Genomic DNA, 131,317 nt, shown 5'->3' on the forward strand with positions numbered 1-131,317 from the left:
TTTTCCTCTCACTGTGACAACGAGAATGCAAACTATTGGATAGCTCAGTCTATAATTAGGATTCCTTCTGACAAACATGTTTCATAGTCTCTTCCTTGTAGGAAACATGCTGAAGAATTTCTTCCTGCTATGAAACATTCTGCATAGCTTCTGATAAGCACTGATGATAAACCGGTGTAGTGTTTTATGATTGTTGATATGTTTTTTGAAGGAACTCTTTCGTTTCAAGAAAAAATATATAATTTCCTGTTGTGTTTTAGTACATAATTTACATAGTCATGCCTTAAACTGGAAATGTAAGTGTATGCTTTAAAATGCAAGTTACTGTCAAGTTGCTTTGTAAGGTCTCCAACAGTTGTCAGATTTGAACTCAAGAAGTCAAATTCTTACCTCAACTAATTAAGAAACAGATTTGTTTTTTTTTCCAGAAATATTGTTGATATTCAGTGGTTGAAGTTTGAAGGAAAATTAGCTGTGGGTATACCATTGTTCTGCTAGCATGTTTTACAAAATACCAAGGTACTTAAACAAAAACCTTTACTTTGTCGAAAAGACTGATCAAAATTAGAGAACAATAACCAATGCAGCACAAAAAAAAACATTACAACTAAAATGTGATGCTTACAGCAGTCATAAATCAGTAGGAAGTATAGAGGCCCTTACTTTGAATGAGCTCAGCACATCTGTAGCCACAGGACATCACTAGATACTCAGACTGCTCCAGTGTGATCTTGGTCCACTCTTCTTACAGTCTCTTCCACAGTTCGGTAACTGTATTTGGGTTTCTAGCCATAGCTTTGTCGCCAATGATTTTACATAGATTTTCAATGGGGTGTAGATCAGACTCAATGTTCTCACTTTCAAGGAACTGCTTTACCCGTTTTGCAGTGTGATAGGGGGCATTGCCTTGCATAAAAATTGTGGGCTGATTGGGAGATGCTCGCAGTGAAGGAACCACATTTTGCCGAAGGAGGTTCTGATAAACAGGTTCTGAGGTTCTGCCATGTAGATGTATAATAGGCCCAACTCCTGCTGCAGAAACATCTCCAAAACCATGCCACTTCCTCCTCCACCTTTCACTGACTTCTTTGGGTTCAATCTTTTCCCAGTTTGATGCCGAACATAATGTTTCCCATCGGAGCCAAATCAATTAAACTTGCATTCATCACTAAAATGAACTTTGGACCAGTTCTCCTCTGTTCACACAACATGCTCCTCAGCAAAGGTTAGTCTAGCCTTTTGATTCTTTCTGCTGATGAGAGGCTTGGTCACTGCAGAGTGAGTATTCAGTCTGAATTCTCTAAAATGACAAGACACTGTGTGGCAAAACAGATCCTTACTGTGTTCAGCTCTGAACTGGCGTGTAATTCCAGCTGCAGTGTTGAACCGATTCCACATTGAAAGTCTCTGCATTGTCCTGTCCTCTAGAGAATTGGTCTTGCGTACCTTTTGGGGTACTTGAATGAATTAGTGTCTTTGTCAAGCCTCAATATTCTAGAAATTACAGATTTGGAATGACCAACTTCTTTTGCAATAGCTGAAAGGGCTATCACTTGGGCCTTCATCTGGACAACCTGGTGTTGTAGGGTTTCAGTAACCTTAGAGGGGCTTGCCATCTTGCAAAGTCAGTGAAAATTGGAAAGTTTGCTTAAAATTAAATAGGGTTTGCCAGATTATTATGGAAATTAGCACCAAGTGCCAGATTAACACCCAAAGCTTGAAGGTATCTGAAAGTGTTCTCTAATTTTGACCAGCGTTATTTTTCAATTGTCTTATTTAAGTTGTATATAGTGTACTTCAGAATATATTTAACTTGTGAAATATGCTAAAAAAAAAAAAAAAAAAAAAAAAAACTGCCCTTCCGCTCCTGTTAGGGTAATTTCAAAAAGGACTAAGCAGTTACCTTGTAATTTAGGAAATTGTATGTTGTTCTCTAATTTTGATCATTTTCTTTTTGCTGGTCATGCAAAAATGCACCCTCCTATCTCAAGGAACTCCTCACCACACAAACATCCACACGTAACTCTGTTTCTCTGTATCTTTTTGGAACTCCCTCGACCAAACTCCGTACTATGGGAGATTGGGCCTTCTGCTCTGCAGCCCCTCTAGTCTGTGGAATGTTCTCCCTGACCACCTGCGGACCCCATGGACTGTAAATGCTTTTAAGCATGTTCTTAAAACCCACCTTTTTAGCAGAGCTTTTAATTGATTTGTTACTTCTAAAAAAATTCAGTTTTATTTTATTTACTTATTTATTTATTGTTGTTGATTGTTTTAATTCTGTAGCACTTTGAGATTTTGTTTAATATAAAGTGCATTATAAATAAAATGTATAATTATTATTATTATAATTGCAATAACGGCTACTACCGTTCAAAAGGTTTTTAATGTTTTTAAAAGAGGTATTTTACGCTTACCAAGGCTTCATTTATTTGATAAAAAAAATTATTACAATTTAAACTATTAAATGTTATATATATATATATATATATATATATATATAAATGTATATATATATATAAATGTATAAATGTTATATATATTAGATCAAAATACAGTTAATAATACAGTAGTGTTGCAAAATATTATTATTATTTAAAATAACTGGATATATTTTTATATATTTTAAAGTGTAATTTATTCCTGTGATATCAAATTATTCCAGTCTTCAGTGTCACATGATCCTTCAAAAATCCTTTTTATATGATGATTTGCTGTTCACGAAACATTTCTGATTATTGTCACTGTTGTTTTTAAGAATCCTTTTCAGAAAGTTCAAAAGAACAGCATTTATTTGAAGTACAATTACATTAAATATAATGTAGTTTTGGGTATTGTTGGATATAATACATCATACTAATATACATAATTAAAAACATCAGATCATGCAGATCTATTGTTTTCACAGTATAACAATTTTATATTTATTAACAGGATATAACTGATTCTTAATTAATGATAAAAGATAATGGTAAAAAAGTGCTAAATTGTGGAAAGTTTACAATGTGTCTTAAAATTAATATTCAGATGTTGCACATTATTATCGAAAAGAAATATTACTGTAAAGAAATGTAAGATGAAAGAATAGTAAAGACAGGAATACATTTATGTTTACAATTATAAAGTGGATAGGTTTTCTTTGTTAATTCTGAAAAATGATTTTGATGCATGTAATTACGATACATAGGCATTAAATGAACTGCTAATATAATGTATACCATCACTATACAGTATTAAATTGTGCAAAACCTCAAACTGTGCAAGAGAAAAACACTACTGTGCATCTTGTGACAAAACAATGGCACTGACTTAATTTAAATGTCTCTTTAGTAACTGCAAGAGCTTTCAATAGCAAACTGTTCGTGAAGGCCTTCCCTCAACGTCTCCTGGAACAAAACGACTCGGTTGTCAAGAAGCCCAAGAAAACTAAACTGATATTCCAGAAGCTCTGCAACCGCTCTCTCCATTTTCTGTTGCTGAATTTTTGCTTCCGCCTCTTGAAACATTATTTCAGTGAAGCATTCTCCTCCATTTGCTGCCACCATTTCATCTATTTTCTCTATTAATCTCTTCACTTGAGCTCGATTCTTTTTGTCAGTGTTATCAAACACGACATATCTGCTCCCACACCTCTGGATCACTTTACGGAGTTCTGCGTGGCCTTTTGCTATATAGTCTTCTATTTTTTGACCATTGAGTGCATCTCCATGAGTGAAGACCACTATCATGTATCTTGAAGCTTCTTCTCCAAAGAGCTTTTGCAGGGCTTGGACTGACTGTTGCTCTTCAGCAGTAAAGCGGCCGATTTGTATCACCAGCAGGAACACATGAGGACCTGGTGCTGAAACCTGAATACATCTCAATATTTCTCTTTTGATGAGGTCTTTCTCTTTGCCGGTATCCAAGATCCCCGGTGTGTCAATCACGTAAATGTCTCTATTGTCATAGTCCGTGTGTGCTTTTTGGCTGAAGTGAGTGACAGAATTTGCTGAAGGGCTTGAGTCAAAAACTTTTCTACCAAGGATGGTGTTCCCCACAGCACTTTTTCCCACTCCGGTTTTTCCAATCATTACTATGCGAAGGGGTCGACCTATCAACACAGAAAAATGAAGGACAAAAAAATAGTGACAATGAAACTTCTAAAGATACATTTTAACTACACTGGCGGACAAAGAAAGAGGAAGTGACATAAAGCATTGTATAAAATTGAGTTTTGCATCTTATAATATTTTAATATTGGCCTAATATTGTATGTACTTATATTCTTTATGATGAAAACACAGTAAAATATAAAATCATTACTAATCGAAGTAATCCTTTAAAGTCAAAAGCACAAAACTTACCTCGCTCAGAAGTGCGGCAACAACATAGACGCCTTGAACAGTCCATTTCCTTCAGCAACAGTTTCTCTAGACAATGACAAACTATTTTTTTGCGAGACTGTATTAGTACCTGATTTTCTTGTGACGCCACTTGTTTGTTTCTTGCACATGTGCAAAGTCAGCTTTTACTTTCATTTGATTGCTATTTTCCTGCTTCAGCACATTACAGAAATAACAGGTGTTTCTCACAACCTATATGATCAATAAGTTATCACAACATTAGATAAAAACTGAATAAGTAATTTCAACTTTTTATGATATACAAGATACAACACATTTTTTAAGTAAAAAAAACCCCTAAAAGTTCAACATGGCAAAAGATTTTAGTTGTTCGTTTGAGGTTTTTATTTATTTATTTATTTACTTATTTATTTATTTTTATCCATTCTTTTGCAATTTTTTGAATATTCTTCTGATAGTTTTTTTATATATTTTTTTTTCTTTGTATCAAAAAAAATTATGTATTGCATTTAATTGTGAGAAACTGGTTTAATAATTTATAGGATAAAAATCTGAACGAGTTTCAGTCGATATCTGTATTGTCAGGTCCTTTTGGGACAAAAAAAAAAAAAAAAAAAAAACGCAAATATGTGCTTATTAGGAAACGCTGGATATTCTTCCAGCTGGGAAAGTGCATGTTTCAAAATGCTCAAGAAAGAGTTATGTGCACTTTTTTTTAACACAGTGTCTGATTTGTAGTTTGTATCACCAAAAGGTGGTACAAACTACATTGTCTTCGTATTTCCCATACCTTTTCTATGTTGGTGATTTTTGACCATTAGTGTGTGTGTGTGTGTGTGTGTGTGTGTGTGTGTGTGTGTGTGTGTGTGTGTGTGTGTGTGTGTGTGTGTGTGTGTGTGTGTGTGTGTGTGTGTGTGTGTGTGTGTGTTCACAAATGTGGCAAATGACATCTCATTTCAACTGTCATTTTTGTCTTTTTTTAAAGAAATTACTATTTTATCTGTTTTTATTCAGCAGTGGTTACAATACAAAATAGTAATATCATGAAATATTTTTACAATTTAAAAAAACTTTTTGATTTTAATATATTTTAAAATGTTTTTTATTCGTGTAATGCAAGGCAGAATTGTCAGTATCATTACTCCAGTCTTCAGTGTCATATGATCATTAAGAAATAATTTGAATAGGCTGATTTGTTGCTCAAGAAACATTTCTGATTATTATCTGTGTTGAAAATCTTTTGTAATATTATAAATGTCTTTACTGTCACTTTTGATCAATAGAATGCAACCTTGCTGAATAAAAGTGTTTTTTTTTTCAATCACAAATATTATATCAGTCACAAGATTTTGAGTGTTTAAAGCTACACTGTGTAAACTTTTTTAGTTTATTCTTAGCTAAAAACACTTCAAAAATATATGTGCTCATTAATGTATATTTACTTCTTTCAAGTTATAAAGAATTTTCATAAGTTTATAATATGCCATTGAAAATAAATAATACGGGTGAGGTGTTCGCAGAGCCGGCCCAAGCCTTCATGGGGCCCTAAGCAGAATTTTATTTGGGGGCCACTAGGTACCAATTGACTATTGTCAATTCTTGATAATAATCGCACATCCATTATCAATTTTATTAGTTGTAGCTGTGTTGCTTACATCATGTCTGTCTGTCATGTTTTTACCCTTATACAGTTTTAAATTGTAAAAGTAGCAAACCCACAAGAGCATGTTCATTTGCACTTTAATATTCAAAGTCTTACAGTACAGTTGACTGGGATATGTACGATTTAATATATATATATATATATATATATATATATATATATATATATATATATATATATATATATATATATATATATATATATATTAAGAAGTCTCATGATAAATATGCTCACAATTCTTTACTCCAGGATTCTTTGATGAATAGAAAGTTCAAAAGAACAGCATTTATTTAAAATAGAAAGCTTTCAAAGAATCATAAAAAAGACATTTACACAACTGTTTTCAAAATGACAATAAAAAATAAATGTTTCTTGAGCAGCCAATCATCATGAGAATAATCTGTGAAGGATCATGTGACAGTGAAGACCGGTGTAATGATGCTGAAAATTCAGCTTTGATCACAGCAACTCATTACAATTTACGTGATACATATCACATATTCATATCAAATATGAATATCATATATATATATATATATATATATATATATATATATATATATATCGATCAGCTATTTTATATTGCAATAATATTTCACAATATAACTGTTTTCACTGTAGTTTTGATCAAATAAATGCAGCCTTTGGTGAGCATAAGAGACTTCTTTTAAAACAAGAAATGTTGGTGGATTTCTTTCAAATATTAAGCAGAGCTTTTATTTTGGCGGAAATTCACGCAGATGACATTAGTACTTCTATTTGTAGACAACAACATATAAATGATTCTCTTTACGAATTTGGGAAGGTTTTTTGGGGAAGATCGAATTTGCACCCCCCAACCCCAACTCCGTCCAAAACATGCAGCATGTCAAATAAGATATTTGCACTAAACCAAAGCGCATTCTCAAATCCATCCATTCATAAAAAGGTTACCGGGCAACTGACGAGTAGCGCGTTTCAGCGAAGATTTTTTTCTCGCACTGTGGACTTTGAACCCTGACCAACAAGCTAGTCCAGCCGATGGCACCGTGAGCTTGTGCAGCGCTGTCTGAATCAATCCGTGCATATGCTCTGGCAAGGGAAAGACAAATATCTGTCAGCGAGGCGCCACGAGCCAGCGCCCAGGAAGAGGCTACACCCCTGGTGGAGTGGGCATTAATCCCGAGAGGGCAGGGCACGTTTTGGGACTCATACGCCTAGACAATGGCATCCACTATTCAGTTGGCCATCCTCTGCTTGGAGACAACCTTTCCCTTCTGCTGTCCTCCGTAACAGACGAAGAGCTGCTCTGAGGTCCTAAAGCTTTGCGTTCTGTCCACATAAGTCCGAAGTGCTCGGACAGGACAGAGAAAAGCCAGGGCTGGGTCTGCCTCCTCCGAAGGCAGCGCTTGCAGGTTCACCACCTGGTCCCGGAAGGGAGTGGTAAGAACCTTGGGCACGGGTCTCAGGATTACGTGAGATTAGTCCGGCTCAAATTCCAGGAAAATGAAAATGCCTGCAGGTCCCCTACCCTCTTGATAGAGGCCAATGCCGTCATGGAGTACTGTCTTTAGAGACATAATTTTTAACTCCACTGACTGCAAAGGCTCAAAGGGAGGTCTCTGAAGTGCACTGAGCACCAGAGTGGGGCCGTCCCGTGGCATAGGCGAAATAGGCAAATGCTAGGGGCGCCACTCGTCCATAGGGGCGCCAAAATGAGGGAATTTTTTGGTTTTATTACTGCTACTTTTAATATTAATTCGAAATATTACCAAAAAAAAAACCTTAAACAAACCCCAGACTCTTCCCAGACCACCGCATCAATCTCCTCCTGCCCAGCGAGTGCTTTAGTGTCCGACATTGAACGCGCGATCAGTTTAACGTTGGGAATTTGTTGTCGCGTCGCCTCTCGCGCATCTAACAGACAGAAATGCTTTCGCTTTTAATGTGCTTGTTTGCTCGCGCCAGTGAAAGTTGGAAAGTTGCCTAATTATTTATGACGTATGGCCAATTTGTCAAAAAGACCGAAGCCCTCTGATACAGCAATATAAAGGAATAAGGGGATAAAGACAGAGGTAAAGTGATGAAATGAATGAACAGTTTATCTAAATGCATTATCTAAATATGAATGTTTGCTAATTAATTCCAGTTATTTTTATCTTAAACTTTATGTAAGCAACTGTTCTGGGTGATCAGAATCTGTAAAAAAAATCACGTCAATTGTTTATAAACATTTTTTTTTATCATAATGATATTTATATACAGGTTTATATAAAATAGCTAAAAAATAAAATAAAATGCACACTAAATATAAAAATTTCTTAAAAAGTTTAATTCATGGTGAAAACATGAGCATGCATAGTTTAGTGGAGGATATACTGTAAAGATCCAATTCTGGACTGCTGTTCCACTCCTAGCCTGCAGGGGGCGCCCTCCTTAAGCTTCCCTGTCATGCTCCCTCCAGGTCTCCAGATGGCACTTTAACTACTGGCTCAGTGCTCTCCACTCCTGCAGATGGTGCTAGTGTATTTAATTGTACTCGGAACACTCCTTGTTATCCCTGATTCCCTTCACCTGTGTCTTGCCCTTTATAAGTGTGCTTGTACCATGCCATAATGTTCAGTCTTGAGCCTATGTTCCCCAGCCTACAGTCTCCAGATCTCAAGATATGTTTTGAGCCTGACTGTAACCTTTTTGACCCTTGTGTCTATTTTTGTTTCTCTGTTTTTGGAAGCTCTGCTTTCCTAGTTACTTTGTACTTTGTGCTTTGGTTTCTCAAGTAAAGACTATTTTTATTTTTTGGAAGACTCAAGTCTTTTGACTCTTTACTCTTCTGCTCTTGGGTTCCATTGTCTGAGAGATACCTCAGTGGAGAACACGCCACAGTTAGAACATCAGAGACCCGGGTTCAAGTCCAGCCAAGGACGGCATCATTACAGCAAGACTGAACCATGTAAGCGAGCCCAGCAGAAGGACGTTCGCCACCCTCTAATGTGGACCGGATTTTGGCAGCCCTCTCAGATCAAGCAGCAACCATACAGTGGCATGACCAGGCGCTGTCAGAGATTCTCCATATTTTGAGTCTCCAGCCTCAAGCCTCTTCACCTCAAGAACCGCAATCACCCCCTGATCCTCCGAAGATTTGTCCATGTTACGATATCAAGGATGAGCTAGCCTTCCGAGACCCTGCGCCTGACCTCGAGTCCCTTATTGATGTGGCTATCCGGGAAGATCTTCGGCTCAGGGAACGCCAACAGGAGACTAGATTTTTCGAGTCAGCCAGCGCTATTAAGCTGTCGTTATCTCCTAGTGCCCCAGAGGAGCCCATGCAGCTGGGCGGAACCAGAATTTCCCAAGCCGAGCGAAATCGACAAATAAGGGAGAAATGTTGTCTCTACTGTGGAAAGCCTGGTCACTTTCGATTTGCCTGTCCTGAGTTGTCGGGAAAAGCCAACTCTCGCACAGGAGGAGGGGTGCCAGGACGAGAAAAGGAACGATCCCCTGCTTGGCAGCCTCAGGTCTGACAATCCAAGCTACTGTCACTCAGGGTAACCATCATCACCAAGTATGTGCCTTTGTTGACTCTGGAGCTGCTGGGAGTTTTATGGACTATGAGATGGCCAAGAGACTCGCTATCCAGCCAGCAATTCTCCAGAAACCCCTTAACATCACAGCAGTTGATGGCAGTCCTCTGGGTTCAGGAGAAGTCAGTCAATGTACTCCACCTCTCCAGCTACGGGTGAGGCAACATCAGGAATGGATACAGTTCTTCCTGATTCATTCTCCTAAACTTCTTCTAATTCTCGGCTTCCATTGGCTGACGTTACACAACCCACACATTGACTGGTCCAAAGGAGTCGTTAGAACCTGGGGAACTGACTGCCAAATTTTAGGTAATGCCTTCTGCCATTCTTCCAAGCTCTTAGAGACCTTTTCAGAACCCTCACTAGACCTCTCCAGGGGGAGATCTGTATTTATTTCTGAGACCCAGTCCACAGACAGTTCACCTCCACCTCCATCACCGTGAGTGTGGGAGCTCCACAGGGCTGTGTCCTCAGTCCCCTGCTCTACTCTCTCTACACGCATGACTGTTTGTCCACACACAGCTCCACCTCTGTCATCAAGTTTGCGGATGATACTGTTGTCCTGGGCCTCATTTCCAACAACAATGAGACCGCATACTTGGATGAGGTGGAGCAACTGACATCATGGTGCCAAGACAACTGTCTCCTTCTGAATGTGAACAAGACCAAAGAACTGATTGTGGACTTCAGGAAGAGACAGCAGCGGTCATATTCCCCTCTCATGATCAGCGGGACACCAGTAGAGAGAGTGAGAGTGAGCAGCTTCAAATACCTGGGTGTCAACATCTCCGAGGACCTGACCTGGACTGCACATATCCAGTCTCAGGTGAAAAAGGCCAGGCAAAGACTGTACCACCTGCGCCAGCTGAGGAAATTCCGGGTCTCACCAGCTATCCTGAAAACTTTCTATTCAGGGGCGATAGAAAGTTTACTAACTCAGTGCATCACAGCGTGGTATGGTAACAGCACCAGTCACGACTGCAAAGCCCTGCAAAGAGTGGTGCGCTTGTCCGAGCGCATCTCAGGGTCAGCTCTCCCGTCTCTGCAGGACATCTACATCAAACGATGCAGAGGCAGAGCTACAAAAATCATCATGGACATTAATCACCCGGCCAACCCCCACTTCACCCGGCTGCCTTCTGGTAAGCGCTTCCGTAGCCTGATGGCCAAAACTGAGAGACTCAGGAGGAGTTTCTTCCCACAGGCCATCAGACTCCTGAACGCTGTCACTTAACTACATGTGACTTCACCTCACTTCAGTATTAACAAACTCACATACTGATATTGCACTGCACTTTATTCTTGTGTTCATGTCACTACTCATTATAATGCTGTTTGCACATTACACTCCTGCACTTCTGTTATCCACAGATTTATTTTTATAGTCTCCAGTTTACTTTATCTCACTTATTTTATTCCACATCTCTTATTTCTTTTACTTGATTTATTCATAATTCTACATATGTATATATATATAGCACCTTATCCTATTCCTATTTTATCCTATCCCTATTTTATAATTTATTGTGCTTTTTTTGTTAATTGTTATTTGCTGTCCATGGAGCGGACCTGTTTACATTTCACTGCCGGTTGTATTCTGTATAACTGTGTATGTGACAAATAAAACTCTTGAACTTGAACTTGAACTTGAAGAAGTCATGGCCGTTCCTGAAATGGAGCCAACTGCTACCAAGTCTCTTGCTCATTGTCCTGAGTTATCCCGAGTCCCCCAGGAGTATGCGGACCTCAAGGAAGTCTTCAGTAAGACGCAAGCTGCCACACTACCACCTCATAGAGCTTATGACTGCACTATTGAATTAGTTCCTCGTACTTGCCCACCCCGTGGAAGGCTCTATTCCCTCTCTGCCCTGAGAGATTAGCCATGGACAAATATCTCAAAGAAGCCTTGGACAGTGGATTCATCCGTCCATCCACCTCACCTGCAGGGGCCGGCTTTTTCTTTCTTGAAAAGAAGGACGGGGGTCTCCAACCTTGCATAGACTATCGGGGTTTAAACCGTATAACCATCAAGAACCGGTACCCTCTCCCTCTTATGTCCACAGCTTTTGAAATCCTGCAAGGGGCTACCATCTTTACCAAACTTGACCTTCGTAATGCATAGCATCTAGTTAGAATCCGTGAGGGGGATGAGTGGAAGACGGCGTTCAACACCCCGACAGGCCACTACGAATACCAGGTAATGCCGTTTGGCCTTGTCAATGCACCACTGTCTTCCAAGCCTTTATTAACGATGTTCTCTGAGAAATGCTGAATATATTTGTGTTTGTCTATCTGGATGATATTTTAATTTTCTTACGAAACTACGAAGAGCATGTTCAGCAGGTCAAACAGGTCCTGGCCCAGCTACTGAAACATAAGCTTTATGTAAAGTTGGAGAAGAGTGAATTTCATGTTCCAGAAGTTTCCTTCCTCGGCTTCACCGTATCAAAGGGCAGCCATCAAATGGATCCAGGCAAGATAGAAGCAGTTTTGGATTGGCCTCGACCAACTTCAGTGAAGCAGGTACAGCGCTTTTTGGGCTTTTCCAATTTTTATAGAAGATTCATTAGAAAGTTCAGTTCTGTTGCAGAGCCTCTTTCTGCATTGACCAGGAGTTCAATTAGGCCATTTGTGTGGACCAGCAGAGCAGATCACGCCTTCAACAAACTAAAACAGCTCTTTACATTTGCCCCAATCTTAACCCTCCCTGATCCAGAACTCCCTTTTGTGTTGGAGGTGGATGCCTCTGATGTGGGAGTAGGCGCTGTCTTATCACAGAGAAGTAAGTGCGATAACAAGCTTCACCCGTGTGCCTTCTTCTCTCGTCAGCTTACCTCAACACAGAGAAATTATGATATTGGGAACCGGGAGCTGCTGGCTGTTAAGATGGCTTTAGAGGAGTGGAGGCACTGGCTGGAGGGGGCCAAACAGCCATTTCTCATCTGGACGGACCACAAAAATCTCACTTACATCCAGCAGGCAAAGAGATTGAATGCCCGAAAAGCTCGATGGTCCCTTTTTTTCAATCGGTTTAATTTTACTCTCTCCTATCGTTCAGGTTCTAAGAATCTCAAGCCAGACGCACTCTCAAGGCAGTTCGAACCACCAGAAGTGGAGTGTTGTCCAGAACCCATTCTCCCCACTTCCAGAGTGGTAGCTCCCATTCAATGGGATATTGAAACAGCAGTTAAGAGGGCCCAACGGCAGCAGCCAGGTCCAGGTAATGGCCCTCCAGGGTGTCTCTTTGTTCCTAACCTTCTACGTTCTAAGGTTCTACAGTGGGCTCACTCTTCTCTCCCTTCTGGACACCCTGGGATCACTAAGACATGCAAGCACATCCAGAGAAGATTCTGGTGGCCTAGATTGCAGAGAGATGTCCGGGCTTTTGTCGCCACTTGTGCTGTCTGTGCTCAGAACAAGGAGCCTAGGACCCACCCTCATGGCCTGCTGCACCCGCTGCCCATACCAAGATGCCCTTGGTCCCACAATTCCTTGGACTTCATTACAGGCTTACCACAGTCTCAAGGAAACACGGTAATCCTTGTAGTGGTAGACAGATTCTCTAAGACTTGTCACCTCCTACCTTTGTCCAAGCTTCCCACAGCTAGCCAAACGGCGGAACTATTGATGAAGCATGTGTTCAGGATTCACGGTTTCCCCCAGGATATGGTTTCTGATCGAACCCGCAGTTTACTTCGCGGTTCTGGAAGGCGTTTGGCTGACTCATCGGATCTTCCATCAGCCTCTCCTCCGGCTTCCACCCCCAGTCAAATGGCCAAACTGAGAGGGTAAATCAAGAAATTGAAAAGACTCTGAGGTGCCTGGTTGCAGACAACCAATCCACATGGAGCTCTCATTTAATGTGGGCTGAATTTGCACATAATACCCTTTACCATTCATCACTAGGTATGTCCCCTTTTGAGTGTCAGTATGGTTTCCCTCCCCCTCTATTTCCTGGACAGGAGCCAGAGGATGATGTTCCAGCAGCCACACAGCTGTTCCGCCGGTGCCGGCGTTCCTGGCAAAGAACACGCATTGCCTTATTGAGGGCTGCCCAACAACAACGGAGGCAGGCAAACCGACACAGAAGGGTAGGACCCACACTTCGAGCGGGACAAAGGGTTTGGCTCTCAACCAGAGACCTTCCATTGCGGGTGGAGTCCCGCAAGCTAGCCCCACGATACATTGGCCCTTTCAAGATCCTAAAGAAGATTAACCCAGTTTCCTATCGACTCCTTCTTCTGTGCAATTTGCTCAGTTTCTCAGTTTGCTGTGAAAACAGCAGCTCTCTCAGCAGCAGTGAGATCGCGGTCGCCCTGTCTTGTGCCGTCTGGCCAAGTGCAGTGCGTGGCGATCGCTTCCACTATATACCCGCTATGTTCATTGGCCCGTTTTCTATATCTCGAAGCTGATAGGGGCTCCCAGAAGTGATCTCAATTCGTCGGTCTAAGTCCGACGTTCGTCGGACCGAATGAAAGGGAAAGTACATTAACCAAAGAGGGACATACCCGTAAATACAAGCTTCGCTTTTTGCGTTTTAACATTCAATGGCACTCATAAACGAGGTCGAACTGGAAGCCATGTTAATCTTGGACTAAATCAGCCACCGTAGGAGTTAAAACGAAATCAGAATTGAGAGGAACAGAAACTAATATTCACTGGATTGTCATATACCTTTACACCGCTAGATGGAGGAAAACATCACATAGTGTAGCTTTAAGCTTTCAAATGTTTATGATAATTACTAAACTGGGGGGGGGCAATAAAAAAGCCTGTTTTATGCTATTAATAAAGTGCTTTGTACTGTTAGACACACAAAGCATCTTTTCTTTGTAAAATGAAAACGTAAACAATGTATTATTGTGTAGTATTGGGTCTAATACATCACATACATGATTAAAAACATAATGCAGATGTATTATTTTCACAGTATAACAATTTTATATTTATTAACAGATATAACTGATTCTTAACAAATGATAAAAGATAATGGTAAAAAAAAAAAAAGTGGTACCCTGTGGGGTAACACTTTACTTGAAGGGGTGTGCATAAGACTGACATGACACCTTCATAATCATGACATGACACTTGTCATGAATACGAAGGAGTTTTTATGCATGTTTATGACAACTGTCATTAAGTGTCATTCGCTTAATTATGTCATTTTTAATCCAATGATGACATTTCGGAGTTGTCTTTGTTATGACAACTTGACATAAACCAATACATCATAACCTGTGAGTGTCTTTGTCATGACAACTTGACATTAGCAAGACAACATAACCTGTCATAAACAGACATGAAATGACATAGCAGATTAATTATCAAATTTAAGAAACTACTTAGCTTTTTGGGTTTACATTACATTAGTTGCTAGGCAACGTGGGGGAGAGGATGCTGGCGTTGTCTGTTCGCCGCTTCTCCACCCACAAATCATGTTAACTTTACTATTAAATTTAGATTTTATTTTCTTTTCTTATGTTTGTGACTAGTCTAACAGAGCTACTATTGGGACTGTTGCTGATTGCTGGCAGCCACTGAGAGGACGTTGTTTGCCGTTTTTTCACCGCTTCTTTTCTGTTTTTGTCTGAATTTGTGGTTGGTTTTGGTTTGAAGGACATTTGATGTTGCTCGCTGCGGCTGCTCTCTCTTCTGGGTGTCGGCTGCTCACTGGTGGTCTCCCTCGGGCTTGAACTGCATGGTGGCTGAAGTTTGCACCAGGCTAGCGTCATCAGCGTCCGGCATGATGTTGAGATGTAATTTTTACTTGTTATTCATGTATTGTTATTTTTTCCCTTTGTTGCACTTTGAGATTCTTCGGAATGAAAAGTGCGTTATAAATAAAATCTATTACTATTATTATTATTATTATTATTAAACTGTCATGTGGTTGGTTTTGACGTTGGCTGTCATTAGGCTATTATAATGTCATGATTTTTTTATAAATTAAATTTTTATCATTTACATGTCATTAAGTGTCAATACTCTGTCAAAATATTTTATAACATTGTCATGAATATATTTCTTGACCTAAACTACAGTGGTACAAGTTGAATTTGTCATTAACATGTCATTAAGTGTTAATACTGTGTCAAATTATTTCATAACATTGTCATGAATATATTTCTTGACCTAAACTACAGTGGTACAAGTTGAATTTGTCATTAACATGTCATTAAGTGTCAATACTCAGTCAAATTATTTCATAACATTGTCATGAATATATTTCTTGACCTAAACTACAGTGGTACAAGTTGAATTTGTCATTAACATGTCATTAAGTGTCAATACTCTGTCAAATTATTTCATAACATTGTCATGAATTTTTAGCTTGACCTGAAATATGGCATCATAGAGGAAATCGTACAGAGTCATTAAAAACTATTAATATAACTCAAAATGATAGAGTGGCATAGACATATACACCTATATGATGATGTCTATGGTGGCACCACTGGTTATGTGTACGCTGTAACAGTTGTTGACAGAGCCTCAGTCAGGTTAGTAAGTAAAAACAATTCACAACAACGTTATTTTGGGTTTAATATACTTTATTTAAACTTTCGCTCACTCTTTAACGAATAGTTTGAGTTTATTCTTACCATTCCGTTTGTTATGGTGGAGTCTCGTGTGCTGGTGCACCGTCAAAAGGGGTTCGGGCGGAAACGTTGGCCCTATATATAATGTTCCGGCCTAGGCTCTAGCCGCATCCATTCCTTGTTCAGCCCGGGGTGGGGCTCTAAAGACTATTTCTCTTATTTTTATACATCGGAAGATAATTTATAAAGTGAAGTCATTTGACAAAGTGTTATTTTCTGTGTTTGTTTATGTGTGTATATGATGTTGATATATATATATTTATTTATTTTGTGTAATGGCCATTATTTGTGTACGTGTTTTCCCCTTTTTGCGTTAATTGGTGCTGGTCACCTGTGTATAAATTCATGCCTTGTGTTTTTAAGAGTCAGTTCTGTGAGAGGACAGGTCTTAAAAATTAAATGATTGATTTTACTTCTCGAACTCCTTTTCATATTTTTAAGACATTTGAAATTGTCTATTATCTAACCTTCTGTTGAAGCTGGTGGAGGAAACTTAAAATAAAATAAAATAAAACATTGTGAACTGAAAAATATTAATGATGCTGTTATTAAAAAATAATTTGACAGCGTATTAACACCTAATTACATTTTAATGACAAATTAAACTTTTGCCACTGACATTTTTTTATGATATTATAATGGCCTCAGTCAACATCAAAACCAACCACATGACAGTTTAAGGTTAACCCTATAAGCTAAGTAAGTTTCTTAAATTTGATAATCTGTTATGTCATGTTTATGACAGGTTATGTTGTCTTGGTAATGTCAAGTTGTCATGACAAAGACACTGACAGGTTATGATGTATTGGTTTATGTCAAGTTGTCATAACAAAGACAACTCCGAAATGTCATCATTGCATTAAAAATGACATAATTAAGCGAATGACACTTAATGACAGTTGTCATAAACATGCATAAAAACTCCTTCATATTCATGACACGTGTCATGTCATGATTATGAAGGTGTCATGTCAGTCTTATGCACACCCCTTCAAGTAAAGTGTTACCAATTGTGGAAAGTGTCTAATGTGTCTTAAAGGGTTAGTTTGACAAAAATGAAATGTATGTCATTAAAGGGGGGGGTGAAATGCTGTTTCATGCATACTGAGCTTTTTACACTGTTAAAGACTTGGATTCCCATCCTAAACATAGACAAAGTTTCAAAAACTAATGTTGGACGTTTGATGGAGTATTTCTTTGTCAAAAATACTCCTTCCGGTTTCTCACAAGTTTCGGAGAGTTTTTTTCGAGTGTGGGTCGGCTTGACGTTAATAGAGCGGAAGGTCCTCGTATGGGCCGTACGAGCTCTTCTCCCGGCAGGGTGCGCACGTACATGACTATAGCGAGAGAGGAAATGCGCGCCCATAAACTCTCTCAGCTGCAGATCCAGTCGTCCGTGAACACTTATGACGCGCCACGCTCCACTTTATTCCTATGGGTGACATCAAGCGACTTCAACGCTTCAGCACAGCATTCCGGGAAGGCAGCGCTGCATTTGAACCGATTTGAACGCAGAAATGACGGGAAGCTTCACAACATTGCTTTAGCCGCGTCGCAAAGTGGATTTCCACGGTCACTGCTGTCACAGGACTTCACCAAATCATACCAAAGAAGTGTGTTTTTGACGGAGCGGTCCCAGCTATAAAGGTTCGGTCCTGCTTTGGAAGCAGCCGGTGAGTAAAACTGCTTCAAATGTCTGTGCTGTTGGCTATCGTCGCGTGAGTAAACATCAGTAAACGACACGATCGCGTGCTTCGTCATTCAAATGCGTTAACGGTTACTCCATTGTTGTTCTATGTATAACGTTACACCAGTCTGACGTGCAAAACCTTTTTGCTTGCTACTGCTAAGGTTTAGTCGCCTTAATAGTCCATAAACCGAATCATGTCCTCATAAACTGCGAGTAAAGACACACATGTTGACAGGCCACTAAATAAAGTACATACCACAGAGACGGACGTCCTGCTGTTGCTGTTTCTCCTGTTCAATTTATTTCAGCCTCCGAATGTGATTCTGGATCATATATCTATTAGCTGAGATCGATACCCATTGGTTTCTCCACGCTTGAGGACGTCACTGCTTTGTGGGCATTCGTCATTCTTTAGCTCCGCCCACACGATACGCCTCCAGGCACTGTTTTTTTTCCGGAAAGACTCGGTACAGCCTATATTTCTTTTATAAATATAATAAAACTAAAGTATTTTCGGAGATATGAAGGATGCAATACTACTCTATAGGTACTCAAGATTGACACGAGGTTGACTGAAACTGAGTGTTTCACCCCCCCTTTAATTATTCACCCTAATGCCGTTCCTCACCCGTAAGACCTCTGTTCATCTTCGGAACACAGTTTAAGATATTTTATATTTAGTCCGAGAGCGTATATCTAAGTGTATGCAAACTTTACTGTCCATGTCCAGAAAGGGAATAAAAACATCATCGTAGTAGTCCATATGTGACATCAGTTAGTTCATTACAATCGAAAATACATTTTGGTCCAAAAATAACAAAAACTACGACTTTATTCAGCATTGTTTTCTCTTCCGTGTTTTTTTTCCCCCAAACCTCAAATAAAAATTAAAACGGTAATGAATCAGTGAATCGATTGACACGATCCGAATCATGAACCAATCAGCTGATTCATGGCCATTTGAATCTTTATTTGAGGTTTGAAAACAAATGCGGAAGAGAAGACAATGCTGAATAAAGTCGTAGTTTTTGTTATTATTGGTCCAAAATGTATTTTCGATGATTAGAGATTCTAATGAACTAACTGATGTCACATATGGACTACTTTGATGATGTTTTTATTCCCTTTCTGGACATGGACAGTATAGTGTGCATACACTTGGATACGCTCTCGGACTAAATATAAAATATCTTAAACTGTGTTCTGAAGATGAATGGAGGTCTTACAGGTGTGGAACGACATTAGAGTGAGTCATTAACACTCCTTGCCATTTTTTGGGATTTCCGCCTGGATTTGGCCTACTCAAATTGAAAAGCTTCCCATACACACATACAGTGGTCTAGGTTCAGAAATTTGGTGTAATTTTACAGGAAACCCTTTGAAGTTACATAATACACTGCTAAAAGTGATAAACATGTAAGTATATGTTGTCTAAGGTGTAATAACCCCCCCCCCCCCCCCCCCCCAAAAGGTAGGTGCTTTTTTTTCCATAAATTATTTTTTGAAAGTGTGTAACTCAGGCCTGTGTGTTCTAGGTCCCTGCAGACAGTTTGGGCTATTTCCACTAAATTACAGAAAATAGTGGGGGAAAAAAGTTTGTTTGTGTCATGTTGTATGCAAGATTTATTCAAAGGGATCTAAAAGGATGACCCCCCTTTTTGCCCCTCCTCTGACCCTGCTACCCCCTGCTACCACCATATACAGTGATATAAATGCAATATTCCAGTGTCATTGAATTAATTTTACATGCTGGAAGCAGCCCAAAGTGTCTGCAGGGTCCTAGAGCACACAGGGACTGAGTTATACACTTTCAAAAATGAATTTATATATAAAAATCAAAAAGTGCCTAATTTTGGGGGGGATTATAACAGCTTAGAAAACATATACTACATTTTTATCATTTTTAGCAGTGTTTTATGTAACTTTAAAGGGTTTCCTGTAAAATGACACCATCATTTTGAACCTAGACCACTGTATGTGTGTATGGGAGGCTTTTCAATTTGGGTAGGCCAAATCCAGGCGGAAATGGCACCAGAGTAATTTAGTGTAAATACATTAATTTGTGTAAAACGAATGTCAAAGTGATGCATATCTCCAGAAAGTAGAGACGCTAAACTTTCAAATGATACCACATATGACATCATAGCTCCTCCACAGACATTTAAAATGGAAAGTATATACATGACGATGTCATTCCCATCCCTGTACAGGGTCCACAGAGTTTAAGAGGTGATATCAATTTCATTTTTGGGTGAACTAACCCTTTAAAATGAATATTCAGATGTTAATTATTCATAATATATATATATATATATATATATATATATATATATATATATATATATATATATATATATATATATATATATATATATATATATATGTCTACATATATACATATGTCTACAGTTATAGTGTATAGGTTTCCTTTGCTTAGAAAAAATTTGACGCATGTAATTGTGGTAAATAGGCATAATATGAGCTGCTAATATAATGTTTACCATCACTATACAGTATTAAATTTTGCAAAACCTCAAACTGTGCTGGAGAAAACATTGCCTTCATGTCGGAGTCCAATTCCACATATCATTATACTGCAATCAAATTTTAAATAAGAATTTATTTCACTACATAAGGAGTACATTTTCTAACAAGTTCCAATGAAATTGCACAATAAATGTCACTGTGGAGTTCTTGACAACATTTGATAAAATTATAGGATCAAGTTACAGATTAAGATTTTCTCATCAAGGATCTCAAGAAAAATACATTAATTCTAAGAAGGTTGGCCACCACTGTGAAATTAAATGTATACACTGTAACATTACATAAATGAGTACAGTGTAATATAAAACTAACGCTGATTATAAACATGTGTCTACTGTCTAATTTAAATGTCTCTTTAGTAACTACAAGAGCTTTCAATAGCAAACTGTTCGTGAAGGCCTTCCCTCAACGTCTCCTGGAACAAAACGACTCGGTTGTCAAGAAGCCCAAGAAAACTAAACTGATATTCCAGAAGCTCTGCAACCGCTCTCTCCATTTTCTGTTGCTGAATTTTTGCTTCCGCCTCTTGAAACATTATTTCAGTGAAGCATTCTCCTCCATTTGCTGCCACCATTTCATCTATTTTCTCTATTAATCTCTTCACTTGAGCTCGATTCTTTTTGTCAGTGTTATCAAACACGACATATCTGCTCCCACACCTCTGGATCACTTTACGGAGTTCTGCGTGGGCTGTTGCTACATAGTCTTCTATTTTTTGACCATTGAGTGCATCTCCATGAGTGAAGACCACTATCATGTATCTTGAAGCTTCTTCTCCAAAGAGCTTTTGCAGGGCTTGTACCGACTGTTGCTCTTCAGCAGTGAAGCGGCCGATTTGTATCACCAGCAGGAACACATGAGGACCTGGTGCCGAAATCTGAATACATCTCACTATTTCTCTTTTGATGAGGTCTTTCTCTTTGCTGGTATCCAAGATCCCCGGTGTGTCAATCACGTAAATGTCTCTATTGTCATAGTCTGTGTGTGCTTTTTGGCTGAAGTGAGTGACAGAATTTGCTGAAGGGCTTGAGTAAAAAACTTTTCTACCAAGGATGGTGTTCCCCACAGCACTTTTTCCCACTCCGGTTTTTCCAATCATTACTATGCGAAGGGGTCGACCTATCAACACAGAAAAATGAAGGACAAAAAAGTAAGAATAAAACACACAGCCAATTTGGTGGACAGAGGAGGACGGACTTTGACACTAAATAAAATATATATAAAATTATAATATCAAGGTGATATTATAAAATAATACATGTAATCTTCATCAAACATTCAGAGTAATACACTTGAAAATTTAATTCAAAATTTTAAATGTAGGAGAGAAGACACTTATCTGACCTTTAGTTTAGTATTTTTGTTTAATGCATATTTTATGATTTCACAAATATTTTGCAGACAATAATTTGCAAACCTGCTCCCACTTTCCATTTACTCACACAAAATGGAAACAATTTTAAGCTTTTTTAAATAAAAATTGGTAACACTTTACAATAAGTTTCATTAGTTGACGTTAATTAACTACATTAGTTAACATGAGCTATGATGAACTGCAATTATCAAGAAAGCGTTTATTTATTTATTTTATTGTTAATGTTAATTTTAACATTTACTAATGCATTAAAATCTTGTTAACATCAGTTAATTCAATGTGAACTAACATGAACAAACCATGAATAGCTGGGGGTTTTTTTAACTAACGTTAACAAAGATTAACAAATGCTGAACAGAGGGGTTGTTCATGGTTAGTTCACGTTCAATAATGCATTGACTAATGTTAACTAACACAACCTTTATTGTAAAGTATTACCTTAAAATCTTACTAAACCAAAGTCCGTACAGTTTTAGCACATAACTTACCTTGTTTAGTATGATATGTGAGGCGACAACACAGATACTTCATACAGTACATTTCCTTCCGCAACAGTTCCTCTCAACATCAACTGAAACGATTTTTTTGCAAGAATGTATTACCAGATTTTCTTGTAACGCCACTTCACAAGTTTTTTTTTTTTTTTTTTTTTTTTTTTTTTTTGCAAATGTGCAAAGCTTTCATTTGATTACTATTTTCCTGCTTCACCACATGACAGAAATAGCACAGGCGTTTCTCACAACCTGGTGAACAGAGGATAAATTCAACATGCCAAAAGTAGTAGGCTAGTTAGTTTGAGGTTTTGAATTTCTCTCTTTTTTTTCTTTTTCTTTTTCATTTTTATCCACACTTTTGCAACAACAACAACAACAACAACAAAAAAACATTCTGCTGATAGTTTTTGTAGTTTTCTTTGCATCTAAAATTACAAATTGCCTTTAACTGTGATAAAACTGGTGTAATCCTTTATAGGAGAAAGGAAAGAACAAGATTCATTCGATGACTCCATTGTCACTGTTGGTCCTACTAGGTGTGTTTGATAGGAAATGCTGGATAGCTGTACTTCCAGATAGGACACTGCATGTTTAAAAAGCTCTGGGAAGAATTATGTTCTAAATATTTATTATGTTCATAATATTTTATATAAAGGAGAGCATAAAAGTCCAGCCATTTCCAGGAGACTGCTGCATGATCGTCATTGTGCTGTGAATGAACAGCGATGTCAAGAGCCAGGAAAAGTATTTTTCAGCATTACTACTTCATGCCTGGAAGTGACATGTGTAAGAGGGTTGTAGGAAGAGTAGCTAATCAGATTGTCCAACACGATCACATGGTAACGCGTATAAATAGTACGTGTGTGCAATCTCGAGGAATGTATACGCCAAAATGAGTCGTATGCATTGTCAACACTCCAGACCGTTTCCTTAAACCAAGGCCAGACCCAATAGCTGACAGTATGGAGGAGAAGAAACTATCATACACAGTTACATGTAAATGTACCAAAAATGTAAGTGCAAGACAAAACACTTTCACTGGAAGAGATAGAGATGTTTACCCAATTAAAGAAGAGATTTGGAAAGATATTAGGCTACTTGATAACATACTTCTTGTAGGAAGAGAAGAACTCAATAGATGGAACTGATGAGAAAATCAACAAAATTGTGTAACAAAAGTGTAATTATAGCATTTATGTTTTCAGGAGTAATGTGAAAAGCACCAAGCTGGTTCAACAGCTTATAGGACAAAAGAAAAACATGCAGGAAAAAACAGGAATCTGAGAAGTTGGAAATCAGCTTAGTCCACTTAGTATGTCCTGTAACTTAAATGGAATCCGATTTTGCTAAATACAGCCAAGACAAGTTATAATCAGTGTAATGTCTATGAGTAACCAAAAGAGGGTGCCATAAACATTGCAAAACAATGCAGGGTGCCACTATCATCATGACAGTCTGGAATGAATCCCACTTTCTTTGCAAAAGTTTCAGGTAACATACTGTAAGAAAAGTAGACAGAAACTGAGTTTTAATTTCCAAAAAATTGCCAGAGGCTATTTCCAGTAACTCCACCCACCGCAGAACTTGATTTCACGAAGTGCAACATGTTCTTGGATCAACATATTTGTTGATCCTAGAACAACATTTCAATCAACCAATCAGATTTATGGGAGAAGAATACAGTTTGTAGCTTAGGCTTACAATCAGGGTTTGGTGCTTCTACATCAGTGTTATTCACTTATCATTTCCCTTATTTTTAGGTAGAACTTATGGGCAGGCTTGGGGATATGATTACATTTTCAGACAAGAATATTGTTCCAGGATCAACAAAATATGCTGACACATCAGGACATGCCCACCTACCATTGCTCAGATACTTTAACTTTAGTACAAATACCATACATGGTTTAAAGTTTACTTTGGAAAATCCGACTCATTTTGGAGACTAAATGGAAACCACATAATTTACTCACCCCCCAAGCCATCCTAGTATATTACTTTCTTCTTTCAGATGAACACAATCAGAGCTATATTAATAAATATCCTGATGCTTCCAAGCTTTATAATGTTATGGGGTCCATTGAGTTTGATGCTCAAAAAAGTGCATCCATCCATCAAACATACTCCACACAGTTTTGTAAAAAAAAAAAAAAAAAAAACATATTTAAAACTTTATAAGGTAAAATATCTTGCTTTTGCCAGACCGCCTTCGGTATTTAACTTACGCAGAAAGTAATGCCTCACACAGTTCAAAGCGCTCATGCTACATCCAACGTCATCGTCACTCCGTTACACTTTTTTGTTAGTTTAATACGGAAGGGGGTCTGGCAGAAGCTAGCTTTTACTTTATAAAGTTTTAAATATGGATACTTTTCTAACAAAACCTCCATCAATTCGCTTTAGTAGACATTTATTAGCCCCCTGGAGCCGTGTGGATTACTTTTAGGATGGATGCACTTTTTGAGCTTCAAAATTAACGGATGGGGACGATGACATTGCCATTATAAAGCTTGGAAGCATCAGGATTTGTATTTACATAACTCTGGTTGTGCTCATCAGAAGGAAGAATGTCATAAACACATGGAAGCTGGTAATGTGGTAATTTTCATTTTAAAGTGAACTAATCCTTTATAAAATGTAATTTTATATTATTACATTAAGACAAATATTTTCACAAAACATAAAAAAACTGCAGTAGAGATACAAAAAGACAAAAGCACAGGTGTTATCTAGCATACTAGTGACTCGACGTGTTATACCAGATGATGGACAAGCCCTTTATTCTCATGCATTTAAGTCAAGTACACTTTTACTTTCATTTATTCATGACTGTCCTTTCTGAGTGCAAGAGAGACGTTTAATGATTCTTAATCTGCTCATCATTTGTTTCTGTTAACGTGGAATAACTCAACATGTTACAACGTAAGTAAACCGCTTGTTTTTTTTTTTAAATATACATTTTAGTCAATTTTTCTTTTGTTAAATTGTAGTGACTTGATTTACAGTAAGTGATACTCAAACTCAACTCCATTTTTGTTGCCTTGTAAAATAAAATGACAAAATTACAGAATCCTTATTTAATATTTGTAAATGAGCAATGCATGCATGTTATGTCATTAGGGATTTCGATTTAGGAATTAAGTTTATCCTAATCCAAAACACAGTTTTCTTTTGATTAGATATTAAAACAATTAATTATTCTTCGATTTATCATAGTGGAGAATGCAAAAGTGGCGCAATCTGGTGGAGGTGACAAGATCACTATGGTGCTGCTAGGAAAGAGCACCAAAGACAAGTCTACGATAGGGAATATCATTCTAAAGAAAGAATGTTTCATCGCTGGAAAAGAGACATGCACAAAAGCTGAAGAAAAACAAGATGATCAGATGGTGTGTATCATCAACACTCCAGACCTTTTCCACAGAACAAATCAAGATCAAGAATCTGAACGTATAGAGGAGCTAAAACCCCAATATCCAGGTCCACGCGCGTTCCTTCTAGTGCTGCATGACAAACAGCTCTCAAAGGAAGATATTGATATATTCAGCCAGCTGAAAAAGAGATTTGGAGAGAAAATGGTGGATAATACAATTGTTGTGCTAGTTAACAGTCAAGAGCAATATAACCAAGCCGATGAGTATCTCAAAAAACTACTAGTTGAGTGTGGACAGAGAATTTGCATATACAACAAGAAAGAAGACAAGAAAGGTGATGAGCTGACCAAACAGGTTATTGAAAAATGGAAGGCAATGCACGAGAAGCACACTAGCGAATCAAGCAATTCCACACCTGCGGATGAGGCGTAAGACACTCATATGAAAGTAGTGATTAAAAATAAAAATCTCTGTACATCCATTTATGCTTATAATTTGACCTGTACCATCATTGTAATCCTGCAGGTTATATGAAGACATGGATAAATATGTACCAAGGAAGGAAATACCTGAAGTAACAATGGTGCCTAAAATCAGAAAAGGTATATATTACAGTTTTCTTAGTCAAATTACTTTTCTCTGTCATCTAAAAGAAAAGAAAATCCACATGCTTTTGCATAATGCGTCAATCTGAAGTAGTTGAATGAGCTCAACACACTTTGTTATGCAAGACAAAATGGCTCCCATTTTCTTTCACAATGGGGTTTCAAATGTTATACGAATTAAATAAAGTTATACTTTATTAAATTTGTATGCAGTAATGCAGCCTTTCCTATTTTAACCAAGCATATTTACCACAAGGAGCATAATGGTTATGAATCTGGGCTGTTCATGAAGGTTCACGAGTTCATTAAAAGTACAAGATCATGATAAAAAGTGTCAGCTAAATCAGTAGTGGAGTATTTTTACTTTCTACTCAAGTACATTTTTCAAGTATATATTTTATCAGTGTTTTTCTTTAGAAAACTTTTACTTTACATTCCAAAGCATAATATACAATGTCATACTTTTTTACTGCACTACATTTCATAAATAAAAGTTGTTGTTTTTTTACCTTTAACTCTAAATAACATTTAACATATAGTAATTTCTTTCTTACTCAAGTAAAATTTTGAGTTAAAAAGTTAATTATTTTTATTTAAGTAAAAGTATACAGCACTACATTTTTAAAGGGGCGGTTTTATTTATTTATTTCATTTTTTTCATGCGATTTCACTTTTTTAAACTATAGTTAGTGTGTAATGTTGCTGCTTGAACATAAACAGTATCTGCAAAGTTACAGCGCTGAAAGTTCAATTCAAACGGAGATATTGTCTTTTATAGTTATGGCAGTTTATTGCCTACAAAAACGGCCGGTTTGGACTACAACTAACTTCTTCCCGGGTTGGTGACATCATAAACCCTTGCTAGTCTCCACTGATGTGACTTCTGCCCGTAATGGTAAGGGGCGTGGCATTTCTGGCCAACCTGTGCTTGGCACTTCAGCCAATAAAAATACAGGAAACTACATTTGGCCATCTAACCAATCTAAGACCATTGCGTTTTTCGGAGGGATTGGCTTCATAGAAGCAGGAAGCAAACGAGCCGTTCAAAGGACAGTGGAGACAGCAGTGTGGAATAAAGGTCAAATATAAGAACAACACAGCGTTAAAAAAAGAAGTATTAAAACATGTTATACTGCGCCCATAAACACAACCAAGCATAGAAAAAACCCACGGAACCACCGCTTTAATGTAATTAAGTATTAAATGATATTCAATATGAAATGCAGTGCAGTAAAAAGTACAATATTATGTTTTAGAATGTTGTGAAGTTCAAGTTTTCCAAAGAAGAACACTTTCTGTTTGGTAAAGCCAGTTTCCTCTAACACTGTTTACCATCATAATCTTCTCCATTTCGCTTTGAAATGCTGCATTCTGTAAAGAATTAAAATGGGTCGACATGTTTGTTGTCTGTGCTGACTCACGCATATGATCAGCGCTGCGCTGTCATGTCTGTAGTCTAAATTTAGACCAGAGCCTTTGGTGTGTGTGCGCTGCTGCGGTGCTTGAAACTAATGTGAAAACAGACTTCACTCACCTCAAATGAAAGCATATTTAAACTGAATCGTTTCCTATTGCATATATGTGCTATGTGGCTTCCACCTTGTAGAAATAAGTAAATGTGTGTTAACAACTGAAAGATTTTAGCGGCAGCTTCAGCAGTGTAGGGGGTGGGCTTTAGATTCTAGAGAGCATTTTGATTGGACAGAAGATTTGACGAGAAGGTGAAGTCTGCGATGATGTCATTAAAATCTGAGATTCGTTTCAACGGAAGTGAGAGACTGTAATTTTTGAATTTGCAAATGTTGTCATTGTTTTGGAACATACCAGCTTATTCATAAATTTAAGACTAACACAGTCATACTAAGAGCTAAAAAACTTCAATTTTGATTTCAGTGGGCCTCAGAAATTAAGAGAGCTGTATACTTGAAATATAAAATTACTTGGAAAGTAAAAATATTCCACTACTGTCTGCCTCTGCTAGGCAAGTACACAGTAGGCAAGTACGTAATACATACAATCTGCTTATTACTTTTTTTTCTGGTTATAAATTTATTTTTGAAAGTGTGTAACTCAGGCCCGGTGACCTCTAGCACCCTGCAGACACTGCAGGGCTGTTTTCAGCATATTGAATTAATTTAAAGGGGGAATGAATTGAGAAATCAACTTTTCCTTGAGCTTTTGATATATAAAAGGTCATGATAATATAAGATTATCCTGTAAGTTTCAGAGGTGAAAACATCCTTGTTAGTCAAAGAAAAGCTTTTATAGACACCAGGCCCAGCAAACGATCGTGAGCTTCATTTTACGTCATAACATTACGAAACACGCCTCTACAGAATGTGTAATTCAGTAACCCCACCACCGACTCATGGAGCTGATCGGTCGATCACAAGCCAGCAGCAATGAACATGTGGAAGAAGATAGCAAGATATTGTGGAAGAACACAGTCGCTGCATAAGCTTCCTTCGGATCATAATATTAGGATTGTGTGATACTTCCTTTATTTTTAATTAAGTTCCATCTCATGTGGGGAAGAACGTTTGTGTGTTCGCTTCATTTCACTGCGGAATCATTTGTAAACAAGTCTCAGATGCTGGATTTGCAGACACAATGCTGTGCCTTCTATATTCGATCCGACAGGAATGGTGCAACAAACATATGTGAGTAAAACGTATTTTTTATATGTAATAGTACTAGTCCCAGGGCTGTACCAGACCAAAACGTACACCCGACAGCAGAAATTCTTTCTTGATCTGGGCGCGCACGTCTGTGAGTGCACGGTTCGCGCTTATATTGACCGATCCTGCTGCTGTGGGCCATGTAATACAGTCGCGGGTGGATGAGAAATAAATCATCGTGTTTGTTTGATAGAGACAAGTTGAAGTTGCCGCTTTCGAAATAAACTCAACTGACTTTATGTGAACTCAACTGACAGGGGCCAGATATGACAGCGGAGCTAAAGCTCATTAAATATGCAAATCTTATCCAATCCTAGCCGTGGGTGTTTACTTCCAAGTCTCCAGTGCAGCACACCCATCAAAGCTAGCGTCCAGAAAACAGCCTCAAAACCAGTGTAGAAAATAGCCTATTACTTATTAGTTATGATGTTTTTGAATGTAAAAACAACAGTTTTTACATTCAAAGTTCATGACACCTTTAATACCACTGTATGTGGTGGTGGGTGGGTGGGTGTGTGGGTGTGTGTGTGTGTGTGTGTGTGTGTGTGGGTGGGTGGGTGGGTGGGGTGGGGGGGTATTGTGGTGTACCATGTTAAGGGGAGGGGAGCCTCCCTTTCAGACCCATTTGAGTAAATCTTGCATACAACATGACACAGAAAAACTTATTTCCACTATTTTCTGGAATTTATTGTAAACAGCCCAAAATGTCTGCAGGAACCTAGAGCTCACAGGGCCTGAGTTACACACTTTCAAAACTGAATCTATAAAAAAGCATCTATTTTTTTATAAATTATTTTTATAAAGGTATTACAGCTTAGACAACATATACTTACATGTTTATCACTTTTAGCAGTGTTTTATGTAACTGCAAAGGGTTTCCTGTAAAATGACACAAATTTTGAACTTAGACCACTGCGAATTGCGAAGGCTGTATTTCAAAGATTTGTGCATTGTTTGAATTTATCACAGAACAGACCGTCCAGACATATGGAGGTGAATGCATGATTACAGTGATCCTGCTGGGAAAGAACAGCAAATATAAACGTTTCATAGGAAACAAAATTTTTGACAGAGAACATTTCCAATCAGAAAAAGTCACTTGTGAGAAGATTGTGGATACAGTTGCTGGTCAGAAGATCTGCATTGTCAACACTCCGGATCTTTTTCATAAACCAAACTCATCAGATCCAGAAGCTGACCGAATAGAAGAGTTGAAGCCATCATTCGCAGGTCCACGTGTGTTCCTCCTCATTCTCAAGACCAAAATGGTGTCACCAAAAGTGATGGAAATGTTTACTGAACTGAAGAAGAAGTTTGGACAGAAAATGGTTGAAACCACAATTGTGCTGGTTAACGATGAAAAAAAGGTATCTTCGAGTTCATTAGAAAGACCAGTATCTTTCAAAAACGACTACTCCATTATCCTGAACGAGTGTGGAAACAGATTGTGCATTTATGACAAAGACATAAAGAATGCAGACTTAATCCAAGAACTGACAAAACATGTAGACAGCATGACAAAGAAACAAACACCTGAATCTGACAGAGAAAGGTAGGTGATACATAGTTATGATGGACAGCAAGAATTTAATTCATTTGTATAACCCTATATCAATCACTCTTTCAGTCCCATAACGACGCATGCCAATACGGAGACAAAGCCACCAACGGCAATCATTCCAGGTAACAAAACTTTGTGTTAAAGTTAAACCTATCAACTAAAAAAACATTTAATAAGCATGTCACCTGCACACTCACTACTGGATAATAAAAGTTTGGTATCTATGCACTGAAATTGAATGGACTGTTTCTTCTTACTAATTCTAACTATACATCTTCAGCTCAGATGCATAAGCCGCAACCAATGACCATTGTGTTGCTGGGACAGACAGGAAGTGGGAAGAGTGCTACAGGAAATACCCTTCTAAAAAAGCAACATTTTGAATCCCGTGCCAGTTCTCTGCCAGTAACACAGGTGTGCCAAATGGCAGAGGAAACTGTTCTTGACATGAAGATAAGGGTTGTAGACACCCCGGATTTCTTCAGCGAAGACCTGAAAAACCAGGAAGAGCAGATAAAGAAGTGCAAAGAGCTCACGCCGTCAGGGCCTGATGTGTATTTGCTGGTTATGCAGCTTGGCCGTTTCACAGATGGCGAGAGAGAGGTTCTCCCGCTTCTGAAGAAAGAGTTTGGCGACGATGTGACTTCCAAGACTGTGATTCTTTTTACTGGGAAAGAGAAGCTGAAGAACAGGTCTTTAAATGACTACATCAGTGGTAGCGACAAAGAACTTCAGGAAATGACCAAAATCTGTAATTCGAGATGTCATGCATTTAACAACAATGACAAAAACCATCATCAGGTGAAAAAACTGCTGGAGATCATTTCTGACATGAAGGGATTTAATGCCATGGCAAATCACTACAATCATAAAAAGAAGCATAAGGAGAACAAAGGAGACTGCAGTATCTTGTAAGATAGAGTGCATCATACGCACAGCTAAACTGTCCCTAGAAGTAACCGAATCTCACAAAACCTTACTTTGGGGACATCCTCAAAACAGGATGCATACTTTTTTTTCTCTCTAAGAATGTTAAGATTTGTTTGGGGTTTGTCTACAGTTGTTAAAATTGTTTTAGCTATAATATTAAGGTTTATTAGTATTTATGCTTCCAATCGATTTTTGTCAAATTCAAATGAAATGAAATGAAATTGTATAGTGTTTCCCCCCCCTATAAACATTTAATTCTACGTTAATTCTAATGGATAACAGATGTAATGGTGACAGAATTGGAAATAAGTCAAATATTAAAATAAATAAAAACATTAAACTCTGCATATGAGTCCATGGTTTCAATATATATATATATATATATATATATATATATATATATATATATATATATATATATATATATATATATATATATATATATAAACAATGTGAAGACTAAGTCCCTCTGAAGGTTTTATTTAAAATTAAGCATTTTTGTCAGGCTCAACTGTAAAATAAAAATAAAACACTATTTACTTTAAAAAAAAAAAAAACAAATTACACATAATATTTAATATTACACATATATATATATAAAAAAATTATAACAAATTACACATAATATTTAATATTACATAATATTACACATATATATAAAACACTGGAATGCCAAAAAGTAGGTAGTTTTAAGGATTTTTAGTTGTTGTTTCGAATCTACCTGAATAAATTAAGTAAAATGTCCTAAATGATTTAGTCTAAAGCACATGATGAATATATGTGCAATAGAATGAATATAATATTTGCCTTTTTAATTTAAAGCCGTAGTCCGTAACTTTAAGCGCTCTAGCGGTTAATAAACAGAACTGCAGCATGCGTCTTGCGGAAGAACATTGCAGCCGGAGCTTTTTCTGTTTATGTCTATTAGGCGAGTCACGCAGGGACTGTGCTCCTCCGCATGGTTCCTACCTGAAATATGTCTGGCCTGAAATATCCCCAATATAAACACTTATTATAAGTGTACCTTTATGATTCAGGAGAGGACAAAAACACTGTTTGGGAAGTTTGGGAATGTTGTACGTTCTCATATTTTTTTTTGTAAATCTTGAACACACAAAAAAAGTTAAAGACAGCAGCTTTAAGTTAACTTTAAAACGGGTATAAATTAGAGTTTATATTTGACTTTGAGTTAAGTTATAGAGGTAAAAAAAAAAAAGTGCAAATTGCCTTTTTACAGTCAATAATTAGTATTATGAAAAGGCTGGTCCAACCATAACACTGCAGTAAGTTACTCTGGCTCCCTCTAGTGGTCAGTTTCAAATTGTTCCAAACAGCAATTCATCATTCTTATATTACATTAAAGGGTTATTAGCTTATGCAAAACATTTGATTCTGTCATTAATTACTCACCCTCAGGACGTTCCAAACCTGACCTTCGTTCATCTTCGGAACACAAACTAAGATGTCTTTATGAAACCCAAACTTTCTGACCCCACAGGCCCAGAAAGGTAGTAGAGATCTGTAAAATAGTCCAAATGAATACGTAATGAAGCAACAAGAATATTTTTTGTGCGCAAAAAAAAAGACTTTTTTCATCAAAAGTCTCTCAATGCATGCATGTGGTGCTCAGCCAATAGTGAGCTGCAAAACTTGGAAACACTGCACTGTAAATAACCCAAAATGAATCGCATAGGAAAGTGTCATGGACCAGAAGATGCTGATTAAAGATGCTGTTTTTGTGTGCACAAAAAGTATTTGCATTGCTTGATAAGATTAAGATTGAACCACTTTTAAAAAATAGATTTTAACAATGTCTTTACTACTTTTCTGTCGCCTGACAAGCCAGACCCACATCAAGATGTTTGGTCTGGAAACTTACCATAGACAGGGCTCAATCCGAGGGGCGGGATAAACGGTTGTCTTTCAAACTCCCTCTGCACGTGATAGGATAGCGCTAACACCATTCAGAGCAACGAATGTGAAACAGAGCTTGTTGATAGATTAAACATTCGCCGTATCTGGTATAAAAAAAAACTCCGAAAACATCTTCCCTTTTTAAGAATAACTTCAGTGCCGTTCTTTGTTCTTTTCTCAGAGAAAAGCTTAACTCCAAGTCTTCCAGAGTCGCGGTCAAAGCTGATTCGAAAGACCGCCGTTCGCCAGTTTCTGTGTTTACTAGAAGCACGCAAACGCAACTTGGCCGTCGTCATTATGGCCCCACCCACTGACTCTATACATGATGTGTTTGGCCCGGCAAGAGTTAGGGGATTACAACTCAGAAGGGTATTGAGAGTTACTAGACGACACTCACGGGCAGAATAAATTTGCTGCCGCTAGGGTGCGTCTAAATTTCTAGGCTAACCTTTCTGGGCCTTGTTGGTGTTTCTATCAGAGCGCTCTGATTTAAAAAAAAATACGGTACTTTTTGTTCTGAAAATGAATGCAGGGGTTATGGTTTTAGAACAACAGGATGAGTAATTAATAATAAAAGAAATTACATTTTTGGGAGAACTATCCCTTTAAGAACATCAGGGCTGTAACCACCACCATAAACATAGAGGGATAAGTCCCTCCGAATTATTAGAAAATTGCCAATTCTCGATGTTGCTAGGATGACAAAAGTAAAACGTTATTTTTAAGGTTTGTCTGCCTCAGGGGTCTAGCAGCACTTGCCACTGTCAGAATGAACAAGATGGCCAGTCAAATCAAAGGCGGCGGGGCTTACTCTTAGTGTGAATTCTAACGCAACATTTTAGTTACAGCAGTAAGGGTCATAAGTAGCTAACAGCTAAACATTTAATATTTGACAATGTTTCACGATAAAAACATTCAACGACCAACAGTAATAAAGTGATGCAAACTTAACATTTATGAAACTTCCAAGAATGAATGTGTGCATTTTTTTTTTTTTAAATCACAAATAGTTTACTTCATAACTAGTTAAAGTTGAACTTGCATTTTTACCACTTATTTCCTGAAATCCACCTCATTTTTTTTTTTAAATATCAAGAACCTTGTGACTAGAGAAACAAACAAATCATCATTACAAAAAGTTTTATTTATGGTTGACTGGATGAACAGTGTCCAATTAGCATATTTACAGACAATTATCTATACATTAGAATGAGCAGATGGGCAAAAACCTGAAATGGGAGTCGAGAGGGATCAAGATTGAGAAAATGAGACCGGACCAAAGACGAGTCTGTACATGCAGCCATTAGCACTCAAGATTCAGCCCAGTGCCTTGTAAAGCTAAGGACCAACTACCATCATTTAAGTGCGCCCATATATCTGCCAATCATATGAAATGGCTTCGGTCACAGAATTGGGAATCCATTGAACTGGAAACCACAGCAGACACTGAGTAGTAAAATACATTTCCCCAAAACATCTATCCAAACTATTTCTTATATGCAGAATGAAATCCCACAGACGACAGACTTCAGTTTTCAACTTGGATTTTAGGAGGATTCTTCATCGATTTTGGGTGCCAGGTAATATTTGATGTGTCCCATGTCTGCAATCTTGTACTCAACCACTGCAGAAGGAAGGAAGAAAGACAATCATTTTAATTGCCTCAAATCAAAATTTAATTTAATGAGCATGCGAGCATTTATCATACCTAGTGGAATGTCAGCAGACATGCTGAGTATGACGGTCTTGGACAGAGGTGTGGCCTTGGTGAAGAAGTTCAGGTAGTTCAATGCAAAAATAAGCTGCACTGGCTCATTCATCTCAATTGTCACCTGCGAGGAAATGTAATGTGTTGTCAATACGTACAAACTCACACCTGACTTTAGTTAGTTATGTAGCCAATGGTAAAAGAATGTTACCGCTTCATCCTCTTTGTCGACATTGCTGGTCTGTGAAAGCTTAATGTTGCCTGTACCCAGCTCTCCACTGGCAGAGAACTTCACTCCATCCTTGGCGCACGAGATCATGACAGCGTCGCCGATCTGCGACAGATCCCTGCAGATTCGGGCAAATTCACCAGAGGGCATCTTCACCACGCAGCTGTATTCCTGCTCCTGAGGTGAAGAACAGAACATGACATTGCGGAAAGACAAAAAACATGCACAACCATATCAGAATTTCAAACAGGTTCAGTAAAAAGTCTTACTGGAATGCCAAGCTGTTCCACATCCAGATCCATCAGTTTCATCTCATAGTCGGACACTTTCTCCTGATCTAAAAACACATTCAGAGATCAGCACTGGCTTTTTCTAGTATAACTCTGCTTGTTTTTATTGATAGTGTGCTATATCTATTATCCCCAGTTTTCAAATGCATAACAATTAAGTCTTATGAACTCACTGAGTGTTTCAAAGACAAGCGCCAAAGAGTCTGCATTGTCTTCTGCCCTGAGCGTGATGATATCTTCATTTCCAGCACACTTCAGAATCTTTGACATGCTACAAAAAAAGAACAATTCCTTTAAAATGACGGTGCTTTTTGTTGAAAAATATAGAATGACATGCAGAATAAAACAAACGTTCTTTGTGCTTGTAATAAGCCATGTTAAACTACAAATATTTTTTGAACCTTGACAAAGATTCACTAGTCAAAACGTTGGTAAATAAATGCCCTGCTATGTTTGAGTGTGCAGCTTTCTTTAAAAACTACAATAATACAATTGTATTAACTACAAGTGGTGTGTTTATTTTTAACCAAGTTTTCTTTGTCTACTGTGAAGCCATGTTGTCATTCAGCAACCCGGCTTTTTTTCCCGCCAACAAGCTTGAGCGCGCGTAAATGACGTCACGACCAGCAGTGGGAGAAGAATACAGGAAGCGCTCTGCGCGCCAAATACTACTACAGACATATTTGGGACATACTAAAAGATACATCAAACACATTAACACTCTGCATTTCAAAACTAACAATTATAAAGGGAGTAATTATGTTGCTTTACATCTTAAAAATGGCAGGCTGCTGTTAACTTATGCAGTCGGACATGTACAGACATGTTTAACTTTCACGCTCCTAGCGTTTAAATGGCAAATAAAACAAAACTACAATAATTTCCATCATTACCTGCTCAAATTGACACCCATGGCCAGGTTTCTGTCGCATCGGTAGGAGTCGAACCCATCACTCCGGAGCGTGAGCTGCACCAGAGACACATGAGACGAGTCCATGCTCTGCAGAGAGATGCCTGAGGAGCTGACATCCCAGCAGGCTTCGGTGATGAGGTCTTTCAGAGCCTCCAGAACCTTCTTAAGGATTGATCCTTGAACGAGACGTGCCTCAAACATGGTTTCTTTCTTGTGGGTAGTTGAAAAAAAAAGTTATCTAATTCCTGTTATGACACAAGCGCGGTCTGGTTTTCTGCTCGTCTTCAATTGCAGGAACGCAGTACTCGAAATCTATCGGAGTGGTTTAACGTTAGCAGTTACAAGTCCAAAGACTGTAATAGAAACGCAGGTGTTTATGTCCCGTCCCTTCTTCTCTCGAGGCTCTGAATGTAACTGCGCGCGCTTTTGCTGCTGGAACTTTGATAAACTGGCCCTCTTTGGCCTTCGTCATTTCCTCTGACGCTTGACTCCTCCTGGAACACGGCCGGAACTGCAGTCGCTGACCACGAGAGGGCGTCATTTCATACGCATTTGAAGCGCTCGTCCTTTGTCAAACCAGTAACTCTTGAAATTATTTTTGTTAGTTTTTTTGGAGAATATTTAATGACTGAAATGGACTTTGAAAAAGCATTTAAGAATAAAAAAGTATAGAAATAGCATTAATATGTGCATGTGTAACATAAAGGCAATGCATTTATTTATTTAGTTAGTTATTATCATCTGAATTGAACGCTCTCGCAGTGTGACAGATTAATTATTCAAAGTATTATGTTATATTAGTGCTGGGGAATCGATTAATCGCGCTTAATTGAATCCAAAATAAAAACTTGTGTTTACACAATATGCGTTTATTATATTATAAACAGCACACACACATATATATATATATTATGTAAACACAAATTTTTTTTTTTTGTTTGTTTGTTTGTTTTTGTTTATTGATGATTTTAATCGATTGCCCAGACCTATATATAATATAAATATAGGCATACAGTATATAACCTTGAATCTTGAAGCCTGAAATGTGAATTGCAACCATTGGCCACAAGAGGCCGCCAAATCCAACGCCAATTGTTCATTTGAGCCAAAAATGTTTGCCTGGCATTCCTCTTTGATGGTGTTTTTGCAGTCAAGACATGTAAGATGTTAGATGGGGTTAGTTGTTAGATTGTTAGGTTAGATGACTCATGGGGACTCGTGTGACTGTCACTATTTAAAAATCTGAACGTTTTGTGTGATGGGTACTGTAGGTTTAGGGGTAGGGCTAGTGTAAGGGGATAGAATGTTTTGTACAGTAGTTTGTCTATAGAGTTCCCAGAAAGATTGCGTGTCAGACTGTGTTGTTTTTGATTTACAAAAAACACAAAATAAAATATGGAAAAGGGGGAAAGTACTTTGTTTTTATTAATCAAGTACATCTTATTTAATTAAAGTACATTTATAGTAATTATTCAAAAATACATTATATTGTTATGTTACGGCAGCCACTGTGGGATATGTCTGGACAGCTATTCTTTTGCAGTTTCCTACATTAATTACTTGAAGCAATCTATAGCATGACTTTGAATTGTGTACAAGCATTCCTTTATAGCATGTTCTAACAAATTCATAGTTGAGGAACATCTTTTCAGGTGTGCATAATGATGTTTGTGGAATGGGATCAAATGGTGACTCATGCACTGAAACTCACATGAGGCTGCATGCAGTGACTCACAGCGTTTGCACGAATTAGAGAGCAGTTCACTCCCTCTGCCTGTATTGCAGGCAGAATCCTCAACCGCAGGGCTTACCAGCTGGTTCCTAGTGTGGGTTTTTCTGCTCACTTTTCCCACCAAAATCTTAAACCCACCCAACTAAAGTGGGGTGGAATTCCCCAATGCTAGTAAACAACTGTAAAAGAGTCTTATTTAAAAGCCCCTATCGTGACTGCCAAGTTTCCTGTGAAGATTGAGATACCACCACTGCAGACTTGACCTAAACTTTCTGAGTCATTCTGAGCCCTCAAAACTGCTTTGTGTTTCCCAAGAGATCCTCCACTATGTTCATTCAAACATCCGTTTGGTTATTCCTCACTGCATTAAATTATAGCTCTATCTTTTTTTGTCTTTCTTTAAGAGCTTTGAAGAGAGGCAGGAAATATGGAATTAAACTTAAACAATACTGAACGAACAGGAAGGAAGCAGAGACCGAGCAGTCCTGGGGAACGCGGGGAGGTAAAATCTAGCTCTTTCTTTTCGCATGTATTCCCTTGAGTTACAATAACACAAGACACTTGTGCAGGCATGTGCAGACCACAACAAGACTTTCAACAGGATGAACTGTCTCAGCAGTCGTCCTCAAATGCTTACTTTAAAAAATTGGTAACACTTTATTTTACAGATTACATATATTACTTTATAATAACAGTAAATTATGCATAACATGCAATTAACCCTATATCAAACTCTAACCATTGCCCTTATAGTACATGTCACTCAGCACTAAAATGTATACTACATTGTAACAAGTACACCTTAAAATAACTTTGATAAATAATGATGCATCAGAAAAAAATGTTTAAGCACAATGGTGACATGGACAATGAGTGCAGGAGAAGGAACAACTTAAGTAGTGAACACAAATGAGGATGAATAATTACACACCGCTGACATGAACTAAGGGAACAAACTTTGGAAATCTGAACAAAGAAACACGTGACAAATGAAAACAAGCTGAAAGTCCATGAACTAAACATAATTTTGACATAACGTCAACATAATTGTCTGGGCAAGGCGCAACCTCATAGTGACACATAGGGAGGGATGGAGGGAGTTCTGGAAGGGGATTAGGAGATGGAGAAACGATGCAAAGAGACAGAAGAGAAGGGATGGTGATGGCAGGATGATAAGACCAAGGGATGGTGATGGTGGGATGACGATCCCCTGGTGGCAACGATGGTGGGTGGCCGATGGCACAGACCCAGAGCTCCACAGTGCCGACAGCCCACGGCAGAGTCAGTTGAGGAGGGGAGGAGCCGAGATGGTGTAGCGGTGACTGACGGCATCTGAGGGACAACCGACGGACACTCGGAAGATGGATCCGTAGGCGCAGACGGAGAGCCAATGGACTCAAGCGACTTTGTTGGCTCTGAAGAGCTTGTCGATGTTGCAGCGACGAACGTCGGAGGAGCCAGAGTACCTGAGGTGAAGCTTGTATAATGGAGAACAGAGGCGACACAGAGGAGAAGGAGGATACCCCTGCAGCCATAGAGGGTGGAGGGCAGGACTGCAGCGGACCTGCAAGTCCGTGACGGAAGAGGTGTGACGACTGATCAAGGTGGAGCCGACATAATGAGGGAACCTGGTCCGAGGGTCTCCGGTGGAGCCAAAGGTGGGAGGAGCCAATACAGAGCTGATAGGTCATCAGTCTGTGGCGGAAGAGGTGTGACGACTGACCAAGGTGGAGCTGACAGGACGAGGTACAGGCACCTGGTCCGAGGGTCTTCGGTGGAGCCAAAGGTGGGAGGAGCCAACACATAGCCGACAGCTAGGTCAACAGGCCGAGATGAAGCGAAGAGGTCGAAGGCAGAAGGCATGTCACTGGATCATCTCACAAGACCACTGCAGGTGGATGCACGACCTGTGGCTCGATGTCACAGGGATCCCCCGGAGACGCCGCAGGGCTGCAGACATCAAGCAGCTGCAGGGCTGGAAAAATGGCTGAGCTTCGTGCTACACAACATGACAGAAAAATGGTATGAATAGTGCAGTTCATGCAGGTTAATTAGAAGAGGAGAACATGGTCCATAATGTCATTGGTGTAGTCTAAAAACAGTGATGATGACAGTTCTGGGTGGGAGAATGTGGATAATGCCCTATTGAAGTTTATCAGCCAGTCCTTATCGTCCGTAGTTACATCTCCCTCATCCGCTGGTGTCGTGGGCTCACACCCCTGGTCAGACTTATGAGCTCCACTTCCAGGGCAAGGGTCGGCTCTGTTCTCTTTCTCTTAGGCTCTGGCTGATGCGTTGTGGTGGGTGGAACTCTCTATCTGAGGGGGGCTCACTAGCCTGATGAAGTCATACTCAATTCTAGTCAGAATATGAGTCTGATACTGCTCCATTGGGCTGTGTTTCAACCAAACCAGGAAAGACCTCAATGATGTGACAGGAATTGGGTAGAAGTTGTGAGACAACTTTGCGAAATATTATAATGCTTGCTAATTAGCTTTATATTTAAAATAATTGGGTGGAATTTGAGACAAAACTCATATATATATATATATATATATATATATATATATATATATATATATATATATATATATATATATATATATATATATATATATATAGTGATGCAACTGAAAATGAGCAGTTCTGTTGAATATGCTTAAATCCTTCATGCATGAAGTTTAAAAAAAAAAGAGTAGGGAAAAAGTAGGGCACATCTGGTTTTACTCACAAAGTTTTTAGTGCTGACATATGCACAGTCAGATGGAGGGGATTAAACCGTATTGGATAAATACCAGAATACTGTATGTGTGCAATAAACCTTCTCAATAAACTTTTTAATCTAGAAGAGGATTCTCAAAAAATAAACAGTCCATGGGCTCTGTAGGCTTTTGGTTTCCTGGCTGTAGGTCTGACGTCATGTTGAGGGAAAGCAGAGGGGAAGTGCAACTCCAGCCAACTTTCGGCAGGATCAATCCTGAGGCAAGAGCCGCCCCCTCAGCTCCCCCTATCCTTTCTCACAGTCAACAGGAAAGACAGGGCCAGAGCTCTGAGAGAGCCAGAGAAGAACACCACTGAAGACTAGATGTCCAACAATCTCCCCACACAGGACAAAATGGATAAGCAAAAGCTGAGGGCTGAAATCAGACCCCGAGTGTCCAAGAGCTCTGCGCAACGCTTGAGCAGGGACCTCACCTGCTCCATCTGCCTGGACCTGTTCAAGCACCCGGTTTCCTTGCCCTGCGACCACACTTTCTGCGAGGCCTGTATTACGAGTTACTGGAGTGGCCCTCGCGGCAAAGGCCACTGCGGGTCCGGTTCCTGTCCTCAATGCAGGAAAGTCTTCCCTGGCCAGAGCTACAGACCCAACCGCATTGTGGCCAACATCGTGGAGAGCTACTGTCAGGGGATCGAGGAAAGCGGGGGGCAGCTGACCGTGTTGTCAGCAGACACGGTTCCCCCGACCCCACTTTGCAACAGACACAGAGAAGAGCTGAAACTGTATTGTGAGGAAGACCAGGAACTGGTGTGTCTGGTGTGCGGGATCTCTAAGGACCACCGGGCTCATACGCTGGTGTGCGTGCAAGATGCTCAAAAGAGATATCGGGTAAGAATCAAAAGACAATTTGTCGCTTATTTTAGAACTTCTTCAGCTCAAAGGAAAAAAATATCATTGTCTTTTTGTTGAACAGGCTTCTTTAACCACTTCTGCAACTGCCCTTCAAAAAGAGCTCAACACTGCTCTGGAGTGTGAGAGAGAGACTGAAGAGGAGGTGAAGAAACTCAAGGTAAGAAGAAATTTCTGCATAATCTCTCCCTTGAAAGCATTTGTAATGATTCCTAAACCTTACCTGATTCAGTGTTATTTATTATTAGATACTAGCCTTTAGTTTTTAGGTTTTTTTTTGCTACGGTGTTTTAAAAACAGTTTTCCATTTTAATTTTAGTTATTGTTTTTTATCCATATTTGCCATCAAAACAGCATTATACCCCATTGACTTTAATTTTATGGACTAAGAACACTTCTTTTGTTTTGTGCAGAAGCAAGACATGCGTACACACTCTTAAAAATAGTCCTTTCACGAGTTCACACTTACAAATAATTCAGATAGAATAAATGGTATGCGTATTTGGCGTGCTGTCCGAGGAGTGGGCTCCGAGCTCGGTATTTGGCCCGAACCCAGAGTACTCCCCCCGTATTTCTGGTTAGGAAAGTTAACCAGGTGCGTGTGAGGTAGAAGGGGTGGTGGAGGGATGCTGCAAACTTTGTCAAGGAACATTGGTGAGTTGACTGGGTATTTATGTGATCCTCCACTTGAGCTGATTGGTAGACATGTTGATTACTGATTGTTGACAGCTGGTTGGAATGACATCATGATTAGGTAGATCATTTGAACGTGCTTCTCCCGAACTTAGTTTTTTAAGAAACATCATTTATTGGCATTGATGGTTCCATGAAGAAACTTTAATATCCATGGAACCCTTAAATTTCACCAAAGGTTCTTTATAGTGTAAAATAGTTATTTAGATACAATGTTCTTCACACTATAGAAAAAATGGTTTGAAAGATTTTTGAGGGGGAAAAATGGTTCTTCAGTGGCATCACTGCGAAAACTCCCTTTTGGAACCTTTAATTTTTAGAGTTCATGTTTGGATCAAGGGTGAACCGAGTAGTTTGCAGAAGCCACGACTTCCATATGTCAACTGTTTGGTTACCAAAATACTTCAAAATATCTGCATTCAGCAGAAGAAAGAAATTCAGTTTTGGGTGAACTATGCCTTTAAGACCTATTAAAATCTTTGGGGGGAAATGGAAGAAAAACAATTCTGACTCCATTGTGCTTTTCACTGTTCAGTCAGTTTCACAATAGTCAATACAATTTTCACTAAAGTCTCTTAAATATTGAGCTTCATGCAAGCTTTAGTTGCAAATGCCAAATACGGCATTCCACCTCTGAGGGAAAACCTTACCTCAAATACTGCTTTTGAACCCAGGAGCACACTGCAGATCTGAAGCAGAGAATCGAGGCACAGTTCAGCGAGCTCCATCAGTTCCTGTACCAGGAAGAGAAACTCCTGCAGGTCAAGCTGAAGACCGAGGAACGGCGGGAGCTGATAAGGCTGGACGAGCACAAGGCCCTGCTCAGTGTGGAGATATCGCGTCTGCGCAGAGCTATGAATGATATCGAGGACAAACTCAGCGAAAATGATCCTTACACGCTACTCAAGGTGAGTGCACAGCCACAGCATATTTGCAGCACCAAAGACATTTATTTCCAATAGGAGGTGGTGATGATTAGAATCGAAATTTGAGTTTGAGTTGGAAATGGGTGTGCAGACCGTAAAGATACAGATACTGCAGTGAAGTAACAATCACCTACTGTCAGAGATTAGCTGTGTGAACGAATGTACATGTGTGTGTGCGTGCGTGCGTGTGTGTGTGTGTGTGGTTTGTGTATATATTATTTAATTATTTATAATTTCTTATGTTAAACCAAATATTATAATCTCAATCCTTTGGCTGAGACATTAAACCGAGGTCCTGACTCTCTGTGGTCATTAAAAAACCATCTGTGGTAATTACACCCAAATAAAAATACTCAATTGCACATATAAAGCATTTTTCATAAACACTTGTCTTCATGACAAATTTATTTGAGCATAGGTTACATATATAATTAACAGTAAGAAAGCTCCTCTCTAGTGTTTCTTTATTGCTAACTAGCAAATCTAGAAAAAAAACTAGAACATCGGATGACGTTCATGAGGTTGGCTAAATACAGTTTAAGTGACGTATTGTTTACAAGCTGTTTTATTGACGTCTTTCCGCAGTTAAAACACTGATTGGCTGATTACACAAGTCATAATTCAGATTTCGGTAAATTATAGTGTATCTTTCAACATACCTGTTGGTATTCATGCCTGTTTTTCAATATATAACTTGTTTTACATATATACATTGATGTCAGTTTTACATACAGTACATTCTAAAACATAAGCATCAAGAAATTGTTTCGTTTAAATTGACATCTGTCAGGAAACATACTTTCGAAGTATTGCAGATGAGCAGACAGTCTAAAAAAGTATGTCTTCAAGATGTAAACACGCACATTAAAATAGATCTTCCTCAGATGTACGCATGTTATCCGAGTTACGTTCGGACATGTCTTTCCGCACCTTTTTGATTGATAGGATATCAACGTCCCTAGTCATCGGCTGTTTTTAAACAATCGGTTTGAAAAATATAGCTTGTATCGCCCAATACAGATTACTGGCAGATACATTGGTGCATCTCTATAAAATATTATTCATCCTATCCTAAACGATCATTTCAAAGGTTAACTGTAAACAGAAGCGCTGTCGGATGTCACTTGGGTCGGGTCAACACAGGAAGCAATCTAATGATCTCATCCTTGCAATAGGAAGATAATGCAATTAGTGCAGCAAAAGGGGATTTTCCAGAGTCTTGGATGGAGAAATGAGGTGTAGCTTATTTTTCAAACACTGATCTCATGTGGAAAACTTCTGCCCCTGTCCCTCGAACTGAGCCAATTTCATCAGTCTCCCTTTTCCTGTCTTTCTGCAGAGTATAAAGGGCCTGCTTCAAAGGTGAGTGGCCTCTACGGATCTGTTACATTTAATGTGTTCACTAATATTTTCACGAGGAAGTGGTTGAATTGTTTTTGCGTCTGGGCTTTTATTGTTTCAAGCAGGCAGCCACCAAAATTCGAGAGGCAGTCACTGACACCGCCCAGCCTGTGTGAGGGCCGCTTCGCCGGGCCCCTGCAGTACAGAGTGTGGAAGTCACTGAAGGGAAGCATCTATCCAGGTTTGAGAATTAAATATGCATTTTCACATAGCTCTGTGTATTATTATTATATATGACACTCAACGGTGCTTAAAAAAACACTCAAGGACCACAATAAAATAGGGATACTTCACCGCTTATTCATATTAAACTATGTTATTCCCTTAAAGGGGTACTTCAGCGCTGGGAAGATGAATCTGTATTTAAACTGGGTCATCAATTTAGTAGAAATGTGAAATTATTTTTGAATTTGGTGCCTTCTAGACTGAGAAAAGACAGAAAATGTATTTTTGTCTCATGGGGATGAAAAACTACAATTCCCAGAATGTTTCGCTGCCCTGTGAGGCCATTCCCAACGCCACCGCTACTGTGACTGAGTTGGAGAAGACACTACAATTAAAAACTGAACGTGTGTGTTCAATATAATGAGTGAGTCACGCGCCAGTATCACAGCACTGTGCACTAACTGCAGGAGTAAGATAAATGAGCTCTCGTCTCGTGATGAGAGCTGAGGTAATCGCGACTACACTCGCGGCATACATTCACAACGCGAGTTCAGTCTGGCGCGTTTCAGTTCATGCCTTTGCAAGCTTAACTTTCATAGAAATTAATTTGAGAAGTTAAAAGACTTACATTGCTCACCATAGCTCCGTTTAAATGAGTGCCTGTAGCTGCAACCTGAGCTCTCCCTGCCAGCTGAGTGTAATCTCCCATCCCCCATGCGCGGGTTTAAAAGATGCAGAAATGGCTCCCTCTGCTGGCTGTAGTCTTTAGCCTTTGAGCAAACATTCCTCCTATGATGCAAATATCGTCAATTTGCATCATAGGAGGAATATTTCCAGAAATAAAATGCATAAATCTCTTGTCAGGGGGATATGAGGGGGGAAAGCACAATCATTTGAATATACTCCAGGGTTTCTTCTGATACAAAGCCATATGCTAATCGCTGATGTAACCCTTTAACTAAGACGAGTTGATGCATACCTCTCTCGTCTCAGTGCGTGCACTTAATCGCTCTGACGCGCGGTGATGAACTGATAGCATTTAGCTTAGCCCACTAAGCCCAGTTCATTCACTATGGTACCAAACAGAGATCAAGTTAGAAGTACCAAACACCTCCACGTTTCCCCTATTTAAATACAGTTACACGAATAGTTGAACGATCAAGTATGATGACATAAAAGAAAACGTGCTTTTCTAAGCAGATTAAAAAGGAGAACTATAATGGATGGCGGAATAGCACTTCTGAGAGTACTTCGACTCGGCGCAGTAAAAAGTCTCGGCTAAAAAAATCCTCCCTCACATCTCCTTCTCTCCCCTATTGAAAAAAAACGAGAGAGGAAGGGGGAGATGTCCATAAACATCTGCCTGTCATATAACTCCTCCACACGGCTCCAGGGAGTTAATAAAGGCCTTTTGAAGTGAAGTGGTGCGTTTGTGTCAGAAAAATATCCATATTTAAAACATTATAGACTAAAATAACTAGCTTCAAGGGTCAAGGGTTACTCTTTCGCCGTAAATCAACTTGAGTACTGCTGAGCGCCGGAAGCTAGTTATTTTAGTCTATAAAGTTTCAGAAGGCCTTTATTAACCCCCCAGAGCCGTGTGGAGCAGTTATATAATGGATAGATGCATTTTTTGGACTTCAAAAACAACCCATCAAGTCAATACCATTATAAAGCTTGGAAGAGCCAGGACATTTTTAATTTACCTCTGACTGTATTCATCTAAAAGGACAATGTCATACATACCTAGGTTGACTCGAGGGTGAGTAAATCATGGGCTAATTTTCATTTTTGAGTGAACTAACCCTTTAAGAATATTTGATGTAAACCACTCTTTAATCTCAGCTAAACAATCTGAGAGGACAGATGGAGGAAAAGAGTAGGGGTAGGTTTGGAGGATGGGAAAAGTTGGAATTGAATATCACATTTCCTAAAAATAAGAGGACCCAAAACTGAGCTCTGTGGAACACCAGTACCAATGATTTCAGTAGACTACAATCTAGAATCAGTAAATGCAGATTTATCTGATTGCATTTAACCAATCACTATATCATGTTCTAACATTTATCTCCTACATTGTTCTAGTTCCCTCAGCCATCACATTTAACTCCATAACGGCCAACCCGTGGCTCAGTCTTACATCTTCACTCACGTGTGTGCGCTACCAGACCTTCAACAACGCGGTGCAGGACAACCCACAGCGCTTCAACGCCGCCCTGTCTCTCCTGGGCAGTCAAGGGTTCACTAAAGGCCGCCACTACTGGGAGGTGGAGGTGTACAGCAGCACCGTGTGGACCGTAGGAGTCGCCCGTGAATCCGTCACAAGAAAAGGCGTCATCAATACCATGCCTGCCAACGGCTTCTGGACGCTCTCACTGTCGTATGGCGTTCAATATATGGCCGGGACGTCTCCACCAACATTACTGGCCTCTGAGGAACCACTGGCAAGGATCGGCGTGTATCTGGACTACAAGAGAGGCCTGGTGTCCTTCTACAATGCTGAGAGCATGACGCACCTCTACACCTTCAAGGACACCTTCAATGAGACCCTCTACCCTTATTTTAACCTGGGGTTCCTGGATAAAGTGCATGAAAATGAGCCTCTTAAGGTGTTCCTACCTAAAATCTGAATTTTAGGTTTTAATATTCATACTGTTCATATTCCATAATATTATTTATATATATATATATATATATATATATATATATATATATATATATATATATATATATATATATATATATATATATAAACACTAGGCTGGACCTGGATATTATTTGATGAAGTTTTTTTTTTTTTTTCAAAGGTTAGAGAATTTCCACACACACAAAAAAAACAAAAAAACAAAAAAAATTAAATGACGCCATATTTTGCAAACGCATTTATGACTATAATGTCTTAATGTTACAACGGGTTAGTGGTTAGTGGAGGCACATGAAACCAAATCTTTAAAAAATGGTTAGACCCCATGGCTTATGACTCTTAAAACTGCTGTAAGCGATTTTATTTTGGACTACCAAGCATAAGATATCACTGACACATATCAGTTGATGTTAGTGCTACCAGTGCCATTATATTTATATCGGCATGAAGGTCAAACTACATGATTTGATTGGATGGCATGACGCATGGTCCTTATACAAAGCCTGCTGAGAAAAAAAAACTATACACATGTGAATAAAAGTAGTAGGGTAATGTGGACTCTAGCTAGTCTAAACTCTATAAGCCTAATGACTTTATCATTTTTTAATTAAAATATGTACAATCTCTGGAAGAATGTTAATTAAAAACCACCAAAAAATGTTTTGCTTCATTTTACTGTCTGGCCTAAACACAAATTCTTTTCCGCCTCATGACTTCATTGATCAATGCAATTGCCATTATTAACCACGAGGAGGTGTAATTGTACTGTTGTTGTGTTACGCCAGGAGTGTTGAAACTTCTTAAAAGTTTCTAGTAAGATTAGCTGGTTCGGGTGTTTAATTGGGGTTAGAGCTAAATTTCGCAGGACAATGGCCCCCTGGGAACAGGATTGGACACCCCTGTGACTGTGTAAGCCAACACAGAAAGGGAAAGGCACCCTGACATGCGGTCCATTTTTCTGGGAGCAGCAATTAAACATAATTAGTCCTACACCAAAGCTCTTGATTTCCACCTTTATAATTGACACAATGACTTAACCAACAGGTGGCATTAGTCAGGAAGTCATTTAGACTTAGAATGAAAAACTGATCTGGCTTTATTTTGCCCGGTGGGGTGTTACTTGGACCATTAAAAGTCTTAGCTATGAATGTGGAAATATAAGACCCTATAATTACAGGCCATGGTGAAAAACGGTGTTAAATAATCACACGTCAGTTTGGAGAGAATTAACTTTTCTATAAACAGTTTTTTAATTGTTTTGTGTTTTTAAAAAGGTATTTCTGGATCTGGATAATGATACAAAACAGCATTCCAGGGAGGTATTCCAGAAAGCAGGTTGTGACATACCTGGGTATGTTTGAGTAAGCAGATAACCTCAACTTTAGTTTCCGAAAGCAGATGTAACTTTCAGGGTATGTAGGTATGCTCCAGAGCAGGTTATGTTCCATGCTTAGTTTGCTTAAGATGTATTTAGATGCATGTTATATATAGTTATATTAATATGAATACATTTCTTATATAGTTACTGTTATATGCAAATATTATGCTTTATCTTAGCGTCTGTTTCCAGGGTTAATCATCAATTTGTATCTCTGTTGAGAATGTCTTGTGTGCTGGGGAGTTCTATTTAAAGCAGTAAGTACATTGTTTAAAATAGCGTACGATACTGCTTATGTATCCTGTATAGTAACTGGTGTGTGTGTGTGTGTGTGTGTGTGTGTGTGTGTGTGTGTGTGTGTGTGTGTGTGTGTGTGTGTGTGTGTGTGTGAGCCTGTTTATGTGGTTTATGAGGACACAAATTTGTATAACTACATGGGTATTACACTGGTATTACACTATAGATGTGGTTCATCTGATATGTCCTCATAATTCAAATGGCCTTAAAAACATACTAAATTATGTTTTTTTGAGAAAGTAAAAATGCAGAATGTTTCCTGTTTAGGGGCAGTGTTTAGGGGCAGGGGCAGTGTAAGGGGATAGAAAATACGGTTTGTACAGTATAAAAACCATTACGCCTATGGAGAGTCCCTGTAAACTACATAGACCACAGTGTGTGTGTGTGTGTGTGTGTGTGTGTGTGTGTGTGTGTGTGTGTGTGTGTGTGTGTGTGTGTGTTGCAAAAATTTAAATAAAGAGATTAAAAAAATTTGAGAATGTCTTGTGTGTTAGTCTGGAACATACTCTGGGTTGTCTCAACTTTACTCCTGGATGCGTTTTTGGAACCAGCATACCTTGAATAAGCAAGGATTTGGGTTAATCAACCGAGAGTTCAGGTATATGTGATGGTAAATGAACCTTGCTTTCTGGAATACCCTCATGCTGTGCTAAAATGTAGGATACGAAGTTAGCCTAGTTTTGTAAGTATCACTGTGCATCACACATATAAAAACATAGAAATTATTTATGTGCGACTGCGAAGGATGAATCTTCCAATGCATTTAATGATGTTTGCTGAATAAAATTATAAAAATAAAATTATTCAAAAATCAAAATGGTCATTCATTTATTTTTTATTATGTATTCAATGTCCCCTAAAAACAATAATTACATTTGAGGCCATCCTATATTAAGGACGAAATAGTCAATTTTTTTCCTTTCTTTTACCATCTATGGGCCTGACCAGCTGAAATGTGTCCAAACCCCCCTACAAAACTAGCCAGCAGACCAGCCTGATCAAGCTAGGGTTAAACAAGCTAGACTGTTTCTACACAGTCAAAAGAGCAATAAAAAAACTTAATCTCAAATTGTGTTTATTAGTCACATTAACATTTTGTCTTACAGTTCATTGCTTCAGAATTTCATATGGCAAAGAATTTAAAGGCACAATATGTAATTTTTGCCACAAGAGGTCACTTATTCAAAACAAAGGCGTAGATTGATGATGCCTTGATTTTTAGAAAATCATGGGAGTTTAATGCATTAGCTCATCCTGCTCATTCATGGATAAGCTAATGTATTAATTAGTTATTAACATTATTGTAATATGAAGCAGGGTGGGGCTAAAAGCCGTTAGAACAGAGCGATTGCCAATGAGAGACAAACGCGATGAATGTATCCAAACAGTTGCTCATCTCTCTAATAAAACACAAAATTTTTGGTGTTTCCATGGTTTCTACAAAATAAAACAGCAATTAATCGGAACTCTTGGAAATCAAGGGTAACGCAGGTATGACGTCATTGATAGGCGACACACAGACACGATCCGTGCCCTAGTTAAAATGGCTTATTTCTCTGGATTAAAACATTCTTGGAAACATTTGAGATAGTGTAAGTACACAAGTCAACAAAATATATAAAATTGTTTTAATGGGTTTGGGGGATTTTAACCCAAAATTCATACATATTGTGCCTTTAATTCTAAGGTAAGGCTCTCAAGCCAAAACATGTTGGTATTCCCTTCGCCACAAGTGTTGCTGGATGATCTGGATCCCTTTTTATTGTTGCTCTGTTACTTTATTCCATGCACATTGTGAGTAGGTACAGTTGCACCAGATCTATTTCTACTAATATAATTTAAATTTAGCCGTATGAATAATCACATCCAACTCTCACCTAAGGAATAGTGCTAGAATTGCTTTTTTACAAAAAAATATAATCTTTGTAATTATCATTGAATGATATTTTATACATTTCCAAACTCAATTACCACCAACCTAGATTTGTGGCAATTATGATTTAATTGTTTTATAATAAAAAAATCATCTAAAAGTCTTTTAGATGCTATGGCCTTCGAGGAATGGAAGAGATCTCTGCGAGGCAAAAGTGCATCAGGGACATTTTGGATCCAATTATTTCCCCTCCTCCTTAACTTGCAGTCAACAAAGCCTTTCATACTAATAATATCTGTGCTTCTGATGTTCCATTTCCTTGAGTTTTCCATGGATCCTTTGAAGTATGACAGGGCAAAAGTCCTTACATTAAGCCATATCCCTACATTAAGGTTGTCATCTCTGCTATTTTTTATAGCTGAAAGGCTACGTACGGGTTTGGCACCATTAGGACTTTCTCTTTGAGGTCTGGAGTTGAGGGATACAAGGGGCCCCAGGTGGCATCAATAATAAAAGGTGCACAGGAGGTGTATCGGAGGCCCCTGGCTGCTATGTTTTCCCAAGCTCTTCTGTCATGAAGAACTCACTTACTAGTGTGCAGGGTGTCCTGGAACTTGGTGCTTGTGTACCGAACATGGAAACCTTTCTTGTTGATGGTGTCGTCCGAGTGAAATTTGATGACAATGGCATCACCAGCTGAGTAGATCTCTTCAGGCGGCTATAAAGGATCAAACCGATAAATTCTTGCCCTGCAAAATGTATAGATGTATGTGCTTATGTTGGTTTAACAAAAAACTTAAGCTTACCCCAGACCCACAGTAGCGTCCCAGCCTGGGTGCTTTGACATCAGCTCCATCAAAGAGCTCCACGTAATCATAACCGCAGTCAGCTTCCTCCTCAATCTCAAAGGTGTGGAAGATGAGCTCCACCCCATAGCCCTTCTCTGCTGAGATCACCCATTGGCAGTCTGAAGCTCCGGAATAGTTGTTGTCCCCAAACTGAGCGTGGGAATACAGATCCTTGGTCTTTATCTCCGCCTTCAGACTACCGCCACACTCTGAGAACAAGGACGATTATCGGTGACCAAAATCAAACGTTCATGGAGAACCTCTGGATTACTTAGGGAAAGAAATACCTGCTGAATGAGAGGCTTTAAAACCCCTTTTCTGTACAGAGTTATCCGAGAAGAACCGCAGGAACATGGCGTTACCACTAGAAACGACCGGCGATGGCTTTTTACTCCCACAAAAGCGGCCAAAACTGGTCGCTCTGCCATTTTGGCCATCATGTATCTCCAAGTGGTCGTATGCACACTCCTGATGAGCCTCCATGTTAATCTCCTCAAAAGCCTATGAGAGACAATACAATTTGGATTAATCGGCACACAAACAGAGCTGGTGGAATGGTTTACTAGTGTATACTGTATCTTTAACCACTCATTTTGTCAGGCCGAATGATGCAAGTACAAGTTTTATGCGGTGGCCTGGGGTGGTGGATAGGGTCCATGTGCAGGCCTTCTTGCTTGGGTATTTATCAGGCCAGTTTGGACTTGTGATGATACCGGACACACTGGTAATGGTTTGATCACAGCCCACTAAAACACAAAAACCAGGGCATAGATAATTGTTGTGAATCATCAATATAGGGAATAGATGCATAAATAATATGTTCAATTAGTTTAATTAAATTATAAGGTTTCCCAAACTGGGAGTTTTGAACATGCATTAACAATAGGCTTTTTTAGAAAAAAAAACAATGTAAAAGATAGAAAAGAATAAATTGTGAGAATCAATACATTATTAATAATTTACTGTAATTTTGTGAATATTAAATAATCATCTAAGGATTGTTAGGAACACCATACTAATACTGTGTTTGACCCCCTTTCGCCTTCAGAACTGCTTTAATTCTTTGTGGCATTGATTCCAACAAGGTGCTGAAATCATTCTTTAGAAATGTTGGCCTATATTGATAGGACAGCATCTTGTAGTTGATGGAGATTTGTGGGATGCACATCCAGGGCACAAAGCTCCGGTTCCACCACATCCCAAAGATGCTCTATTGGATTGAGATCTGGTGACTGTGGGGCCATTTTAGTACAGTGAACTCATTGTCATGTTCAAGAAACCAATTTGAAATGATTCGAGCTTTGTGACATGGTGCATTATCCTGCTGGAAGTATCCATCAGAGGTTGGGTACATGGTGTTCATAAAGGGATGGACATGGTCAGAAACAATGCTCAGGTAGGCCGTGGCATTTAAACAAAGCCCAATTGGCACTAAGGGGCCTAAAGTGTGCCAAGAAAACATCCCCCACACCATTACACCACCACCAGAAGCCTGCACAGTGGTAACAAGTCATGATGGATCCATGTTCTCATTCTGTTTACGACAAATTCTGACTCTACCATCTGAATGTCTCAACAGAAATCGAGACTCATCAGACCAGGCAACATTTTTCCAGTCTTCAACCCTTCAATTTTGGTGAGCTTGTGCAAATTGTAGCCTCTTTTTCCTATTTGTAGTGGAGATGAGTGGTACCCGGTGGGGTCTTCTGCTGTTGTAGCCCATCCACCTCAAGGTTGTGCGTGTTGTGGCTTCACAAATGCTTTGCTGCATACCTCGGTTGTAACGAGTGGTTATTTCAGTCAAAGTTGCTCTTCTATCAGCTTGAATCAATCAGCCTATTCTCCTCTGACCTCTAGCATCAACAAGGCATTTTTGCCCACAGGACTGGCGCATACTGGATGTTTTTCCCTTTTCACACCATTCTTTGTAAACCCTAGAAAAGGTTGTGTGTGGAAATCCCAGTAATTGAGCAGATTGTGAAATACTCAGACCGGCCCGTCTGGCACCAACAACCATGCCACGCTCAAAATTGCTTAAATCACCTTTCTTATCTACAGTTTCCATGAAAGGGTGTACATGGTCTGCACCAATACTTAGGTAGGTGATGTGTGTCAAAGTAGCATCATATTGATGTCAGGACCCAAACTTTCCCAGCAGAACGTTGCCCAATGTATCACACTGCCTCCACCAGCTTGCCTTCTTCCAATAGTGCATCCTGGTGCCATGTGTTCCCCAGATATAAGTGACACACATGCACCAACCATCCATGTGATGTAAAAGAAAACGTGATTCATCAGACCATGCCACCTGCTTCCCCATGGTCCAGCTCTGATGCTTTCAGCGGTGGACAGGGGTGAGCATGGGCATCCTGACTGGTCTGCGACTATGCAGCCCCATAGTCAACAAACTGCGATGCACTATGTATTCTGACACCTTTCTATCAGAACCAGCATTAACTTCTTTAGCAATCTGAGCTACAGTAGCTCGTCTGTTTAATCGGACCACACGGGGCAGCCTTTGCTCCCAACGTGCATCAATGAGCCGTGGCCATCCATGTCATCGGTTTACCACTGTTCCTTCCTTCCTCCCTACTTATAATAGATTATGACCACTGCAGACCGGGAACATGCCGAAAGAGCTCCAGGTGTCTAGCCATCACAATTTGGCCCTTGTCAAACTCGCTCAAATCCTTATGCTTGCCCATTTTTCCTGCTTCTAACACATCAACTTTGAGGGCAAAAAGTTTGTTTGCTTCCTGCTTCTATGAAGCCCATCCCTCTGAAAAATGGTCTTAGATTGGTTAGATAGCCAAATGTAGTTTCATGTATTTTTATTGGCTGAAGTGCCAAGCACAGGTTGTCCGGAAATGCCACGCCTCTTACTATTATGGGCAGAAGTCACATCTGCAGGGACTAGCAAGGGTTTATGATGTCACCAACCCGGGAAGAAGCTTGTTGAAGTCCAAACCGGCCGTTTTTGTAGGCAATAAACTGACATAACTTTAAAAGACAATACCTTCGTTTGCATTGAACTTTCAGCGCTGTAACTTTGCAGATACTGTTTATGCTCAAGCAGCAACATTACACACTCACCAAAGTTAAAAAAGTAAAATCGCATGCAACCACCCCTTTAAAGGTCATGGCATTATAAGAATATCCTGAAAGTTTCAGAGCTGAAAACGTCCTTGTTAGTCAAAGAAAAGCTTTTATAGACATCAGGCCCAGAAAACGATCGCGTGCTTCATCCTTACGTCATCGCGCGACAAAACACGTGTCTACAGAATAATAAGCTTGTGTAATTCAGTAGCCCCGCCCACCGACTCATGGAGCTCTTCGGATCCCGCTACAAAGCAGCAGTAAAGATGCAGAAGAAGAAAGCAAGATATAGTGGAAGAACACAGTCGCTGCATAAGCTTCCTTCGGATCCTAATATTAGGAATGTGTGATTTATTTCTAATGAAGTTTCAGCTCATATGGGGAAGACAATGTACGCATGTTCGCTTCATTTCACCGTGGAATCGTTTGTAAACAAGTCTCAGGTGGATTTGCAGACACAATGTTGGATCCGACAGGAATGGTGTAATGCGCGATCGCGGTTCGCACTTATATCCTCTGATCGGGTGGGCCATGCTTTCAGATTTATCCCTCCCTCATGTGAACTGAACCGTGGGCGTTTACTTCCAAGTCTCCAGTGCATCAAAGAGAGCCTCAAAACCAGTGTAGAAAATTGCCTATTACTTATTAGTTATTATGTTTTTGAATGTAAAATCCACATGAACGTCATTAGTTGACCTCAGACAACAGTATAAAAAAATAAAAAAGCCAGTTCATGACACTTTTAAGAGGTCATCAATACTTCAGGCTTAAAGAGTTTACAAATCTCTTTGTGTTTTCCGGGCAGCCTTGAAGCAATAATGAAACGGCGCTTTGCAAAAAACATTCATCTCTGCATCTGTATGAGTTCAAAAATAATACAGAGAGCTGAAGCACTTAATTTTGTCCTATTTATGGCAAATGAATGCCTTCAGTTTATTTCACATATCACTAATATTTTCTAATAAAAGAATGATTGGAAACGCGACGTAAAGCCAAACCTTCTTTGCAGTCGTGTTTATTGGTGTGTAACACAAAGCCGCTGCGACACTGACAGCTGTAGCTCCCAAATGTGTTAACACACTCATGCTGGCAACCTCCATTCTCCCTAGAACACTCATCCATGTCTGCCGGAGAAAAAGAGGAACTGCATTATTATTATGTAGTCTGTTGATTGACACAATACGCCCAACTGTATAACTAACAGCGAAAAAGAGTCTATGAGATTTGTGGCTATAAAAGGAGACCTGACAGTTTTGTACTTAGCCACAAACTTTCATTGTAAGTACCTTACTGTAAATGTACGCATTTACACAGTGAAGGACAGCTTGACATTACTTTCTAAAGGATTGATTTTGTACTGAACTAAAAATGTTTTTTAAAAGAGTCAAAAACCGCCAGAAAAGAAAGTCAAGACAGTCCAAAACTTTTTTTATATTGTTCATTAGCTGATAACCGTTGCAGACAACAAATGCAAATCATCAGTCTCACCAGAAAAAAACTGAGCTTTGAAGCCTCTCTTGGACACAGTGTTGTCTGATTTGAACTCGACACGCATACTGTTGAGCTGGGACGTGATTCCCTCTGGTTTCTCTGTTCCACAGAACTTCCCATGAAGCTTTGCTTCAGTGGACAAACCACTGTGTACCTCAACATAATCATATTTACAAACCTGTAAACAGACAGACAACAACCAATTAGGAATGCACCAATGACACTTTTTGAAGAATGAGTCTGATACCTATCATTTTATTTAAAGTACTTGCGGATACCAAGTACCTGAGATTTTAAAAGTTGCATTTAAACATTTTCACATAAATTGGGATACCCAAAGAATATGTATCAAATTTGTTGGCTTAGCAAACAGACATTTCCTTCAGTTATTTTCATGCGTAATTATGCCTGTGTATTGTATTGTCTGCATTGTAGTAGCTACTCAAGGTATATGCAGGAATCCTGAAGTTAATTTCAATACCTTTTTAAGACTTTTTAAAGACCTTCTCAAAATATTTTAAGACCTCATCACACTTCAAGTTCTAATCGGCAACAAACCTTTAATAAACAGTTGTAGTCGAATGTAGACTCTATCGTAGGCCAATTTTGTGAAACAAAATATGTCAAACTAAATATAAGGACATCACTCAGGCAGCAGTAAAGGCTACTGCGCCTTTAAGACCTGATGCAGGGATATGCTCATCTTTCTCGACTGTGCATACTATACAGTTCACTTAAGGCATATTCAGACTATGTCTGCTTGGATACTCATCAAGATGGACATGATGACATACTTCTTGTGTGAGTTTGTCCGTTTAAGCGCAAGACTTGAAAGAGAACTCAATATTTGCGCTCGGATGATAAACAGCGTCAGATCTTCTCTCAGCGCGCGCAAGTCTCACAGCGCGTCTTCACCCGAGTGATGACGGAGAAAACGACTGGTCATATACGCACATACGGCAGCACTCGCATGCATTGAACAAAGTTTACAAAGAGGTGAAACAGCTCGGTAGGTGAAGCGAGTTTACCCGCCACAACTCAAAATCAGCTGCATTTGGCTGGTGGCGGTGCTAATTTCCATCCCTGGCGCGCGTGCACCGAGCCGATCTCAGACTGAGCGCCCCGTTGTTTTTTAATACTTATGGGGATGAAAATAAAAATATTCATAAATACTTTTTGGCGTCAAACTCTTTTGATAAAGCTTGAACAAAATACTTTCAAAATTTAAGACTTTATAAAGCCGCGATAAGACTTTTTAATACTTTATAAGGGTCTTAATTTTCCCAAGATTGATTTATCACCTTTTAATACTTTTCAAGACCCCGCGGATACCCTGCTACTGTTACTTTCACTGTTCATAGAAGTGCTTATCATATTTTATCCTTAATTTAATAGCACAGTGAATATTTAGAGCTGATCCAACAGGGTTCAACCAGTCAAGAGCAGTGAATGATTTTAAATTAACACTGAGGAAAAATACATCAGTATGATTATTAGGCTGCTTTCACTTTAAGAGCTGCGTGTATCCAACATACTGTTACACACGTTTTCTTTTCAACTGTATACTTTCACATAACAGATTCACAAGGATACTTGCCTATTTGGGCATTTTGACATCATTTTGTGTGAAATTATCCCTTTGAGCGCAGGAAGACATGAAAGAATCAATTTAATAGGCTATTTCGCTTATCAGTTTTTAAATGTGTGGCCAGTCACACAATAGTTCTCGGACACCCGCAAGAAAAAAGTTTTGCTCAGGCGATGTGTCGAGAACAAGCTGCGAAAACTCCCAAACCAGGGCTGCGAGAACAAAATGGTTTGGGAGTTCTCGCAGCTTGTTCTCGACACATCATCTGAGAAGAACTTTTTTCTTCCGGGTGTCCGAGAACTATTGTGTGATTGGTCAGACATTTAAAGTAGAGGTGGTTAATGCGGATAAACGCAGATGACCGGCACTTGCTTGTCTGGTGAAGTATGGAATGTACTGCCCACAACTAACTTTGTTCTTGTTCTTGCCACCTCGAGAAAACAAACAAATTTCTTTGTTCTTGCAGAGTATGTCCCAAGCTTAAACGTCTATGGTTATATGTGGTAAAGAGGTTCCTAAGTAAAATTATTATTAAAGTTTCTGTCTCCTGTTAATCCTCGTCTCCATTACACGTAATGTAGTCAACTTACATCGTTCCCCTCAATCTCAAAAGTGTCAAAAAGAAGCGTGATGCGGTACTGGACGGGTGCAATGAGCTGCCACACGCAGTTCTTGTTGGGCGGGTATTCCTGCGGCCATCCTGGACTAGTGAAGGAGCCGTTGAGTTTGGAGATGAATCCTCCGCAGGCTGCTGCTGGGATCAGATAGAGAAGTCATTATGTTGGCTTGATTGATTTAGAATATTCTGACTTGCCAAACAAGCATGCCTTTGAAGGCTTTCGGAAGTAATGTTCCTGCTTTCAGCAACTTAATTATTAATCTTTGCCATCACCAGAAACACCAAAGTTGGTCAAAGATCTAAAGCAAACATCAATAAACCAATTGTATGAAAACACATTATTGCTTTGAGATGGAAGTAGTCCATGTAATTGAAAATTGCTACCCATTCATGAACATGAATAAAGAGTTGTATAATGCATGAGCAACATCAAACATACAACTTACATTAGTTCTTATTCCTAGAGTTATTGAAGCCTGTCCTAAAACGTCCTAGAGTCTTTGCTGTTACCTTTAAAATGAAAACCATTCCAATGAAAGAGTTGCTAATAGAGAGAGGAGACAGAGATCTCTTTCTCTAATTGCCGTGTGCCCTAGCTGTTTTTCTTTAATGAGGTACTGAACCACTTTATGCAAAATCATTAGTCCTCCTAATATGATTATGGTACATGCACCAGAAAAAAATGAGACATGGATTGACCAAAATTCCATTTTGGATGAGGTTTCACCAGAGCAACGAAGGTGAAACAGAGCTTGTTGATAGATTAAACATTCGCCGTATCCGGTCGGCAAAACTCCGAACACATCTTCCCTTTTCAAGAATGACTTCAGTGCCGTTCTTTGTTCTTTTCTCAGAGAAAAGCTTAACTCCAAGTCTTCCAGAGTCGCGGTCAAAGCTGATTCGAAAGACCGCCGTTCGCCAGTTTCTGTGTTTACTAGAAGCACGCAAACGCAACTCGGCCGTCGTCATTATGGCCCCGCCCACCGACTCTATACACGATGAGATTGGCCCGGCAAGAGTTAGGCGAATACAGCACAAGTATACTGGGAGTTGCTAGTCGACACTCGCGGCAGATTAAATTTGCTGCCGCTAGGGTGCGTCTAGATTTCTAGGCTAGGTTTCTGCATCATATAGAGTAAAACATAACATGCATCCTATCATTTTCTGTATAATAAACATAATTGCATAGCAGGGTTATTATAGTTACAATCGTCCCTGTGTTTAAAATCGAGTTTTTAATATTGTTCCTATGTCTATGTGGTGTTTTCAATATGCTTTGAGACAAACTACAGTATGTGCAAAATCATTAGTCAATGCCATTGCTGAGTATTTTATCAAACATGGTTGAAAAGTGCTGGTGATTCTGACGGCACAAACTAACTTGTAACCAATCACATCAACCTGTGCTCGTGAACGAGTGAATTAGACATTTTTCATGAGAGCTAAACATTCCAAAAAAGTTGGGACATGTCACAATAAGAGGTCATAATATGTCATCTATGTTGTATTCTGAATAAAAAATTGAAATTTGAAACTTCTACATCATTGCAATCTGTTTTTATTCACAATTTGTAAAGTGTCCCAAATTTTTTGAATTCGGGTTTGTACTAAGTATATTACAAAGCCATTAACATATTTACGGACATATCGCTAGAGATATACAGATATAAACATTATAATTTAGCTTTATTTAAAGTACTTTTTTACAATTGCACAAATGCACATATCGTAATATTAAGCCTAAAATGTGTTTTAATATCACTATAAGTAAGGATAGTATGATCATCAATATATAATATCAGACTTTAAATGCAATATTTACAGTATATCTCAAGTATAATCAAATGTGACCCTGGACCGCAAAACCAGTCATATGTTGCAAAGGTATATTTGTGGCAATAGCCAACAATACATTGTATGGTTAAAAATTATTGCCTTTTTTTATACCAAAAATCATTAGTAAATTAAGTAAGGATCATATTCCATGAAGATATTTTGTAAATTTCTTACCATAAATATATATAAAAATATATTGTTAGTAGTAATATGCATTGCTAAGGACATCATTTGGACAACTTTAAAGACAATTTTATCAATATTTCGATTTTTTTGCCCCCCTTAGATTCTAGATTTTCAGTTTAGCAACTCTCTGTTGGATTGTGAGCTGGAAAAAACAAACTCTGATCAGGCCAATCACATCGTGTATAGAGTCGGTGGGCGGGCTTAACATAATGACTGCAGAGTTGCGGCGGTTCCGCAAGCTACTTGAAAACAAAGAAGCTGGCGAACGGTGGTCTTTCAAATCGTCATCTTTCACCGCATACATATAGCTCCTCAGTACTCAGCACACTGTAAAAAATAAAATGTCTTCAATTGAACATTTTCTAGTGACTGATCACATCTACATTTTTCAGTTGGCAAAATTTAATTTCTGTGAATTGATTCGATTTAATTCACAGAAATTCAATTTGGCCAACTTAAAATTTTAGATGTGATCAGTCACTAGAAAATGTTCAATTGGAGGCCAGAATTTTTTTTCTTTTTTTACAGTACAGCTATTACGTTGCTTCAGAGCTCCACCATCCCCTGCTCCTCCTATTGTCAGTCAAAATTTGGTATTCTAATTCCCCTTGAATCAGACTAAATTCCTGAATTATTGTGTACATTTAATGTCAAAATTAATGATATCTGCAATACATCATGTTGGTTATGTTCTCTTTACCCTAAGGGGGGTTATTGCTGCTCTCCCTGCTCTTATCCATGCTAGGCTGTATGGATGCGCAGGGAGTTATTGCCCAGATCTGAACCATTACAACCATCATTCCAAACTATATGCTAATAGTCAATCTTTGATGCTAATGGTCCTGACAGATGTACAATTGCAGGGTATTTATATTAAGTACATACTACATGTACATGTAGTATACTTTGTATAAAATAAATGTATTTCAGATACATTTTGGTAGATTTATTTTTCACTAGGTTCATTCAAAACATAAATAATAATTAAAAAAATGCTGGGTTGCGTCAAATATGCACTAACCCAGCAATTGGGTTGTTTTAACCCAGCAATTGGGTTGTTTTAACCCAGCAATTAGATTGTTTTAACCCTGTGGTTGGGTTAAATATTTGCTTTAAACAACCCAATCGCTGGATTAGTCCATATTTGACACAACATTGGGTTGTTTTTTAACCAGAATTTTTTAGAGTGTAGTATTAGATAACTATTGCCATCCAAGATGACTCCTTTAATAGAGCAAATTGTCTGAAATTAAGTACTTTTGTGATTGTCTTCAAAAATCTAAATAAGTACAATGTCAATGGTGCTGTCCATGCAAAACTCACTTCCACTCTACAAGGGTGTTGCGGGTGGTTGCCAGTTTATTGTTATATGGCCGCAAAGGTGTTCATTCTATATAAAATATATATTTTCTTGAATCTCTCCTCTAATGTAAATCAATGGGATTTTTTTATTTCTGTTTCAGGAATAAGTCAGAGCACTTGGAACAACACATCTCTCTACAACAAGCCACATGATTTCTCCTATTCATGTCTCACATCACTCAGGTCACCCCACTTCAGTTAGACACAGTCTAATTTTCCAGTACAATTAAATTAACAATGACTGAAATTAAAATCTAACAAACTGATATGATGAGTAGGTTACCACTCAAAAAAATCAGCAAAGCCTGATTGAAAGCAATGAATTAAAAAGTCCCTTTTTTAACAGAAACAATTACCATATCTCTCAAAATTACACATTTTTCCTGATCAGTTATAGCTATTTTTTTTAAAGGGAACCACTTCAGGCTTGATTTTGCAGTCTGTTCAATTTACAAAGGCCTGAGAACAAGTGGTAAAATCAGTGCAATTTCACTGTCATCGTCACAACTCCTTGGCATCAGTTATAAATGCACAGCATACCCCTTTAATGGCATTTTTATTGTGCACTATTCAGACATTTTTGAGCAAGTAAACCATAAACTATACAAAAATTTGCATGCAGTGTCCGTAATGTCACCTATAGGTTTCCAAAGAGGAGTTTTGAAGGCTAAAACATGGGCATTGCATCTTGGCGTGTTATTAATATAGTGCTTTTATATGTACTACTGTACACCCAAAGTGCTTTACATTCATGACAGGGGTCTCCCCTCAACCACCACTGAAGCCACAGTACAAAGGTAACAGGGCGCTTAACACACCAGCGATAGGTGGAGAGGAGAGAGGGTGATAGAGCCAATTCAGTGGATGGGGATTATTAGGAGAACCTGATTAGTAAGGGCCAATGTACTGAATTTGGCCAGGACACCGGGGTTACACCCCTACCCTTTACGAGAAGTACCATGGGATTTGTTTAAATTGACCACAGAAATTCAGGACCTCGGTTTAACGTCTCATCCAAAGGATGGTGCTTGTTACAATACAGTGTCCCCATCACTATACTGAGTCTTTAGGACCCACACAGACCACACCCTGCTGGCCTCACTAACACCTATACCAGCAGCTACCTGGTTTTCCCAGTTGGTCTCCCATCGATGTACTGACCAGGCTCAGCCCTGCTTAACTTCAGTGGGAAACCAGTCGTGGGCCACTGGGTGATATGGCTGCTGGTAAATGTACGAGAGTATGGTAGGACCAGGCTACAAATACAGACTGATGTCACTGATCCATGGCACAAATGAGAGACTAAGTTTTTGAGTATATCTTCTAAATGTGAATTTTGAAACACACTGGCTTATAGATAACAGTAAGGCTACCATATTCATTCTAAAAGCCAAAAAACTTTTGATATTGTTTCAGTTTTGATTTTTTGGGATGGGAGTGGGGTAAGGTGCCCCAAAATATCTATAGCCACGTTTCCACCTTTGGGAACTTTTCCCAGGAATTAGGGACTTTGTGGTGGTACTCTGTGTGTTTTGACCGCAGGAAACGGGGTCTAAATAAAGCTCCAGGTAAAAATGTCCCCCTCAAAATGGCCCTAATTGCAAGGTAGTACTTTTCAGGAACTTGTTCAGGTGTGACTTGGGTACTGAACATGCTGATTGGTTGAGTTCATGCAGCATTTTATTCCAACGTAAAAGTTTGTTGTGGTGTGTGCAGTAAGAGTTGTTTGGAGTTTAAAAAATACGACCAATGACGAGGTTCAGGCTTCATTAAGTTTATTTGCGGAGGACAAAATCTAGAGGGCTCTGGAAAGTCGCACCCAGTACTACGTCACCGGATAAACCCGTCTCTTCCGTGATACCCTGAAATTTTGAATAATCCGATCTAATGATTTCTGACCTGTAAGGTTGCCAGAATAATAATCATACATGGTGTGTTAATAGGCCAGAGGAGAACTGGCACCCCGACTGAGTCTGGTTTCTTCCAAGGTTTATTTTTCTCCATCATGCCCTGATGGAGTTTTGGTTCCTTGCCACTGTCGCCTTTGGTTTGGCTTGCTCAGTTGGGGACACTAAAATTATGATCAAAGTTATTCAACTAGTTATACAGATAAAATGTATGAATTAGGTTTTAATTAATTCTATAAACTATAATACGGATCTGCCAACATTGTCGCCATATAATAAATTAAAATAATTTATTTTCTCCAGAACGACTGCACAGCCAAATCTAATTTTGATGCAATATTATCCTGTTTGACACTGGGAAGCTGCTTTGACAAAAAATCGTGATTGTAAAAGCACTATATAAATAAAGTTGATTGATTGATTGATTGATTGATTGATTGATTGATTGACTAATCTTCATGGTACTTCAGGTTGCTATGAAAATGCAGACAGCAGCAGTACCAGTTCCTGGTAAAAAAAAAGTTCCTGGGATTGTTCTGGGTTTCAGTGGAAACGGGGCTTATGAATGTAAAAATATTTATAAAATCATGTCTACTTTTATAAATGCATGCAAAGAATTTAACATGCACAAGGCAACTAAATGAAACCAATGGACGTCAAAAAGAGATGCCAATGAGTCCTGACCAAGCTTTGATGAAGTGGGATGCGTGATGAAGTGGGAATGAAAATGTGTTGGTAGAACATGATCTGACATTCTGTTTTAACCATTGTGTTGAGCTTTGCATGAGCAGGTTTTGGTATCACCTGCACAGCTGCGGCGGTCCGGGGCGAGCTCATATCCAGGGTCACAGGCGCAGTGGTAGCTGCCCAGGGTGTTGACACAGCGCTGCTCACAGTGACCGTTATCCGGCCTGGAGCATTCGTCAATCTCTGCATTAGAAGCAAAGTTCAAGGTCAGAAGGTCACAAAAGTAGGGCAAAGAGATCAATACGCAATTTAGGGGTGTCACCTTTGAAGAAATTAGCAGCAAACCCAGCTTTGTTCACAGAACCGTCAGATACAAACTTCATCCACAGCTGGTTGGAGCTGCTTTTGACATCGTCTGGCTTTTCGTAGCCACAGAAGCGGCCCAGTAGAGGACTGCTCTCAGAATCGCCATCCCGCACTTCCAGATAGTCATATGCACAGTTGTCATGTTTCTCAATCTGAGTGTGAAAACAGAGAAGCTCATGAGGAAAGTAATAGTTACTTTGTGTAAAGAGTAATTTGGTACTAATAATAATAATAATGTGTTCGAATTATATAGCGCTTTTCAAGGCACTCAAAGAGCTTTACATTGACAGGGGAATCTCCTCAGCCACCACAAATGTGCATTATCCACCTGGATGATGCGACGGCAGCCATTTTGCGCCAGAACGCTCACGACACACCAGCTGATTGGTGGAGAGGAGACCGAGTGATGAAGCCAATCAGGAGAGGGGGATGATTAGGAGGCCATGATGGACAGAGGCCAATGGGCAAATTTGGCCAGGATGCCGGGGTTACACCCCTACTCTTTATGGAAGGACATCCTGGAATTTTTAACGACCACAGAGAGCAGGCACGTGCAGGGGGGGTGTACACCTGCCTCTTTGCCCCCTGATGCCCAAAGTGCCCTTTTTGTCAAGGCAAAAAAAAAAAAAACACTATTGTAATTATATATATATATATATATATATATATATATATATATATATATATATATATATATATATAAATAAAGGCCCCTTTGTGAACGCCTGCCCAATCTAACTATTAGTAAAATTAAATAAATTAAACAATAAAATGAATCGCATGATGATGACCTTTCACCCGACGACCTCATGTCTCACGCCGCTCGCGCGCGCCAGTGGAGAGTGGACTGAAAAGCGGATTCTTCAATACAGCGAGCGGTAATGTTAAGTGTTGTTCTCAGCGAAGTGTTTGTTTAGTTAGTTATTATTTGTTATCATTTTACAAGAACGACGTGGAGAGAGCATGGAGCCGTTGTTGCTGTCTTGTCTTTGTTATTTTACTAAAAACTATTTATACTTTAAACTATTATTTTTATTCCAGTATTCATTTAAAAAACACTGGTAAAGGCTTATACTGATTTTTCATCCTTTGAATTAGCCTATATCTGTTTTTTATTATCATTAAAAATATAACGTTATATAAATTCAGAACAGGTTTCAATCATGTTCATGTCAATAATGTTCATCACAGAGAAAAGTGTAGCTTTAATGATAATTCATCTGTATTTAATTTATTTGTGCAGTTCAGAAAGGTGCTACTCTTACGTTTTCTGTCTAAAAGGCCACCGGTAAATATAACATTTATTATAATGGGTTTATATAAAGATTGTTTTAAGTTCACTTAAATTAAGTGTTTTTTTAAAGCCTAATAAATATTGAAATTGGTAGCTTTCATTTATACTGTAATACAATGTCATAATGTTTCATAGAGACATTATCAGTGATACTGGCCTTCATTCATAAAAAGATGCCAATACAACACATATTTACAATATGTTGTCTTTAAATTTTAAAGTTTGTCACTATCACTAACAAAGACATCTCACATAATGTCATCTTTGCATTAATTGAGCGAATGACAATTAATGACAGTTGTCATAAACATGCATAAAACTCATGATATTCATGACGTGTCATGTCAGTCTGATGCACACACCCTCAAGTAAACTGTTACCGCTTGTTTTAATGTCTATAGTCTCAGATATACTCCAGCAGTATCAGCAGAAACAACAGCAGCAAAGGCAACAAACCCACTAAAGGATTTATTTAGGAATTTAAGATTAAGATTTTACCAGAAAAGGTTTTAGAAGTTAATGTTCAAAATCTTGTATAATATTGCTCTCTTTTTTTTGCTTGGTTTTTATTTTTATTGCATAAATGTAACTCTTGTATATTTGTAATTCAGTTTTCACCATGAAAATAGCCCCAGATACTGACATGACGTTAAATAAAACTATTCAGTACTGTACGTAACGGGCCACGTTGATTTTGAATAATGACCATGGCCTACCTACAGTTTACTATAACAGCTGTTCTTTACTATTACTACTGTATAACAGAATCATAAGTATAACAGTTTCTAATCCCAGAGTTATTATTAGGTGGAAAGATTTTTATTTTTATTTATTTTTTACTTTTAAAATATTTTGTTCAACTTTTGACCTTTTAAAGGTTTCTTATCAAAACTGCATCACAGCATTTGCTGCCATATCAATACAGAAACATCCGTATTGAAACACTGTAATGTGTCACAATATATTGCTGTATTGATATTTTGAGCACAGCCCGATTAAAAGCCTTGTTCATGAGCCCCTTTTATACTTTGAGCACCTGCCCCTCCAACGGTCTCTGCAAGGCCCTGACAGAGAGTCAGGACCTCGGTTTAACGTCTCATCCGAAGGACGGTGCTCTTTGTCAGTATAGTGTCCCCATCACTATACTGGGGTGTTAGGACCCACACAGACCACAGGGTGAGCGCCCCCTGCTGGCCTCACTAACACCTCTACCAGCAGCTACCTAGTTTTCCCATTTGGTCTCCCATCCAGGTACTGACCAGGCTCAGCCCTGCTTAGCTTCAGTAGGAAACCAGTATTGGGCTAAAGGGTGATATGGCTGCTGGTACTCTTTCAGAACAGTCAAAAAGGAACAAAACAAGAATGCGTCAGACTGTCATACTGCTAATAAGCACTTGTGATGCCATAACAACAAGCTCAAGTCACAGTAAATCACAGATATTTTATGTTGTATTTTCTACTTATCAATGACTTTAACATTGTATGACCTTTCCCAGTCTAGTTCCCCTTTCTCTTCCCATCATTTAATGTTCTCTCTGCACTTTCCCCCACAATAATACTTGTGAAATTCATTTCATTATATTCTACTTAACCTGTTAGTGAAACCTGTCTTGTTTATTTAATATATGTTTACATAAATCTGTCATGAAAATGAAAGCCAGTGTGTATAAATGATTTTATTTCAACATCGAATTGAAGAGAAAAACTATAATTAGATTTAGAAGCATAAGACAGTTATTGGGGCAAGCAGTGCACAACAAGGACTCACCTTGATATTTATATATATATATTTGTGGTTTCAGAGACTGTTGCACTGTTGCAGTGCTATCTGAGGCTAGTTATAGAATACTGCATGACAATAACAAACAAAAAAAGAAAGTCACACGAACCCACCTCAAATGACTGGAAGATGAGGCCCACATGAAACTCCTGGGGTACGATGATTTTCCATGTGCAAACTTTATTAGGCCGATAGTCGTCAGGATAATTGGGTGACTCGATCTGTCCACTGTCTCTTCTCACTTCACCTCCGCAAATAGCTGAAACCATGGATAGGACATCACACATTAACACTACATCTTTTCAGATGGGCGGATGAGCCTCTCAGCTAATGGTCAGTACACCAATATACCTTCATAAACAGCAGAGAAGCCTTTCCCCACCCAATTACTGCTGCTACGGAATTCAATCCACAGTCGACTGTCAGAAGAGACGATGGTCTCGGGTAGCTGGTCTCCACAAAAACGACCTGAAGCAAAAGATCAAATTGATCAAAAAGTTATGGAGCTCAACTTACTTCCATAACGTCATGGACAGGGTTGTAATATTTCATTATTTAGTGTTTCTTTCCAATAATCCTAAAGCCATTAAACACATTTTATACCAAAACAATGAATAAATGATCTTAATAAATATGAAAACCTTTCAAAGGTGCATTTCTCCAGTATCCATCACGGATCTCCACATGGTCGTACCAGCACAAGTGACTTCTGTACAGATCCATTGAGGTAAAATTAAGAATGATCTAACAAAGAGAAATAAGTACAGACAAAACAAATGAACAAGGTTTTTGTACCGTTGACAGACAGATATGAAGTCGGTGAGATTCTTGAAATGTATTTAAATCCAAGCCTGTACCAAGCCTGCATTTACTTGATTAAAAAATACAGCTAATATGTACAGTGCATCCAGAAAGTATTCACAGCGCTTCACTTTATCCACATTTTATGTGACAGCCTTATTCCAAAACTGATTGAATTAATTATGTTTTCCCTCAATTATACAAACAATACCCCATAATGACAACATTTGCAAATTTATTAAAAAAAATAAAATAAACAAAAATCACATGTACATAAGTATACACAGCCTTTGCCATGACACTCAAAAATGAGCTCAGGTGCTCCTGTTTTCACTGATCATCCTTGAGATGTTTCTACAACTTGATTGTAGTGCACCTGTGGTAAATTCAGTTGATTGGACATAATTTGGGAAGGCACACACCTGTCTATATAAGGTCCCACAGCCAACCAAGCCATGAAGTCCAAGAAATGTTCTGTAGACCTCTGAGACAGGATTGTATTGAGGCACCGATCTGGGGAAGGGTACAGTGAGCACAGTGGCCTTTATTATCCATAAATGAAAGAAGTTTGGAACCACCAGGATTCTTCCTAGAGCTGGCTGCCCGGCCAAACTGAGCGATCAGGGGAGAAGTGCCCTAGTCAGGGTGGTAACCAAGAACTTAATGGTCACTTTGACAGAGCTCCAGCGTTTCTCTGTGGAAAGAGGAGAACCTTCAGAAGAACAACCATCTTGCCAGCAGCCATATCACCCTGTAGACCAAGACTGGTTTCCCACTGAAGCTAAGCAGGGCTGAGCCTGGTCAGTACCTGGATGGGAGACCAAATGGGAAAACCAGGTAGCTACTGGTAGAGGTGTTAGTGAGGCCAGCTGGGGGTGCTCACCCTGTGGTCTGTGTGGGTCCTAACACCCCAGTATAGTGATGGGGTGACTGTACTGTCAAGAGCACCGTCCTTCGGATGAGACGTTAAACCGAGGTCCCGACTCTCTGTGGTCGTTAAAAATCCAATGTCCTTCGATAAAGAGTAGGGGTATAACCTCGGCATCCTGGCCAAATTTGCCCATTGGCCTCTGTCCATCATGGCCTCCTAATCATCCCCATATAATGATTGGCCTAATCACTCGGTCTCCTCTCCACCAATCAGCTGGTGTGTGGTGAGCGTTCTGGCGCAAAATGGCTGCTGTCGCATCATCCAGGTGGATGCTGCACATTGGTGGTGGCTGAGGAGATTCCCCCTTCTATGTAAAGCGCTTTGGGTGTCTAGAAAAGTGCTATATAAATGTAATGAATTATTAAATTAATTATTAATTATCTCTGCAGCACTCCACCAATCAGGTCTGTATGGTAGAGTGGCCATATGGAAGCCATTCCACAGTAAAAGGTAGATGACAGACCGCCTGGAGTTTGCCAAAAGGCACCTGAAGGACTCTCAGACCTTGAGAAACAAAATCCTCTGGTCTGATTAAACAAAGATTGAACTATTTGGCCTAAATGGCAAGCATCATGTCTGTAGGATACCAGGCACCACTCATCACCTGGCCAATACCCATCCCTACAGTGAAGCATGGTGGTGGCAGCATCATGCTGCGGGGATGTTTTCAGCGGCAGGAACTGGGAGATGAAATCTCGCAATCCCCTAGTCAGGATCGGTGAAAAGATTAATGCAGCAATGTACAGAGACGTCCTAAATGGAAACCTGCTCCAGTGTGCTCTGGACCTCAGACTGGGGTGAAGGTTCATCCTCCAACAGGAAAATGACCCTAAGCACAGCCAAGATAACAAAGGAATAGCTATGGGACAACTCTGTGAACGTCCTTGAGTGGTCCAGCCAGAGCCCAGACTTTAACATGATTAAACATCTCTGGAGAGATCTGAAAATGTCTGTGCACCGATGCTCCCCACCCAACCTGATGGAGCATGAGAGGTCCTGTAAAGAAGAATGGGAGAAACTGACCAAACATAGGTGTGCAAAGCTTGTAGCATCACACTTAAAAAAGACTTGAGGCTGTAATTGGTGACAAATGTGCTTCAACAAAGTATTGAGCAAAGACTTACTTATGTATTGTGATTTTTTTAATAATTTGCTAATATTTCAAACAAACTTATTTCACATTTTCATTATGGGGTATTGTTTGTAGAATTGAGGGAAATAATGAATTCAATCCATTTTGGAATAAAGCTGTAACATAACAAAATGTGGAAAAAGTGAAGCGCTGTGAATACTTTCCGGATGCACTGTAAGTTAATTTTTACATGATCCTTCAGAAATCATTCTAATATGCTGATTTGCTGCTCAAGAAACATTTTAACATTATTTTGAAATAAAAAATGTATATCCCTTAAATGTCTTTAGTGACCTGATCATTGACTACCCTCCTCCTAATTCATTTTTTTTTTTTTTTTAGTTTTTGACATCAAACTTCTTAGTATTCCTCAATTAATTATAAACAATATATCAATATAAAAGAATGCCTGTTTTTCCATTCATGTTTTGTAAAAAAAAAAAAAAAAAAAAGTATAGGGTCGATAACGACCCGAAGTGTGTATGAGTGCAAGTATATTTTTTTCTACACAACAATAATTGAACCTTTATTCCACAGAGTGGCAATGTCTGATACACAATGATGAAGTGGTGTTTCACTCGTACTTACTGCAGACAGAAAATAAAAGAATAGTAAGTACACTGTAAAAAAAAGTGTTTTTTGTTGGTTTAACTTAAAAAAGTAAGTAACCTGGTTGCCTTAAAATGTTGTGTTTATTGAACTTAAAAATTTTAGTTAATACAATGAATGAAATTTGTTTAATAAATAGAAACTCAAAATATTTTTGTATCTGAACCACATAAGAAAAAATTATAAATCAGGAAAATAGCACTATTTGGCATGTTTCACTGCGTCATCAGAAATAAAACACACACAATTACCCAATATGCTTACAAAATCTTTTAATAATATTTTAATAAAGGTTGTAGAATCTCAAAAAATTTTCATTGTATTAACTCAATTTTAATTTCAATGAACTCAAAACATTAAGGCAACTTTTAAAATTTTAGGTTAGCCAGGTAACTTTTTTTCTAAATATTTTTTTACAGTGTATAATCTGCAAAACTTGAAATTGTTTAGCGATTTAATGCAGAACAATGCTGAACACAATCAAATATTAGTGTCACTGTCACTTGGTTGGATCTGGTGAAGATGCCGCAGCAATCAAAATGTTTATTTTGAAGATCTTGAAAATTATAGTTTTGAGAATATGTTTAAGATTGAAAATATGAGCCAGATGCTGAATGTACTGGGGAATGAACTCTGACGAGGACAATGATGGTGTAAAACATCTGCTCAAACTGAAGGCTTCCGAGCTCCAAAAGGTAGCAGAATATGCTTTATTTTATTATTCTGTAATTCTAATGTCAGTAGAGTTTTATATTATCATGACAGGTAGAGATCTTGGGTGATTTAATGGTTAGATAGAAATCTTTAATAACATTATTAATGTTATTACTGTCAATTTTTGTCATTTTCATGCATCAATGCTTAATTAAAAAACATATATTACTGACACCAAACTTTTGAATAGTGTTATATATTGTAAGTTTAGATGTTTTTCAAAAGCTGTTTGAAAACAAGCATAATCTTTTGTTAATATTTTTTTTTAATTTATGTTTTGTGTAAAAAAAAAAAAAAACGTTTTACTGACTGAAAAATGTGTTATGAAACACCCATCAAAATGTCTATATATTCAATGTGAAGATCTACCTTTTCCCCAGGCGTGACCGATATCCTCCATATACAGTGAATATATGCGGCATATCCGTTAGGGAACCCAGGGGAGGAGAAGTTTCCAGTGCTGTCCTGAAGGCTCTCGCCACATCCTGTGCATAAACCAGAGTTGAAACCACATTGAGAGAAACTTACAGATGCTTGACCTTGAAACTGTAGGAGTTTTGCAGATGGTAAGGTCAGTTTTTAGGATCATGATTTTATTTTGAAGCAAGAAATCACCATAATTCCACCTAAGTTTAAAAAAGATGACTTAAACGGCAAATGTTCAGTTATAGGGAATAATTATGCAGCTGTTTTCATTGTTCCACTGTAAATGGATAATTAAACGAGCTATGTTTCCATCCACCTATTTTTAAAGCGCATTTTGGGATATCGCATCAAAAACTGCTGAATGGAAATGCCAAGATGCGCATAAATTCTAAAAATTCGCATAAAAAATGTATGCGCTCATTTGAGTGATTCATTTTCTATTCGATGCGAAAACTAACCTAAACTATGGTGAAAATGCAATTACAGAGTAAATTCCTTGATGCGCATTAAAATAAAGCATGTGACTTTGCGCGATGCAACAGCATAACTGTACTAACCAATAGAAAAATCTTATTGCAAAACATTTGAAATGCTGTTTTGGTCATTCAGAAGGTATATTTTCCCTCCTAGAACTGTTACACGATCGCGCTCCCAAAAAGCATCATCTGCCTCTGAAAGCAAGACAAAACGTTTATTGCATTTGATCTGCACACTCTGAGATGCAAATAATTTTTTATATACGAAAATTATTATTTATGGTGGTTTCTTCAATCTTTCTTAGTGATTTTTAGCGGCAGATTATCAGGAAGTGACGATTCTGTCTCTTCGACTCACTGGATGGAAAAGGTGCTTTATTCACAAGTGTCTTATGCAATATTGCAATTTTTGTTCACAAATTAAATTCGCAACTTTGGGTGGAAACATAGCTACTGATGGCAGTCACAAATGTATCTGTCAAGAACATGCCAATCTTTGGAAGCGATTGCAGAAGGAAAGGGTGTCTGAGAAGGCCCACTTACTTGGACACTTGTATAATTTTCTTGCTTGAGCGATGTCCCCTTTGCTCAGTCTCGTCCGTTGTCCGATGGGAGGTCGGACTCCATCAACCTCATACCTTGGCAGCATGGTATCAAGATAGATGCCTCTGTTTTTCAGACATAAAAACAACAGCTCCCCAATTATTCGAAAGTGGATTTTCAGAAACCTTTTAGAGGATCTAAGATACAGCAGCAGGGAGGGGAAAAAAAGTTCCTACGTAAGTATTCGTGCTGCCTTAAAATGTTTCTTGAAATGTGAAGTTGTACTGAGTGACAACTGGGATATTTGCATTGACTAAACCTCAAATGTAAATGAGATAATTTTGCAATGGCTTCAAACACCGTACAACTACTTTTATGTCAATTTAAACAGAATATGCATAAATGTACACTGATCAGATATAACAACCACCATCCTAATATTGTGTTAGAAATATTGTCCCCCTATTGCTGCCAAAACAGCCCTGACCCGTCGACGCATGGACTCCATCAGACCCATGAAGGTGTGCTGTGGTATATGGCACCAATATGTTAGCAGCAGATACTTTAAAGTCCTGTAAGTTGCGAGGTGCTGTCTACATGGATCGGACTTGTTTGTTCAGCACATCCCACAGATGCTCGACTGGATTAAAATCTGAGGAATTTGGAGGCCAAGTCAACACCTCAAACTCGTTGTGCTCCTCAAACCATTCCTTAACATTTTTTGCTTTTGTGGCAGGGCGCATTATCCTGCTGAAAGAGGCCACAGCCACCAGGAAATACTGTATCTATGAAAGGGTGTACCTGGTCTGCAACAATGCTTAGGTAGGTGATGCGTGTCAAAGTAACATCCACATGGAAGGGCGGGACACAAAGATTCCCGGCAGAACATTGCCCAAAGTATCACGTGGTATGCCTCTACCTGCTTGCCTTCTTCCCATAGTCACCACAATATGCTGATTTGGTGCTCAAGAAACATTTTATTATTACATTTAAGTGTCTTAGGTGTCCAAATATGTTTTGGGGACACTCATTTTATGACATCAGAGATCCAGCTTGCCTTCCAACCAATTCCAATATTCCTAAATTAAAATATCTGCCTATGACCCACATTTGACTGATATCTGCCCACTATATATAGTCTTTCTCTCTGATGTTTTGAGAACAGAATGATTGCTCTTCACTCTCGTCCAGTTCTCATGATGACAGTACCCTGAATGGCCAGCATGAGGATGCAGAGTGGTCAGAGTAAAGTTTAAAACATCGCCTCCCTAGACTCTGACTCCCTGGAGCCCACCCTGCATGCCAGAGTACAACAGCATGCCAGCTATTCAATTGTCCAGGACAAAAAAGCCTGGAAGGGCTTTGTTTGTTTTGGCCTAATTCCAGGATCCCCTGACAGCCAAATGCTGGAGGTAAAACCACACAATGTGAATATTCCTAGTTGAGAGGCCATAGGACAGGGGCCACTTTGCAAAACACACAAAAAAAAAAAAAATCAGGGAGAAACTATGGCAGAATTTTTTTGCTGGCGATTCGCTCAAATTAACTTTTTGAATACTTTTAACCAATTAATTAAAAATAACAACTACAAAAACAATTCACACAGCATTATGGCTCACGAGAACAACGTTTATACTCCACATAAAGACCACACAAAATACCAGTCCATAAAATAAAATAACCCTGACTATAGGATTATACTGTAGTGTAATGTGACTTTTACAGAAGTTGACCACAACATCCTTGAATATGTATTCATTCAGGGTAAAACTTCACCGGGATTAGGCTGGCCACCGATTTTAAGACAGATTTTGGGCCCAATTTGCAACCCCCAATGTTATGGGTGTGTGGTCCTATTCAAGGCTTCTCACAACTTACTTGTCCAAAAAAAATCCTTGTTTTGTGTTGATTGTCCAATCCTTGAATTGTGTGATGTCATTATGATTATTTTACTGCTCCCAATCATGCCGAAGCCCACAATATATCCCAAACTTTGATGAGGCTGTCCATGATGTGATACACACAATAGCCAATGAGAGCAAGGAAACTTCACCAACCGGATGTTGTGTGCTTCTATAGCTGAAACTTGGCAACCACAAACATGCCACAAATGTGGAGTACTAAGAAAGATCACCCATATTCTCTTTTTCTCCTTTGTTTTTTATACCCACAAAACAAAACTCACTCCAGGAGAACCAGCTGATGACGTTGATTGTCATCAATCGTCCTCAACATGTCTGATCTCAAGAATCTCTGTGAGATCTCATCACTTTGAACATTTTTCAATCAATAGAATCTACTGAGCATTCGGTTGAAAAATCAGTTGAAACTGACCTTATGTCTGTGGTCTCCCACAGTTTTAAAATCATTTAAGATTAGAAAATCGTCTAGTGTGTCCCAGGCCTTAGCCTCGCTGTTTCGAAACTCTTTGCAAGTTTTCAAAATGACTAATTCAGCGAAGCTTTGTAAGACCCTAAAGAACTGACCAAAGAACACTCCACCAGACGTCTAACTGCACTTCAGCCTTGGCTCCATGTCTGGATTCCTTCCTCTTGTCCTAAACAACAGGCCCTCAAAGCAGCTGGCTGCATCTCCATCTTCAAGCCACTAACAACAGGTTAGTCAGCAGTCTGTGAGAGCGCCAAGCCCTTGAGTCCTGCACTGCCTCATCAGCTCAACTCTTTTCTTAAAACCAAAACACTGCAATGACGTTCCTGTCATTTCATAAATAGGGCCAGATTTAGTAAACATGGCAAATTAGCGTGAGAGCGCAATTCCAAAAAAGCGCAGCTGGGAATGGAAAGTCCTGCGCGTGATCTACTGATGACGCACAAATTAAAGAACAGAGACACAGACGGGTCTTTTTCATAATGACCAATGCAATCTACCAGTTAGCATCGTTTTTAAGCAGTAAATAATGGCGCAAACACCAGTAAATTGACAATCAGAAACCTTAGCAAACATTGCATGATTAATTTAAATATTCTCCAGCATCTGAAAGGATAAGCAATAAAATCTGCCACAAAAAACGATGAGGTTCATTCTCGTGTTATGCAGCACGTTTGAGCTTCTACAAGAACAAATAAGGTTAATTTTCGTGTTACACAGCATGTTTGAGCTTCACCAAAAACAGATGAGGTTTATTCTTGTGTTATGCATCATGTTTGACCTTCCGACAAGAACCAATGAGGTCCATTCTAGTGTAACACAGCACTTTTGGGCTTCCCCAAGAACCAATGAAGTTCATTCTTATGTTATGCATCACATTTGAGCTATCCTGAGAACCAATGAGGTTCATTTTAATGTTACGCAGCACGTTTGAGCTTCTGCAAGAACCAATGAGGTTCATTCTCATGTTATGCCACATGTTTGAGCTCCTGCAATAATCAATGAAGTCCATATACAGCTCCTTCTAAAGAAATTAGCATATTGTGATAAAGTTCATTATTTACCATAATGTAATAATAAAAATTAAACTTTCATATATTTTAGATTCATTGCACTCCAATTGAAATATTTCAGGTCTTTTATTGTTTTAATACTGATGATTTTGGCATACAGCTCATGAAAACCCAAAATTAAAAAAATTAGCATATCATGAAAAGCTATTAACCTAATCATCTCAATCAACTAATTAACTCTAAACACCTGCAAAAGATTCCTGAGGCTTTTAAAAACTCCCAGCCTGGTTCATTACTCAAAACCGCAATCATGGGTAAGACTGCCGACCCGAGCCTGTCCAGAAGGCCATCATTGACACCCTCAAGCGAGAGGGCAAGACACAGAAAGACATTTCTGAACGAATAGGCTGTTCCCAGAGTGCTGTATCAAGGCACCTCAGTGGGAAGTCTGTGGGAAGGAAAAAGTGTGGCAAAAAACGCTGCACAACGAGAAGAGGTGACCGGACCCTGAGGAAGATTGTGGAGAAGGACCGATTTCAGACCTTGGGGGACCTGCGGAAGCAGTGGACTGAGTCTGGAGTAGAAACATCCAGAGCCACCGTGCACAGGCGTGTGCAGGAAATGGGCTACAGGTGCCGCATTCCCCAGGTCAAGCCAGCACATTTAAACTTCCACAAGAACCAATGAGGTTCATTCTCGTGTAACACAGTACCATTAACTTATGAAAACTTATTATAAAGGGTTACCATTTAATTTGTTAGAGAATAAATAATGGTTGTTAATTATCCAATCAAAACACAAAATAAAATTTAAAAGTGTAAATGGGTGGTTTAGAAGAAATTGTATGCATATTATCCAATTATCTCTAAAATAATAATATCTAGTTGTGTACAAGTGCATTAAATGCTTATGAGTCCAAACCTGGAAAAGGTGTTTCTGGCATAATGCATGATACTGTCAAAGTCGTAAACCTCCCCGAGCGAATCCACATCATCTGGCTCCATCTTTATGAAATTGTACTCCTGACCTGTAAAATGCGACATAGGCTCCATCACACAAACACTTCTACTGAATCCCATGCAATTACAGATTATTCTGGATTTCAGATATTGTTTAATGCATTAAAAGTAGCAACAACAAACATATATAGAAGTATGAGATGCTATTCCAGTTAACCAGAAGCTTAGATAGTTCTTGTACCTGGCTGGATGTTTTCTCGAAATATATCAACGTGTGCATCCCGATCAGGTCGTGTGTGTTCGTGCCAGAATCCAATGACATGTCCAAGTTCATGCACCACAATGCCAAACTTGTCACAGTTCTTGCCGATAGATATGGCCTGTGGACCTCCACCTCTACGCCCAACAAATGAGCAGCACCTTCAAAAAAAGCCAACCTGGCATTAGAAAACACTTTTGAACGTATTTAGCAGATGCATTGGGTAAACAGAGTCAAATTAATGTATCTCTGATATGCTTGGTCTTGGCAGAATAGATCTGCTACACTGCTACTGCTGTTGGTTATTGCTGCTGAAGACCAAGTAAGACATGCTGCGGCTGTACAATATGGCATACATTAAAGGAACTGTATGTAAGAAATGTATTTCAAATAATCATAAAATGGCCCTGATATGTCACTAGACATTAAGAAATCATGTTAATTTCAAATACTTATATCACTGACAACAGTAGTCCGGCCAGGATTTCGTCATTTAAAAGTTGTTGTTGCAGCCCTCAACTGATGTTGTGTTTTGCCCTGAAGCTCCACCCTCCACCTATCGACCAATCACGAGGTCAGTAGTGTTTCGGCATCCTGGTTGCCAGCTCTGCTCTAGTTACCACAGCTGCAGATACAAACGTTCCTGCTGGATCCTACAGCCTATCTGGCAACCTTTAGTCAGGGTGGAGGGGGATAGGGGATACAGCGCTCTACAGTCATATGAAAATGATTGCAGTACCAGTTTTGGCCACAATCTTACATACAATTTTTTTAATTACTCATAGCAGATCTATACAGGACAGGTGGAACTGGGGAAGGTGAGGGGTTTCTGAAAGCACGCTGCAACTGCTACAGCAAATGCTGGCCAGTGTTAAAAGGTTGATCAGAGAGCTCATTGGCAACTGATACAGCAGGAACCAATCAGCTGTGCCCAATAGAGAATCATGTTAAAGAGTTAAAGACATTTCAGCCTGCACCATCTAGAGTTTCATGACAGAACTTTGTATTTATATTGTTAAAAATGAAACAAGTAAATAAGTTATTTTAAACATTCTATTCATCAAAAAAATCCAGATTTTTTTATTATTTTTTTTATGGTTTCCACCAGTGTTGGGTAAGTTACTTTTTTTTTTTAAAGTAATTATTTACTAGCTACTAATTACATCTGCAAAAGTGTAATTAGATTACTAATTATTCTCTCTAAAAGTATTACATTACTTTACAAATTACTTTCTATATCTCATATCAGCATCAACCAGTTAAACAATCAAAGGATAGACATAAAACTGCTCTATAATTTCCATAGACAGTAAAAGAAATGGACAGAGCGTTCCCATAGACTTTAACGACGAAAAATGAAGTCAATTAGAAGCACTCACTTCCTGATGGCTGAGCGAACTGCGCAGGCTCAGACTGAGCTTGACGATGTAGATGTGACGTGAGCAACCTGTCTGAAAGCTGTAAGTCTTCTAGTTGTTGTGGAAAGTGAAATCTGAATCACGTTGTTTAAATATTTTCTCCCGTTGCTTTTGGCTCACTATGGGCTTCTCCCCATTCTGCCCCCTTGACTTTATCGGACTTTATGTCTCCACGTCCCCCCGACTGTCTCATAGACAGTAAAAGATTGTTTCTGAGCGTCTCCTCCTGTCTATATGGTTATTTCTCAACTGTGCGACAGAGTCGCCTTGGTTATGACGCAATCATTAGCCTATTTTTTACAAAAACAGCTTCTGCGGGGCGATAGTGTAAGATACAAGGTAATGGAGCGTTTATACATTTTCATGTTTCTTTATAAATCAACAATGGACAAATGGAGTCTTTAAACGCCTCAGATGTAAAGTTATTCACTGTCAAAGTGACTCAAAAATGAATGGGAGTCAATGGGATGCTAACAGCAGGTGATGGCTTAGTTAGCAATGGATGCCCCTATGGGTGGAACGCTTTCCGAGTGCTAGATTACCCCCTTGATTATTTCAAATAAATATAAAATTGCATAAATTATTCTTGAAAGTATTCCCCTCCCTGTTTAAAGGCAGCAGGTTACATTACAAACATGCATGTTACATCAACTGTTCTTTTATATAGAATTGTTCAGTAGTTTATATACAGTATTTAATGCAATTACATTGTAATGATGCTGAATATTCTGCTTTGATCAGAGGAATAAATGGCATTTTAAAATATAAACAATATAATATAATAGATAACACTAGATATGGACACAATAAAGTCCATTTTAACTTTTGAACATTAGTGTACTCTGATAAATGGTGTTTGTCCTAACAAACAAGGTAGGGTAAAATATCAAGGTCATCCTTCAGCCTTCTGATTTATTGAAGTTCAACAAAGTGTTGCTCAATTCCACAGACACATAATAAGCTGAATGCAGCAAACTCTATAGTCGGTCAGACCTTGAGGTCAGAATCTGCCTCTGCTGAGAAAATAAGTAGCTTTGTGTGGACTGAATCCAAAGAAAGGATGTTTTTTTTTCGTCACAGGCAGTATGGCCTGCTCTATAGGGAACTGCGGTTTAGTAATGTGGCTGTTAGAGCCATATTCCATATTCCATCTTTTTACTAACACAGCAACACATACACTGTCAATCATTCATTTAATATTTTGCTTGTTATCAGAAATAATCTCCTCTAGAGGTAACTTATTCTGGCTGCGTTTACACTTGGCATTAACATGCGATCATGTCAATCAGGACTGCGAGTTTACATTTGTTCAACATCAAGTGGTCGCCATCCGGATAACTGATCGGATTTATGTTTCCCGCAAAATATTAAATTTAGGTATGTAATAGGCCTTTATCACGGTGTGTAAAACAACTTTCGCATTATCCTCTACAGAAAACCTCGTTACATGGTCATTAAAGGGTTAGTTCACCCAAAAATGTAAATTCTGTCGTTATTTCTCTCCCTTATGTCGTCCGAAACCCATAAGACCTTCATCTTCGAAAAAACAGAAATGAAGATATTTTTCTTCTTATCTAAATTCTTACAGGTTGGGATAGACATGAGGAGGATTAATAATAACAGAATTTTCAGTTTTGGGTGAACTAACCCTTTAAGCGGGGACGTTTCCCCCACTCTATATTGCAGACAGAAATGGGAGATTATTTATAATAAACATGCCAAAACGTGTGGAAATAGCTCTTTTTACTGGCTGTAGTCTTTAGCCTCTGGCCAAAAAATCCTCCGATGACGCAAAATGATGATATTTGCGCCATCTGAGGATTTTTTTCCAGAAATAAAATACAGAAATCTCTCATCTCAGGGGGATATTGGGGGTCGGGGGGGCTGGGTAGCACGATCATTTGAATATACTCCCGGTTCTCTTTTGATACAAAGCCATATGCTAAAGTAACCCTTTAAGTTAAAATTATATTAAAAGGATTGTATAATTATATTTGTACTAGTGCTGTCAAAATTAGTATATTAACGCATGTGATTATTTTTTTCAGTTTACCACGTACAAAAATATTTACCAGAAAAAAACGCTTTGGCTAGCGTTATATTATATTATCAGGCTCTTATTCATGCAAATGCTTTAAAACCAATTAAGAGCGACAAGACAAAAGAGAACGCGGTGAATGTGAATGTCCTGACAAACACACACAATGCACAGAAAGATGCGTACCAGTATCAAGTTCTCTTGCAAATGGACAAACAATAACATACAAAATAATTTCTTGTTGAGTATTATCATAAGAGCAGTCTTAACTTAAATGAGTTAAATAATGTCTTAAATTAACTTAAACAGTTGTGAGAAAATGAGACCGCACATTAGATCCGCGTCATGTTCGACAGCGGCAGATCTTAAAGTGACAGAAGCGGGAATAAAGTTGTTGCGGTGATGTCATTAATGTTAATCAAAGAACAAGGTAACCGTAGCTTTACTAAAGATTGTTTTAAGTTCACTTAAAATAAAAGTAATTTTTTAAAAAGCCTAATAAATGTTGAAATTGATAGCTTTTTACTATACTATACTATACTATTGAATGTCTATCATTAAAGGTGCACTATGCAACTTTCCGTCCACTGGAGAGCGCATATTCTAAACAAAGGCGTATTTTGATGACACCAGGTGGGAGCAGTATCTTGGGACATGTGGTCTTCACCTCACAGCCGGTGGAAAATAGGACTCGGACAGAAATCATGTTCATGGATGCGGTTATTAACGTTACTGTAGTGTAAAACAGAGCAGGATCGAGTGTTGTGGAGCTGAGCACGGCCGCTGGAGCGATTGTTATAAAAACACACGGCTCGCGGGTACAGGGACTTTTATTATGACGGGACAGGACACAGTCACCAGGCGCGGGCACTTCCGCTTTTTCAGGTCAGGTAAAGCAGCTCTTTTTTTATCATATCAGACACATTTAAGTGTGTTTAAAATGATGTTATGACATTACTCTGTGCGTTCGCATAAAATACTACATAGTGCACCTTTAATGTTTATTTCCATAGAGACATTAGTCTCTAATGCCATTACTATAAAATGCCTTTACAACAAATATTTAAAACATACTGTCTTTAAGTTTTTTCTACATTGATTTAGAGATTTCTGTGAAATGATTACAATATAAAAACACTGGAAACAATTTCAATCAATGCGAAAATATTAATATGAAAAAAGTGTGATTAATTTGGTAATGTTTCAATTGACAGCACCAATTTATACAAAGGTGTATATATGTGTAGTCACTCTGAAAGTAACAGAGGCATGTTTTTAATCAAAATTGACACTATTTGCCTTCTTAATGCACACTTTGGGTCTCACTGCAAAATATATATTGTGCACATTATTCAAAACAAACAAATGCTTGGTCTCTGCTCTTTTTCTGCTAATGGCAATTTAATTATGTTAACCAAAAGCCAAGCTATTTAGACATTGATTTTGCAAATGCACATTCACTATAGTGTCAAGTTAGACAATAGTATATTTGTGTGTGTGTGTGTGTGTGTGTGTGTGTGTGTGTGTGTGTGTGTGTGTGTGTGTGTGTGTGTGTGTGTGTGTGTGTGTGTGTGTGTGTGTGTGTGTGTGTGTGTGTGTGTGTGTGTGTTGAATATCCTGTAATATGGTTAGTGGAGGGCAATTCAGTAACTACTCTGCAGCAATCCCTGCTGGGAGCCAGATTTGTTCTAAAAGAAAACTTGTTTGCACACTTGATGCCTATAGAAAGCCAATTCAAGGAAACTGTTAAAATGATTTGCGCTTTTGAATGCTGGCAGGGAGGTGAGTTTCTATGCATCGGGGACTAAAGGAGCAACTGGAAAAATCAATAAGGTGAGCAACAGTAGTCTCTCTATAAAGACACTGAGAACGTGAACTTACCCACATGGCCGGATGGTAAAGACGATGTAGCTCTCCTCCGTGCTTCTTTCCATGAACGTCACACAAGTGTGTTTCTCCCAGTGGCGCATGGCTTGCTTGAAAATGGCTCGCTGGCTGCCTGCAGGGTGTTTGATTTAAATCAGTAAAGCACAGGGGTCATCTAGGTAACACTTTGAGCGGTGACTTACTAATGAAAAGGATATAAAGACTTTAACAATACACTACAAAAACAATTTAGGGTTAGTGTTAAGCTTACGGCGAAAGAGCTGTTTGTGTAAGCTTTTGTGTAAGTGCATTTGGAACATAAGGAGATCATGCAAAACAAAACCACATACTGTTCAGGAGAATATCAAATTAAAAACAAAACAGGGCTTTACCGCTAAAGTTGCCACTTATAATATAAGGTATTATGCCATCCGGCCAAACTCTCTCAGGTCTGGCTGTGGCCGCTCTCCTTCTGCGTAGAAGCCTTTGGTTGGCCAATACTGGGTCGTCCTTTGCAGTGCTATTAGCTGAGGATCTGTTGGCTAGGGCAAAGACAATGCTTCAGGCAAAATCTACTTTACTCAGAATTTTCATTAAGTTTGTAAAGACCTGATTGCACGGAATAAAGTATGCATTTATTTAATAATATGTGCTGGCTAGGTCAATTCTTAACGACATGAGGAAAACTGCAGTCTAATCTATCTGATTAAATTTTAGGTAATATAATCAGACTACATTTTGATTACGTTTAGATTACTTTTGACCTAAAATAAATGCATAACATACTTTGTTCTTAACATAAAATGCTTTAAACATCACGTTACGTCAAGGTTTCCAAAACTGAGGTTTGCGAAGAAACTGCAGGATGATTATGAGTTGATGAAAAGATCATTAATTCAATCTCAACAATGACAAAAAAAATTTTTTAGTCAGCACTAAACAAATATTTTATTTATATGAAATATTATTTAATCTAAAAGAAATGTGTGTGTGTATATATATATATATATATATATATATATATATATATATATATATAATAATTGTAATATTAACATAATATAAATATTATGTAAGTATTTCATTTACCTGAATGGCAATTCACCATCAGGAAGGCGTGTACATTTTTTAAAACATGATTTTATTTTTTCAGTTTAAAGGTGCCCAATGTAACTTTTCCATCCGCTAGAGGGCGCCTATTCTAAACAAAGGCGTAGCTTGATGACACCAAGTTTGGATGCAGCATCTTGGGACGTGGTCGGGATAGTACTCAGGCAGAAATCAAGTTCCTGGATGCGATTATTAATGTTAATAATCATGCTGTCTAATCAGCATCTTGATATGCCACACCTGTGAGGTGGATGGCTTATCCGAGCAAAGGAGAAGTGCTCACTAACCGTTTTTTGACAGATTTGTGAATGATGATTGAGAGAAATTGGCCTTTTGTACACATAGAAAAAGTCTTAGATCTTTGAGTTCAGCTCATGAAAAATAAGGGGCAAAAACAAAAGTGTTGCGTTTATAATTTGTTTTGTGTAATTCCTTGGTCTGTGCTTGGGAACCGGTCTCACCTGAATCAGGTATGGGGAACTTAGAAGAGTCCTTCGCTGTAGCAACCATATAGTTCGCTTTAAGGAAGCGCAAATCCTCCTCATCTAAGGCTATGTCCCCTAGAAAAGCAGCTAGACAAAGAGAATTAGAATACATTACCGACTGAATTTCTCAAGGTCGAGTAGCATGCATGAAACCCTATATGAGACTCACGAGGAGAGAAAACATCATCATAATGAGAAGCAGCATTCAGCAGCCCCGCTTTATGTTCTTGTTAGCGGTTCACAGTTCCGCAGAAACTAAATCTGTGCTCTGGGATCACTCCTGCAACTTGTGGCTAACTCTCATAAAAGCTGGTCAGATTGCAGGGAGATTTTGAAAAGTAACCACACACCAACTCTGACTTTGCTCCAGGGCTTTAATAATTAACGCTACGCTATGCAGGCAGAAGCCATTTGTTATAAAGTGCAGGTGCAGTGCCTTTATAATTGAGGGATTTGAAAAGGACTTTACAAATCTAAATGAACAGGGATTATGTATTACCTTTGGACTTTTTTTTTACCTAAGGACCTATTAGCTGCCTTTCAGCAGACACTTTGTATTTCCCAGGGACTTACAGCAGAGTAATTGCATGGATGGTCCCCCTCTATTAGCAGTTATCTGTACTAGAAAACAGAGCAAATTTGTCATTCTAGAATTTCCCCCTTGACTGGAAAATGCCATTCGGGATTTCTGTTATCTTGATTGTTGAGTTTTTAATCCTTTACATTCATTAAAGCTTTGAATGTTAAGTCACCACCATCTTCAAACTGACGTATTTGTCTATATATAATCCATAAGTAAAGGGAGAAGTTTTTCGCAACTAAAAAAAAGCTTAATAAATTTTGGTTGGGTAAACAAACCCTATATATATATAGGGTTTGTTTACCCAACCACAATATATATATATATATGTGTGTGTGTGTGTGTGTGTGTGTGTGTGTGTGTGTGTGTGTGTAAAATAACTGTTATTGTGTTATCACTATTTGAATTTATTCATTCTTATGAATTTCAGCATCATTACTCCAGTCTTAAGTGTCAGATGATCCTACAGAAATTATATGATAATTTGCTGCTCAAGAAACATTTTTATTATCAATGTTGAAAACTGTTGTGTAAAACCTTTTTTTTATTTTTTTATTAATAGAAATCTCAAAAGAACAGTATTATCTCAAAACGTTATCTCAACTTTAAAAAAAAAATGTAATTATATAAATTATATTTTTAACAAAAGCCAATTTTTTCCTGTTTTAATGAATTTCTTACAGGAAAAGAACTGGAAATATTGATGATGTTAATAATAATAATGATAATGATAATGATAATGATAATGATAATGATAAATAAACAAACAAACAAACAAACAAACAAACAAACAAACAAACAAACAAACAAACAAACAAATAAATAAATAAATAAATAAATCAACCAACAAACAAACAAATAAATAAATAAATGAAACTGTTTTAAACAGCCAATAGATGTTATTAGGAAGAGGGAACCACATCATTCTAAAGAACATTATATTGTACAAAATATGAAGATAATGTAATGTGCATGAAATACACATTTTATTAAAAATATGTTTATTTTGTCAACTTTTCAGAGAGCTATTACCTTATTTTGGCACGGCTTTCATTTCCACTAATTATTTTTACCCTTTATATTCTGTAAAGACATCATAATAACTGTGGCTGTGAGCACTCATCATGTCTGGAATTCGTGACCTAGCAGCAGAATTCATATTTTTATGGACTAAGTAGCAGCAGGGAGCACTTTTATTATTTTACCCTGGTGATATCAGCCTGGCAGGACACCTTATTAAGCCTGAAACGTTTGCTAAACAAAACAAACACCTGGTTTTGCCTCACTTGAATTTTTAACCCAAAGGGGTCAAATCTATGAACACGCATATAAAAACATACATTCACACCCTCATGTCACACAGTTCTCCAAGAGAAGAAGCATCTCACAACATACCAATTTTGAGGTAAAGCAGTTCCCAATTAAAGGTTAAATTTAAATCTGCAGTCTAAACAGATTAACAGATAAATGGCCATGAGTCACTATTAGCATCCATCTTCACTGCTGTTCTGCTCGAAACGGAAAGTGCACACAGACACAAAAGCAATCAAAGTTTCGCCCTTATTAAAATAATAGTCAATACATTGCCAGGTTTCACCGAACCGTTCACCTTCAGCTTGTTCTCAGTCCAAACCATTTCCTTTCAACAAAATGGATTTAAAGACAGGATTTAAAGTCCCGGGAACCATACTTCAGATTTAAAGGAGTAGTTTACCCAAAAATTAAATTGATCCCATAGTTTACTCACCCTCAAACCATCCTAGGGGTATATGTAAGTTGTGGGTGGGTCCTTCTCCAGTAAACTTTTACTGCCATTAAGTGCAAATTGCCCACCTTGATTAAAGGGTTAGTTCAACCAAAAATAAAAGTTTTTATTCTAATGTCGTTTGACACCCGTAAGACCTTTGTTCATCTTCGGAACACAAATGAAGATATTTGTGTTGAAATTCGATGGCTCCGGATATTTTTTAATATAACTTAAGGCCCGTCCACACGAAGCCAGCGCTTTCCTAATCCGATCTTTTTTTCCCCTCGTTTCAAGAAATATCTGCGTCCACACGAGATTAAGAAAACGGACTAAAAACAATGTAGTTTGCATGCCAGGCCAGTGTGTGCCGCTGTAATTCTGCCACAGAAATACACTAAAAACGGAGAAGAAGAGTTGTGGCTAGCAGGGGTATAGCAGTGGTCGGAGGTGAGGAAAAATCTCACAATAAAATAACAATAAATACATTTGCTACTTAACAGATGTGTTTTATTAATGCCTACACCTAGCCCAACCCTAAACATACCCTTACAGTAATGCAGATACGTTAATTAAATGACGCGATATTGATGTGCGCATGCCCAGTGCCCGTAGTTGTATCCCTCAACTCTTTCACCGTGCTGGACGCAGTGTGATGACATCACCGTTTCAGAAAATATACGGATTCGCTGTACACACGAAGACGGAAGATGATCGTTTTCAGATTTAGCCGCTTTGGGACCCGGTTTCGAAAAATACCAGATCCGTGTGGACGAAACGCTGATACGGTACAAAATGTATACGTATACAGCTAAACGCGTCTCTGTGTGGACGGGGCCTTAGATTGTGTTTAGCTGAAAAAGAAAGCCATCTAAACATGGCTTGAGGGTCAGTAAATTATGAGATCATTTTTGGGTGAACTATCCCTTTAAAATCAGTTTGTTTTGTTCCATTGAATCTAGTTGTTACCACTACATCAACTTCAATGGCAGCAGCAACACATTAGTTGTTCAGTTTTTCCTCTTTGTTGGCATCAAATTAACTCAATTGAATCCTGGTTGAGCCAAGCCAAATTCCTGACAGGTTTCAATGGCCTGAAGCCCACTACATGCTGTGAGGGTAATGAACAGTTGTCGGAAATGCTGTGCAGCCCCTGTCAGAAACATAAAAGGATTCATATGCAACTTATTTACAGTTTTTCTCAGTTGCTTTGGTACATTACTCAGATCAGAATTAAAATTCTCAAAACCACCTGAGAATGTGTGGCCCAAGTTACAGACAGGAACGCCAGGAGGTGTAGGAAGACTGCACTGTAATTCCAACAACACTGCATATAGTTTTCCCTATGGAGATTGGCATATGTTCACTACTTTTTTCTTAGTCCTGTGCAGTGCTGTCTTTTCTTTTCTGTATTGCAATGACATAGTCTGTCAACAAATGACAGTACAAACAGTAAAAGCGTAAATGTGAATCTTGCCTGGTCTCTTGCAATCAAACTCCCACGTACCAAAGTGACTGAGAAAAACTGCCAATGTAAATTATGATAATTATTATTATTTTTTAAAGCACATCTCTGCTTTCTGCCCAAGAAATATTTAAAGGGTGCATAACACACAGTTTCTGCCAGCCTCATATCTCCAAAGAGTCATTAGTTTTATCATATTTATAAAGACAGACACGCTATACCAATTCTTTCAAAAAACAGCCAAGCTCATGGAGGAGTGCTGTGGATGGGGCTAAAGAGTTAAGAGCAAACACACACACACACACAACATCATGGCATTATCCCTAGATAACTTTCACTTATTTTTCCCTCATAACCAGAAACAGTGACATTGTTGATTTCGTAGCCTAAAAAGAAAATGACAGCGCTGCCGACGGCTCCTGTAACCTGAACGAAGCTCGTCGATGGACGAGCTCTTGCTCTCGTTCTGGTTGATGTGTGCACGCACTCATCCAGGAGAAGTGTCCATACAAGAAATTCCTTGCCCTTTATGACCTCATACAAAACAAAACTTTTCTGAAAAAGTGTATTAGGCAGAGAAATACTCAATACGTCACACGCTCAGAAAAAAAAGGTGCAGTACTGTCACTGGGGCGGTACCCTAAGGTACAAAATTGAAAAGGTACATCTTTGTACCTTACTCACCCCTAAATGGTACATATCAGTACCTTAAAAGGTACATATCAGTACTTTAAGAGTGCATATTAATACCTTAAATGTACATAGTGGTACTTTAAAGGGGCATATTAGTATCTGTTTTGTACCTTAGGGTACCGCCCCAGTGACAGCAATGTACCTTTTTTTTGGACAGTGCATATGTCCAACTCGTGTGTTTTTTTGTTTTTGGCCATGTTCAGCATGAGAATCCAACAAGAATGCATTAAAAAGCATTACACCCACCCCTAAAAAAGCACCAAACTCAATTAGTCAAAATCAATATTATAATGATTTCATCAGCAGGTGGACAATATGTGTATTTAATAAAGCATAGTAAAAAGTGAATTTCCAATCAAGCAATTATGATAAATTGTGATTAGTAGCTATTTTTCTTTTGAGAAAATGTTTCCTTAAATTTGCAGAGCACTGTTTGACCATAATGATATGTAAGCAATACTAGGATTAAACTCTGTTATAATAGCCCAGCCCCAGACAACTTTAATCTGCCGTCTATTTAGTTGCCAGCTGTCTATTGCAGTTAAGTTTTGCCCACTGGGTACTTTTGCTGAGTTAGTCTGAGTTTCATACTGTAAATTAGGCAACATTTTAGTTTTACACACTCTGCCCGAGGATGCTGTTTTCAGAGTTGGGTTAGGGGGAGGTGTCGAATCACCAGGATCCCATTCACTTGTCCCAGATCTCATGCTGTCATGCAGTACACAGCTAAACAAAACAAAGCAACACAAACAACACAGCAAAACAACTCAAGATTAAACTAAACTAAACGTTAAGCAAACAAAGCCACACAACAGCAAACTAAATTAAACAAAACAACTTAAAACAAAATGATCAACTTTAATCAAAACCACATTAAACAAAACAAAATAACAACAGCAACGAAACAAAACAAAACAAAATAACAGCAGCAACGAAACAAAACAAAACAAAACAATTCGTTTAGAAAACAACAAAGTTTAGAAAATCGAGTAGACTTATTACCAGCTTTGCATGGGTCCTTGTAGTCAACTTCATCACTTTCTCCAGGACTTGTGTGATAGTTTAAATCCACTTTCATTGCGATCGTTAATAAAAGCCGAAGGCTGAACATAAGCAAACATGTCCACGGGGAATTCATGACGGGAATGAGTGCGGATGTGGACCTGGAGCCGGTGGAGAGCTGCGAGCTACGGTGGGAGTTTGGAAGGACTTGGGAAAATGGGAGCTCCCGGGAAGCTTTGCTCTCTTCAATGCCTTTATTCTAGTCCAGTGATTCGCTCAAATGCCCGGGCCTCGTGCCAACTTCAAGCTTAACATCACAGATCGGAGGTCAGTGCACTCAAAGTGTCCTGAGCCCATCTGTGTGGGAAAACGCGAACGCCCACGCTCATGCATTGCTTCTACTTTAACAAATGATATTTCGCTTATTGCCCTTATAGTGGCAACATCTAATATTTGTTTGAAACTGCAATCATAACGTTTTCCTATCTAGTAAAATGTGTCTTGAGGAATCACACCTGTCTGTGACAGCCAGACTGTCCCTCCATCCCAGTGCGCGCCCTAAATAACATTGAATTACTCACAGGATGGATATGGAACATTGAGAAGAAGGCTCTGACTGTAAATAGCAAAAGATCTAGGTGAGCAGCCCAATTAGAAACGGGTTCTGCATGTGAATCATTTTTCTCTAATTTGTAAACGACAAAAGGCAACCCACGCTTTTTTAACCAATCAGAAACGCTCTTCACATTTTTCGCTGAGCAGCCCGCATTTTTGCCCATGTAAAAAGTATTAGCTCAGAAATCAGAAATGCTCTTGGTAAAATTTCAGAATGTTTTTTTTTTTTATTATTATTATTATTATTTTTTAAGTTGTATTTAACCTGTTAAGTTATTTATTAGTATATAGATTTAAAGGCACAACGATGTAAGATTTTTGTAGTAAAATATCCAAAAACCTCTTGCACAATGTTATATATGTCATGCAGTTAGCCTACATCAACAGTTTGTAAGTTAAAGTAAATCATTAAAAAAATAAAAATACAAATAAAGTTTGTAAGTTAAAGTAAAAAGTTTGTAAATCGAGAGAAATTCCAATTTTAAATAATGGCTCGTCTCTTTTCATTGTCTTCTACCTTCGCATTTATTATTTTAAAATGCGACTTCTGGTAGCAAAGACGTACTTATTGTGCCTTTAAGCAAAAACAGCCGTTGTTACCAAAAATAAATAAAATTATGGGCTTTTTTTGCATAAAATATGTGATTCAGGCAATGTTTTTGAAAATCTTAACCTTAAACATTCTGTACAACCGCACCATATTCTATTTGTAATGTTTCCTCTAAATATATCTTGGTAGATATTATGACTTGTTCAAGGAACATTGATTGGGGGTGCGTTACATTCAGGTCTGTTTGATTAGGGTTGGACCTGAACTCTGCAGAGCAGGGCAAGATTTCCCATTCCTGCCCTAAAAAGACATGGTGAAGAAAAAAAACGGGAGGAAACATTTTTTGGCAATGCTTTTGCATTGTCTCGCAAATGTTTTGCTTTTCCCAGAGAAACATTTTGTTCACTCGCAAAATGTTTGCAAAATGTTTTGGGAGAATGCAACAGCATCGACTTTCCATATTTTTTTCCACCACCATGTGCTTTAGGGGCTCTGTCTGTACTACGCCTAATTATTTTGCTGCACTAATAAAAACTTCTACAATGCTAAACTCATTCGAAATGTACGGCTGAAACATGTTACAAAGACTGAACTATATAGTAGTGAATTGTGGACCTCGGTTCCCTGAGAATAACGGGAATGGGTATTGCGTTACCAGACGTTATGGGGAAACTCCTTTTTTCCAAAATATTAAAACCTTTTTTGAAAACGCAGTATGTGGCGAGGTAGTTGAGCGTGAGATATGGGAGGAGCGGGCGAGACCGGTGTGCCTCACAGGTGACGCTCATTCTCAATCACGCACCGGTCTCGCTCGCTCCTCCCATATCGAGTCCTCTCATGAGGGAGCTTGGAGGCATATAAGGACGAACGACACCAGTGAAGGACGAGGGCCTGGAATTTACATTGGTTCCGAACTGAGCACCAGTGGGTGAACACAAACCACTTAAGAGCATAGAGGCATCTTGTGGATGGGGCTCTAGCCTTAGAGATAGTATTCAGGAATCTCACTGGGAGGAGAGAAAGTTCCCATTGAGGCCATACATGGAGGGACCACAGCTCAGAATGTGGGGTGCCAACTTGTCCTGTTCGCCTGAGAGAGGAGGTCCTTCTTCAGGGGAATTGGCCATTGGGCTGCTGTTAGCAGCTGCATCAACTCAGGGAACCATGTCTGGGTCAGACAGAGAGAAGCCACTAGAAGGACTGCAAGTCTGTCTTCCCTGATCCATTTGATGACCTGAGGGAGCATCAAGAACAGAGGGAAAACATAGAGAGGGAGGCAAGGCCAGTCGTGGTCGTGCTATTTGAAAAGAATATCAGGCATTGAGATTTGTCTTATGAGGTGAAGAGGTCTACCTCTGCCCTCCCGAAGACACTCTAGATTGCCAAAACTGTCTAGGGATGGAGCAGCCATTCCCCGGTGGAGATAGTGTTCTGCCCCTTGGTTCAGTCTGCCTGGCACATGCACTGCTCTCAGTGAGTGTAGGTTGTGCTGTGCCCATAAGAGGAGGTGTCTGGCCAGTTTGCACAGAGAGCTCGACTTGCGTCCACCCTGGCGGTTTTTGTAGGACACCACCGCCATGTTGTCCGAGACGTGGTGTTCTGTCAGGTGCAGAAGGAAGGTCTTAAGAGCCAGAAAAACTAACATAATTTACAGATAGTTAATGTATAGCTGTTTTCCTGTACTTGAGCAGAGTCCGGAAGTTGTGCTCACACCAGTCTGACTTTTTGGAGGGTGGTCAGGCCGCAGCAGGACTTAACCATTTCCTCTTTCTTTCTAGCAGATCAAGAAGGCTTCCAAAGCTCAGGGTCCAGCACAATTCTAGGCTTTGGCATTTAAAGTTGGGGAAGCACTTCAATGATGGCGGCATTGTCAAGGCTCAGACACTGGCTGCTGAGTCGGAATGGCTTTTGGACAACTCAGAGCAGCAGAGCTGGAGCGTTGAGGCAGGAAGTGGTGCATTGCCTCCGAAGACTTCTGTGCCTCAATTGAAGTGCTCCGTGAAGCCACTCACTGCAGGGCTGAAGAGACTGGACCGGGGAGTTGAGGAAGGCAGTTTTGTCTGCATCCTTTATCTTCATTAGATTGCGCCATGAGTGGTGCTCAAGTACCACTAGGCTGGCCAAGGCTTTCCCTATAGCCAGGCAGAGGTGCACAGCTTCCTCTAGAAGGGGCAGTTTCTCATAGACTTTTCCCTCTGTGCCATCAATGGTAGTGAGAGCAGAGACGGAAGTGCAGAGACGGGCCTAGTAGGGGGCACACCATAACTTAGTCAGCTCATCGTGCACCTCTGGATAAACTGCCGCAGGTCGGTGGCGAGGGGCCTGCTGACGCCCGGCAGAAACCACTCATCAAGGTGGCTTCTTGTGGGCTCTTCCGGTGGAGAGCATTTGAGGCAGAGCTCTTTGACTGCTCTAGAAAAGACACGGAAAAGTTAGGTGTCAGTTCCAACTCTAGCGTCACTTCTGCACGAAGACAGCAGGGGGGCGGGGTCATCCACTGAGCTCGACCAATCCTCTCTGTCAGAAGCCACCAATTCATGCAATAGACAGAAGCCATTATGGAGGTCCTCTTCAGATCCTCCGAACGAGAAGAGGCCGTTTGCTTCACGCGTGAGATGCTGGTCTTTTTGGGCGAAGAGCATGAAAGAAATCTCTCTTTCTGAAGAGAGTGAGGCATATGGGGTCTGCACCGGAATGGCCTCACTCATATCCGGGCTCTGCATGTATCACATTTGAATCAACATTGCAGAAATGTTTTTGTTTGAAAATGTGCTATTTTAGCGAGCTCGCTGGATGACCACAGGGAATGGCGAACAGCTGAGGGCGGTGTTGAGCCAGTTGCTGACTGCTGAAGTCTGCTGGCTGGTTCGGCTCATTCTGCTGCTGGGTTTGTTCTTATGGTAAGAAGGCTTTTCAGAAGGAGAACCTGTTAAGAATAAATCTGAATCTTAAGCAAACAAGCCACTTATATAGGCAGAGGCCATTTTGCAGGCTCTACACTATATTTATCGAGACTAACATGATTGTAACATGACATGATTGGTTCGCACAGATACGCCGCATCGGAAAAGGAGTTTCCCCATAGTATCTAGCAATTCAATACAAGTTTTTGAAAGGGAACTGAAGCACATTTGCATCAGATAGTCGTGAGTTACACTCATTATCATTACTACAGCCTACAGTTTGCTGGCTAGCTTTGCCTTTGTAAATGCATATTACCAGGTTGCGATAATTTGCAAAACAGTTTTCCCAAAAAACGATGATATCAAAAAGCCACCTTGATTAAGAGCTGAGGTTCAACACCTGCCTCTGCAGTGAACATTTTACACACAAGACAACTGAGACAACTGGGATTCCCTAATCCGATTGTTACTAGTGAACAGACTTATGAAATTACTTCTTTTATTTACTTACTTTATGGTATAGATTTTTTTATCATTCAAATTTGGCTTTGTGGTTAATAACACATTTTCTATGGTGTGACAAACTCAGAACACATTTAATATTGCTTGACACAGACTTTAAATAAATGAAAATTCACACTGCTGTCATAGTATGCAGTTTTTCCTTTCAACACCTTTATTATAATAACAGCCCAAATTAATTTACAGTATAACACCATGGACGTAGGAGAGTAAGAGCTGTGTGTATGTAAACCTCACTCCCCTGATCTCAAGGCGTGCGCTAGAGACTGACGCTAGATGCCGTGGCCTTTAGTGTCCTTGTTAGTGTCCACCTCCTTTGCCGCAGCAACCCCAATTCGAGTCCTGCTGGGCGTGGGTCGAGTAGGACCACTTACATTTGGTGCCGTGAACCGGAAGGGAGTGAGGTTTAGGGGATGAGTGTAATGGACGAAGGCCAAGAGCTGTGTGTATAAACCTCACTTCCCTGGCCCTCTAATGGCTGTGGTCTTTAGTGTAATGTTAGTGTGCCTGCCTCCCATGCCACAGCAACTCCCGCAAATTTTATGGATATAAAAAGTGTTTAAAAGTTCATAACAATTACAGAGATTTTTGTAAAAATTCATACATCAAAGACTGTCATTTACAGAACCAGAGCACGTTTGAAGATCAAGCTGGTTTAACTACATTACACTTGGCAAACCTGGTGCAGATAATGACTGGTCCTTGCAAGAGTTTCTGATGCAAAGAATCTTGAGAGCAACATGTCTTTCTATCAGTTGACTTTGAAAGGCCCTGTGTAGAGGTCATTTTTTGTAGCACTTCTGTTTGGAAAAGAGGCAATAACACTCTGACGTGAATCATAAATCTGGGCAACTTAGAAGTGACAGATAAAAATTATGTTCATATAAGTAAATGTCACCACACATGAAATAACCTCACAATGTATGTATTCATTTTTTTGATGTATTTAGCATTAAATGTCACTCCAATCTGGAGTAATGGGCACAAACCACCTCCCACATATCCACATAAAATCATGCATATAAAAAAAGGTTTGTTGCCCTTGTTTCCATCACATATTTAAAAGCAGGGTTCTGAAACAATTAAGGTCAAATGTTTCCATCTGTGTAAATCATATATACATATCAGAAGAAATAAATGAGAATAAAAGTGAGTTCAATCACATATGTTACAAATAAATACTTATAAGATTAAAAAATATAAATAAATACATTTTTAATTAAAGCAAAAAATTAAGATTTTGTTACAAATATACAGTAGGTTACTTACAAAGCATCTGTGATCTGACGTGCAGGGATGTCGTTGTATTTACAACATTCGAAAATGGGTACAATTTAATGCATGAGCACAGATGGGTTGCTCTTATGAATTCCCAGGTATGTGTGATACCTCCTGTTACGGTTTTTTTTTTTTTTTTTCCTGAGTGACATTTGTCATGCAGCAAGCCCAGATGTGGTTAATTTGCATGAAAAGGGGGTCTGTGGATTTTATTTAATCCTCCATGGATGCAACACAAAAGTTTAATATGAAAAACATCTCCACTAACCCACTAAATGAGACCCTCTGCTCTAGGCTACACTGAATTTGGTTAAGCGTCCTGATACTCTACAGTGCATTCTGAAAGTATTCACAGTGCTTCACTTTTTCCACATTTCGGAATGTTACAGCCTTATTCCAAAATGGATTCAATTCGTAATTTTGTCCCCAAAATTCTACAAACAACACCCCACAATGACAACGTGAAAGAAGTTTGTACATGTATTCACAGCCTTTACAATGACAATCAAATTGAGCTCAGGTGCATCCGTTTCCACTGATCATCCGTGAGATGTTTCTAAAACTTATTTGGAGTCCACCTGTGGTAAATTCAGTTGACTGGACATGATTTGGAAAGGCACACACCTGTCTATATAAGGCCCTATTTCAGAGCACACACCAAGCCATGAAGTCCAATGAACTGTCTGTAGACCTCCGAGATACGATTATATCGAGGCACAGATCTGGGGAAGGGTACAGAACACTTTCTGAGCACAGTGAGCACAGTAGCCTTCATTATCCATAAATGAAAGAAGTTTGGAACCACCAGAACTCTTCCTAGAGCTGGCTGCCTGGCCAAACTGAGCGATCGGGGAGAAGGGCCTTAATCAGGGAGGTGACAAAGAACCAGATGGTCACTCTGACAGAGCTCCAGTGTTCTTCTGTGGAGAGAGAAAAACCTTCAGAGGAACAACTATCTCTCCAGCACTCCACCAATCAGGCCTGTATGGTAGAGTGGCCAGATGGGACATAACTGTCTGTCTGAAGTTTGCCAAAAGGCACCTGAATGACTGTGAATACTTTCCGGCTACACTGTATCTGAAACGTGAAGGTTTGTGACCTTTATAACCTCAACATCCTGAGACACCATTATGCCATTGACAGCCTTCAAAAGAAGCTGTTTATTCTGAAAAAATGTGTTCGAGCAACATAACATTTTGTTTGGATTATATTTGAAGCAAAGATGGGAGCATCCGGGTCATGTGCTTGAATGTGCCAGTTGAGCAACTTGAGAAGAATGGCAATGCTACAGCTTTTTCCTGGAACATTTAACCCCTCAATTGCACCTTCACTCCACCCAGGCTCCTATAACTCTGTGGGAGGCTGTAATTCCATGCATGTCCTCAAGGAGAATTCCCTGAATACCATGAGCCGTCCCTTGAGGCATCACAGCAAAGCAGCAGTCTTTCCGCCTCCTGGTCACACCTCGGTTCCCGTCGGATACTTTGTTAGGGGGTGGGATAGCAAAGTGCGCGTGACACATCTCCGACACAACAGAGCTGCAGGAGCTGCAGGCTATAGCGGCCTGGAAGCCCCTACGGAAGTTCTCATTGAAGAAGCCGTAGATAATCGGGTTAACACCACTGTTGAAGAACGCCAGCCAGTGAGCAACAGGAAAAAGATAGCTGCTCAGGAAATCAATCTGTTGACGGTCCAGATCCTGATAGTCCGTAAGAAGCATCAACGTCCAAAGCGGCAGCCAGGACACCATGAACAGAACAGCAACCATGATGAGCATCTTGAGGACTTTCATCCTCCTCCTGGAGCGAGCTCGATTCTCCCGTAGATTGTTGGAGAGTTTGGCAGCGATGCAGCCGTACATGATGCTTATGAGTCCCAGCGGGGCCAGGTACACATGGACGAAGATTACTGTTGTGTAAACTCGCCGCATGTCGGCTCTCGGCCAGTCCTCGAAACACACAAACAGTGGGTACATCTGGTTGTCCTGGACCATGTAAATGTCATCCAGGTGAATGACCGTCAGAGTTGCAGCAGAAGGAAAGATGATGGCAAAAGCGAGCAGCCAAATGAAGATGATGGCGAAGAGCGCAGTGACCGGCCTCAGGCGGTGATGGAAAGGGTAAACAATCCCGGTAAACCTGTCGATAGACAAGTGTAAAGCTTAAAGGGATAGTTCAGCCAAAAATGAAAATTAGCCCAATATTTACTCCTAGGTGTGATTTGACATTCTTCTAAATTATATTAAAACATTTCCAGGTTTTTCCAAGCTTTATAATGGCAGTGAATGTCCATCTATCTATCATAAATGTAATCCACGCGGCTCTGGGAGGCTAATTAAGACCTTCTGAAGTGAAGTGATACATACATTTGTGTAAGATAAATATCCATATTTAAAGGGGTGATGAATTGAGAAATCAACTTTCCCTTAAGCCTTTGATATATAAAAGGTCATGGTAATATAAGAATATCCTGCAAGTTTCGAAGCTGTAAAGTTCCTTGTTAGTAAAAGAAAAGCTTTTATAGACACCAGACCCAGAAATGAGAGCTCTTTAATCAATGACGTATTAGAAGGAGGAAACTCTGTGTAAGCTGCTTCTGTAGCCCCGCCCACCAACTCGTGGAGCTAAACGAGGAATAAACATGCTGAAGATAACAATATAATCGTTTGTAAACAAGGCACACAGGTCAACATTAGATTTGCAGACATATTGAGATTAGACATATTGAGATTCAGTGCCGTTCTTTGTTCTTTTCTCAGAGAAAAGCTTAACTCCAAGTCTTCCAGAGTCGCGGTCAAACCTGATTCGAAAGAACGCCGTTCACCAGCTTCTGTTTTTACAAGAAGCATGCAAGCGCAACTCTGCCGTCATTATGTTAAGCCCCGCCCATCGACTCTATACACGATGTGATTGGCCCAACCAGAGTTTGGCGTTTACAGCTCTGAAGTGTATTGAGAGTTGCTAGACGATACTCGCGGCATCTAGATTTCTAGGCAAAATTTTCTCACAAATATTGGAAAATTCCGTGTTTGACGGGAAAGAGTTAAAAACATTGAAAAATTATATGAAGCTTAAATAAAATATAAATATTAAATGAGCAACTTGTCTGTCTGCAACTTACACTAAACAAAGTGTCTTTAAAGCAAACTAAAAACTTAAACCAAACTAAAAAGTAAATAAAACCAAAATAGCAATACAGAAAAAAAAAATTCTACAATTTCTTCTCTTCCCTGTCAATCTCTGATGCGGTTCACGTTGTAAACACAGTGCAGCACTTCCAAGTTCTACATCAGAATGGCAGGTTGGTATTGGCCGAATCCTGCGTCAGCAGCAAACGCATGTGTCGGGGTGCTCACGTGAACAGCATCAGAGACTTACAAAGAGAAATTTTTTTTCTTATTTTTGTGTTTTTGCGCGCAAAAAGTATTTCCGTCGCTTCATAACATTAAGGTTGAACCACTGTAGTCAGTCGCATGGACTATTTTAACAATGCCTTTAAACTGGTTATGATGTCGCAGTCTATGTGGGTTCAGAAATATCAGTTTTGTGTTCTAATTTGTGTTCTGAAGATGAACAAAGGTCTTACAGGTTTGGGTGAACCAACCCTTTAAAGTGCCTCTAATATGGTATTTGAAAGGTTCCTATTTTTGTTTTCGGAGTCTTCAACAACAGGTTTACATGCGTGCAAGGTCAAAAAGCACTTTCATTGTCTTATTATATGCATTTATTTTTACCTTATTTACTCAACGGCTCCCAAAGGATTCGCTCAACGATTTATTTTTCCAGGCCCCTCCTTTGCGTGACGCCAATTGATAAAGTGACCCAATGAGTTGTGATTGGTATACTCCGTGCAGGTAGCCTAGAAATCTAGACGCACCCTAGTGGCAGCAAATCTAATCTGCCCTGAGTGTCGTCTAGCAACTCTCAATACACTTCTGAGCTGTAAATGCCCAACTCTGGTTGGGCCAATCACATCGTGTATAGAGTCGGTGGGCGGGGCTTAGCATAATGACGGCCAAGTTGCGCTTGCGTGCTACTAGTAAACAGAAACTGGCGAACGGCGGTCTTTCGAAACAGCTTTGACCGCGACTCTGGAAGATTTGGAGTTAAGCTTTTCTCTGAGAAAAGAACAAAGAACGGCAATGAAGTCATTCTTAAAAAGTGTTGAACATGTTATACAATGTATGAACAGACAGGATGAGGAAACGTCCAGAGTTGCTGATGAACCAGAAAGTAATTCGCAAACACGGCTGGAGCAGGACCTTTCTCAATGGTAAGTGTCAATGTAGTTGGTGTGGCACTTCAGGCTGATTGAACATGCAGAATTAGAGTAAGAATGTCTGAGAACTGACGTGCTGTAATCTGATTAATCTTGCTGTCTGTCGCCATTTGTTAGTTTAGTGTTACGCGTCACAGACTAATTAATTGCTGGATTTATTTACAGTATGTGCACTTGTGGGAAATGTATCAAAATGACAAGCGAGGCTGAAAATGCACATTTTTCATCTTGACGTCATAACGAAATGGCTTGGGTTTTGTTTTAAAAGTGATTTGTTGAAAGACAAAACTTTATATACGGTACACTTTCAGATGTTTTCATTAATTTAGAGCTAGCTATGTTAGCCCCGCCCACAACATTTGAGGTTGGGAAGTTCGGTCTGGACTTGATCCGTTGTGGAGCAACTATGCCTGAACAGGAGATGTTCCGACCAATCAAATTGTCAGGGCAGGCTTTATAAGATGATTGACAGTAACGTTATCAGCCATGTCACCAAAGAGCGCTTGGTTTGAACTAAACTGAGAACTGAGACTTCGTATATGCATACCTTTACTATTTCTCTCAAAAATTACAATCATGTTGGTAAGTACTCCATGTATCCTTCAATTCTTTTTAAAACATGGGCAAAGATCGTTTACTCTCATCTTCTTCTACTTCTCCATGCGTGAGGGCAGTTGAGTTCTGTTCACAACCATGTGTTAGTGATATGTTGTTCATGAAGGATTTTTTTTTTTTTTTTTTTGAACTAATCTTTAATATCACTCAGGAACAATGGGTTGTCGCAGAGAGCGATTCGTTCATTTTGTGTTGACCGTACATGCGCTACATGCCATTGGTTCTCTACAGGATCTCATGCATTCAGCCTATAGCACTGTAAGTTGGTGAACGAATGACTCAAACCCGAAGACTCCAGAGGTGAACTAACTGCTTAACTCCCCCGCCCAGATCAGACACTGATGATGGAACTAACGACTCAAACCCAAAGACAGGAGAGGTGAAATAATCTTTCTAGGGAAAAGAGGTGATTAAGTGTGAAGTGACAAAAGAAAGAATGATTCAGATTGAGTGGTGAGGTGAACTAACAGACTGCATAGCCCGGAGACCTAGCTGAGCAATCAATGAATCATTTATTTGACATCATCCGTTTCCGCTTGCCAGATTTGAAGCTTTCAGGCGGCCTGCACGGCACTGACATCTTGAGACCGAGTCTGCGCAGTAGAGATTTCGGGACCCGAGTTGCGCAGTAGAGAGCAGGAAGTAGAGCAGGACGTACAGTTGCGATATCAAAAGCCCACCCACACTCTCGCAGATGCAGAAGAATTAATTATGTTTGTTTGTGAAATAAACAGTTATGGAAATGTAGAAATTAAAACTTAAGTTCCAATCTGCACCCAAAAATCCAGAAAAAAGTCTGTTAGTGCCTCAGCGACAACTTCACTCAGAGACGTCAATCTCAGCTGTCAATCATGACACCCGTTTTTATAGCATCAAATAACTAACTAAAACTAATCTTATTTTAAAAACGAACACTTGAAATGAAATCACCGTGATGATAACTGCCTTCAATGACATAAACTAACTTTGGGGAAAAATATTTGAGGTGTAATTTTATTGTTTAGTTTGCCTCGCGTCCATTAGAAAACACAGAGGGGCGGCTATACTGGGACCGGTCAGCAGGGGGCGATCTAGGTGCGAAAGCTTCAGTATCTGAGAGGGGTGCTGCAGGCTTGTATCCGACTCATATTCTGACTAGAGCCAAATATGACGATGCCAGGCAAATGTTACACACTACATGAAAGGCAATTTTCCAACTTTAAATCTTGTTAATTTTAAAAAGTTACATAGTGTACCTTTAGTAAACACTAGTGTTAAAAAATAATGATCACACTCAAACCATGATTAGTTGGCATGCTCAAATAACACATCATCACAAACACCCTAACAAAATTACCTGTACTGGGCACTGTACACTAATAAAAAGCTAATGCAGGTAAAATGCATTAAATTAGTTTGTAATTACACAGTGAGATTATCAAAGAATGCTTTTTGAGGTTGGCTCTTTTCCATCAGATTCAGCAGTAGTTTCTGAGTGCACTATAGTTGCAAATTATACCATATAAAAAATTCAGCCTCTCTCAACTCTCAGATGCAAAAGAGTATTAATTACATTGCACTGCTTTAATCAAGCATTATTTCTAATTGAAATGTTCAATGACTATAAATAGTAACCATTACCTGTCAACTGCTATGGCAACCAGCGTGAACACTGAAGCAGACACTGACATGCCCTGGACTAGATTGCTCATAGTGCAGGTGATCTGGTTAAAAGGCCAACCTGTCAAGAAATCAAGGATTGTCATGTGAAGCAGATCTGGTGACTGTGATTATGATGATATTAAAGGATATTTCACCCAAAAATGAAATTCAGTCCATGATTCACCAACCCTCAAGTTATCCTAGTTGTATATGACATTTTTCTTTCAGACAAATGCAATCAGTTATATTTAAAAAGTCCTGGCTAATGCAAGCTTTATAATGCCAGGGATTGTTGCTCTGTTTTTGAAGTCTATAAAATTGCCTCTGTCCATCAAATAACGTGCTCCACACAGCTCTGGGGGGTTAATAAAGGCCTTCTGAAACAAATTGCTGCTTTTGTGTAAGAAAAATATCCATATTTAAAACGTTTTTAATTAAAGTACTGGCCAGTCGCCTTACCTGGAAAAGTGTTCAAAGTGCCTTCTCGAAATTCAAGATACGTACGCGACATCTGACGAGCATAACTGGACGTGTAAGCCAAGTGGCAATCAAGGGGGTAATCTAGCACTCGGAAAGTGTTCCACCCATAATGGCGGCCATTGCTAACCAAGCCATCATCTGCTGTTAGCATCCCATTGACTCCCATTCATTTTTGAGTCACTTTGACAGTGAATAACTTTACATCTGAGGCGTTTAAAGACTCCATTTGTCCATTGTTGATTTCTAAAGAAACACGACAATGCATAAAAGGCTCCATTACCTTGTATCTTACACTATCGACCCGTAGAAGCTGTTTTTGTAAAAAATAGGCTAACGATTGCGTCATAACCAACGCGACTCTGTCGCACAGTTGAGAAATAACCGTATAGACAGGAGGAGACGCTCAGAAGCTATCTTTACTGTTTATGAGACAGTCGGGGGGACGTGGAGACATAAAGTCCGATAAAGTCAATGGGGAAGAATGGGGAGAAGCCAATAGTGAGCCAAAAGCAACGGGAGAAAATATTTAAACAACGTGATTCAGATTTCACTTTCCTTTACTAGAAGACCTACAGCTGTCAGACAGGAGGCTTACGTCAATCTACATCGTCAAGCTCAGTCTGAGCCTGCGCAGTTCGCTCAGCCATCAGAAAGTGAGTGCCTGTAATTGACCTAATTTTCCGCCGTTGACATCTATGGGATCGCTCTGTCCATTTCTTTTACTGTCTATATTGGCAACCTCCCGTGGTCTCTCTTGAAGCCAAAACTGCAATTCCTCGACTAGCCACTAGGGACAAGCTCCAGAAGAATCTCATGTTAAAGGGATAGTTCACTTTGAAATTAAATTTTGATGTTTTAGCTTACCTCATGGGCATCCGAGATGTAGGAGTATTTGTTTCTCCAGTAGTTTCAATTTTGATCATTTTAGGTCAAACCGTTCTTGTCTGTGTCTCACATAATGCAGGTCTATGGTCACCACCTCAAAGAGCATACACAGAGAAGTCCAAATTAAACAATCCCCCATCGTAAGTACACACTGATGGCCTAAGACACGAAACGAGCGGTTTGTGTGAGAAAACAAACAGTATTTATATCGTTTTTACTTCTTATACACCACAGGAAACACGCATGCGCGCCCTCGGATCAGTCGGACGTAGTGGTGTACAAGAGGTAAAAATGATATAAATACTGTTTGTTTTCTCACACAAACCATTCGTTTCGTGTCTTAGGCCATCAGTGTGTACTTACGATGGGGGACTGTTTAATTTGGACTTCTCTGTGTATGCTCTTTGAGGTGGTGACCATAGACCTGCATTATGTGAGGCACAGACAAGAACAGTTTGAGCTAAAATGATCAAAATTGAAACTACTGGGGAAACAAATACTCCTACATCTCGGATGCCCATGAGGTAAGCTAAAACACATCAAAATTTAATTTCAAAGTGAACTATCCCTTTAAAGAATGTTCAGATTCCCAACTTTACATTCCCATATGTTAACAGCCTGGTAAAAAATTGTGGTTTTGGTCTATAATTTTGCCCTTCATGACAACTGTGAGGGGGGTGGATTTTTTTTTATAACTCATTCGTTTAAATTATATAAATCCTTAAAGTTCTGTATAATTAAGGGCGTGGTTACTTTGAGTGACAGGTGGATAGATTTTATCCGCTGTCTATAGTCATTGCGTCACATAAGCTCCGCCCACCTCCCACCGCCCACCTCCCGCCTCTTTAACTATTTTCTGTTATCCAGGCGTGACTCACGAAGACGCGTTGCCAAAATGGCAGCGCCCAGCTCGTCTCTACTTTACACTTCAGAGCGGCTTGTCAGAATCCTATGGGTGACATCACGGACACTATGTACATATTTTTTTACAGTCATAGTGTAAGCCTTTGAACTGCAGAGGCACTTTCAACACTTTTTCCATAAACTGAATACGGAAGGCGATCGGCTGAAACTTTACTTTATAAAGTTTTAAATATGGATATTTTTCTTACACAAACGCATCAGTTCACTTCCAAAGGCTTTTATTAACCATGAGCTGTGTGGAGCGCGTTATTTGACGGACAGAGGCATTTTTATGGACTTCAAAAACAGAGCAACAATCCCTGCCATTATAAAGCTTGGATTAGCCAGGACTTTTATATTATAACTCAACTTTTATTTGTCTGAAAGAAGAATGTCATATACACCTATAGGATAACTTGAGGGTGAGTAAATCATGGGGTAATATTCATTTTTGAGTGTACTAAACCTTTAATGAATATGAAAATTGTGATATTGAATATGACTGTCACATTAATGAAGATGATATTAATAATGATGGCAATGAAGATGATGACCTACAGACCTGAGATGAGGCTGTCAATCAGTGTGGTGGGCACACAGAACACGCCCACCAGCAGATCACTAATGGCCAAGTTCAGGATGAAGAGATTAGTGACCGAACGCATGTTGCGGTTCCTGATGATCACCAGGCAGACGAGTCCGTTCCCCACGATACAAAGGAGCAGCACCAGCAGGTACGAGAGGATGTAGCTGATGGCCATGCCTGCCGAGTGGATGTAATACGGCAGGAGCGTGCAGTTGTCCAAAGTGAGGTTGTCAGCAGATTGGTTCAGGGTCATTTTGTAATTTTTGTTTAAATTTATTTAACTACAAAAATAGGGGACAGTGTATATTAACCAAGATTCATGACTGTAAATGTACCCAAATAATAATTAAAAAAAATTAAACATAAGATGCAAAGAAATATTACAATTAGAATGTCCACAATTTACGGATGATATCTGATATTGATGATACAAGCATTCATAGGTAGTCCATTTGCCACATGTTATTGTGCCTAAAAAGAAAAGAACAGAAAAGAAAAGAGAGAGAGAGAAAGAGAGAGAGAGAGAGAGAGAGAGAGAGAGAGAGAGAGAGAGAGAGAGAGAGAGAGAGAGAGAGAGAGAGAGAGAGAGTACAATAAGTATACAAAACCAGAAATTGTGAACAACTCTAAAAAAACAATAAAATATGTAATTTCTACAGTTTCCTGGTTTAATAAAAAAAAAAATAATAATAATAATAATAATCATCAAAGAAGCTGCATTAATGTTCACATTGTTGATTATGAAGAAGCAATTTCTTAATATTGTACTTAAAAGAGTTAAACAATGTGCATTCACAAATGGCATATATATTTTGTCTATTTTCGGTGGATGGAATATTGGTTTACTGCTTTTAAGAAAAAGAAGAAGATGCACAGAAATATTACAATTAGAATGTTATTTATTCATGAACTTATTGATGATATTTGGTTGATGAAAATTTCTCAACCACACCACAAAAGCTTGTTGTAATCAGTTAATTTTCTGGTCAAATATTTCTAACAAACACTTTCATTTACTAAGAGCTTGTGCTGGTGTAAACTAGTGGGGTTGTAAAATAATGAAAAATATAGATTATAATTGCATAACACATTCATAAAACAAATGGCACATAATGTTTTTACTTTCGTGAATAAGTTAGGCTATTCAAAGTATAAACGCGAGACTTTAATCACCTCAGCATATAGCCGCATGATCATTTTTATATAAAATAGAGTTTTTCGTATTTTAAAAGTTATGACAATAGAGTGAATACAAAAAAGAAAAGTCTTACATCATAGCACATCATATAAGAGATTTGTATCCTATTAGTCAAAGCGAATAAGAATGCTCACCTGTTGCTTCAGACACGTGAAATGCGCGCGCGCGCGTGTGTGTGTGTGTGTTAAATCCACTCGTCTGCCGAGCAGGCTGCTGTGTTCAGAGGTTCTGTGCTCTGGCTGCAATGCGCAACTCTCACTTCATAGTAAGCGCAATGCACTGGAAACGCGCGCGCGACGCAACAGTAGATTCCACGAGTGCAGTGACAGCTGTGTGTCCCCTGACGTCATCGATCATAATACTTTTTATTCATGTAAGAGGTAAATGTCATTTAAATGTACATTTGCATTTAATTATGTATTAGATGTTTTGCTCTAGTGTATTACGAATGAATAAATACCATATGATTGTATGTATTTACAGTTGAGCTATAAGTTAACTAATTTCTCAGCTCCCATTTAAAATGAAAGGTGATCGAAGTTCCTTGACGGCTCTAGTCTTTGCCTAGACTACATTTGAGTATATATTTGAGGGGGGGAAATGATACAAGTCTTACTACATTTACTGCCTCAAGTAGTCTGTTGCCATATGCTAAAATATTTTCAGATTTCAAAACATAATGATTAAGCTTAATTTAATTCGTACATGAACTGACTGAATAGGACAGTTAATTCAAAAATGAAAGTTCTGCCATCATCTAGACTACTCATCATCAAGTAGTTCCAAGTATGTTTCTTTCACCTTGCTGAAAACAAAAGAAGATATTTTGAAGAATATGGGAAACCTCTATGATACACAAATAACACAATATGATATCATTGAGGAAATTGAAATATGCTAATTTATTGAGAAGGACCTATATATATACATATATATATATATATATATATATATATATATATATATATATATATATATATATATATATATATATATATATATATATATATACTCACCTAAAGGATTATTATAGGAAGACCATACTAATACTGTGTTCGACCCCCGTTCGCCTTCAGAACTGCTTTAATTCTACGTGGCATTGATTCAACAAGGTGCTGAAAGCATTCTTTAGAAATATTGGCCGATATTGATAGGATAGCATCTTGTATTTACATTTAACATTTAATCATTTAGCAGACGCTTTTATCCAAAGCGACCTACAAAAAAGGGTAGAGCAATAGAAGCAACGAAACAAACAAGGCCAACAACCTGTAAGAGCTGTAAGAATTCTCAATTAATTAGCACAGTACATAAATGTTTTTTTTTTATTTTTTATTTTTTTTATAGCCATCTACAATAGCCATCTACAATAGCCACCTACAACAAAAACTTGTACACGGCAACTTGTCACGTACGCAAAATACTGAACACTCGATTTTGATAGCCATGATAACAACCCATTAGGACTAAGGCTGTTGCCCCATGCTGTTGTCATTAATGCAGATTAAGTGGCCCAATGGGTTGGTTTTGTATGGCATTCTAGCTAAACGCGCAGCAATAGCCATCTACAACAAAAAAATCACGTACGCAAAATACAGTACACCCGATTATGATAGCTATGATAGCTGTAACACACCCGCCTGAAGGCACAAATCCGGATGAGAGACGTAGATATGATCCAGGAGTGTGCGCTTTTTGGTCGTTGCTGTGGTGATCAGTAAGTGCTATTCTGTATTGGTCAGGTGTAATTGGAAAAGATGTGTCTTAAGATGTTTTTTAAAAATGGCTACAGACTCGGCAGCACGAATTGAGATCGGCAGGTCATTCCACCAGGTGGGAACGGTCCAGGAAAATGTCCGTGAGAGCGATTTCATGCCTCTTTGGGATGGAACCACGAGGCGCCGCTCACTCGCAGAATGCAAGCTTCTGGAGGGTGTGTAAGTCTGAATAAGTGAGTTTAGGTATATTGGTGCAGAGCCAGTGGTTGTTTTGTAGGCAAGAACTAGTGCCTTGAACTTGATGCGAGCAGCCATTGGCAACCAGTGCAGTTTGATGAAGAGAGGCGTAACATGCGCTCTCTTCGGCTCATTAAAGACCACTCTCGTCGCTGCATTTTTGGATCAGCTGCAAGGGTTTGATAGTGCATGCTGGAAGCCCAGCCAGAAGAGCATTACAATAATCCAGTCTGGAGAGAACAAGAGCTTGAACCAGGAGTTGTGCAGCCTGTTCTGATAGGAAGGGTCTAATCTTTCTAATGTTGTATAAAGCAAATCTGCAGGACCGGGCTGTTGCAACAATGTGGTCAGTGAAGTTTAACTGGTCATCTTGCAGTTGATGGAGATTTGTGGGATGCACATCCAGGGTACGAAGCTCCCGTTCCACCACATCCCAAAGATGCTCTATTGGCTTGAGATCTGGTGACTGTGGGGGCCATTTTAGTACAGTGAACTCATTGTCATGTTCAAGAAACCAATTTGAAATGATTCTAGCTTTGTGACATGGTGCATTATCCTGCTGGAAGTAGTCATCAGAGGATGGGTACATGGGGGTCATAAAGGGATGGATATGGTTAGAAACAATGCTCAGGTAGGCCGTGGCATTTAAACAATGCCCAGTTGGCACTAAGGGGCTAAAAGTGTGCCAAGAAAACATCCCCCACACCATTACACCATCACCAGCAGCCTGCACAGTGGTAACAAGGCATGATGGATCCATGCTCTCATTCTGTTTACGACAAATTCTGACTCTACCATCTGAATGTCTCAACAGAAATCGAGACTCATCAGACCAGGCAACGTTTTTCCAGTCTTCAACTGTCCAATTTTGGTGAGCTTGTGCAAATTGCACAAATTGATCTTTTTCCTATTTGTAGTGGAGTTGTGCGTGTTGTGGCTTCACAAATGCTTTTTGCTGCATATCTTGGTTGTAACGAGTGGCTATTTCGGTCAAAGTTGCTCTTCTATCAGTTTGAATCAGTCGGGCCATTTTCCTCTGACCTTTAGCTTCAACGAGGCATTTTCACCCACATGACTGCTGCATACTGGAAAAAAATTGGGACAGGTAGCAATAAGAGGCCAGAAACGTTTAGAACAGCTGGAGGACCAATTTGCAACTTATTAGGTCAACTGGCAATATGATTGGGTATAAAAAGAGCCTCTAAGAGTGGCAGAGTCTCTCAGAAGTCAAGATTGGCAGAGAATTGAAAAATAGCAAAGAGTTTGAAGTTATCATTATCTACATCCGGACTAAAGAGGACAAGGACAACCCAAGTTGTTATCAGAGCTCAGAAAAGCCTGCATCTCTGATGGTATGGGGTTGCACGAGTGTATGTGGCATGGGCAGCTTACACATCTGGAAAGGCACCATCAGTTCTATGCTCCCATCTAAACCAGCAGCCATATCACCCTGTAGCCCAAGACTGGTTTCCCACCGAAGCTAAGCAGGGCTGAGCCTGGTCAGTACCTGGATGGGAGACCAAATGGGAAAACTAGGTAGCTGCTGGCAGAGGTGTTAGTGAGGCCAGCAGGGGGCGCTCACCCTGGGGTCTGTGTGGGTCCTAACGCCCCAGTATAGTGATGGGGATACTGTACTGTCAAAGAGCACCGTCCTTCAGATGAGACGTTAAACCAAGGTCCCGACGCTCTGTGGTCGTTAAAAATCCCTTGATAAAGAGGCATCCTGCCCAATGGCCTCTCTCCATCATGGCCTCCTAATAATCCCCATATAATGATTGGCCTTATCACTCGGTCTCCTCTCCACCAATCAGCTGGTGTGTGGTGAGCATTCTGGCGCAATATGGCTGCCGTCGCATCATCCAGGTTGGTGCTGCACATTGGTGGTGGATGAGGAGATTCCCCCTTCTATGAAAAGTGCTTTAAGTGCCTAGAAAAGCGCTATAAAAATGTAACAAGTTATTATTATTATTATTATCTAGATGTCATCTCTTTCAGGGAAGTTTGAAAGTAAAACGTTTGTTTACCGATATTCTTCAAAATCTTCTTTTGTGTTTTGCAGAAAAACTTCAGCATGAGTAAATGTTGACAGAATTAAAAATTTTAAGGTGAACTATCCCCAAGTATTTTAACAAGCTGCAGACATGCAGTTAAATAATCATCTAAATATATTTAAAATAAAAATAATAAAGAAAAAGGGACCAGATTGAATTGATTCAGAATTCATTACATTGGCGCTGAATGTTTTTGATCCATTATTAAGAACCGTTATTCGTTTGGGATTTCTTGTAACTTAAGATAAATAAAATACTGTAATATTTAATTTTGTTCATCATTTAATTGCAATAAACTATAGTTATTTAATTTAAATCATTTATTTACTTGTTTTCCCTTGCTACAACAAAAATAAAAGTCACCACACTGTGGCAGTAGAGAAGAAAAATAACCTTAACAAAAAAGCCCATTCGGTGGAAAGAGAGTTGAGCGAGAGAGAGAGAGAGAGAGAGAGAGAGAGAGAGAGAGAGAGAGAGAGAGAGAGAGAGAGAGAGAGAGAGAGAGAGAGAGAGAGAGAGAGAGAGAGAGAGAGAGAGAGAGAGAGAGAGAAACAGTTAACAGTTGCTGTTAAACAGTTTTAAACGTTTTTCCAAAAGTAACCATGTCACTCCCTCTTCGAATTCAAGATAAACCCTCATTTTCACAGAGGTCCAGGCACCACCAGACCAAATCAAATTAGTTTATGAACATTTCAAACTATCCCAAGCCATTGTCAACACATGTCTCAGGGGCACGCTGAGGGCCAGCACTTGAAAAAGCCTGAAACACATCTGTGGCAACAGCACAGCAGTATTAGAGTTATCTGAGCGTGAGGGAGTGATTCAGGCCAGTCTGACTGGAGCTCCTCAGGATCTGACTGCAGCTCTGGGACTCTGCCACTGAGACCAGACCTGCTCCAACCTGGATGGATCACAGACAAACAAGGGCTGCAGAGTAAATCATCTCCACCAAAGTTGGATGTCTTGCTTCGAGGGTGTGCTGGGAAGTGCCACTGACTTGTGCAAGGCTGCCATTACCAAACTGGAATAATGTCCATGGACTGGCGTGGAGGTGACAGGCTGCTTGTGGGCTTGTTTGTGATGCTCATCCTGAGGCTCAGCTGCTGTGCAGGACAGAGCTATGAACGCTGGGAGGCTGGGTCATCGTGCTATGGAGGGTTTGACCTCTATTTTGTGCTGGACAAGTGAGTTTTTTCCATTTCCATAAGCTTTGAGAATGTCTTTAGTCGGTGTATTGGCACTTGAGAATCTGACGCTGTATGGATGTCAATACAACATCCATAAAGACAACCAAAGGTCAAGCAGGCAATCATTACGTCTCCAAATAGACACATCAGCCAGTGATTCAGACAGCTTGAAGCGTCATTACAGTCTCTCATCATCTTGATACTGAAATCATGTATGACATAGGTTTGAATGTGCCCATATATCTGGCATAATCCTCCTGGACCCTGAAGGTCTTTGAAATGTATGATTTACATAGAATTTATATTCTGTGCAGGATATCAGAGACGTCTAAGAGGGTCAGCTCCTCTACAACCTGGGCAATTTTGCAGAAGCATGAAGACTTGGTCAAAAGCATATTATCTTCCACTTTTACCGAAGCTCCACAAGTGCAGATCAAATCCTTTGCTTTTGCACTGTATTTTTATTCATAGCTATGTGGATGCATAATCAATTACCATAAAAATAGTAACTATGAGGACAACCTCCAGGAAGATCTTGTCATAGACATAAAGATAAGAAGAAAAAAAAAACTGAAGATCTGAAGTGATTGGTGAAAAATACACGTTTCCTTTGTCTGGCTCTCCTGTCGGTTTGCCTATGATTTTTCTAAAAAATATTCAGTTCAATAATAAATGTCACAGTCTGAAGTCACTTTTTAAGGTGTTATTTAATAATAGCCCCCAGTAGATTGATGCAGGTGTCATGAGGTGAAGGTGAGGGAAGCGTTTAGAGCTGTTTGGGTTCCTCGTGTGCTGAACCTTTTCACCAGCAGGGCCAGATGTTCCAAAGTCTCAGAGCGCAAATGATATGGAGATGAGAAAGAGGCTGAGGGGAGGGAGAGGCAGAGAATGTATGCCATTGTTTAGTCATGACAGTAACATTCTTCATTTAACAACAAAGATAAACTCAGAGAAAAGACTTGTGAAAAAAACGCACACCCTGTGATGAATTTCGAGTGCATTATGCAAATGTTATATGAATGCAAATATTTGGATTTCTCATTGGTGGCAGAGTATAACAATGCCTTCATTGTGCAGGATGACTGCCCAGATTTTGGAAAAGTCTTTATAATGATGGTTGTAGGTTCTTATCTGATGAGGTCATCGCAAAGAATTAGTTCACAATGCAAGTTTCATTTTCTATGTTGGAACACTTCGGTTTATGTTTTTAAGTGTAATCTTATCTCAGACTATCTCCTACTCACTCTCTGAAGGTAGGCATATTATTAACATCCTTAACACAGTGTCTGCTGTTGTAAAATAACATTTCAGCAAATGTAGGAACGGAAATGGTATGAGTAGTAGTCACATACACTGAAAAAAAATGGTGTAGGGTTTACTGTGAATTTTTTTTACTCAGAAACTGCTAGTAAATTTCACAACTAATTATAAAGAAATGGCAAGTAACACACTGAATCAAAAATTAAACTTCGAAGTAGAAAGTCAAAAAAAATCTGTTGTGTAAATGCTGATTATTTTTCTCGATTTCAAAACCTGCAATATTCTGTATTCTCTGAACATTATGAAAGCTTGTTTCCACCACAGAATAAAGATATGTGTGACTTTTTAATCTCACAATTGTAAGTTTACGTCTCACAATTCTCAGAACTGTGATACATAAACTCGCAATTGTGTGATATAACATCAGAATTGTGAGATATAAAGTCATAATTGTGATTTAAAGTTAGAAATGTGATATAAAGTCAGATTTGCGAGATATAAAGGCAGAATCCTGAGATATAAAGTCCAAATTGCAAGATAAAAAGTCATAATTGTTAGATATAAAGCCAGAATTGTGAGATATAAAGTCATAATTGTGAGATAAAGTCATAATTGTGAGATATAAAGCCAGAAATGTGAGATATAAAGTCATAATTGTGAGATATAAAGTCATAATTGTGAGATAAAGTCATAATTGTGAGATATAAAGTCATAATTGTGAGATATAAAGCCAGAATTGTGAGATAAGAAGTCATAATTGTGAGATAAAGTCATAATTGTGAGATAAAGTCATAATTGTGAGATATAAAGTCATAATTGTGAGATATAAAGCCAGAATTGTGAGATAAAAAGTCATAATTGTGAGATATAAAGCCAGAATTGTGAGATATAAAGTCACAATTGTAAGATAAAGCCAGAATTGTGAGATAAAGTCAGATTTGTGAGATATAAAGTAAAAATTGCGACATATTAAGTCAAAACTGTGAGATATAAAGTCAGAATTGTGAGATATAAAGTCAGAATTGTGAGATATGGGCCCTATTTTAACGATCTGAAATGAAAGTGTCAAAGCGCGAAGGGCAAGTAACTTTGTGGGCGGGTCTCGGCGCTGTTGCTATTTTCCCGGCGGGATTAATGGCTCTTGCGCCCGGCGCAAATCTAAAATGGGTTGGTCTGAAGTAGCTTCATTATTCATAGGTGTGGTTTGGGCGTAACGTGAATAAACCAATCAGAGCGTCATCCAACATTCCCTTTAAAAGCAGGTGCGCAAGTTCCATTATGGATCACTATTATTATGGCGTATTTACCAAGCCACGCCAGGAGCGGTTCTTTTCAGTTTTTCAGTCAATTTTTTTTCCTGGTTCTTGACAGACAAACCAATTTGTCAGATGTCCTTACATACATATATGTCTTGCCACTATTGGGAAAACAGGTCTGATCCTTAATTACTACAATTAGCCTGAATAATTTGTAAGCTAGATTTATGCCTATTTTTTCACATCTTCGTGGCACACCACAATGATTTCCGTCATCTCATGTGTTAATAGTTTTTAAGTGTAACAATTTATTATTTGCAAAAATAACTGTTGCATCTGTGTAGATTACATGAGCAAAGTGTATGTGCACGCTATACATTATGGTCAAGCATGCGCCCTTAAAATAGCATAATGAACAACGCGCAACGCGCCACTGACTTTAGACTAGGTTTTTTCTGGTCAGTGGCGCGATTGTTTAATGGAACAGCAAAATAGGACCAGGGATTGTTTGTGCCGGAACACGCCTCCTTTTTTGCGCTGAACCGCCCAGGGAGCGCAAGTTCATTCACTAGTTTAGCGACGTGCTTCTGTGGAGGGAAAAGCGCTGGTGCAAAATAGGAATGACACATGCGTCGGTGTACAAAGTCAATTGCGCTGGGTGCAAGATAGGGCCCATAAAGTCAGAATTGTGAGATATAAAGTCAATTTTAACTTTAACAATTACTTCTTTTTTATTCTATGGGGGGGAAAAAAGCTTCCACAGGAAATCAATATGCCTTGTTAATTTTGTTTAGAGAAGAGTTGGGAGTCTTAATCTCGAGACCTCTCAAGACCGCATAAAAAGTCCGCTCTGACTCTAATTACTCAACGATCTTGGCCTTGGTTTGGGTCTCAAAAATGTACGTCTTGGTCTAGGTCTGGGCTTATGGTCTCAGACAAGACCACAGTCAATTTCCTATATATTAAACGTGATAATTACCTCAACCACGGATCGGCAAGTGGTCCAGCGTTTTGAAATACATTCAGAATTTTCTCTTTTTTAACTCATTAAAATGGACAGGCAACTTTTTAGACTGTCTAATAAAGCGACCATTGAATGTTACATATTACTGTTGGCTCTTTTACAAATTGCTACTGTTCCTCTTTAGTAGGCCTATGTCACTTTGGATAAAAGCAGCTGCTAAATGCCTAAATGTAAATGTTGTTATTCTAAAAAAAAAAAAAAAAAGAAAGTAGTCTGGGTCTCAAAGTCTTGGCCTGGATTTTTGTCTTGGCTTATGGTTTCAGACAAAACCGCAACTTATTTCCAAATCATTAAAGGTGATAGTGACCTCAACCACGGGTCAGTGAGGCATTACAGAGAATTAGCAAGAAATCCATATAATGACGACTGTAGAAAAAAAAATTGTTTCATATGAATACAGTAAATTCTGTCTTTTTTCAGTTTGCTAAAATGCATGCCATTTTCTCTATTTTAGCGTTGAGAAGTTATTCTAGGTTTTAAATAACCTGGTATTGGCTCCAATTCCATATCTTCAAAATATATAATAATAAAACTTATATATATATATATATATATATATATATATATATATATATATATATATATATATATATATATATATATATATATATATATATATATATCAAATGGCAACAGAATTAGAGACAATAATAGACTGTCCACATTCTTAAAACAATGTGTATCACCATCTGTTGAATTTATCAAGACTGAATTAGCAGCACTGGTGTGTTTGTGGGGGTGGATGTGCTCAGAGGAAAGCTTATACTGACTTTGGATGGCTTCGACGTCGCTTACGTAAGCTTCACATTCTTTTTTGATTTGTCTCCACCACAATTGCTCAGCCAGATGAGCTATTACACAAGCTGAGCCATTAAAGAAGCCCGCCAAACGAAAATTTACCGACTAGATGCTCCGATATTATTCTCTGTCAGAAGCTTTTTAAACCCACTTTTTAAGACAGTTGGACAGGAACATGCTGCCATGCAAACCTGCAATGAATCTTGAGATAATCCTTAAACAGCATATCAAGATGTGTGCAATTTCAGGGGAAAATCACCTCCACCACAACATATGACCAGCCTTAATCCTTCGGTGGAGTTAATCCATCATGTGAACATCTAAATGTAGTAACCCCCCCCCCCCCCATTAGACGTCAAAGTATCAAGGGGTGTTTGTCAAAAAAAAAAAAAAAGATAAACCACACTTTTCAAACAAAAGATGTTTGTTTTTAAATAATAAAGAAAATCTAAAATACAAAAAAAAGAGGTAGGCTACTGACATCATACTACTGTACATCTAATAAAACCAAAACACGATTTACGAGATGAAGAAAATGAGATCATGGTCTGAAGGACATGGAGCAAGTGCAGTTAGGGCGTGTCAGAATCCACTTTCGCTAGTTTAACAACAACAAAAAACGGTCTGCGCGCCCGGCGCATGGTCCAAAAGCATTGCACCTAGTCTCTCAATGAGTAACGGGTGTGTTTTGGGCATAATGTGTTGCAATTTGATGAGTGCCACTTGTGCTCGCTCAATGGCAGATTCCCTATTTACATGGTGGAATTTGGGACCGGAAAGACTGAACACTTCAGAGAGAATCGATGTCACTTTCCAACCAGAACACGCCCCCTCAGCTAGGACTGAGTGGCAGAAGAGCTGCTGCATGACTGGAGTTAATAGAGGAAATCAGTTTAAAACAAAGGTCGGACTCGATATAGTGTTCCTTAACTTACCAAAGATCCAGTGATTCATGGATAATGTCATGCAGTACTGGGATCGTGTTTTCCTGACATTTATATTAGCCTGATTTCAATACATAAATATTTATCACTGTCAGTCATCACAATTTCGAGAGTGAATCCCGCATTTATATGCAGATAGGGCCTATATCTATTGAAGCTTATATGTGGCCACTTGTCAAGAATGGAAAATCAAAGTTTTATTCAAATTCAGATTTTTTTTAATGTATCGCTATAAAGAACGCTCCCTTTATAAATACTAAAAGCTGTTAGGGCCTACTTATTCAACGAAGACAATCTCACAAAGTTCTGTTAGATTAATCAGTGAAGCTGACTACACAATGAAACTCTTATTTACACGATGTCTACACTTACACCGTGCCCTAACTACAAGTGATGCGATAAGATTTCAGCGAAAAGCAACTTGTCTGTCCACACCAAGCGGCAACCTCCCGCGATCTCTCTTAATGCCAATACGGTAGTAATGTAAACTGCAATTCCTCGACTGGCCACTAGGGAAAGGCTCCAGAATGGAGCAGAATCTCATTAAAACCTATGTTAAAATACCCAACTTTACAGCAGAAAAAAACATGTTTACAGCCTGGTACAAATTGTGGTTTTGGTCTATACGGCTAATTTTGCCCTTCATGACAACTCTGGGGGGGGGGAGGTCTTTTTATAACTCATTCATTTACGTTATATAAAGCCTTAAAGTTCTGCATAATTAAGGGCGTGGTTACTTTGAGTGACAGGTGGATAGCCATTTATCTTCCGACTACAGTCATTGCGTCACACAAGCTCCACCCACATCCCGCCTCTTTGCCCATTTTTTGTTATCTAGGAGTGACACACGATGACGCGCTAGCAAGATGGCAACGGCCAGCTTGACCCTACTTAACGTTTCAGAACGGCTTATCAGAATCCTATGGGTGACGTCACGGACACTACGTCCATATTTTTTTACAGTCTATGGTCCACATCAGATGCGACGCGACTACGAGATGCAACAAATCAATCAAAAACCACAGCCAATCAGAACAGCATGTGGGCGGGCTCTCGCGGCAAGTGCACGGCACCAGAGATTAATCTTGACATTACTCACAAGAAAATGTACATAATCAAATTCACAAATATTACACCATTTAAACTATTAAAAATACATACTGAGTTACTAAAACAATCGTTGTCATAGGATATACTTATTTGTTGAACGCTCTTGTTCCAATGCGTTTAATTTCAAGATCTGAGGTGAATCCTTTGCTGCTTTTATGACAAAGCTGGGAGCAGTAAATTATATTCAAAGAAACATTACACACTTTTAACATTAAATATAGCACATAAACACAACCTGAGATTAACATTGCCATGTTTTGTGTTGTTGTTCTAGCCGCGACTAAAATTCATTGCGTGTCGCTGTGGTGGCTGGTTAGGACAAAAACTCTAATTAACATGGAAAGATACCTTTTATTATGTTGCAATGCATGTAGTTAGGACACGGCATTCACTCAGCACTGGACAAAAATTTGAGAGCGGTGAATGGATTGTTTCTTAAACACTGTGATTGGCCATTGCGTTTGAGAAATCAACAAGCATATCTGTGAAGTGAAAACACTTTGGAAATTAAATTTGATGAGTGCAAATATAGATAAGCACTGGAGTGTGCCAACTCTTTTCCGCTAACAATATGCTCTTATTACATAGAAAACAGATCCTAGACCAGCAGGTATGGGAATTTCCCTCTAAAAGCAGTCAGTAGCAGAAGCAGTAGGCGGCAATAGTTTGAGTGAGAAAATGATACGCTATTATCAAGTCTATCTCCCTCAGTCCAGAGGGGGACATAAGCATTTGTGTGTTTTTCACAGCATTCACACTGAAAACCAATGCTGCCTCACAGTCTTTTTGCGTGCGAGTGTACATGAGAAAATGAGAAAATGTATAATTTTAAGGAGAAAAAAAGTTGATTTTGATGTCCTTGGCATCAACACATTTCAAAAAAAGTTGGGACATGGCCATTTACCATTGTGTGGGATCCCCTCTTCATTTTATAACAGTCTGCAAACGTCTGGGGACTGAGAAGACAAGTTGCTCAAGTTTAGGAATAGGAATGTTGTCCCATTCTAATGCGGGCTTCTAGTTGCTCAACTGTCTTAGGTCTTCTTTGTCACATCTTCCTCTTTATGATGCGCCAAATGTTTTCTATGAGTGAAAGATCTGGACTGCACAATGGCCATTTAAGTACCCGGATCTTTCTTCTGCACGCAGCCATAATGTTGTAATTGATGCAGGATGTGGTCTGGTATTGTCATGTTGGAAAATGCAATGTCTTCCCTCAAAGAGACGACGTCTAGATGGGAGCATATTTTGTTCTAGAACTTGGGTATACCTTTCAGCATTGATGGTGCCTTTTTCAGATGCGTAAGCAGCCCACACGCACTCGTCCAACCCCATACAATCAGAGATGCAGGCTTCTAAACTGAGCTCTGATGACAACTTGGGTTGTCCTTGTCCTCTTAATCCAGATAACATGGCGTCCCAGTTTTCCAAAAAGAACTACACATTTTGATTCGTCTGACCACAGACCAGTTTTACCTGCCAATAGGCGCATATTACTAACAGGCTCTTTAAATAACACAACAAATATTGCGGCATTGACTTTAGACCGGGTTTTTGTTGGTCAATGGAGCAGTTGTTTTAAGTTGCCTCAAAATAACAACATGCCCACAATGCGCCTGAACACACCTCGTTTCGAGACCAACTCATGGGCACACAAATGGGTGCACATGCATTAGCGCAACGACGTGGCTCGGATGGAGGACGTAAAAATGATAACTGCATCAGGCTAAAACTAGCAAAAAAACGCATGAGTTTATGATAGAGCCCTAATTGTTTTCAAAAATCCTGCAGTATTTATTTGCAGACACCTCTTAGTTTGATATTTAATATAGCCTATTGAAATTAACTCATTGCTCAAGTGTCCATACATTTGAATGACAAAACAGTGTTTGCATTGTTATTTTGTGCAGTCCTAATACTGAATCCTTAATGCATAAAATCTTTGACATCATTCTCAGGTCTGGAAGTGTACAGCACCACTGGAATGAGATCTACTACTTTGTTGATCACCTTGCACACAAGTTCATCAGGTGATTCCAGCAGATGCTCATCATGCTGTATTATTTTTTGTGGCCTGCCTATTGTCAGTACTTCTATAATGTATTTATGAAAAGCAATTATGTAACCCAAAGTTGGAATGTCGCAAAAAATATCATATACTGTAACTAAAAGGCTACGAAACCAATTGAAGTACTAACGGATAATGACATATTGTATAGCAGGAATAGCTATAATGGAAATCCTTGTAGACCCTATTAATGTCAGCTTGGCAGCAACTGCAGCCTGATGGTCTATGAATAAAAAAAGGAACATTTGGCCTATTATACTCTGTTTTCAGCCCCCAGCTACGCATGTCCTTCATAGTCTTTTCAACGGAGGGAAGGATCCTGATGAAACTAACAGCAGACAGGCAAGAGTTCATAACACATGCTGTGATTTCATACTGCCATTTCTAAATTGCCATAAAAAACTGTAAAATGCTAAATAATTAAAAAAAAATCTTAATATTCAGGGATCATATTCGTGTTGGCCTAGAGGAACTTCAGCATGTCTTACCAGGTGGAGATACCTTCATGCACAAAGGTTTTCAGAGGGTAAGAGGTTATTATATAATAAGGTAAAGTACATCAGAACAAACAATGTTTGCTAAAAAAAAAATATTTGTGTGGTTTTCTAGGCAAGCGAGCAGATCTACTATGGAACAGGTGACGGTACGTTATGAATCAAATTATTTTTTAAATTATTTTTCAGTAGCTATAGATGTGTAAGTCGGGGAAGATGATTTTGATTTTCGATTTCTGCTCTTGTCAGGGTACCGCACAGCGAGTGTCATCATTGCTCTTACAGATGGAGAATTGCGTGAGAATGAATTTGACTTGGCAGCCAGAGAAGTGAGACCTTAAACCTTATATCCTGACATATTTTCTTATTCTTTCTCCCCCGAGCATGAAAAAATGTATTTATCACTAAGAGCCAGTAGCTCTGACTTTACCCACAGAGGCAGCAGCTATTCATAAAATCAGCTAGACCTTGGACGTTCTTTCTCTCAGACTCTCATCTCTTTTAATACTCATATAATATTTTTGTGTAGTTCGATATTTCACATGTGCTGGCTCTAATTGAATGTATGCAACCCAGCACATCTTTTGAACCCTGTCTTTTGATATGATAAAATGGCAGGCCGGTCGCTCGCGTCAGCTGGGAGCTTCTGTGTACTGTGTTGGAGTGAAGGACTTTAATGAAACCCAGGTAAGGTGACAAACCAATTTCCCCCCCTCATTGTCAGCAGGTCACCACAATTTGGATTTTTCAGCAACTGATATGCAATGTAAGAACAAAATAATGCAGAAGCATATTTTTCATGATTTCTCATTTGGTCACAGCTGGCAACAATAGCCGACAGCAAAGATCACGTCTTTCCTGTTAATGATGGCTTTGAAGCACTGCACGGGGTCATTGATTCAGTAAGTGAATGGAATCAAAATAAACCCAGTCACATCAACTCTCACATCTTTCTATTGATAATTGTATTGATATATCTAATTAACTGTGTTCCAAAACCTTGTGAGCTGGCTAGGCAGCATTTTATGTTATCAAATGTGCACTTCTGAGACAAAAAGCGTGAGCTTTTAGCCAAATTCTAAGGCAGCGTTGCTTGTATCATTCACTGAAAAGGTAATTTGATAATGTGACTCAGTGGAAAAAATCAATTAATTTTAGCAATAGCTCAATCTTATTCAAATCTGCAAACCCGATTCCAAAAAAAGTTGGGACGCTACAAATTGTGAATAAAAACAGAATGCAATGATGTGGAAGTTTCAAATTTCAACATTTTATTCAGACTACAACACAGATGACATATCACATGTTTAAACTGAGAAAATGTATTATTTTAAGGGAAAAACAAGTTGATTTCTTGGCATCAACACATCTCAAAAAAGTTGGGACATGGCCATGTTTACCATTGCGTGGGATCCCCTCTTCTTTTTATAACAGTCTGCAAACGTCTGGGGACTGAGGAGACAAGTTGCTCAAGTTTAGGAATAGGAATGTTGTCCCATTCTTGTCTAATGCAGGCTTCTAGTTGCTCAACTGTCTTAGGTCTTCTTTGTCACATCTTCCTCTTTATGATGTGCCAAATGTTTTCTATGGGTGAAAGATCTGGACTGCAGGCTGGCTATTTCAGTATCCGGATCTTTCTTCTACACAGCCATGAGGTTGTAATTGATGCAGTATGTGGTCTGGCAGTCATGTTGGAAAATGCAAGGTCTTCCCTGAAAGAGACGACGTCTGGATGGGAGCATATTTTGTTCTAGAACTTGGGTATACCTTTCAGCATTGATGGTTCCTTTCCAGATGTGTAAGCTGCCCATACACGCATGCAACCCCATACCTTCAGAGATGCAGGCTTCTAAACTGAGCTCTGATAACAACTTGGGTTGTCCTTGTGGGACATGGCGTCCCAGTTTTCCAAAAAGAATTTCACATTTTGATTCGTCTAACCACAGAACAGTTTTCCACTTTGCCACAGTCCATTTTAAATGAGCCTTGGCCCAGAGAAAACAACTGCGCTTCTGGATCATGTTTAGATATGGCTCCTTCTTTTTTGACCTATAGAGTTTTAGCCGGCAACGGCGAATGGCACGGTGGATTGTGTTCACCAACAATATTTTCTGGAAGTATTCCTGAGCCCATGTTGTGATTTCCATTACAGTAGCATTCCTGTATGTGATGCAGTGCCGTCTAAGGGCCCGAAGATCACGGGCATCCAGTATGGTTTTCCGGCCTTGACCCTTACGCACAGAGATTGTTCCAGATTCTCTGAAACTTTGGATGATATTATGCACTTTAGATAATGATAATGTCCAACTCTATTCAACCTTTCTCAGAAAAACTCCTTTCTGAAATTGCTCAACTAATTTTCGCCACAGCAATAGGGGAATTGGTGATCCTCTGCCCATCTTGACTTCTGAGAGAAACTGCCACTCTGAAAGGCTCTTTTTATACCCAATCATGTTGCCAATTGACCTAATAATTTGCAAATTGGTCCTCCAGCTGTTCCTTATTTGTACATTTTACTTTTCCGGCATCTTATTGCTACCTGTACCAACTTTTTTGAAATGAGTAGCCCTCATGAAATCCAAAATGAGCCAATATTCGGCATGACATTATAAAATGTCTCACTTTCAACATTTAATATGTTATTTATATTCTATTGTGAATAAAATATATGTTTATGAGATTTGTAAATTATTGCATTTCTTTTTTAATCACAATTTGTACAGTATCCCAACTTTTTTGGAATCGGGTTTGTTTAAGTTTGCCCAACATATACAGCGCCATGTATTTTTGATACTGATTTGAGCAGTGGTTTTCAAACTGGTCCCCTTTATCTTGCTCTCTGGGATTGTAAGGCAGTTTCTTGAGGCAGTACGTAAGCTTCTTACATTTATTGTGAAAGTTGCTTATACAAAAATGTTTTAGGTTTATATATCCAGCATTAAGTATAGCCAATTTAGGTTTGGAAACAATATGTTTTATTTATAATGTCACATTTAGGGTGAATTCAGGGTGATTGGGAAACTTTTTGCCTTTGAGATGGCTTGGATAAAGTGTCCCAATCACCTTGAATTCACCCTACTATTTATTTATCAGTTTCAATGTTTTTCATACATAAAAATAGATGGAAGAAGGGGTTTCCATCATAAAAGGTTCATCATATTTGGGGACCCTTGGCATCATAAAGTTTGAAAAACCCTGAATTAGAGTATCCCGTCATTAGCTAATCAGCAAAATGCCGGTCCTTCTAGCTGACCTCCATTATGCCCAGTACACATTGTGCGATTTTGGGCTGTCCCAGGCAAAAAATGACCCATCATGGCGATTTCTGTGGCTGTGGCTCCCAAACAGTGGTCCAACATCATACAGTGAGAGAGATTCAAAGATGGCCTTTGTCACGGTCTTGAGACCAAAGATAGCTTGCGATCATTGACAGTGTCAGAAATTTAGCATGATCGTCAGCGTGTTTGCTGCTACAACCTACATCTACTGACTAGCCAATAAACTAGCAACGTGAAATGGCATGTTGATCATGGTCCTAAAACGTAAAACTACCTCAAGCTCCATTTGCAAGATTGGCATGCCAAGTTGGCCTCATTTCCCTAGCCATGACCACATCCATATTCTCTTTTGCTCTATTTGTTTACCACAAGCTCATTCTGGTGATGTTTTATTCGAATCATGAATCAATTCGCTGATTCATAACCATTTGAATCTTTATTTGAGGACTGAAAACAAACCAGGAAGAGAAGACAATACTGAATAAAGGCGTAGTTTTTGTTATTTTTGGACCAAAACGTATTTTTGATGCTTCAAGAGATTCTAACTAACTAACTGATGTCACATAGGGACTACTTTGATGATGTTTTATTACCTTTTTAGACATGGATAGTATAGTGTGCATACACTTTCATGAAGGAACAGAAAAGCACTCGTACTAAATCTAAAATATCTTAAACTGTGTTCCGAAGATGAACAGAGGTCTTACGGGTGTGGAACAACATTAGGGTGAGTCATTAATGACATCAATTTCATTTTTGGGCGAACTAACCCTTTAAGGGATGATTTGGAGGCTATAATGGACAAAGGCCAATAGGCATATTTGGCCAGAATGCCAGGGTTAAATCCCTATGCTTTTTCAAAGGACATGGGATTTTTATTGACCAGAGAAAGTCAGTTAATGTCTCATTTCGAAGGATGGTGCTTTTTGATAGCATAGTGTCCCAGTCACTATACTGGAGCGTTAGGACCCACACAGACCACAGAGTGAGCACCCCCTGCTGGCCTCACTAACACCTCTACCAGCCGCAACCTAGTTTTCCCAGGAGGTCTCGCATCCAGGTTCAACCCTGCTTAGCTTCAGTGGGTGACCAGTCTTGGCCTACAAGGTGATATGGATGCTGGTAATATCTAGTGGACTTTGTTTTCAAGCACTCAAGTAACTCAAACAATATATGTGCACCATCCACACAGACACAAAAAAAAAGGGTTACACATGGACAGTGTGCACGAACCCTCCTAATGATGAAAATAACGTCACACGGACAGTGCACAGACCGTCGAGAAACGACCGCAGATGGCCAAATTATACTTTAGGATGGTGCCTACTGTATGCACTAGAGAGCAAGCCAGCTCACTAGGTTTTGGAACAGAATCTTTACACAAGCAAAAGTTACAGAAATTGTGCATGTTGTCAAAAGATTCTAACATAAGTGCATTGATTTTTCCTTTCCTCAGATTCTCAAGAGATCCTGTATAGAGATCCTCGCCGTGGAGCCCTCGAGTATTTGTGCAGGAGGTAAACATATGTCAGGCCTGAAGCAAAAACCTAGTTCAGACAGGCAACAAAATTCAGATTTCTTTGACAAATACAACTGCAAAACACCACGTGAAATCTGAATCGAATGAAACCAATCTAAACCACAAGCGATAAAATCTGTTTTTTTTTTCTTCATATCCTGAATGGTCATATTGGATTGCATGGATGTAACATCAAACACAATGTGTTTCCTCCGTCCCAGAATCCTTTGAGGTGGTGGTTCGAGGGAACGGATTCCTTCACGCCCGTGACGTGAGCAGAATCCTTTGCAGCTTCCGTATCAACAACACCCTCACCGTGAGTAAGTGAAAAACAGCACAGACGGATTCCTGTTCCTTGCACTGCCAGCTGAATTATTAATAAGCCATCCTGTGTTAGCGTTAGCTGCTAACCCAAAATGATCTCCTCATTCGAGAAGCAGCAAAAGTGATGCCGTTTAAATAGCTGAAAGTTTTATTCATTGAGTCCAGGCCAAGCTAAACTCACCAATGGAGATAGAAAAATAAGCTTTGTCTTCATGAATGTGGCAGCGCTTTGTTTTGTTCTTTTGTTAATGATGAAGGAGCCGATTGAATCCAAATGTCAGTATGGCTGCCGTGTTTTCTGCAATAGGCTCGAGAAAGGTTGGCCGCGGCACTTGTAAATCACAAGACTTGCCTTGAACGCAAACCACATGTGCATAAATGCACATCCACACACTATTAAAAAACACACCATGGAAACTATTACCAGGACTTTTGGTCCAGGATATTAGATGTTTTTTAATTGTTTTGTATTTGCATTGGCTTAATTAGTATGTGTAGAGTTAGGCCAATGTCATAAAAAGCATACAGGTGTGAACAAATTCAATACTTTCGAGGTATGCCGCTAAATTATACTCCCTATCATATGACTCTTGCGTAACGGTTACATTTGGTAACTAATAAAATGGCTCAACACACAGCTCCTGGAATGCCTGGATTTATCTTGGAAATGAATGGCCACAAATTGGTCTGCTGCGGTGTTGATGTCCTAATGATTTCTGAGCTCCGAGCTTCTATCCTTCTCTCTCAGCTGCTGTTTTACTTAAAGAATATCAGATGGCACGGGGGAATGCAGGGCCCATCTCACCAGTGTGAGTCTCGGCCAGGGTAAATGAGGCTTTTGGAGTCAAACATTTTCCACTTTCTCATTTGTCATGTGGAAAAATGACAAGAGAATAAAAAATTCTGCCCTTCAGCCCTGAATGGTAAAGATATGCAATGCAGTTTCGGTGTTTTTCTTCTGAAAATAATTATTAGTGGTAATTGCTAAGGCAAGCATCTCCATTACTCAAACGTAGGGTTGGGGGCTTTTAAGATGTCTGCAAATAACTTATCCTGCACTGTTTGTGCTATATAAGCATGAATAATACATCAAAAGACGCGGTTTGCTATTAAAAGAAAACGAGCAGAACAACCCCATAGACTTACAATTTGATTTGAGTCATATCTACAGAACACAATATCATAGATATGACTTGAGACCACCTAGCGACCACCAAAAACAGCCTAGCAACTGCATAGTAACACCCTGGCAACCAACCAGAACACTGTAGCAGTTAGGCATTCGAGTTCTGTATTAAACACTGGTTTTATGGTATAAAAATAAATAATTATTTTTAGAATTATTTCATTTTATTTTTGTGGAAACTTCACTGACATTTATAAGTTTGGGGTTGGTACACTGTAAAAAGAATTTGTTGGTTTAACTTAAAATAGTAAGTAAACTGGTTGCCTTAATTTTGAGTTTATTGAAATTAAAATTTTGAGTTGATACAATGAAGGAAATTTGTTTAATAAATAGAAACTCAAAATATTATTGTATCTGAACCACATAAAAAATGTGATAAATCATGAAAATAGCACAATTTGGCATGTTTCACTGCATCATTAAAAATAAAACACACACAACTACCCAATATGCTTACAAAATATTTTAATAATATTTTAATAAAGGTTGTCGAATCTCAATTTTTTTTATTGTACTAACTCAAAATTTTAAGGTAACCAGGTAACTTTTAAAAAATATATTTTTACAGTGTGGGTAAAAAAAACAAAATACAGTAAAAATAGTAATTTGTGAAATATTATTCCAGTTTTAAATGGCTGTTTTCTGTTTTAATAAATTCTAAACGAAAAAGGTGGTGGGGAGAAAAAAAAATAATATATGGGAGGAAAAAATATTTTTCAATGCTTTTACGTTCTCTCGCATTTTTTACCCAAAAGCATTGAAATATAAAATGTTTTTTTTACATAATATCCCCTCCCATCAGATTTTTTTCCCCCATCACTATGCATTCTTACACGATCTTTTAGAAATAATTATAATAGGCTGATTTGCTGCTCAAGGGACATTTATGATTATTATCACTGTTGAAAAATTATATTTTTGATTCTTTGATGAATAGGAAGTTTAAAAGATCAGCATTTATTTGAAATATAAATGTTTTGTAACATTTTAAATGTCTTTATTTTGACATTTTTTATTATATATTTAAACCATTCTTGCTCAATGGAAGTATTAATTTAGTTTTTTTTTTTTAAATGTATTTACTGACCTCAAACTTTTGAATGGTGTAGTGTATGATGAAACTATTTCTGTAAGGGTGGTTCAGATTGGTTTATATATTGAGCTGTTAAATTATCCACAAACGCATGATAAAATGTAACAGCATCACTGATGTCAAGCCTAAGGGCACTTGTCAAGCTGCTTGTTTTCCTGTGTGTTATTCTCCAGTGAAGAGGCCTCTGGTAGTGGAAGACACGTACCTGCTCTGCCCAGCGCCTGTACTGAAGGAGGAGGGAACGTAAGTGTTGCTGGAATCTCTTTCGTCAGCTGACGCAAATAGAATGGAAAGAGAAACATACGAGCCAAGAAACAAATAAAAAATAGGACGGAAAGACACCCAGCTCTCTTAAAAGGGATTCTTGTTGCAGGCTTTTTAGCTTATAAAGCATTGTAAAACATCTTCATTTTCATTATTTTTATAAAAAATTTTACTGTAAGTGCAATGTCATACATGCCTTGGTGAGCTTAAGAGACTCCTTTCAAAAATTAAAAAAAAAAATTGTTTACCGACCCCAGGCGTTTGAAATATGTAAGCATATTCTATAATTGAATGGTAGTGTAGATTTCTTTTTATACATAATTTAAGCCCCGATGGATTTTTTTGGGGGGAAAGCAGAATGGATTTAACCCACTGGCGCTGTCACATTTCATTATTTCAATGAAATGATTGAACTATTTTTTTAATTTGATAATATTTTTTTATTTAATATTTAGTATTTTTAGAAGATTTATGGTCCTAAATTATATTTATACAGTAGTTATAATCCTTTTATTCACTTTTTGAGCATGGACCTGGAAATTAATTTGACATTCTAAATGGTCATAAATCTTGAATGACTTGGAGCACATCCTTAAGTTTTCTCACATTTTTTAAAGATGACACTTGGCAGATCATTGCAATTATTGCAAAATAAATCTAAACAAGCGATGTTCAATCAATCAATCAACTTTATTTATATAGCGCTTTTACAATCACGATTGTGTCAAAGCAGCTTCACAGTGTCAAACAGGATAATATTGCGACAAAATTAGATTTGGCTGTACAGTCGTACTGGGGAAAACAGTGATGTTATCAGCTTATTTTAATGTATCATATAACAACAATGTTGGCAGATCAGTATTTAAGTTTATAGAATTAAATAAGACCTAATTCATACATTTTATTTGTATAAAAAGTTGAATAACTTTAATCAAATTTTTAGTGTCCCCAGTATTTTTAGTGTTAGATGTTCCAAATTTGAGGTTGATAACTTAAAAAATTAGCTCTCAGTGCGATTTTTTTTTTGTGCGCAATGCCAAAAGTTTCCAATAGATGAAATATGTTTACGATGCAAACAATACATTTAATATATTCGGAATATTTAACCTTTTGAAATAATGTCCATGGTGTGTGTGTGTGTGTGTGTGTGTGTGTGCGTGCTTGAGTGCGTGCGCAACGCAAGTCCCAAAACCTTTACCATTATGATAAAGTAAAGTTTTGTACCATTATGATAAAGTAAAAAATTATTTTACAAATATATAGAATTTTTTTTAAACGGTCAAAAATGACCACCCAGCACAAGAGGTTTAAGTATTAAGGCCCAATCAAATTGACATAATTTAACTTTTTTTTTTAAAAGAAAAAAACATGTCAGCCATTTTTGTCTCTTTTTTTTGTTTTCGTTCATAGGTCTGCCTCTCTCCATGTCAGTATGAACAACGGCCTGAGTTTTATCTCCAGTTCTGTGACCATCACGACTGTCAGCTGTGTGAGTACAGTAACCCTGCAGGGCAGCAGTGTCAAGCCCACCACTGTTACACTGGGCAGAGCCACTCCCAGTACCTCTACACTGGGCAGTACCTCTAGTTCAGCTCCATCTTCAGTCTACCCTCTGAACACAGTCAGTATATTCTGTCCTACATGCCCTCTCTAAAAACTAACTCTCCTCTGGTGGGGTGCCATTCCAACAGCACTGGTAGATTGCAGCAGAAAGACCAGAGGCCAAAAAGCATATGAATTGATTGAACACCATTATTAAGGTGTTGAATGTGTGAACGTGATTGGTCCAGGTCACATTTCACCTAAAAAAACAAATGATTATGCAATCATGGACAGAATTATTAGCAACCCTGAATTTTTTTAATGAAAGATCAAAAGGATAAATGATGCAGATTTATTTTTACAGCCATTTTTGACCATATTTACCAGGGGTGCCAAGAATTCTGTCTATGACTGTACATATACACTATATTGCCAAAAGTGATGGGACACCCCTCCAAATATTTGAATTTAAGTGACCCAATCATTTCCATGGCTACAGGTGTATAAAATCAAGCACCTAGGCATACGGACGCTTCAACAAAAAATTGTGAGAGAATGGGTCAGTGCTCAGTGAATTCAAGCATG

At 38.9% G+C, this 131,317-nt stretch overlaps 9 protein-coding genes across 12 annotated transcripts in view; 4 read left to right on the top strand and 5 right to left on the bottom strand.

The window, feature by feature from the left end:
* Positions 1 to 3,326: 3,326 nt before the first annotated feature.
* On the bottom strand, positions 3,327 to 7,846 carry LOC137062435 (GTPase IMAP family member 7-like). The gene is made up of 2 exons (XM_067433298.1): positions 7,781 to 7,846; positions 3,327 to 4,139 (listed from the first exon to the last, which is right to left on the bottom strand). The coding sequence occupies exons 1-2, from the start codon at positions 7,844 to 7,846 to the stop codon at positions 3,327 to 3,329; spliced, it is 879 nt and encodes a 292-aa protein (XP_067289399.1).
* A 12,914-nt stretch (positions 7,847 to 20,760) lies between these two features.
* LOC137062436 (GTPase IMAP family member 7-like) lies at positions 20,761 to 24,259 on the bottom strand. Its single transcript, XM_067433299.1, has 2 exons — positions 24,248 to 24,259; positions 20,761 to 21,609 (listed from the first exon to the last, which is right to left on the bottom strand). Exons 1-2 carry the CDS (start codon positions 24,257 to 24,259, stop codon positions 20,761 to 20,763), a joined length of 861 nt encoding a protein of 286 aa, XP_067289400.1.
* Positions 24,260 to 25,186: 927 nt separating this feature from the next.
* Positions 25,187 to 26,080, top strand: LOC137062437 (GTPase IMAP family member 2-like). The gene is made up of 2 exons (XM_067433300.1): positions 25,187 to 25,196; positions 25,491 to 26,080. Exons 1-2 carry the CDS (start codon positions 25,187 to 25,189, stop codon positions 26,078 to 26,080), a joined length of 600 nt encoding a protein of 199 aa, XP_067289401.1.
* On the top strand, positions 26,046 to 31,649 carry LOC137062768 (GTPase IMAP family member 8-like). The gene is made up of 5 exons (XM_067433675.1): positions 26,046 to 26,076; positions 26,174 to 26,250; positions 29,901 to 30,483; positions 30,559 to 30,614; positions 30,773 to 31,649. The coding sequence occupies exons 2-5, from the start codon at positions 26,187 to 26,189 to the stop codon at positions 31,405 to 31,407; spliced, it is 1,338 nt and encodes a 445-aa protein (XP_067289776.1). The 5' UTR covers positions 26,046 to 26,076; positions 26,174 to 26,186; the 3' UTR covers positions 31,408 to 31,649.
* A 2,810-nt stretch (positions 31,650 to 34,459) lies between these two features.
* On the bottom strand, positions 34,460 to 36,958 carry pcna (proliferating cell nuclear antigen). The gene is made up of 6 exons (XM_067432714.1): positions 36,457 to 36,958; positions 35,737 to 35,834; positions 35,543 to 35,610; positions 35,256 to 35,450; positions 35,045 to 35,168; positions 34,460 to 34,960 (listed from the first exon to the last, which is right to left on the bottom strand). The coding sequence occupies exons 1-6, from the start codon at positions 36,675 to 36,677 to the stop codon at positions 34,884 to 34,886; spliced, it is 783 nt and encodes a 260-aa protein (XP_067288815.1). The 5' UTR covers positions 36,678 to 36,958; the 3' UTR covers positions 34,460 to 34,883.
* A 4,050-nt stretch (positions 36,959 to 41,008) lies between these two features.
* On the top strand, positions 41,009 to 47,684 carry trim69 (tripartite motif containing 69). Of its 2 annotated transcripts, none has more exons than XM_067433191.1 (6): positions 41,009 to 41,815; positions 41,901 to 41,996; positions 43,204 to 43,437; positions 44,795 to 44,817; positions 44,919 to 45,037; positions 47,107 to 47,684. In XM_067433191.1, exons 1-6 carry the CDS (start codon positions 41,294 to 41,296, stop codon positions 47,649 to 47,651), a joined length of 1,539 nt encoding a protein of 512 aa, XP_067289292.1. In that variant the 5' UTR covers positions 41,009 to 41,293; the 3' UTR covers positions 47,652 to 47,684. The 2 variants fall into 2 exon arrangements, with proteins under 2 accessions (XP_067289292.1, XP_067289293.1); XM_067433192.1 differs by having other exon boundaries at positions 44,922 to 45,037.
* A 3,300-nt stretch (positions 47,685 to 50,984) lies between these two features.
* bmp1b (bone morphogenetic protein 1b) lies at positions 50,985 to 91,366 on the bottom strand. 3 transcript variants are annotated; one of them, XM_067433528.1, is made up of 20 exons: positions 90,926 to 91,361; positions 85,418 to 85,528; positions 84,239 to 84,388; positions 83,862 to 83,979; positions 78,507 to 78,685; positions 78,228 to 78,333; positions 73,906 to 74,030; positions 72,830 to 72,945; positions 68,915 to 69,017; positions 68,625 to 68,741; positions 68,387 to 68,532; positions 65,156 to 65,351; positions 64,951 to 65,076; positions 58,827 to 58,987; positions 56,646 to 56,826; positions 56,156 to 56,281; positions 52,680 to 52,807; positions 52,349 to 52,562; positions 52,020 to 52,270; positions 50,985 to 51,931 (listed from the first exon to the last, which is right to left on the bottom strand). In XM_067433528.1, the coding sequence occupies exons 1-20, from the start codon at positions 91,059 to 91,061 to the stop codon at positions 51,797 to 51,799; spliced, it is 2,925 nt and encodes a 974-aa protein (XP_067289629.1). In that variant the 5' UTR covers positions 91,062 to 91,361; the 3' UTR covers positions 50,985 to 51,796. The 3 variants fall into 3 exon arrangements, with proteins under 3 accessions (XP_067289629.1, XP_067289628.1, XP_067289630.1); XM_067433527.1 differs by having other exon boundaries at positions 58,827 to 58,990; XM_067433529.1 differs by lacking the exons at positions 50,985 to 51,931; positions 52,020 to 52,270 and having other exon boundaries at positions 52,426 to 52,807; positions 58,827 to 58,990; positions 90,926 to 91,366.
* Positions 91,367 to 98,120: 6,754 nt separating this feature from the next.
* npffr1l1 (neuropeptide FF receptor 1 like 1) lies at positions 98,121 to 106,528 on the bottom strand. Its single transcript, XM_067433623.1, has 3 exons — positions 106,158 to 106,528; positions 103,307 to 103,406; positions 98,121 to 98,931 (listed from the first exon to the last, which is right to left on the bottom strand). Exons 1-3 carry the CDS (start codon positions 106,432 to 106,434, stop codon positions 98,121 to 98,123), a joined length of 1,188 nt encoding a protein of 395 aa, XP_067289724.1. The 5' UTR covers positions 106,435 to 106,528.
* A 5,776-nt stretch (positions 106,529 to 112,304) lies between these two features.
* Positions 112,305 to 131,317, top strand: part of antxr1b (ANTXR cell adhesion molecule 1b) — a 41,237-nt gene continuing 22,224 nt past the window's right edge. Inside the window, exons 1-12 of the mRNA XM_067433624.1 lie at positions 112,305 to 112,569; positions 120,923 to 120,994; positions 121,303 to 121,374; positions 121,477 to 121,558; positions 121,642 to 121,675; positions 121,776 to 121,855; positions 122,145 to 122,213; positions 122,348 to 122,428; positions 126,261 to 126,321; positions 126,545 to 126,643; positions 129,100 to 129,169; positions 130,601 to 130,811. Of these exons, the coding sequence (XP_067289725.1) occupies positions 112,415 to 112,569; positions 120,923 to 120,994; positions 121,303 to 121,374; positions 121,477 to 121,558; positions 121,642 to 121,675; positions 121,776 to 121,855; positions 122,145 to 122,213; positions 122,348 to 122,428; positions 126,261 to 126,321; positions 126,545 to 126,643; positions 129,100 to 129,169; positions 130,601 to 130,811 (1,086 nt within the window). The 5' untranslated portion in view covers positions 112,305 to 112,414. The remainder of the gene's footprint in view (positions 112,570 to 120,922; positions 120,995 to 121,302; positions 121,375 to 121,476; positions 121,559 to 121,641; positions 121,676 to 121,775; positions 121,856 to 122,144; positions 122,214 to 122,347; positions 122,429 to 126,260; positions 126,322 to 126,544; positions 126,644 to 129,099; positions 129,170 to 130,600; positions 130,812 to 131,317) is intronic.

This window comes from Pseudorasbora parva, chromosome 23 (assembly GCF_024679245.1).
Source record: "Pseudorasbora parva isolate DD20220531a chromosome 23, ASM2467924v1, whole genome shotgun sequence".
Classification (NCBI taxonomy): Eukaryota; Metazoa; Chordata; class Actinopteri; order Cypriniformes; family Gobionidae; genus Pseudorasbora; species Pseudorasbora parva.

Excerpts from the sequence above, each read along its gene's own strand:
- LOC137062435 (XM_067433298.1), bottom strand. The coding sequence starts at position 7,846 with ATGTCGGACACTAAAGCACTCGCTGGGCAGGAGGAGATTGATGCGGTG. Across the intron at positions 4,140-7,780 it reads TGGTCTGGGAAGAGTCTGGG|AAGTTTCATTGTCACTATTT; the intron begins GTTTGTTTAAGG and ends ATGTATCTTTAG.
- LOC137062768 (XM_067433675.1), top strand. The coding sequence starts at position 26,187 with ATGGATAAATATGTACCAAGGAAGGAAATACCTGAAGTAACAATGGTG. Across the intron at positions 30,484-30,558 it reads CCTGAATCTGACAGAGAAAG|TCCCATAACGACGCATGCCA; the intron begins GTAGGTGATACA and ends TCACTCTTTCAG. Across the intron at positions 30,615-30,772 it reads ACCAACGGCAATCATTCCAG|CTCAGATGCATAAGCCGCAA; the intron begins GTAACAAAACTT and ends ATACATCTTCAG.
- pcna (XM_067432714.1), bottom strand. The coding sequence starts at position 36,677 with ATGTTTGAGGCACGTCTCGTTCAAGGATCAATCCTTAAGAAGGTTCTG. Across the intron at positions 35,611-35,736 it reads GCTTGTCTTTGAAACACTCA|ATCAGGAGAAAGTGTCCGAC; the intron begins GTGAGTTCATAA and ends ATGTGTTTTTAG. Across the intron at positions 35,451-35,542 it reads TGGAACAGCTTGGCATTCCA|GAGCAGGAATACAGCTGCGT; the intron begins GTAAGACTTTTT and ends TCTTCACCTCAG.
- trim69 (XM_067433191.1), top strand. The coding sequence starts at position 41,294 with ATGTCCAACAATCTCCCCACACAGGACAAAATGGATAAGCAAAAGCTG. Across the intron at positions 41,997-43,203 it reads AGGAGGTGAAGAAACTCAAG|GAGCACACTGCAGATCTGAA; the intron begins GTAAGAAGAAAT and ends TTTTGAACCCAG. Across the intron at positions 43,438-44,794 it reads ATCCTTACACGCTACTCAAG|AGTATAAAGGGCCTGCTTCA; the intron begins GTGAGTGCACAG and ends GTCTTTCTGCAG.
- bmp1b (XM_067433527.1), bottom strand. The coding sequence starts at position 91,061 with ATGAATTCCCCGTGGACATGTTTGCTTATGTTCAGCCTTCGGCTTTTA. Across the intron at positions 83,980-84,238 it reads TATAAGTGGCAACTTTAGCG|GCAGCCAGCGAGCCATTTTC; the intron begins GTAAAGCCCTGT and ends AACACCCTGCAG. Across the intron at positions 65,077-65,155 it reads TGCTGCTAATTTCTTCAAAG|AGATTGACGAATGCTCCAGG; the intron begins GTGACACCCCTA and ends CTTCTAATGCAG.
- npffr1l1 (XM_067433623.1), bottom strand. The coding sequence starts at position 106,434 with ATGACCCTGAACCAATCTGCTGACAACCTCACTTTGGACAACTGCACG. Across the intron at positions 103,407-106,157 it reads GATTGACAGCCTCATCTCAG|GTTGGCCTTTTAACCAGATC; the intron begins GTCTGTAGGTCA and ends ATTTCTTGACAG. Across the intron at positions 98,932-103,306 it reads GTTGCCATAGCAGTTGACAG|GTTTACCGGGATTGTTTACC; the intron begins GTAATGGTTACT and ends GTCTATCGACAG.